The following is a 139,393-nucleotide window of genomic DNA, read 5'->3' on the forward strand; positions in this document are numbered from 1 at the left end:
AAGGACTCTGGGGGAGTCCCCTGGGTTATCCATGCAGTTGAGCATCCAATCTCCTCTACAGTTTGTTTCCTTAATTATTTTTAAACTTGCCTATTATCATTGTTGTTATTATTATTACAACAAGTACTTCAAACTCTCAAAGGACATGATAACGTGCACTAATTAGCCAGCCAGATCGTGGCTGCCAAGAAGGCAGCGGAGCCCGGCACTCCCCGGGCTGTGGTGCGTGTCCGTGTCCATGTTTGTGTCCGTGTCCATGTCCGCCCCCCTCCCCTCCTGCTCCCTCCTTGCTTTCCTCAGTCCTGCTGGCACAGGCTTCCCTGCTTGGATTGTTCAAATTGTAATTGCAGCTGAGCCAGTTCGTTAGCTAATAGCTGGGATGTCTGGGGTGGCCAGTGCGTGTCCCCTCCCCAGGAGCTGCTCTGGCTGTGCTAGACCAGCAGAGCTCTGCTCTTCCCTCATCCTCCCTGACCTTCGTTTTTCCAACCTCCCATCCCATCGACGGTTTTCCTCGGTGGGTTACTCTTCCCCTAACACACCGTATCTAACCGGGACCGGGCCTGTGGCTGCCATGACAAACCCACACCACGCTCTGGCAACCCTACTCTCCTCTTTGCTAAACAATCCCTGGGGAAGCGACGACGTTTGACGACTCAAGCCAGGGCAGGGTATGCAGGGAGGCGGTGTGGACGCCATGCATGCACTGGCACCAGCTCCCTGGCCTCCAAAAAGCTCCCACGAGGGGTTTGCTGTGCCAGGCTTGCCTGCGCTGGTGGAGGGCAGGGCTGGGTGGACCTGCGCCATGCACCTCCCTTATCTACCTGGGTCCTCAGGAGATGCTTGTTGCCAAACCCAGATGCCCCCCAAGGCCCAGCGCCTTGTGCGGGTGTTGCAGTATCCCCAGCTGAGGTCTTCGGCAGGGCAGTGTCGGCAGCTCAGCCTGCCGGGGCAGCGAGCAGTACGTGCACTTATCTCAGCTCTCCTCGCAGGTCAGGCTGCAGCCCAGGGAACTGCCTTTTTAAAAGAAGCTGTGAGACTGTTTTTAGCCGGAGTCATCATTCCTGCAGGGAGCTGGAAGAACTATGGAGCTGTTTTCCCCAGTGAGGTCTCCTAAGAGATAGTGAGGTGTGAGCCTCTAAGTGATTAACAGCACGTCAAGAAGCAGAGGACCCGCTTGTAACTAGGAGGAAGCATCACCAGGCGAGTGGGGCGGACTGTCATCTCCTGGGCAATGACTGAGGACAGCATTATTTGTCACTAAAGAGCCTCGGCTGGGCAGCACGGGGCCCTGGGCTTGCAGTGATGAGTAAAAGGGAGGCACTTTGATCTGCCTCCCCTCCCTGATGGACTTTCTGATTAAAAGGCAGAAAATGATCAGACACAAAGTGGAGCAAATTGACTCCATCCGATTCCTCTCCAGCCAAGGATGAAAAAAGGGCAAAGAGTAGAGCTAGTTCAATAGCAAAACAGCAATTGCAGAAAGATTTCCCAATCACCCGGCTGACTTCACTGTTTTGTAGGAGATCACAGAGCCAAGCAGCTACTGCTGCTTGTGAGTATCCTGGACACTGCAAGAATTTTGTTCTGAGTAATTTTCCTCTTCAGCTCATTCCATCTCTGTCCTTCCTCCTGTTTCTTCCCTCTGCGATAGCTGACAGCTTCTCCCCTTGGAGTGGCATTGGTCCCTATGGGAACCAGAATGTGATCGTTACCGGTGGAGCAGTGCGGGTGGTGGGGTGATGGCACACCTTTCCCTTTCAGGGGTGTACATGGACACCCTCTCCCTACCTGCAGCCAGCCTGGGCTCTGCAATGAGCTGGGATCCCCAGGGATCCAGCCGTGAGTTATCCTCTCTGCTTTTGGCACCTGTCTCAGGCAGGATGAAGCTCCTGTCCTCTCTCTCCATCAGTGCCACAGGATCCTACCATTCCCATTTACTTCTGCATAGCCCGAGGTGAGATGATTCTCCCCATGTCTACCTTTCCAAAGTGGCCATCTCCCAGTTTGTAGGTGCACTCACCTGCATGCTTCAGCTGCTAATTTGTCCAGGCAGATGGTTGTTGAGTGCTCAGGAAAGCATCTAGCATGGAGTGTGTAACACAAAGGTGGTTATTATGCCTGCGGGACAGCGGGCAGGCTCTTTGCACCATTTACTCCTTAGAGACCTGCTGGGGATTTCTAAATTAGGCTTGTGGCCCCCTAGACCCCCTCTATAGCCACGGGAATCCCTCCAAGGGCTCTGAACTCCTCTCTAGAGAAACATCTCCATTTCTGGAGAAACACCTCTGTCTTGATCAGCCGGGATTGAGAAGATGAATTTCCATTGCGTGTCTAAAATTGGAGGACGTGGCTGTGCCCCAGACGCAGCCTCAGCGCCGCTGCCCAGCCTGACACTGCCGGGACACGGGAAGCAGGAACCTGCTGCCAATGCTGGCTCCCCCAGTAGAGATGGGGAAGCATTTCTCAGCCTCTCCAGGGAGCTGCTTTGCTTCTTTAATGTTAATCACTCATGAAACTGCCCTTATCGCTCCAGGTGCTGCCGAGATAAGAGGTGCCACTCATGCTGTTAATGTAAATCTGCTTTCCTTTGGAGGAGAGGCTGTTTGTAAGCAGGGGAGAAAAGGATTGCTGGGAGCCCAGCGGCTGCTGACGGACAGCTGTCACCCCTGCTTCTCCAGCGCTCCCAGGGGTGCTGGGTGGCTGATTAAACTGAGGATACTGAGCCATATCATTAAAAAAAGACCAAAACGTCCTGTTTTCACAAGAATATTGCTGAGAAAAGCCCCATCTCTTAGATTCGCTGTGCAAAAAACAAATTGAGCACATTCCCAGTCAAGTAATATTGGAGATTTTGCATCTCAAAAGCTGCTGTGTCTTTTCCCCTTGCTGTTCCTGGCCATTGAAAATCGGGAAATGCTACCAAAAATGTCACTTGCAAAGCTGTCTGGTCTGAGCCCTGGCAGCTCCGTTCAGGGATGTGAATCTCATCGCTTCCATTTTACAGCAGGTGGAGGGAGGGGAGGAAGTCACGGCAGAGTGACTTGCCAAGGATGGAGCAGGGAACAGTGTGCTGTGGTCCCATCCCTCATCCCCAGGCTCTCACCTTCGGGCTGCACCACCTGTGCAGCCTTCATAGCAGGGTCCAGACATCTCAGAGGGACTTGGAGACATGGGGGCTGGAGGCTCTTTTCCATGTGACTGTAGCAGGAGAAGACCCCAGGCTTTGCTGGCAAATTATCACAGCCAAGTCATGCTGAAAGCTCTGCGTGGGGAACCTGAGTCGGAGAGCTAGGGCTTGGAAACGGTGCAGCAGCGTTGTGCCTGGGTGAACACCTACAAGGCTGGGCACGTAAGTGCACGTGTACGTGGGCTGGTGGGCCTGGGTACCCACACCTGCGCACGCTGCCAGCTCAGGGAAGGCAGCGTCGTCTGCCAGCAACATCGTTTTTTTGATTGCACACAGAAATCACACCCAGCCTTTGGCCTGCAGTCATCACGGTTGGAAGGAGACTATGTCCAGGAGGAAATATCTGTGAAAACAGACTCTCGTTCATAGACAAGGACTTTACAGTGTTTTACAGTGCCCCAGAGCAATCTTCTAACAGGAGAGTAAGTGTGGAAAGCACTTCTTAAGCAGACGTGTGGGGCTCAGGTTAGTAGTAAGCTTAGTGCATGTAATAGAAGTTGGCACAGCTGGTGCAACAGCCAGGACCAAGAAGACCTGTTCTCCTACCTCTCCCCGTCTTCCCCTCGAGCACACAGCTCGAGCAGGGTGCCCTGCGGCTCCAGGCCTGGCTCTGCCCCAGCTCTGCAAACAGCTTTGGAGACACTTGCCCGCAATCGCCATCTGATGTTTACAGCTTGGATTTTTCTTTCATATTGCCAGGGCATCATCCGTGATGATACCTCCACAGACAGCACCCACACAGCACCCACACAGCACTTTGTACTAGAGGGTAGGGGTGAGTGGCAGAAAAAGGAACGGATTTTTATCCAGCGGCTTAGGAAGGGTTTCTGATGTGGCTGTCCTATGACTTTGAATGTTTTAGACCAGGATTTAAGCTGAGGGGTGCATGCCCCTCACTCAGTGGGAGAATTTGAAAGCTGCCATGAATGTGTCAGGGCAAAGCCTTTCTTCTGAGAAACACAGGTAGAAATGTGGCACACAAACCCATAAAGCAACCCAGAGCAGCAAGCTCATAGATGAAGACACAGACACCCACACAGCTCAGCCTGGCAAGCTCCCGGGGAGCTGGGGGAGAAGGGGCCCAGCAGAGTCCCTGGATTGTGCTGAACCCCTCAGGAGCTTTTCACCTGCAGCTGGACTATGTTAGCCCAAGCCACTGTCTGCTGATTCCTTCGTCACCAGGCTATCTCCAGTGAGGCATTAATGTTGGCCCTAACCTTTATTATTTTCCTGGAAAATCCAGTGCCATCACCTGCAGCTCACTGCTTTCTCTTTCCAACCCAGTTTTGTCTGCTAGGGAAAGCTTACATGGGTAAACTCTATGCACGTGCTGGCAGCTTTAACGGCTTTATTGCAGTTACAGATCTGCAGAAGCAACTTCTTGCCATTGTACAGAGTGTGTGTTTCCAGGAACAGGCAATGGGAGCGAGGAGAACAGCCCTCCATGCAGCAAGCAGTGTCTCGTATGCTTTCTAGAAAGGGAAGCAAACACCCATCAGCCACGACAACCTTTATTCCTTAAACTTCTCCAGAGGGAGCATTTCAAAGCATCAAAAGGATTTAAACCTGTCCGGCTGCTGCTGAGGCATAATTAACAGTTGCACAGTCAGCTCCAACTGCAGCTGACAAAGCCTTAGCAGCAATCCTCTATTTATTACACTCCTGGAGTATTTATAGATCTGCTGCAAGGCAGGGGGGAGAGAGAAAAGGAGAATAACAGGTGAGCTGCTTACCAGGAGGGATAACATTTGCTTTCAGCTGCATGGCATTTCCTCGGTCCCTGGTGAAGCTTTAGGGGACAGGCACGCGAGATGCCCCGGGGTGCAGCCTGTTGGCTGCGGGACGCAGCAGCAGGTCCTCTTGGGTGGGAGATGCGGTGGGTCAGCCCCCAGCTGAGATGTTGAGGCCCTTTGGCAAACAGGGGCACTCGGGCTGTTGGGTGCTGGGGGCAGACGAGTGCCCTGTGCCCTCACCAGGAGCCTTTCATCACCTGGAATTGGCCCACAGTTGTTGTGCTCACATCTGCCGCCACCACCAGATGTAGGTGGTGAGAGGCCAGCCTGACCTCCCATGACACTGATTATAAGCTGACCTTGGACTGTGTCATTTGTCCTTCCTTGTCCCTCCTCTATGTCATTTACAACCCAGGGCCTCTTCATAGAAACTGATATAAAAATAGCAATTATCTTTGAGCTACCTTGGCGATCCGTGGGGAACAGAGGAACGCTGGGTCACAGGGATGTTTGACTTGTGGGCTGGAAGGCGATGCTGGAGCCGATGGGCTGGGAGATCTGAGCAAGCAGCCTGTGCAAGGACTGCCAGCGAGATCCCCGCTGCTCTGGGCTGGAGAGGAGAGGGAAGGAGGTTGCCACCTCGGTTCTCCTTTCCAAGGGAAGGCATCCCATAAAAACTGCCAGGTATCTCTTGGGCATTTTCACAGCTCTCCCAGCTCTGAGAGATAATGGCTCTCACGTAAAGAGCCATTTCCCACTGCAGAGGGCTGTGGGAACTGCCGCTCTGAAAGTAATCTCATCTGTGCTATCTTGCACGAGGCTGTGCCCAGGAATTATCAGCACTGGTTTTATTTCCTGCTGTGGCTTTATGACCCCACTGAGATCATAAATGCATCTAAAGTCTAACTAAAACAATTTGATTTTCTCCATAAATGGTCTTACAAAGAAAATTATGGCAATGCTATTCCAAAGGGGAAGGAAGGTCATAATCCTTGCAGGTAACAAGACTTTTCTTCTCTACTGACTTGTTGTTCAGACACAAAACTGCCCCATTACTCATTGCTCCATGGCTGATGCAACCTCCCTGAGAAGTTGCCTCATGCTGCGATGGCCTGCGAGGACCCTTGGAGAGAGGTGTTGCAGCTCCCGAGAGCTGCACCCTGCTCGCACCCGCACCAGGGGCACGCTGAGCACGCTGAGCACGCCTGTCCACCCAGCCCTGCAGGGCTTGTGCTGGCCCCTTCAGTCAATTTAGCTTCATCTGACACTTACAACCTTGCTCCAAGGACCTGCAAGCAGCTGGGCATACCATGCTCTTTAATCCATTTGAAATAGTCTTTTGACCACAAGAAGACATTTTCCTGAGCAGAGCCAGTAGGATTCCTTTTCCATGCACTTTTTTTACAAGTGTCTCCCGTCCCTGGGCTCCCCAGCAGCTGCCAAAGCTAGAGTTCCCTTCAGCGGGATATCTTTGGTGCTGCGTTTCTTGGATGAGGCCAGGGGAATAGTCACATATTAAATATGCAACGTAGAAGGTGTTTTTACAGATGGAGTTCAGGGAAGAAAAGCTATTCTGGTACTCGGTAATGCTGCGGAGCCTTCATAGCTCAGAGCAAGGACTCACCCCTGGGACACAGAAGCAGAGCCAGCAGGATGCTGCCTGTCCCAGCCCAGCAGAAAGGACAGGTCCCTGTGTCCACTTCGGAGCTGAGGCTCCCTGCGGCTGCACCCCTCCGACAGTGCTGCAGGCGCGAGGCTGCTCCGAGTGACAGCACTGTGTCTGTAGCTGCGGTCAGGATCCGGCCGTGCCTGTGGGAGGTAGCACAGATTCTGCCAAACTCTGGGAGAACCGTGGCCACTGCAAGCTGTGGCACAGGTGTTCCTGATTTACAGTTTATGAAGAGCAGCTGTGATCGCGGATACCTTTTTTGGGGAGGAAATCTGTAATTTCAGCCATGGAAGTCACGCGAAGCCCAGCCTGTAAATAACAGCAGGGGAAAGCGCTGCTCCTCCCCTGCAGCAGACTGTCCTGAGCCACACAGGGCCTGAGCGAGAACTATCCGCTGAACAAACTCCCAGCACTTTCTTTGTTTTTTAAGGGAAGTGCTTTGCTGTTGCCAGGTTTGTTGCTGTTGTTTTGTGGCCATTGAGGGGCTGTTGAACTCTGTGCGGTAAGGTGTTTGGAAAATAAACGAGCCTCTGCAATCCACTTCCCGCATTGACTCAAAGTGGCTGTGGGGGAAGAGAAGGGCAGTCCAAAATAAAGGTGGCAAAAGATGAATATACATTAGTGAGTGAAGGAGTGAGTGGGACCGGCGGTTCTCGACCCCGGTGCAATCAGGCCGTAGCTCCCACCGCTGCACGTCTCAGGAGGCAGGTGAGTGGCCTTGCTGTCTGCACCCAAAGATGCCTTGGGGTGTGCATTTCTCCACAATGCAATTTTCAAGGGACTGCGCCACAAGAGAGGATGCTGGCCCTAGTTATTCTGCGTTGGGCCAGTATTCAGACACTGGAGTTGCACATAGAAGGAAACTCCACGTAATAAGCTCCAGTTCCATTTGTGAACCTTCCTGGTGGGTCCAAGCCAGGTGCACACCTTGGGCTGCACAGCAGGAGGCACAGCACAGGGGAGCTGCTCACCTTCATGGCTGGCTGCGGAGGCTGGGGCTGTGCCTCCCCGTGAAGAGGTGGGAAGCATCGCCAGGGCTCCTCGGAGGAGCAGATGGCAGACCTTGCCTACAGCTCCTCTCTCCTTTGCCTTAGTGTCCCGTCTCAACCCTCCCTCTTCCCAGAAAGCAATCACATGGTGATTAACGCCAGGGTGCCACGGGGAATGGGATTTTCAGGCACAAAGCTTGGGTCACTCACAGACCTCCAGGGATAAACCCCTGCAAAGCCTCCACCCGTGATTGCCATTGCAGCGGAGCGATACCTGTTGCTGCCCCAAGGACTGTGGCAGCACCTGTAACACAGGAGGACAGGGTTGTCCCATGCTGCTGGCCCGTACAGCCCGTACAGCCCGTACAGCCAAGCCACTTCCGAATGTCACCCGGTCAGTGAGCGGGACGGCTCCAGCCCGGAGGTGGCCCCGGCTCACCTCCTGCTTTCGCACATCCTGGCAGTCGAGTGGTCTCTCGACGGTGGGTGAGCTCCCAGGGGCTCCCCAAGCCTCAGCAAAGGGTGCCCCGATCGGCCGGCGGCACCCTCCTCCCCAGCCCCGACCCAGCCAGCCCTGCCCGGGGCCGGGGGCCGGGATGCAGCGCTTCGGCCTCACCCCCACTGAAAGCAGAGGGGTCTGACACAGCAGCCGCAAACCCCCTCCTCCCCGTCCCGCCGGAGGTGTGCAGCCTGGGCTGGCAGAGGGAGCGCGGCCGGGCCCGCCGCCCTGGGCGCGGGGGCCGGGCCCCGGGGGCGGGGAGCGCCGGCTGGGGCTGCGCAGCGCGGCTCACTCGTGCCCCCCAGTGCCCACGCGAGACGCGTGTCCGTGCGGGAGCGCAGCAGGGAGGCCGGGCCGGCGCTGGCGGGGTGACCCCGGCCGCGGGGTGTTTCATTTGGAAAGCGGCGTAGCGAGGGGGGGGAGGCGCTTTAGTGGCAGTGGCTGGTGAAGTCTGGCGTCCCGTCTCCCTGCACGGCATCTCCTGCCGTCACAGCCCTTTCCAGAAAGGAGAAGAGTTAAAAGCCATCCAGGCTCTTTACCGACACGACAGACCTTGAAACGCCTCTCAGATTAGTTACCTGTTGGCAATCTCTCCTGAAATCCACACCTTCCCTAATCCTTTTGCCTGCTGCTGACACTTCATCAAAGTCTTTTTTTGCATGCTCTGACTGCACAAAGACTAAAACTGCTCTCAAGTAGATACCAAGCCCATCCCCATTAGAAATCATTCCTCACACACAGGTCTACAAAGATGCCTGGAAGTTCAGGTCTTCAGGATCCAGGAAAGCATCCTTTTTCTCCTTGCTCTCCTCCTGCTGCACATGGTACCACCGTTCAGCAAACTGCACGGCATCATGGATGCTGTGGAAAGCCAGCTGACCACCACTGTCTGTCTCGCCAGCCCAGCCTCCCTCCCGGAGCCAGTGGCAGATGGAAGGATTGCAGTTGGCCAGGAGCACCTGGACACCAATCTCCTTATAGTCACGATGTGTCTCCTTTAGCACAGAGAGACCCACAGTATCTATGAACTGCATTGCCCCACAGTCAAGGATTAAGGTGTGCATATCTATGGAGGGAGGACAGGCATCTGCTGGAGGCTTCTCAGCCCTTTTCTTGGCCTGTTTCAGGCAGTCAGACCTGGTGCCGAAAAAGCTCTTGCTGTTGCCTGTGTCTGCATTTGCCTGGGCCTCCACCCTTTGGTGCTCAGCAGCCAGCAGGATAGGATTTACCCCAGTTTTCTGGTAGAGAACAGTCTTGAAATAGTCCTTGTTGGCATAGTAGAGGGATGACTCGAAGCGGAAGATTTTGATGTTGGCAATACTGCTGAGCTGCTTGTAAGTGGACTGGTCCTCATAGATTTCCGTGTTGCTGACCTTGCCCAGGAGCATGGCCCTGGGCCTCTGCGTGCGGAAGATGATACAGAGCAGAGCGAAGCAGATGCCCACGAGGAGCCCAATCTCTGTGGTGATCAGAATGGAGGAGAGCATGGTTGTCCACCACACCACGGTGTCCAGCTTGCTGAGCTGCCACATGCGGGGGATATCATGGAACTTCCTCAGGCCCCCCTGCAGGTTGACAATGGTGACCACCCCCAGGATAGAGGTCTGCAACGAGTAGAAGAGCGGGGCAATCCACAGCAGCACTAGCAGCAGCACCAGGGAGGTGACCAGGCCAGAGACCTGGGTCTGGGTCCCCGTGGACTCCTTCAGCAGAGTCTTGGTCAGGGCCGCAGAGCTGACAAAGCAGTAGAAGAAAGAAGGGATCAGGTTGCACATGCCAATGGCAATCATCTCTTGGTTGGCACGGACAGCGTAGCCATGCTTTTTGCCAAAGATTTCCACCAGGGAGACAGTCACGGCAAAGCCAATAACAGTAATGGGCAGAGCATCAACTGCCAGGCTGGAAAACAGGTTTATATCTGGTAGAGTGGGTTTCCTGAAACCAGTAGGGATATCCCCACAAACAGCAGACTTGTATCGCTCTTCGAAGTTAAAGTAGGAAGATATTGCTGTGGCTACAATGACCACCAGCAGCTCTATGGGGAATGGGGCCTTCATGTTCTCCTTATACCGATCATTGATCTCTTTGACAGGCATTATGATGGCCAAAGCAACCAGGCTGGTGACCAGGTCACAGATGTTGGTGTTCTGGATGTATCTGAAAAGGTCAACACACGTCAGGATGAAGGACCCCACCCCTCCATGACGAGGGATTTTCAGTCCGAGGAGATACTTCATCTGGGAGGTGATAATGATGAGACTGGAGCCGGTCACAAAGCCACTGAGGAGAGGTTCTGACAGGTAGACAGCCACAAAGCCCAGCTGTAAAACCCCCAGCAGGATCTGAAAAGCAAGCCAGCCATACCTTTAGCATCGATGAGAAGGACTCGAAGAGGTGGCTGGCAATTTATGTCAGTTTGCTTCCACTTTAGCAGCTCTGGCTATTCCGTCTGCTAAGCATTCAGTGTGAGGCAGAGGACTTTGTCTTCAGTAGTTAATCTGGGGTATGAAACACTAGAGAGACCTACCTATAACACTCGTCCGTGGCTAGAGATGCCATACAAAGACGCTACAAGGTCCCTGCCGCTGTCTCCTTACAAGCAACAAGGGCACACAGTTAACACTAAAAGCCCAGGCAGCAGCCCCATCAAAGCAGCTCCGAGTGTCACTCGGTGGCATAAAACCGGTGTGACGCACTGCATTTTAGTTGTCCCAGTGAAAGAGCCTGAAGTTGTTCAGCGACAGCTAAGCCCACGCTGTGGGACATTGCCAGGGAGCACGGCCTGTGAAGGAGCCCTGCTGATGGCAGGGTCCTTGAGGGCTGTTCTTGCCAGCCCCAAACCTGCTCTAACTTGCACCAAGAGCCCGCCCAGCTCCAGGACTGGGGTGGTGGGAAGGTGGTTCACAGTTCCTTCTCCTCCCTTGCTGTGTCTGAGCCTAAGGATGTTCCAGACGCATCCAAGGACCTGGTCTATCACATGGGGGGAAGCAAAACCCCACATTCAGCTGTGTTTGGGGGTTTCTAAATCACTACATTTGATTCAAGGGTGTTGGGGCCCAGTCACATCAGGAAAGGCTTCTCATGGCTTGTAGGTCTGAACCAAGACTGGAGCTTAGAGATCTTTAGCTCAGAGAAGTTCCTAGCAGGGAAAGGACAGAGAGGAAAGAGCACAACAGTGAACATTTGTACCTGGTAAAGACCGACCAGAAAGCTTAAGGAAAGGGTCACCGTGATGGCGTAGCAGCTCCTGTCACAGGCACCTGTCCAGTTACCGGAGGAGGTGGAGTTGCCCACCAGCAAAGAGCCAGCGCTGCCGTCACTGTACCCTGCTAGCTGGAGGTGCCGGTTCACAGACTGCCCAATCATCAGGCACAGGACGCCGAAGGAGCCCACGAAGTTATGGCGCGAAGTGGCCATAGCAACGTAGATGATATTGCAGAAGAAGTTGGTGTGGATTCCGTAGATGGGATCCTGGTTGGCTAAGAGGGAGTAGGAGATGGACTGAGGGATGGCAACTATCCCCACCAGGAGCCCAGATATGACATCCCCAAGCAACTGCGTCTTGACGTTGTAACGGGGAAGCCAGCCCAGCACTGGGAACAGCCGACAGAAGAAGGTGATGATGGTTTGATGATTGCATGTGCAGACCTCTCTGGCTTTCTTTAAGATGAGTTCCTTGGTGCTGAAGTCTGTGGGCTCATACTCCTCCAATTGGACATGTATAAAATTGGCAGGACTCTCTTCTGGTGTTAGGGAGCCCAGTGAGTCTTTGCTTTGTCCTGACTTCTGGCTTGATGTGTCCTCCATTGCACCAGGAGAGAAGACAGCCATGAAGTGTCACAGTCATGTACATAATGTGCTTTGCTTAGCTCCAGGGCTCATGCAGATTACATGGATAAATAGATAAAGGAAAATAACCTCAGACAAATCAAACAGAAAAGCACTTTCCCATCGTGCCGGTTGATTTGTTCGTTTTCAGTTACAGACCTGATCAACCACGACCCTGAGACCACGGTTTATATTGCATTCACACTGGACAGATGCCCACATCAGGGACAGAGCTACAGACCCCTGTGCTCCTTCCTAACATACCTCTGGTTCTGAAACAGAGCAGCAGGATGGGGTAAGATCAGACAATATTATTTCGCTGAAACTGAAACTTCTTCAGGAAGCCTGCATTTCTTGGTGACGCTTCCACTTAAGTAAAAACTAGTTTGAAAATGTTGAGATATTCCAAGTGATGCTTTAGGAATGTAACACACGACTAGAGAAGGTAATTTGCAAAATCATTTTTCCTTTAACATTTCAAAATTTTACATTACATTGCTGGCTTGTGTCAAACAGGCCCATCACAGGGGCTCCAATCTGCAGAATGAAAGCATCCTACTTTTTCAGTCTGGTTAAGTCACATATTCACTTTCCAGAGCTACTCCAAGTTTTTCAGTCAAAATGCAGCTGCAAGAAAACATACCTTTTTGTCAAAACTGAAGAATACACACAGAGAAAAATTCTCCTGAGAGGAGACCTAGAGTGGCTGCAGTTCAGAAACTGAACTGGATGATGAGAAATCCCATTCCCCTGCCCTGCGGGTTCATTTCACATCACTAGTCCCAGCCCAAATCTCTCACCTCTCGCTGCGGGGAGATACACTGGGTGTTTTCTCACTACCTGGAGCTTCTCCCCGGCAGACAGACCCATCTCCTCACCTCGCAGCGCACACTGGACAGAGCAAGCACGAGGCTGACAACTGCAAACCTGTTTCCTTTGCCTTCCTTCTGGACCATGTGCCGCTTCCCCTGAGAAGAGACCCGAGTTACTCAGCCAAGCGATGGCCCTTTTATCTCCCTCCAGCCAATGAAGACGGTACAGCCGGCCAAACAGAGCTGTATTTTGAAAACAAACATCCTTCTGGGAGAGTATTTTTGATGAAAATTTGTTCTGGCCATTAAGAATGATTGAAGGGGTTTAGAGAAGTGCTCCTGCCAGATAACAGTATTGCTGGTGTCTGGAGCTGTGTTTGCTAAACAAGGGGAATGATGCAAAGAAATCTTCCTGCGTGTGCTATTGCTCTGCCCCTCCCCGAACTGAGAGAGCATCGTTGTTCGAGTCCTGCCGGGCTTCTCCACTCAGGTTTTCATCTATTCTGGACAAGCCTTTGTTCCAAAAAACAATTAAAAAGCAAAACTTGTTCCAGAATGACTTTTCTTTCCTGGTAGCTTTTCCACCAGCGCGCTGCCACCAGCCCCCTGCGCTCTGCTCAGCCGCCCGCCCGGCTGCTGCCCGCACGCCTCCGGCTCTGCGCGGCCGCACTGCGCCCGCCCGCTTCCACAGAGCCAGCGACGCCGGGCTTCGCTGAGGCTTTGTAAGACAGAGGTCTGCACAGACAGCAAAGGTGTGATGACACAGGTTATTTCTAGGTAGATAGAAGAACTCAGTATGTGTCAAATCTGCACAATCCATGTTTTGCACGTGCCTTTTAGAGACCAGCACAATTTTTTTTAGCACAAATAATAAGGGATTTTACTTTGCAGAAGTAAGCACAATTCGGTAAAGTGCAGGGTTGCATTTCTTTTGCAGGTAAAGGTGAACGATTGCATTAGTGGCTAGGAAAAAAGGTAATGATGTCTTATCATCCTGAATTGAAACAGCAGCCTCATAAATACCAGCTGTAACCGTTCTGCCCTTGTGATCCCTGCCAACAACCTACATAGAATCATAGAATTGTTTAGGTTGGAAAAGACCTTTAAGATCATCAAGTCCGACCATTAACCTAGCACTGCCAAGTCCACCACTAAACCATGTCCCTGAGCACCACATCTACAGGTCTTTTAAATCCGTCCAGGGATGGTGGCTCAACCCCTTCCCTGGGCAGCCTGTTCCAATGCTTGACAACCCTTTCGGTGAAGAAATCTTTCCTAATGTCCAATCTAATCCTCACCTCAACAACTTGAAGCCGTTTCCTCTCGTCCTATCGCTTGTTACCTGGGAGAAGAGACCAACACCCACCTCGCTACAACCTCCTTCCAGGCAGTTGTAGAGCGCGATGAGGTCTCCCCTCAGCCTCCTCTTCTCCAGGCTAAACAACCCCAGTTCCCTCAGCCGCTCCTCATAAGGCTTGTGCTCCAGGCCCTTCACCAGCTTCGTTGCCCTCCTCTGGACACGCTCCAGCACCTCCATGTCCTTCTTGTGGTGAGGGGCCCAAAACTGAACACAGGATTCGAGGTGCAGCCTCACCAGTGCCGAGTACAGGGGCACGATCACCTCCCTGCTCCTGCTGGCCACACTAGTTCTGATACAGGCCAGGATGCCGCTGGCCTTCTTGGCCACCTGGGCACACTGCCGGCTCATGTTCAGCTGGCTGTCGACCAACACCCCCAGGTCCTTTTCCTCCGGGCACTTTCCAGCCACTCTTCCCCAAGCCTGTAGCGTTGCCTGGGGTTGTTGTGGCCAAAGTGCAGGACCCGGCACTTGGCCTTGTTGAACCTCATACAGTTGGCCTCAGCCCATCGATCCAGCCTGTCCAGGTCCCTCTGCAGAGCCCTCCTACCCTCCAGCAGATCAACACTCCCGCCCAACTTGGTGTCCTCTGCAAACTTACAAACATCAGACCTCTCAGCACACACTCCCACTCACCTCATTCTCCACTCTTTCTTTTCCATCTCTTTTCCATCGACCTAGTCTCTAAGATTTTGCTGGATGTGCCATTGCCCCGTGGAGCAGGACGAACGCCTGGCAGTCAGACAGCTTGGCCCCTGCCTCTGCTCCTGGCATTCACTGTGTTCTGGGCTTGGGGAGGGGGCTGAGAGCCCACGGGGTTTGGAGAGATGGTGTGGGGTATGGAGAGATGAATGTTCACAAGGCTTTGATTTAGAAGCCGGGGAGACGCCCTGAGGGTAAAGAAGGGAAAGATCAGCATCCTGAGCAACATTTATCTCATCAGTGGAAGTCTGTATCTCAGTAATTAGAAGTAAATAAATAAGAAACATCAGTGCTCTCTGGCAGCAGGAAAAAATGAGATCACATGGTAGGGGAGACAGCTGCTCAATGTATTTATGTGTTTATATGAATTCTTTATTCTCTGCCATTCCTCCACAGCTAACGTATTTTCAGGTACATCTGTTGATAGCTTCCCTTTCCCTTCCCCTTCTTTCAGTAACGGACTGTATCTTTCCTTAGCCTTGTCATTCCTTCCGTCCTTAAAAGATGATCCCTTCGTATGCTTTATAATCCTTCCTAGTTATAGCTCACTTTGTGTCTTGGCCTGTCTGATGTTGTCTCTACTCGTTTTCCTTTTCCATCTTCTTCCTTAGCAAATGACCCAAATTTCCATTTTCTGTAAGATTCCTTCATCTTGAAATTCAGCCACTGAAGAACTGGTGAGTCAGTCATTGAAGAGCTGGCCAGTCTGGTCTTTTAAGTTGGCTTGTTTGCTGGGATGAAACACATCTGAGCACAATCCATCTTTGGGTTTTGATCTTTAGGAAGCATTCATTTCCAGTTCTGGATCGCTGATCTGTCCACCATGAAAATGGACAAAGCACTTTTTCCATTTGTGACAGTATCTAGGCTACCTTTAACCTCCACCCTGCCTTCACTGTGCTTTTTGCTTTTCCTTCCAACTTCCATCTTCACTTATATATTCTGGAACTCTTTTGTTTGTTATGATTTCCTTTACCACCTGATTTAGCTTGGCAAGCCTTGATATAGCCATGCTCTTGCACCTCTCCGAGGCACAGGTTTGGTCAGTTCTTTTTTCCATTCCTTCTGTCTCCGTGCCTCCCCTGCCGTGCTTCCCTACAAATTTCCCCCCCCCTTTCTTGTGTGCAAATTCCCAGTTGCTTTTGTATACTCAACTTTAAAATATTCCATACCTTTCCTGCAATTACGTTCTCAAGCTCCTTGTCCCAGCTGGCTTCCCCGTGCGTTTGGTTCTCTGCGCTGACCTCTTCGAAACGGCGAGCCTTCATGCTAGGGCAGCTTCTGCATGGTCCTCTCTGTGCTGGAAATTCAGGCTGTGGGCACTGAGGAGAGGCCATTTTTTGCTCTCCATCCTGACAGAGAGGATGTAAGAACACACTTTGTTACGCTGAACACTCTGTATATCGCTGAAATCACTTTTACTGTATGAGGTGAGGCAAGGGCAGAAACTGCAAACATTTCACATTTGCTCTAGAAAATGTATAGCAGACAGCTTAAAAAAAGAAACCCACAACGGAACTTCATGTGACCTTGAGTTGCTAAGGCTGCGCTGCCTTCCAAATGCAAGGTCACTACAGCTAACTGCTGAAACTGTTTGTTTTCAAATGCATTTTCAAGGTTGTTCTTTATTGCCACTATAAATTCACTTAACTCTTTAGCTCCATCCCGGGCAAGGCTGGGTTGGACAGATGGTATGAGCCTGAACAATGCAAGTGTAGACAGGACGTTGCCTGCCAGTAACATGGCACCCTCTGTTTTTAAGACAAGCAGAAAGCATGAAATCCAAATTTTTCATTTATGGCGTGGTATGTGAGCAATGTAACATCCATCTATGCAACAGCCATTGCAGCCAGCTAGAAACAGAGCAGTGGAAACCCAGGCTCCAGGTACAAGGGAAATGCAGTAGTGGGCTATTTCAGTTTTCTATCCTGAAGTAGAAAAAAATAATGAAATTGTCTGGGTCCATGATTGTTAATCAGGCATTTTGCAATGGGTAAGTGTAGCGAATTCAAGTCTCTGCTGCTCTGTCAATGCATCGCTTTGGTTTAACAGGACAAGCTGGCATCTCCGATTTTCTTTGAAACACAGCTAACTGCACTGCACAAGGATTTTTTATTTGCTTGAAGGCTTGTAAATACACTTATGACTATTTGGCTTCTGGGAGCCTTTCAAGTAGCATCCCACATGTCATGGCTCCATAAATGGACCAGCCCGGCTTAGTACATGGCTGCACCCCACTGCTCCGCAGTTACTTAGATCACATGCAACTTTTAAAAAAAAAAAGGGAAGTGAGCCAGGTATGGTGCCAGGTATCTAAGAGAGATGCTTTCCCTTCCCTTCAGATTTGGGACTTGACAGTCTTTTCAGATGGCTGCTGGTTCAGTTCCACTTGGAAATGAATTTTCAATATGTAGACATCTGCAAAACACAATCTTTTTTTAAGGGAACAACAAGGAAAAGGAGACAAGCCCAGAATTGGTCCCACTGCTGATATGCCAAAATGCAACAAAAGCGCCCGAGGACAAAAAAGCTGAACAGAACCTCTCCTGTGGTTTCTTGGAAATCAATTATTCACATTTCTGCAAGAGATAACACCAGAGAATGTGGAAGCAGTACACTAGGTCACACCAGAAAATAAAACAGTTTTTGCAGCCTCCTATTATTTTGCAGGGCAGTTTATGCTAACGTGCAGGGGTCACGGCAGAGCATGCAAGGCAAAGATAAAATTCTCTCCAGACATAAACACGGTGAGGCCAAAAGTGTCGCTCACCCTGTGACTGCACACGCTAATGCAGTCACACCACTCTGAAGTTTGAGAGGGACCAAGGAACCTACAAATAAATAATAATAAAGAGCATCTATTTAAGCTACTGCTCGCTCCCAGCAATTAACCATGAAGACAGACATGCAAGGAATGTTTTTTTTAGTGTATTTTGAAAGATGTGAGATGGAGCGTATGTCCTTGGAAGGAGACTCAGTGCAGAAGTAGCGGATCTAAAAGGACGTGGAAGAGCATCTTTGGCCGCAGAGGTGGTACACTGCACATCAACTGTCCAGCTATCGAGGACACCGCACACCGGCTCCACCCTGCTAACGCCCTGCCACAAGTCCTTCCCCCAGCACTGACACCCACTCGTAGAAGACGGAGGAAAAAAAGAGCACTTCCAAGCACATCAGCTAGAAGATTTGGGGAGCATTCCCAATTTATATAAAGAGGGTGAAAATAGTTCCTTGCCGACTTTTGCGGCACTTTGTTGCTGTTTTCATGTTTTTCCCTGCATGACAAATGTCCAGTGCTTATGCTCCTTTTCCAAATTATCAAGCTAGTAATTGAAAATGCTATAATGGCTCTGTAAACAGATTAAACTGATTACAGATGAGTACAGTGGAATAAAAATGGGGAGACACATTTCTATTTCATGCCGAATTGGCATTCAGCCCAGGCTATTTGGCATCATTTCAGGCTTGACCTGTGTTGCTTACGAGCCCTTCACAGCACTGAGGCCGTGCTGGTGGGATGTGCTTCCCCCCTTGCTGTTGGCTGGCTCGCAGGGTCACCTTATTTGCAGTTAACACAACTTGCCCCCACTGCAGCACAGCAGGCACCGTGTCGGGCAGAGCTCTGTGGCTGGCTCCCCAGCTCTCCCACACCATCCCACACTAGCTCATGGTGCACCAGGCAGTGGAGAGGGATCCTACAGAGCTCACATCTCAATGTCACAGGACAGGAAGATGCTCCAGCTCTGGGTAAGAAGCCCAGAAACCGCAGCACGTCTCCAACCACCTGCCACATGACAAGATTGGATCTGCTATTAGATTTTAAACAGAAGGAGAAGCTTTTTCACACAACACAAATGGTGGGACAGACTGCCACAGGGTATGGTGGGAGTCAACAGGTTCGAGAAAAGGATTAGGAAGCTTCACAGAGAAGTGCTGCAAAAGCTGTAACAAATATCTAAGTGCTCAGGAACTTTCTAGCCTGCTGCTTACCAGGTGCTGGGAGGTCTCTGCCTGGGCTGGACCCCTGGTACACCTTTCCCGAGCAGCCTCCACCAGGCTGTGAGCCAGGAGACAGGGCTGGGGGTCTCAGCTCGTACAGGAGCACGTACGGTGAGAATTAGTTGTCCACAGGTAAGGAAGAGTCTTGAGTAGCACGGGTAAAGGGCGATTGCTGATTGAAGCCCATTATCTCAGCTCTGTATCGGCAGGAATAAAGTCACTCTGCTGAAGGCAATGGCTGTCCCATGCTTTTCAAGAGAGCAGAAAGCTCCTGCTGGCATTCTCTGTAATTGAGTGCTCCCACCACTCTGTTGGCACCAACATAAAATTTACAGCATGTGCGCTGAGGTCTCCTAAGGTAAAAGGCATCCTCAGGTAAAAGCTGAGCCATGCTGGATCAAGAAAATCTTTTGCGTAACTCCAGGACATGCATGCAGAGATAATGCTCACAGTAACTGCCCAGAACTGCCCTAATTTTTGCTCTGACTCTTATCGGCCAAGATCTGACCCAGTCATATAACCTGTTATGTCAAATAACACTGAAAGACATTGCAGCAATTTTGTAAGGCTGAATATGTAATACCATGTGCTATAACTACACATATTGTAAAGTACTAGCAGCACCAAACCTGACCAAATCTGTCATTTCTTGCATCTTAGGAATATGGACCTGGCCCACAGGAGGGTGCTGCTCACCGGCACACGGCACATCACCGTCATCACATTGCTTGTCACTTGTTATTATTCATGAAATAAACTGCAGCCTGGCTGCACAGAGCACCGAAGCCAGAATGAGGTGAAAGCCTGCTGCTGGGCACATATCGTCAGTCAATGCCCTGGCTTCTGTTGGCAGGAAGCTTCCCTGCGTGCCTACGTGGGTACCACACCCAGCGCGGGAGAACGGTGCACGCAGCTGTGCACGCACGGCGCTGTGCAACTGTCAGGAGAAACAGGGGCTGGGGACTCGCTGCTCAAACACGTGTGGCTTTTCTTTTTCAAATTTATAGCTGCAGCACCTCTAAGGTATCAAGCATATGTCCAACAACAGAAAAAACATAAATATAATCTTTTAATGGTGATAAAGAAATCCCAAGATTTTACCATATTTGATAGAAAATTCTTGTGCTAACAAATCTTCTACAATGACAATAAGGCACATTAGCATTTAAAAATGACAATTGATACAGATCTAACAGACAGAGACAACGTAAAGGAGAGTCAACAACATGCAGAGGCTATATCCCACAGCTGATGGTAGGACGTAAGACGACGACTGACAAAATACAGCTTTCATCACAAACGTTTGGTCGGTGAGCACAGCACTCAACGAGGAGCTGATGGCAACACATCTCTCCCCACGCTGGGCGCAAGGCGTCAGCGAACACCCATCCAGCACGGACTGACGCCACAGAGCGAGACGGCTCCCCCAGCACCCCGGGTTCTGCCACTGAACTGGGGGAAACGTTATATCTTATTTTTACTGTGCAGGTAAGTCACAGTAAAAAGTAAGGTGATCTTTTATACATACTATACAGCTTTTCCACATTTTATTCAAATAAACTATTTTGTAAACTGGTTAGGTCAGCCGACCGATGTGATCTATTCCATTCCTGAGGTCCTGTTTGGTTAAACTGATTCTCCAACTTGAAAAAGCTACTGCAGGCAAAATTTGCCATTTTGTTTATTCTGCAAAACATTATGTCACAAATATCTGAAATTATTTTGAATTTAAAATAATTCAAAAATCATACCCCAGAACATACCAAAGTATCAGAGATGATGGTCAGGGACTCAAGAGGCTGATGATCATGTGCTTACCAGAAAAAGTGAGGCTTTACCTCTCTTTAACCATGTTTCAGCTCCATTTCAAATATACGTAAAATTTACTTCCTTAAGTCAAAAATTAGACATAAAAAACTTTGATCCAAGTCCAGCACAATGTTTCATCTCCTATCTTCCTGTGGAGTCCTGAGATTCATTTGGGAGCCAGACTAAGAGCTAAGTGCTTTCAGAGCTAGAGGGAGCTGGAATTCAAATATTTTTGGCAGTAAATTTACTCAATGGAGATTTGATTCTCCATCCAATGCTGTAATATTTTTTGCATTTACACATTAGAGAAACAGCAATATACTTTAGCTTATACCATCTCTAGAAAATACAATAGAAAGGTACTAATTACACTGTGAACTAAATATATATATATATTAAATATTTGCCGTTTTTCCTAACCAGAAGCCTCACTTCTAGCATTGTAATGATCTCAAAAGAAAATGCAAGACTCAGAATTATTTCCACTTCAGGTGGAATTTGATCGAACTACTAAAGATTAGGTAGTTTTTCACATGAGCAGCTGATCCTACAAAGGCTTACAAACATGACAACCAAGTTGGGACTTAACAAGGTCACTCACAGTGCAAAGCCTGCACTAAAGACATTGCTCCTTTTATCTATGCCAGCATAGGAGAAGCACAAAGCCTGTCTAGGGGGGACAGTTACATCAATATTGAAGTCTCACAACAGTATCCTACATTGAGACTCAGCAAAGCAAAATAAGCTACACAGATACAAAGCACCTTGTATGGCATTAGCAGCAGATGACGGCTATCTGTGTCACAGCTTCATTAGCTTAGCTATGTTGGTAAGAAAAAATTTAAAAAATGTAAATCGCCTCAATCACTTAACTACCTTTCCAAAGCATGTGAAAAAAAACCACAACAGCAGATAATGCCCTGAAACAAACTATTTGCCTGAAGAGTTTCACCCTCAACTCAAAAGGGTTTCCTGTTGTTCCAGTTTCTATGATCTTCTTCTAGACCAGCCGTCTCCCACAGCCCGGCCGTGCTCCTCACGGCACTGGGAGCACAGGGAGGTTAAGGTCAGTGTTCCTGCACCGTTTCTGGAATGGAGACACGTGAGTGACGTGACTTCAACCTGCTTAAAAGCTCTTTGCACCGGCAGCACTGGAGATGACAGCAGGTAGCTAAGCGTGGTGGGGAGCAGGCAGTGAGCACAGCCCGCGGGTGAAAGATTCAGGGAACCGGACCCAGGGAGATGCGCGGTGTGGCTGGTCTTCTTAAGAGAGGATTGGCCACAAAAAGACTGGACTCACCAGGTAAACCTAGATCTAGGACCTGGCACAGGCTGAGTTCACAGCCGACCTCAGGACAAGGCTGTGGGAAGCAGCTGGGCATCGACCGGCTTAAAACCCTGGTGTGGCAGCCAGGATGCTTTCCTGCCTCTAAGACCTCACCTCTGCACTTCAGAGCCATCAGCAGTGGATTTTCATGTCTCTTGGCAGAAGCCAGCAGAAGTGAGTGGAGACAAAGGAATTGCTGGTTTTTTCCCAAGAGAGAGTACCTTTCCGTTCATCACTGCAGCCCGACGGGGAAGGAGCGCAGCAGTCATGGAGGCTCTGCTGCCCTGGCTGGGAGAGCCATGTGTGGACTTAGACTAAAATCAGATAAAAATAAATAAGCATGAAAACAGAAATCCCTTATAGACGTAGTTCGGGACAGTGACCCGCGCAGCAGCACTGAGCAGGAACTAGGTCCTGTGTTATTATTACACTCGCTATGGAGAAAGGCACGTGGCTGTGTAACACAGCGTCGCAGTAGCCTCATAACGAAGACACCTGCAGGTTTATCTGTCGTTCTGGGCGGCACCGTTACTCCTGCAGCTACACAAACCCTCGCACAGCCCCGCACCGGGCTAAGGCTCCAGCGTGCTGGTGGGGGGACATGCACAGTGGTGCTCCCCTGCCAGCTGCCCACAGCACCCTTTCTCCCAGCACCCAGAGGACTGCTGGGGTTTTGGGGTTGTTTTACACTCTCTGTTCAGGAGTTTTAGCCTTATCAAAACATCTGGCATGAAAACTGAGTAGCAGGTCACACGTGACAGCAACATACACAAAGGCAATGACTCCTCTATTTACAGTCAATCATACGCAATGTCTTACAGCAAAACACAGAAAGAAGTGCCAAGAAGGTGGAGGTTGCTCTCGCAGGGAATTAGAGAGGAGCAGATGGAGCTGCAATGGCTTACAAGGAAATCAGGATCACTAAATTGCACAAGACTAAGGTTGGCAATGTCATTATAAATCCAAAAATAAGCACTATGTACTCCGTTGCAGTACCTTTCCCTGTTTTATGAAGTGGACTGAAAATTGTTTCTGTGTCAAAACATTCACACAAGTGAAACATTTATCAGTCCAACTGCCACGTTAGGAGGAACTGACACTACTATCTATAGCAGCAATAAACGTAAAAGAAGAGCCTGACATTTAGCAGGAGACTACTAAAGACATTTCCAGGAGTCTTTAGTATAGCTGAGACTGTGAGTGTTAATTTCCATAATGCTGTGTTGTTGTCATTAATGAATGTGCTAATGATCTCTTAATTCTTCATTTAGACTGATAATTGCTGATTAGTACGTTTGGGAATGGAGATCAACTGATTTATACCATCTTCCAGTCTGGCCTAGAGTTCTGAAGGTTGCACCTGGGATGAACATTCCTGTTCTGGACAGATGTATAAACCCAAAACCAATCTTTCTGAGATTCCCTCTTCCTATAGATTACAAATTAAGCTGTGAGGCAGGGAGAAGAGAAGGTGTAGAAGGCAGTGGATACAGCAAATTTCCCCTTATAAAATCTGGTACATGTTTTCCACTGTTCATTTAAAACAGCAGAAGGCAAAAGAGCCCTTTCCAGGACAGAAAGAGGAGTATCACAAAAGTGTAAATGGAGATAGATATATAGAGAGATATATATATAGATACATATATAGCTGCTCCATCCATCATACAGCAGCAAAAGGTGTGTGTGTATATATATATGAACACACGCATGTGTGTGTATATATATATGAAATTCCTTTATAAAACAAATTCTTCAGGGCAACAGTTTTCAATCAGTGGTCCCTGATTCCTAAAGGTGAAATTGGATTACTTCTAAAGGGTCCATAAACATATTCAAGCAAAATGTGCTTCTTGCCAGTAGGCTTAAATCAGATCCATGTCTCTGTTAAAAAATGATTCTAAGCCTAAAAGGAAAGTGGCTGAAAACCCACTGTTTTAAGAAATTCTGGCCATTGTAAGCTCTAATCTTCGGTTAATTCCAAAGGACTCTCTATTATACTGAACTCTCCGGCAAGTGGCATTTATTTCTGTTCCTTTTTAACCAGGGCTGTGTGCATTAATACAGACTTATTAATACTACGACCTCTGGACTTTATCTTAAATAAGAACATTAAAAGTTGTTCTTTTGGTTGGCTGGCTGCTTTTGCTGTTGCATTTTAATATGGTTTCTTGCGTTTTGCTTGAAATGGAATCTAGAGGCTATATTGCCAGTTGTGGCTGCACAAACAGCACTGAGGCCAAATACGATGTGCTCTAGCTAAACATAAATCACTTCAGTATATCTTTTAGCTGTAATCTAAATTAATTCTTTGAAAATCAATTTATGGTTGTTTTATTATGCTTTTATGTAAACAAATACCCAGGAGCTACAAATATGCATCCTGCTAGCTGTGGAAAGTGCATACTTCTTGGAGGTAACATTACTATTCCTCCCTTCCTAGCACAGGCAGAAATGGATTTGAAAAAACATCTTTTAATAAATAATTACTGTTTTCCCCTTCTCAGTTAGAATTTGGCTACACAAACCTATGCGTGGTCACAGCTCAAAAAATCTCCACCTGGGCAACACGGAAAGAGTACGGGAGAGAGGAGTTGCGAGTGTGAAGAGGAAAGAATCACCCAGAGCAATTTCTGCTTTGCTTCTATCCCACCCGTGGCTGACCTGCCTTAAGGAAATCTCCTGGCCGGCTGCTCATTCCTCCTCTCCCTCTCAGCTGCCCATGCCTGAGGGGCAAAGGGGTGACAACAAGCAGCTGCAGGTAGACAGGGACATCTGCAAGAACAACGTACACTGCTTATTGTTTGCTGTGCTGTGACTTTTCCTCAGGGCTTTGAGAAGGCGGCACTGCTTCTCGCACTGTTCTGCTCCCTTGAAAAATCGGACTTAAAATCAGCGTCAGTTAAAATCGAGGCTTTTGTTCAAAGTTCCAGAGATGCTTTCTGGTAACGTGAACAGACTGTGCTGAAAAGGGACTCCCCCAGGCCACGGCACGGCCATCAGCTGAATGCGCGTGCATAGGTCTGCACCGCTCCCCTGCCACCAGCCAGCCCATCGGTGGCCAGGCACAAAGCCCCGGGGTGACACGGCAGGCACAAAGCCCCGGGGTGACAAGCCTTCCCAAGCTGGCACCCAGCTGCAGGAGCTGCCACGGCTGTGCCAGCTCTTTCTCGACACTAACCTGGGGCTCTGAATGGGAAGTCAACGCTCAACATTGGTGAGACATTAAAACATAATTTCCATCCTGCGCTCATTCCCTACGTAGGCGTTAACCCCACTCACTGCTTTTATACAGCTCAGGCTAATCCACTCTAGTAATACCAATTCAGTAATTATAATTATCCAAATTGCATAAGGGATTCTTAGCCCAGAAGAAAAAAAGTTCACACAGGAGGTTACTGCAGAACAGAAAAAATTCAGCAGTAGCTATTTGGGATTCATCTCCTTGTATAAACACGCCTTAAGGCTGAGAAAGAACAGTATTTGTGGGTTTTGAATACTGCAGAAGCTTTAGCATTTTCTCTCTGATACTTGGAGACTTTTTTCCTTAACAATGCCAATTCTAGAACACATAATGCACGGATCTCAGTTACGTGCTCCTTTTCAATATATGCTACAGCCACCCCCCATCTCCCCCAGTATTTCTATATGCTGCTACGATGTCCTAAAAAATGTAGTAAGTTCAGTTAACATATAAAGGTTGTCAGGTCGTGGGACTCATCTTTCTGCTATCTAGTCCTTCTCTTGAGGCCCCAGCTCCTAGAGTGAAGTGACAGGTGACATTTCAGCTTTCACAGAAAGAAGGGAATAGTTACTGCTCCTAACTCAGAAAAAAAAAAAACAATCCTAAACTCAAAATATATTTATATTTAGAAAACGTTTCATGATTCATATTGCATTTTATTCCTTTTTTGACTCCTGAATCATTATTTTTGAACGATTAAGGATGAAAATATTGTCTGTATACACCACCTTTTCCCTTTTAAAAGCTGTGAAGAACCTGCAATTCAGACTGTAAACTCCCCTGGGAAAAAGCACCATCTTCCCAGGATGTACTGTGTGCTATGCATAGCTGGTACTCAGTAAAAACTGTTAATCTCTCTGCCTTCATAATTGTATCTATTGGTGTAAGAAAAGAGAACATCTTCCTACCTGGTGCTTGTATTTTAGCATGAAGAACAGGCACTCTTCGCTGTTCTGCATAATTTAAAATCAAAGTACAAAGTTTTATTTACACTAACATGGTGAAATAACGTTCAGCAAAGAATTTCTCCAGCTCCTTTTCTAATGGCTATATTTCTTGGCCTGTCCATCCCCGTTACATCAAGTCCATGGCAGAGCATGTGTAAAGGGTCTATGGTTAATAAAACCTGCATTCGCACATGAAGTCTGTGTGATGTGGCAAATTTGGACAGATGTTGGATTATCTATTTGGCCCTTTTCATTTTGGTGCCTGTGATTCTGTCTGCCTGGCACATAAAACTGGCTATAAGGGACTGCCTTCTGTTGAAACTCAAGAATTAGATTTTCCGTATGTAATGTCCACAATTCTAAAGAGATCCTAAATATTAGGAAAACAAATGACTGACCATAAGCATGAATCAGACTTCTAAACAGTCACCTCTGAATAAAAATAATTCCAAAAAAATTCAAGCTAAGGAGGCAAACTTTAGGCAAACGTTCCTGGCACGTATAGAAATGAGATAGCCATGCCCTCATTGCCTGGCTGCATTAGGCTCTCAGGAGACAATGACAAAGCCTCTGGAGGTGATAGGTGGTTAGAAGCTATTCATTAAGACCTTTCATGCATGTTTAGATTTTATTTATCTATCTATCTCAAATTCAGGGAGGTTACAAAATCACCAACCAATCACTCCACAGTAAAGACCAGAGCAAACATTCCCTGTCAGTCATTCCTCAGAAAAGACAAGGGTGTGGTGATATGGAAAAGCAATGCCAGAACGAGGGACAAGAAATGAGTTGCCTCATATTATCTGCCTGGACAGGATGCCCGGACTACTTCAAAACCCCATCCCATCCATAAAGACAGGGTTGCAATAAAGACTTCAGTGCTGATGATCAAAACTCAGAGGGGAACTGAGACATGGAAAGTTCAAGAGAGAAGAGAAGTAAGATGAACAACCATATGAAAACTCTTAGATTCACAGATCTGCCATAATCAAGTTAAGAATTGCCTTCATTCAGTACCACCTATTGAATCACTATACCCGGCAGGCAAATTTAAAGCATCAAAACAGACTGCATGGTAACCAGTGTGTTAAAAGCAACTCTGCCTCTTTTTATCTGAGTGCATATGTACTGCATAGACATACAAACCCACACCATTTTTTTCCCAGGCTTTGTTCCAGCTTGCTCCCTTTCCACAACTAGTTCTTAGAAGCACTGGTCGCACTGCGCTCCTGTGCACCCAATGCAAAGTCCACAGCCTGGTGCACGCTGTGGAAGAGAAGGTGGTCCTCTCCCTCTTTAAAGAACTCTCCCCGGATCAGGGAACTCCTCACTGAAGGATTGCACTGGGCCAGTAGCACCTGGACATCTATCTCCCTGTAGTCCTTGCAGACCTCTTTGAGCGTGCGTATTCCTGCTGTGTCCAGAAACTGTATTGCACAACAGTCAATCACTATTGTGTGAAACCCCAGAGGTTCAGAGACAAAATCCATGGAGATGCTGGTCTGGTTGCCACCAGAATCCCCCTCTTTCTCTCTAAGCACCCTTTTTGCTGCCTTTTTCTTCGCTGCCTTCACCCAGACGGGGTTGACCCCAGTTTGCTTGTACAGGGTGGATTTAAAGCACTCTTTGTTGATGTAGTAGAGGGGTGCTTCGAAACGGAACACCACGATTCCTGGCTTGGTTTGCAAGTTCTTGTAAGCAGACAGGGATTCATACGTTTCAGACTCTGCCACCCAGCCGAGCAGTGGTGCCTCCGGTCTCTGAGTTCGGAAAATGACGCAGAGCATGGAGAAGCAAACACCAACCAAAAGGCCAATCTCAGTACTGATGAGTGCTGAGGCTGCCATAGTAACTAGCCAGATCACTGTGTCCACTCTGCTCAAATGCCACATTTTTGGCAGGTCCTTGAACTTCCGCAGGGCTCCTCTGAGGTTTACAATGGTTATGACAGCGAGGACACATTTCTGAAGGGAATAAAATAAAGGTGCAATCACAAGGAGGACTAACAGGATTACCAAACTAGTCACCACGCCAGACATTTGTGTCCTACAGCCTGTGGACTCTTTGACAAGAGTCTTGGCAAGAGCTGCGCTTGTTGTGAAGCAATGGAAGAAAGAGGGAATGATGTTGCAGAAGCCAATGGCATACATTTCCTGGTTGGCCTTCACGGAGTAACCATGCTTCTTGGCAAACATCTCCGAGAGGGAGACAGTGATGGCAAAGCCAATAATTGCTATGGGGATAGCATCCAAAGCCACATTAGGAATCAGGTTCCAGTCTGGAGGGCGGGGTGGCAGGAACCCAGTTGGGATGCGTCCAGCAACGCTTGAGCCGTAAGTCTCTCTCAGACTCCCAAAGTGAGATGCCAGAGTAGCTGCCACAATCACGACTAGTTCAACTGGTATTGGAGCCTTGAGCCTGGATTTAAAATGTTCATTAAGCTCTTTGGCTGGGATAAGTACAAGAAAGCACAAGAAGCTGGTGATGAGATCACAGATGTTGGTCTTGTGTATGTTTCTGAAGATGTTTATCCATGTGGCTATGAGGGAGCCGATGCCACTGCTCCGTGGAATGTCTAGGCCCAGAAGATACTTGGCTTGTGAGGTTAGGATGGTAAAGGAGGCACCCGTGACAAATCCACTCAGCAATGAATCGGAGAGGTACACTGAGACAAAGCCCACTTGGAAGAACCCCATGGCCACCTGGAAGGAATCAACCACACGCAACAGATTAGAACGCAAATCTTACAGATGTCATCACTGTGAGACTCTGGAGGAAGGTGGGATAAAAAAACCCACTGCGCATGGCCCTGGAGAACAAGGCATGGTGTGAGCATGGAGAAAACAGTCTCCAGCATTCAGCTGCTCCTGGTACACCGCACTTAAACGAAATGCATTTCTAACACAGAGCAGGCTTTCTTGGGGGTCTTCACACACCGAACCTGTGTCTGCTGTTTGCTCACTGGTGCAGCTGTAACTCTTAGCTGTCCTAGCGGCAAAGAAACCTAGGGAAAAAAGCATTTGAAATATTGGCTACTTTTGCCATTTCTCTCTCCAGTTCTTATAATCTCTGTGAACTTTGCAGGGATCCAAAATCTTTTTGGTTGTCTTTGTCTGTCTTACGCTTGAGCTCACAACCTGCAATAAAAATATAGCTTATGGCATAACAGTTGTCCTTTGCACTGCATAAAGTTTCATGCATCTGATTCAGAAAGTATATGAGCTGCAAACTCTTGTGATGCAGATTATATAAATAGAGATAAATTTTTCAAGTGCCTTGTCATTCATTTTTATTAATGCCAGTTGAATGGACGAATCCTTGGTGCTCTCTCATGGGAGTGACTGGTTTTATGGATACCTACCCTACACATGCGCCTTCACACCCAATAAATGTCCCTTTCTCCCCATCAACCTTCATGCCAAATGGAGCATGGACCTTCTCACAGCAGTTTGCTAGAAAGATTTTAATTCCGTGAGCTGGACAACAGGGCTGTCTATACTTATCTGAAGACTGCAGGCCAGAACTTAGAGGTATTTAACTTTAAGTAGTGTCAATTTGATATATCCTATGAGGTCGTTAAGGCAAAATAAAGGCGGCTAGGATCATGGCTGGAAACTTCCTAAGAACCGCAAAGCATTACTGAAGAGAAGATAGGTTTGGGACCTGGACTGACTGGACATTGGCTCAGAGCCAAGCTCTAAAAAAGGTTCCCTCACAACCTTGTTAATTAAGTTAATTCAAGGTTTTTCTAGCTGTAAAACATTAGTAATAATTGTCTTACCTAGTTATGCTGTAGGCAACTGGTGTGAGCAGGCTTGCTTTTTGCAATTTGACTGTAAAGTTTCTGATACAAAGAATATGTGATTTTGGTTGGAGTTTCCAATAAAAAAAATTTGGGGGTGTGAAGGCCTATTGGTTAGCAGGCAGAGAGACAGAAAGTAGAATATGCCTAACATTCAGAGGGACTTTAGATAAAGTAATCTGACTTCTTCATATAAAGAAACTTTATTGTACTTCTACTTGCAACGAATACTAAGTGCAATTCACAACTCCAAAACTGCATCCATCCTACAGCGATGAAACACAAAATCCAGTGTACCTCAGGAGTCCCAGAACATTTCTGAAATTACTCAACACTAACTTGCAGTACAAGAAAAAGTCCCAGGTTGTGTCCAAAACCAGTGTTTTAGAGTATCACAGGCATGTTTCCTTTTCCGCTCCTCTACAGTTTGATTAGCTGTCACCCTGAAGGTCACTGTAGGAATAAATGGATGTGAACTCACAAACTGAAATACCACAGCTCTGCAGTACCCTTAAAACTAAATCCATTCTCGTTAATGCATAACACTCTAAAAACAAAGATACCTGCTTTAACTTCAGCAAGCAGTGAATTCTAGGAAGTAAGTAGAGACGGAGTGGTAAAATATTGTTGAGTAATGTATTTTAATACGGTAATAACTAAAAAGTTTTATTTCAAATATATTTTATCATCTCAGTAGTGTCCTTTTCATACAATGGCATTGTTTTGGCTTTGAATGGGCAAACAACAAAGTTTTACAAGCACAGCGACAAATAAAAAGAAACTGGAGATACTTTTACTGTCCAGATTATTTTTTGATAAAAGAAAAGGCAAATGACTGAAGTCTGGAATTAAACGCTGCCACACCACATTTTGGCCCAATGAAATGGAGGCCTAAGCTATAAACCAGCAAAAAAAAAAAAAAAAAGCCTCAGGCCACAGCCAGGAAGGCAGGGAGCAGATCATGTGAGAGCAGCAGGTGGTTATGTGCAGGTCCTTACAGTCCCCAACAGAGCAGCAATGCAAGCACAAAATGCTATTAAAAAAAGCAGAGGACGCAGAGGAGTTTCTTGCACCACAGTACCCGGAGACCTCCAGTCCTCCCGTGTCCACTCTCCTGGGATGCGGATTGAGGACACGTGGAAGCCCAGCAGGCTGTTCATGTGGAAAACCTCCTAAAGAATTAAAACCATTTCCACAGAATACCTGTTTGTCCACCTCCTCTTACCTGATAAACGCCAGCTATGAAGGTCATGGTGGCTCCCACTGTAATTGCATAGCAGCTTTTATCACAGAGCAGCTTCTGCGATGTCTGATTCACAGGCGGAATGGTGGTGTTCACATACGCTGCTGTATCTGAGAGGACACGGAGCGCATCTGGCTCTAAGTCATAGCCAGCTCTCTGTACTTCACGATCCACCACTTGTCCCATCATCAGGCAAATCACACCGAAGATGCCAACTGAGATGTGGCGGGAGGTTCCAAATATGAAATAAATAATGCTAGCGAAAAAGGATGTATAAAGGCCATAAATAGGCTCCTGCCCAGCCAAGAGAGAATAGGCAATTGACTGTGGGACTAGTAAGACCCCCACAATCACACCAGACATTATGTCTCCCAGTAGGTACTCTCTTAGTTTGTATCTAGGAAGCCACTGCAAGACAGGAAAGAAACTGAAAACGTAGTCTTTAACTTTGGCTGGAGTGCAGCTGCAAGTTTTCTTTGCTTGCTTAACCACCAGAGCCTTCATGCTCCTCTTCTTATCTTGGGGTTCCAAGAACATTCTGTGATGGAGACTGCGTTTAGCATCATCTCCTTCTGGTATTTCAGTCGCTGAATGGACGTGGTTGAATTCTGCCATTGCTGCCACTGCTGCCACCTCGAGGATTCTCTAAAAACACAAAGAACCACCATTTTCATTAAAACATAAGTGAATGTGCTACCTGAGACTTTTTAATGGAGTGAATACGGTATTTATGAAAAGCAAGGGCTAAAAGTCTTAATTAAGCACAGAGAAAGCAATTTCCAAGCAAACTTGGAAAGAGCCTCCCCGTTATACTCCTGTTAAGCAAGGAATCGCATTCCCTAGGAGGGAAGCTGACATCCCATAGAATAAACCTGCTGCTGGCAACGTTGTGAAATGGAAAAGAATGCAGCAGCATTGTCTCTCTGGGAGGCTTCCTTGATAAAATCGCTCTCTGCAGCCAGTTCCACCGCACGAACATAGACACAGGGTATTATTATAGTCCAACAGTCACTTCAATTCAGTTGCTGAAAATTAACTACAATTAGTACATCTCTAACATTGCACAGCTTGGTCTAAATCTCATTTATATTTTTTTTTTTTAAATGCAGTGATTACACCTGCCAAATATTGTAAAGATTTTTTACCTAAGAAGATGCAATCTTTACTCAGTGGCTTTATTTCAGCCAATAACACATTGCAAGGAATGCTCTTCACACTTTTTAAAAGCTGGTTTTCAGGTAAATTATATCTAACCAAAACAATACACACAAGTGGAAAACATATTAATGGGCACAATGTAAGGTAGGCAGAACACTTCCGCCAGAACACTTGCTCTAGTACAGGCTGCCTACAAACAGTAAACAAGGTGATTATATCAAAGCACATTTAATACTGGAAACATACCGCCTGAATGTGAAAGAGCGAAGTCTTGACGAGACAAGCCCTAATGAAACTCGATGATACCAACAGTGATTGCCGGCATTCGTACAGCACTGCCGGTTTCCAGAAAACATCCAGAATCCTCCAGAAAACTCTCTTCTAGCCACAATACCTGCTACTACTAGTACGTTGAAGTTGTTAAAATTTGAGCCAGAAACCCATTCGCCTGGTGCTACAGTGGAGCCAAGGCCAGAGACAGCAGCAGAACCCTGAAAAATCTAACTCCCAGGCTTCCCTTTTGAACACTGCCCTGACGTCCCGGTGTGCTAATAACAACATATCCCTTAAGTGCTAATTACACCTTCTCTGTGCAGTGCAAACATGAACCAAACTAATGTTCTATGCAATGTTCACGACTGAATTAATTACCAGTATTGGAGCTAGCCGTGCTGAGGATGCCACTGAAGAGTCTGTTTCAAAATTTGTTCAATCAACATTTCGCAAGTAGCTATAAAACATTCACTGCTACTGTCACTCCAGGGTGAGTCTCAAAAACATGCGAGGGGAGAAGTGAGAGAAGTGAGTTTAAGTGTGGTGCTTAAACTACGTTTCCCCTGCAGTCAGGCCATTACAAGGCACTGATCCTAGAGCAATGCAGAGAGGAAATGCCGTCTTTTAGACCTCGGTCTAGCTGGCTGGATTTCCGTTCTTCCATTCCAGGTTTGACACTGTCATATGGAGGTATCCAAAGTGCCGTGCATCAGCCCTAGATAATGGTTTACACATAGCCGTGCCTCCAGCAATCTGCTAGCTCAGAGAGATGAACTGCCTTCAGTTCTTCTAGCTAGAAAGACAATACCAACCCAAGCACCTCTTTGTCTTAAAACAGCGTAAGCAAATAATCCTAACCATTTCAAAGGAACTCACACAAGAGTAGACGCAGCTACAACACTTAGTGTTTAGACTGGCTTCTTTTTCCAGGTAAAAATATGCAGAGATTTCTAGAACAACCTTCCAATTAGAAATCAATTCAACCCGAGTAATCCAACTCTTCCACCTTACACCACAGCATACCTCTCCCAGAGCTACCAGGCTGCAGCGTGCAGAGCGCTATCCAAAGTCAACACACAGGACAGATGCCGATAGATAGCCAACAGAAAACACCAGAGGCAGGGGTTCGCATTTTATCTTCTGCTCCGCGCCAGGACTCCAAAAAGGTGTTTTCATTCGCTACAGACCCAGAAACAGCGAGTGTCTCTCCGCTGGGTAAGGTCCAGCATCCTTTCAAATAACGGAACACAGCTCGCTCTTTGCTAGCCTGCCACTGGACTGCTACTGAAAGGGAGCCGTGTTTCGAACCGAGACCTCCCTGGCTCCAAAACTGTGAATAGCACGATGGCATCAGCAGGGATGGATTTTCTGCATAAGATGGGGGATGTACGCCTTCCTGTTATCATGACCTACACGACTCATGCTCTGTCACATGCCGGGGCAGACTGAACAGCATTGGCAGGTCTCATGCTCTGTGTGAGATAAATACCTACCTCTCGTTCTCCACGCCTACCCGGTCGGTATTTCTAGCAAGGCATCAATACTTTTCTCCAGCTCCTGCCCTGTTCCATACTCCCATTCCTCCAACTCTATGCCTAATTCAGCTGAACCACGCATGGGGTCTGCAGGGTGGTCTGCAAACTAGCAAGACGAAAATAGCTCTAAGCACAACAGGGACAACATGCCTCTTTGTGGCTGCTGTTCTCAGCACAGGCAGAGGAGCTGCTTAGGGAAAGTCACACTCCAAAAAAAGGAAAAATGAAGCTTTAATGCAGTGGTGGGTTAGGTGAGACCTAAGTGGAAAATTCCATAGTTTGAACTCAAGTCCTATTTCTGGTGTCTATGCTCTTCTTGTGGTCCTGGTTCTTATAATTGGAGAACTGAGAGTTGTGGATTCAAAGATTAGTCCATCCAGAGCTTTAATACATATATATTTTTAGGGGTAAATTTTCAAATGTATTTATTTGTCTCCATATTTGCTCTTGTTATACAAGTCAATCACGTAGTACACTGGAAGGAAAGAGAAGAAAGCTTCAGTTTTGCCTACCTGCCTTCTTGATTATTCCAAACTTCTATTTTACAGCCTCCTGGCCATGCAGAATTACTGTATCACCTACCTATATACACTTTATAATGACGAACTTCCCTTGGCTAATGCCCTCCAGTTCAGTATCTTTATTGTGTTTTAGAATAATTATAGGCTCAGAAGAGCCGCATGAAGAATTAGGATCTTTACAATGCGGAAACGTGCACTGCAAGATGTGACATACTCAGGATCACATAGTGGTCATGCGTGGAGGAGAACCCATCCCTACCTTCCAGATATCTAATCTCACCCACCCGTACAGTACTGCAAAGTCCACTCAGGGATTATTTATAGCACTTACAAAAAAAGCAAATACTACACAGTGAGAATGAAGTGAATATAGCGTACAAAAGCACGTGCCTGCAGTTCTCTGCATAAGCACATTCTGTAGTTGTATTTGCTCAAGCAGTTTTATTCATTTCACAAGCACAGAGTTGCAAATCAAAAAGCTTTTCACCCAAAGCTCACCAAATCAATACTGTGAAAGCTGGGGGAAAAATTCATCCCCAGACTACTTTTTATCTGTAGCAAGTTACTTGAATGAGTTTGTTTTCTGAGATTTTAGTAAAGATTTTAGTAATGAAAATCCTTCTGATAACCCTCTCTGATATCCAGGACTCGCAGACAGCTCACTCAAACCTGCGAGTTTTTCTTAACGTGCCAGGGAACTCCAACACGAAACCCAGACAGTTCAGTTTAGTTCTGCGCAGTGCCGTAAAACATCTGCATAGATGACACTGCGGTTTTTTGGTCGTGTCTAGACAGTAGAGAAATGTTCTAAGAAAAATCTTTTTGGCTACTAAACTCTGGGCATATACTGGATCTTTGTGTTGACCTGCATGACAGCTTTCCCTACGTGGCATGAAAAGAGCCTTTCATCACACAGTCACTGCCTCTCGCGATCTCTGAACACTAGGAAATGACACCATTTCCAACACCCGTTTCACCCTGCCTGAAAGCGTTGCTCTGTATTATTTTTGTAACTGTTTAGCCCAAGCTTGCCTAGTAAAACTGGATTTTGTTCTTAAAAAAAAAAAAACCAAAACAAAACAACACCCTTTGGTTCAGTATACTGAAGGATATTGTGTATATTTAACTTGGAAAGGGAGCTACTGTGCTTTTTGTTTTGAAAGCTGCTATTTACATACAACTAATTTGTATGCCTCAAATTCACTTTTATCAGCTCCTTTTGGCCGCAGTAAGATCTTCAGGGAGTGTCCGATTGCCACTAAGCTAAAATACAAAGAAAAAGACTACAACACACAGAACTGAGGACATCTCCAGTATCTCTCTGTTACCAAGTGACTGCCATAAAATAAAGATATGGGGAGGTACTGCATTCTTGAGATCTGATGAGTTTTACAGACTGTTTCCGGATCCCACCTAGGCCTTTCTTACTGATCCCATGACATGGCAGAGGTGAGCTAGCATCTGCCTAGCATCTGCCTTTGGGGAAACACTACCTGCAGCACAGGGCCTTGCTGGCTCGGACTTCATTCCTCTGTCGCAGATCACAGTCACCTTGACAGTAAAAGAATAATGGATTGTGAAGCTTATTCACCTGCTGAAATAATGTATTACAAGCTTAAACTTAAGATGTGAGCATTTAAGAGTAGAAACTAAATCAAAGGTGTTCCTTCTATGACACCGACCTCAAGTTTTCCAGATTATTTTTCGCAATTTCATGTGCATGAGTTGTCACTGTATGTGATCACTACCCACCCTCATGTACCCACTTGCTAGATACGAGAAGTTGCATGCACTTAAATGCATGCACTTAAAAACTAATGCATAAACACATAATCTAAAGAGACATGAACAATTTCTGTAAAGATGTAAAGGAGAAGCAGGTGAATTAGAAATCCAAGTTTCACATGAACTGAACCAGAGTTGGGCTACTATCTCTGGGTCCTCGGAAAATCTCACCCTAAGAGTATAAAACGAAAGCATACCACAACATTTTGAAAACTAAATCTTTGTCCTTACTCTTGTCGGACAACAGCCTTTTCCAAATAATCTCTTAACTACTGTGGAGAAACAAGGAAATTCAATATTGCCATAATAACACTGAGATAGGCACGGGAATAGCACTGCACGTACCTTGGAAGAAAATTCAGGTTTTTGACAAAATCTTTAACATCCTCCAAAAAAACACTCAAGCTACAAACATTTATTTCAACAAGAGACTTAAAATCATATGAATACTGAAATCTTACTAAAAACCGTAAAACAACATACCACATTTACGTTTAAGCAACACATTCGCAAACAGAGCTACCTTACTGTTGGCACAATAATCGCCAGCCATTAACTCAAGCTGGAAAACCTACAAAGCCGGACAATAAAACCTTGCTTGCGTCAAATATTCGATCTCCTCCTCCTTCACCTTAGTTCTCCCGAGCGGCGGCAGCAGCAGCGAAGCTGCCCACTGGCCTCGCGCGGCCCCCAGCCTCTTTGGGGAAGGTCCCATAGAAGTCGGCGGCCCCACCTGCAGCCAGCCCGTCCAGGGAAGCCGGCTCACCTCCAGGAAAGCAGCCGTACATCGAGTGCGACGATTACACTGCCCTGCCCGGTCTGAAGTGGATCCCTCCTGAAGACAGCAGTCTGCGGCCTCACACGGCACTCCCGCAGTTGCCATCCCAACGGATTTGTTACAGGGAGTTTGCTAGGTCGTATTTTCAGCAAGTAATTTCTACGTTAGGACCCTCCCGCCCTTACCGTTAGCCAGCGAAGGTGGAACACTGAAGAGCTGTGCTCGGGCAGCGAGGACGGGCGGAGGAAGGGCTGCCCCAACGGCACTTCCTTGGCACTGGCTGCCGGCCCACGCCACGCTGCCCCGGCCCCGCGGCCGGAGGGGAGCAGCGGCGGTGGGCTGCCTGTGCACGGCAGAGACCCCTCCGGCTTTGAACGGAAAGCCGCGCACAGGGTTTGCGCTGGATAAGGGAGTACTTAAAAAATTGGTTTTTTAAAAAATTAAAATCTGCAAGAAGAACATACAGCAAGAAGAAATCCAAACACTTTTTATACTCCTGAAATTACAGAATTATGCTGCGAGCCTGTATGCCGCTTTGGAAGCCAAACACCACTTACGTTTCCAGGCTAGTGAAAGGGAAGTTATAATGTCTTTAACGCAACAGTTTCATCCTCTCGATCTCAACACCACTTCCTTCGCAGGCAGCCCCCGCGGCGGGCAGGCACCCCCACCCCAGCAGCGAGCGCTCTCCTCCTGCACCCGGCTCTCGTTTTCTATCCTCCTCTTCTAACTCTGAAGCACCGTCTCGCCACCGCTCCACAGAGCGGGGCTCTGAGCAACACCCCCCTCGGAGAGCTGAGCCGGGCCCACAGCAAGACCCCGCTGCCGCCCTGCGCCCCGCTGCCCTGCCCGTCCCTTCCCCCGCCCCCGAGGCCCGCCCGTTCCCCCATGCCGCCCCGCGCCCGCCACGCCGCCCTCCCTCGCCTCACGGCGCCGCCGAGGTGCCCACTCACCGGGGAGCCCTCGGGCAGGCGGGACCCGCCGACCGACCGACCGACCTCCGCGGCTCCCGGCGGCTCGACAGCGCCGGCCCGGCCCTGCGCCTCGCCCCCGCCCGCCGCCCCGCGAGGGGGCCGGGAGCGGCGGGCAGGGGAGGGCAGAGCCGCCCCCGCCGCGCCCCTCGGCGCAGCGCGGAGCCCGCCCAGCGCCGCCCGGGGAGGGCCGGGACGGGCCGGCCGCGCCAGCCCCCGGCCCTGACGCTTCGGTTTTTACTTTCTAATTAACTCCCAAGTGTGTTCTGAGTGATGAGCGGCCTGAAAGGTCTGGTGCGGAGAGTGACTCACTTGTTCTGCTCCTCGCCCCAGAAACACAACCGCCCTGAGACGAAAAACAAACCAGAGGAACTCTAGTGAAGAATCCGTGTTCAGTTAATTAAGTCGCACTCACGCTTTTAAGTTGAAAGATGAATGATGTGTTGGTAACTTGAGGTGAAGTGACCTTAAATTTCCCATGGCTGTCACAGACAGGGATACCCTAACAATTTCTGACAGAGAAAATGGCCTTATTTTGCTTTGGGGTGCCACTAGTAGTCATAAAAAACAGTCTTTTAAAATCAGCAGTGTTGTTTGCTCCAGTGTCCAGATCTGTCTGGGAGGTTCCTCCAGCTGGGAAGGACAGAGGATCTTTGACAATGTCAGTATTGAAAAATACCATTTTTTTGTTCAATACTCTTTATTTATCTTTGGACTGGAGGTTCAAGGTCAGAGGGGCCATACCCAGCCACGTCTGCCTTACCTTCGCTGTTTGCGCAGAAGAGCAGACATTCCCTGAAATCGAACATTGCCTAATATTTGCATTTCAGGTGGAACCTCAAGCTGCCAAAAAGCCCATCAATACATGGTCGGAGAAAGCGAGACCAACTCCACACCTGCAGAATCTATGCTCCTGTCTTTTGGTGTCAGGCAAATGCTATAAATCTTGCTGTAGAAATACAGAATATTTCTGATAGTAAACATTTACCCTCTCCACAAGGGTTTAACTAGATGCGATGGCAACTAGAACACGCAAGTTGCGAAGGAAGTAAAAGAGCTCCCTCCTTCTCCCCTGGCTACCCACCGTCAAAAGCAGCAGTGGCCCTGGCTTCCCAAACCTCTTAGGGACATCCGCAGGAGTTTTAATTGAGTTTGAAGGATATGGTGACTCGGAAGACTACCGGAGCGCATCCTTGTGAGGAGTGACATCTATGACAAAAGCATTAAGAGGAGCCTTTTGTGTAGGGACTCTGCAGAAAACTAATAAGAAACCACAAAACCAAGCAGCGGGCATTAGCATTTTCATTGTCATTCTAGAGGCATTGGCTGTGGAACAACTTGGATCACCAAATATATCATGTCTTCACGTTAGAAACAGGGAAATAATATCTTCTTGGCGCGCAAATAAAGAACATGATATTAAAAAAATGCCCAAGCATTAATTTTTTTCTGAATCACTGCTATTATTAGGGTTTTTTTTTTCTTTTTACTGTACACTGATTTTCTAAAAAGCGGGGGAAAAAATCCAAGTAAATATTTAAGATAAGTAAATCATTTAACGTTCAACTGCTTTCCTCTTCTCAAGGTATATCAAGTTTTATGGTTAATGTATTTCTCTGCTAAGGGAACCTTTGGCCTTGGAGAAATGTGCTCCTCACGCTCCAGAATCTCCTGCCAGGGAACGGTGAGCTGAGGCTTGCTGACACACAAACGTTAGCACGTGCCATCTGCCCATCCCACCCAGTCTGCCTGTCGCACCCCGTGCCTCCGGTTCTCCAGATTGCCCCATCATCTTTATGATATCAAATCTCCAGAGACCAGTTTCTCAGACTACAAAATAATCTTGAAAAAGACTCCATTTTGTTCCTCCGGGCACATATCCCTGGGCAGGCCTGCACACCGCAGCCGGGGAAGCCCTCCCGCCTTGCCTCTTGCCCGGCAGCTCTCGTACAGCCCCGCTGCGCCCTGGTCCCCGGGGCAAAGAGCTCTACGGGCTGCACGGGACGGTGTTATCGTCCCTCTCTGCTCCGTCAGTAAAAGCCCTGTGCTCTCCCTGGTTCTTCTCAGTCCTCTCCAGGCTTCCAGCTCTGCTTTATCACTCAGTAGATAAAGGCACCCGCTGATTTCCCCCAGTTCTCGGCTGGTTTATGCCGCCTGGCTCCCAGCCTTGTGTAAGGAGCCTCCTGCTTTCGGTCATGTCCTGCTACTGCCTCCCTGCCCGGTCCCACCAGCTGTACGCCTCCGTGGCAGGATGGGTGGGCCATGGTGAAAGCAGCTAAAAACCTGTGTTATTTTCCTCGTTGTCCTTCCTTCCCTGTACAACTTGCCATCCACTGAGATTTGGGCCCGCATTTGCAAAATGTTGCATGAAGTTTGGAGAGGGATCAGATGGGAACTGCCTAGCTCGCTGCCCAGAGAGTGAGATCTGTCCGTGTATCGGAGCTCTACAAACCCCATGCAGGCAGCTTGTCTGGCCACCCAGACAAACATTAATAGTGTAAAGGAAAATAGGGAAATATCGGAAGTAATGTTAAGCTACCCTGAGACTCTTGAACTTGAGCCTTTCGGGGGAGCAATCAGGGCATTAGGACAACCTTCCTCAAGACCTCCCGCGGCTGCCTGTGTGCAGAATCAAAGCGGTACCCCTGGGGTTTGGTGTCTAACCTGCCGGTCCCGGCAGGCCCTAGTGCCAGACACATAAAGGTCTAGATGTGGCATGTCTGACTTACTTAGAAAGTCCATCAGACTAAGTAACAGAAAGAGGACTGTCCTAGCTTTTGAAATGCATTTTATTTATGCATTTGATTATAAATTCAGCCACATCATGCAATGCTTGGCAAAAGCAAAAAAGAACCATAAAATCAGCTGCTTCACTCTGCTCCCCTCTAAAGGTTTCCATCAAGAATGAGAAAAATGCCAAGTGGAAATGAAGTGGGTGGAGGGAAAAGAGCATAATAAATAATGAAAGATGCAATGAATCAGAGTCCTTAGGTAATCAGAATACTTAAGCCATAAAGATTCAAAACCAAGTAAGCTCTGTCCATATTTCAGGACTACATATCTCACAATTATATTGCTATCATGAAAGAGTCTTCTGCACAAATAGCAGGCTTGCTACGCTCTCAGGGTATGCCATGGTCCAATATTGTCTCCTAGAGTCAAAAACTAATTATGTGTTAAAATTTTCAGAGTGTTGTTGTAGATTAGGAGGCTTAGTTAAATAATTGCTGGACTCCAGTGTATTTTCTTACATTGCTTTCATCTAGTCTTTCACCTCTCTTTGCTTCCTCAAGGCTAATGCATGGAATATTAAAAAATACGACAAGTCTCAAATTCAGAGGAGTCTATCTTTGCTAGTACTACAGCAGGCAAATGTATGGCGGAAATAAACTGCACCAACAGCTTAGTATCTAGCTCAGAAAATCTACCTTCCTAAATATTAATTTTCATCCAAAAGCTTTGTGAGCCTGCAGCAGTATTAAAAAATGTATTTTTTCCAATCTACTTGAAAAGAAGTCCTTTGCTTTTGCCATCTAGCAGCAATTACAAACTCCTCATCTCCTGAATCGCATAATTTTGCTTACAGTAGAGTCACCTTCTTCTGCTCCGTTTTGGCAAGTGTTTACATCAGCCACAAATTCGAGTCCGATAAGCCTAGCAGTGAAGAGCTACATGCACTTTTCCCTCCAAATTAGATGCTAGGCAAGTTCCATCCAGATAATTATTGTCTTCGTTTTGGTCAATAAGTCCCATTGGTGTTGGCTTTTAGTTACACTAGGTACTTTAGTCCTAGTGCGACCCTGTGTTATCTGTGGTCAATGCTTCAAAGGCAGCGTTACAACTGTCCAGTGAGGGCTGCAGGGCTCTTCCTTAAAGCACGAACGGCCTTTACCCAGCCTGCTGCAGACATACTCGCTTCTCAGCTGCTCCCAGCCCTTCTGAAAGCCTCTTGTGAATGTGGCTCCATTCGTGAGAACTGGACGGTCATCTGCGGTGAAGGTTTCTGGGAGGACCCTTCTCTAAACAGGTCACGGACAATTCTGCCAGGGGCTCAGAGATTCAGAGGGCTGACGGCTGGCATTGGAGGAAAGGTGAAGTTGGTACCTCATCCTCCCTGGGGGAAGGAGATATCATCATGGCTTCTCCAAGACAGTCAGAAATGGTGTTAAAAAATGAGAATTGCTTGCGGGCAAGGGTGTAGCCATATACCCAGAAACATGCAGGTGACGGCAGCTGCCTGGGAGTGCAGGAATTGCCCAGCACCCTGCTGCCAGCTGCCCCTTCCCAGGCGAGGGGGAGAGCGGTGCTCCGGTTCTCCCGCAGCAGCCTGTGGCCGGGAGCACAGGAATACGTGTTTGTAACATGGGTTTCATTGAGGAAATGTTAAACTGGTATTTCAGAAGGGGCTACAGAGGTGCTGACATTTCCGAAGTGGATCAACGCAGGATGCGCTGTGAGAGGGAGGGAGTTACTTAAAATACCGCACTTGAGTAAATCTCTGGCTCTCTGTAGCGATTTGCAGCAATGCAGTAACTTGCTGTCTGCTGCAGCAGCACTGAACTGCATTGGCTGGTCATGGCTCCTTCACCTGGGGTGAAAGCAATAACTCCCTGGCAGCCAGAGAGAAGCCCAGGTAATAAAAGTGCCGAAGGACAGGCTCATTTCTTTTGCCTCGATTGAGTGGTTGAGAGCAGCTGTCCTTTGTGTCTCGCTGGCTTCGAGCAGTGGCGAATATTTGCAAAGTCACCTTGAGCTACTGCTGAGCTCCCAAAATTTGGCCATGCACTTTCTGTTATGCTGACAATTGATGTGTGCAGCAGAGCAAGGGCTGCAGATCCATTACAGCTTGGCGAGTCCGTTTAAACCACAAAGGGATACGTTACTCTAAATCTGAGATGGATTTTGCTGAGTTTATTGTTTTTAATCCCTGCAATTAGGTATCTGTTGATTATCACAAGTGACAGAATAGAGTTGCAGCCGTGAATCCTAATTTATATAGAAGCACCCTGAACTTGAGCCTTTATTTCTTAAAAATGTTTATGTTGGCAACCTTGGTTTGCAGTAGAATATTTTTATCATTTGGAGAAGAAAAACCCAGGTTGTGAACCTACGTGTTGGATCTGAACCACAGCTAGGCAGAGAGCAGCCTATAGCAACAAAGAGTGAGCCTATCTGCCTGGCAGTGTCCATGAAATCCCTTTGTGGAGTTGACATGTGCAATAACGGCTACACCTGGAAAGCACAGCATGTGCTTGTTCAGAAAAGAACATCTGTACACACGGAGATGTGGCCAGTAAAGCATCTTCGTATGCTGCTGACCGTGGTTATTTTGCACAGCTCTTTGAGCGCTCTGTAGGAGAAGCGTTAAAATGTGGCTTAGAGGCTGACTAAGCTGGTTTCATAGAAGGATAATTAATTCTTTGCTACAAAGATCACTTGTGTTAAATGTGATAATCCAAATCTGTGACATGGTCCTGGACAGCTTTCCACTGCAGCCATCCACAAACAATGCTCTCAACAATTAATTCCTGGTGGTGGTATGAAATCAGCCAGCCTTGCTTATCTGTATCTATAGCCATTTATTTCGTTATCCAACCACATAATGACAATGTAGTCACCACAATTAATAGTACACAAGTATCATTAGTACCATGAGATGATATAGTCCACAGTTTGGAAGCCAGCAGCAGTTGGAGATTTTCTTACGTTCATGCTAATTCTTAGCACTTCTTTTCTAAATTTGCATATGCTACAGAATTGCTTTTATTAGCAGGTATGCAGAGGATGTCAAGACACTTGGCAGGTCCCCATTATTAGAGGACATTTTTGACAATATTTAACTTTTTCTTTCCATCTCAGTTCCATCTCTGACTTCTTTTTTTCATGCCTTCCACATTTCTGAGCCGTTCATAGAAACTCTTCATATCTGCTGACGTTTTTGGTTGGTTTTGTGCTGCAGGAATACACAAGATGGAAAAGCTTCACTTACTGTAATAATAAAGTAATATTTTATTGCCATGCTAATAACATATTTGACAAGTTGTTTCCAAGGACAGCTTTGCATTGCCTCAGAAAAAATATTTCTTCTCCCTTCCCTGTTTTGAGTAACTATCTGGTTCTGTATAGAACACAGACATTAATATGTCTGTAGAAGACTGAGCTCACAAGACAAATAAAGCCATGTACACACATCTAGATTTGAGGCTGGCATTACGTTAAATGAAAGCAACTGTATTGTTAAGCTGCACTGTGTAATTAAAACTCCTTTTAATTGCTTACCTGCACCGTATGCCTCTTGTGCTCTCCATCCATTATCAGCTACATGAATTATTGAAAAAAGAAAACAAGATTTTTTTTCTGGTTTTTCAAATTTGTCTGGTAAAACAAATATGTTTGCATTTAGGGCAAGACTACATTGTCCTCAACCCTCCCATTGAACAGCTGTTCTCAAACACATCCTTTCCGAAGTAAAATTTTACCATTAACCTGTCCCTAAGAAATGCTTGTCAGAGAGAATATTTTTCCCCTCCAAAAATTAAACAATTATGAAGGAAGTAGGATTTTATTTTGAATTTATGAATTAAGAAAAACTTGTCTGCAAACTGAACTTCAGTTGCAGCAATTAAAAAATATAAAAAAATCTTTCAAATAACTTCTAAATAAGTTTTCTTCAAAAAAGCTTGTAGAAAAGATGCACCACTATACCCAGCAGAGATCTATTTGAGCATTGGGCTAGTGCTATCTGAAGAGAAATACTGTTTACAGATTTAGTATCTCCTGCAGCATTTGGATTTGTCTGGGAATCCTTTCAGGCACTGGGTTTACTCCAGCTCCCGCTCAGCTGGTGGGAACCCCTCCACGGTCTTTCCTCGCAGCAGGCTCAGACTTCTACTGAGTACTGAAGCAAACCCAGTCTGTCCCTCAGGCTGAAGATAAATGATTTCTCTGGTGAGTTCCCAGAGATTTCTGCCCACTGCAGATTCTGAGAACTGTGCCCTGAGGCTGCGCTCCTGCTGGTCCCACCTCTGGCAAGGAGAGGAGATGCATGCCACAAAATGCTGTTCACATTTTTAGGTGAGAGATTTTCTCTGCAAGACTCACAGCCCCAGGCCAGAGTCTGGAAGAATAACTAGTATTTTTGAACACTTACAGTTTGAAGAGGTACCGGTATCCGAAGCCTCACTGTAAAGAAACGATGTTGAACGTTAGTGCCTCGTAAAACACAAATCACATCTTGTTAATAACGAAATAAGAGACGTGAATAGATCTGACCCCCTCTTCTGAGATGAAAGACAGCCTTCTAGACTCTGCTTGGCTCTCCTTGAGACCGAAGCAGAGGAGCACAGGGCACGCGGTCCTTAAATGAACGACTGTTGGAGACATTTGCAGGGAACATTTTGTAAGTAAAGAAAAAGATTTACCTGTTCCACTTAATTTGGTTGGTGAGTTCACCTAAGACAGACGGAGAAGAATGTTTTACAAAGCTGGCAATGCATTCAAGTTTGAGACTTGGTACTGTGCCCCTGGATCTCATGGTCGAGGATAAACTAGGGGATGGGGGTGGGCAAACGAAGAGAACATTTTCGAAAGCACGACTGAGCACCCAAAGACTCGGGAGGTAGGTGGGAGCAGGAAACCACATCAGACAGAGGAGAAGCTGGCCTTACGCTGGTTAGGAGCAGACCTCTTCCTTGTTATTCCCAGAAACAGTCTTTCTGCTCCCTTTGCCCTCCCCTCTCCAACACCCCCAGGATCCCACCCAAATCCTCATCAGCCCCTCAAGGCCATGCTCATGCCCTGTATGAAGGAGCCAGCGTTTGGCGGCCGTCAGCCCGGCCCACTGGACCCCGTGGCTTGCTGTGTCTGCTCGGGGTCAGCGGTGCGTGGCCGGCGGGTCGGGCAGATCACTCACTGTGCACGCCTTGCAGCAGCGAGTCCAGGCGACTCATGAAGTCCCACATCAGGCGGCGGTAGTACTCGATCCTCGCCTGATCCAGCTGCACTACCACCACGTCCATCCCACTGACGCTGAAATTCTGACTCCCAATCCTAGGGCACAGGCAGTCATTTCACCAAGGAAAACCATTTATCATTAGAAAGTCAACAAACTCCTTCATTAGGAAGGACTCTACAAAGAGGAGGGTGCTTTGGCAACACGAAGTATCAGGTATACAGCTCTCTGATAAGGTTACGTGAGTTGCAATTGTTATATATTGTTATTTATTTGGCAATGCCTTTTGCTTACCAAACCTGGATGGGAACTTTCACATGCTGAAAATGAGAAAGGGGGAGGTGTTTTGCTAATACCCTTGTGCGAATAGTGCTTTGACCTGCTGCAGGCAGGCTCTTGCTGTTCTAGTCCAGCCGCCACCGTGATAGAAAGAAAATGCCAAACATATTAAATGGTGTCCAGGCTTCTGGAAAATGACTTTGATCCCACAGGCTAGATTTTGACTTGTGGCACAGCTGTGAGTAATGGACTGTGCTGCTGCCAGCACAGCCCCTAGGTACACGGTGATTCAAAGTTATCCTTACAATCCAAGTTCAAACTCAGCTTTAATTTGTACAAGTTACAGAGATGACATCTTAAAATCCAGCTAGATGTTTGAGCTAGCCCTTCATGCGGCTGGGGAGTTTAGTGCTGCAGCAAAATCTCTTGTGGATCTGTGACTTACTGTTGGTGTGGTTTTGCACCATTGAATTACAGCTGACACCCAGGCATCAATTAGAAAGTGATAAGTTATAAATTAAATGTATCACTTGCAAGAGAAGGGATAATAAATCTGTCTAGCTATTAAGCTTGTCCACAAGCAGAAGCAAAAATCGGTGGGAAATGAGCCAGTTACCTCTGCAGCCAAAGGCTGTTCACTGGGACTTACGTGCAGGAGCGTCACCAATATGCATCCAAGAGAGTGTTGCTGTAAACTGAACCCTGTGGGCTTCATCTCTGATTAAAATGTTTTTCTGGTAATAAAAGCCAGTAGTTTTCATCAGAATCCAGCCACCGTGTAGCTGCCAAGGAGCTGAAACTTAAAGGGACCCCTGCAACGGTAGGCGGATATCTCTCTATCCTCATTGTGTGGACATGGTGCTCTCTGGCTCAGCTGGAATAGGGAGCAGCTTTGCAGCGTAGGGTGCCGGGACAGAGGGGCACAAGCAGTGGGGTTTGATCCCAGTTATCAACACCATATTTTTTCAAAGAAGAAAACAAGTGTTTTCAGGTCGAACATACCTGTCCATGGCCAGTTTGAATTCCTACAAATAGGATTCCCAAAAAAAAAGGAAAAAAATTGTTAGTATGATTTCCAGAAAGGGCAGCTGGCTAAGAAATAGGCATATTCACGAAGGAAAGCAGAATACTGCTGCTTACTTTGAAGAAGATGAAACTATCTGGTTGCTCTCTTATCTTCTGTAAAGACTGAAGATGCTGCGCAGCCTCATCTTTCCTCTGTTCCATTTCCTTCTTCACTTTGGTAATCTCTGCCAGTTGTTTTTTCTCATTGGATTGAATGTCAGTCAGGATCTTCTTCTCTTTCTGAATCAACTCTGTCTTCACCTCTTCAAACAGCTTTTGCAGCTGAGAAGTCACTGTTTTTGTATTGGTCTAAATGAACAGATAGGAAAATGGTGCATTGGCTCAAGAACCCAACACTTCACCTTAGTGTTTCTGTTTATTAATTAGGATTGTATCTATCCTTTGCACTGGCTTTAGAAGGAAGTGAACAATAAGCATTTGCTTAGAATATCTGATTAAACAGAGGGTTATGAAAATTATCGTGCTATAGTAACAAAATCAGATAAAATTCAGCTAGCAATGTGAGAACTGTATCAGTACGCACTGAAAATCCCACTTGTAGACTCAAACTGTTCTTCTTTTATTTAACAGATAGAAAACTTTAAAATATATAATGATATGTACAATCTGTGGTCTGCCAGTCCTGCAACCTGGTCCGTGCAACCACAATAAATGGTGGAGTCTCCCAGCTGGTTCCTCCTGTGGAGCTATGCTGGGGGCTATGCTGGGAGGCTGTGAGACAGCTTGGCTTCTGGCAGTTTCTCACACCAGTGTTTTCCCTGCTTTGGAATATATCTCTTTCTATTCATCTGTTTCTAACGGTACAGTTGCCATCACTTATTTCTTAGAAATTGTGGAGGAAAGATGCTCTGAATTAGCGACGATCTGGGTACCAACCTTGAGCTGATTCTCGCTTTTCTGAAGCTCTTCTAGGGCGGTAGCTAAAGTGCTTTTACGTTCCTGCAGCCATGTCACGATGTTCGAGAGTTCACCCTAGCAGAAGGAAAGACAGCATTGAACTTCACAGCAGGGAAGCAGCACGGGTAGCTTTAAACCCGACTGGCCGTTAGTGGAGCTGGTGAAATGGCACAGGTTTCACCAGTGAGTCCTATAATAAACTGCGTTCACTTGCCTCCTCATAAAGATAGGGCACAACAGGAAAACTAATGTGATCTTGAAATCTTTCAAGTCAATGTTTAATTTTTATATATGTGTAACTTTGTATGTGGTAGGTTAATAAACAACTTTCCCTTTGAATAAGTAAATTTCGCTTTAAATGAATAAATCTCACTTTATCTGTTAAAGCTGTGTTCCTGCCAGAATCTTCACATGTGCCTAATGTGATCCAAATCCTTAGTTTTCACATCTGTCAGCAGCTGTGGGATCTGAGGATAAGGTAATAAGCAACCATCTTTTCTGAGGATCAGCGAAACAGTGGTACTTGCTCACCCAGCTGTTTATTTTAACAGATACCACGATCATTGAGTGCTGTTATACTGCACGATAACACATTTCAGAGGGGACGTTAAACCTCGTTCTTCGGGGATCAGACAATGTCTGAATGGTTCTGGCTGCTCCTGGCTGCCTCCAGCAGTGTTTTCACACCTCGAGCACCCATGAATGGCCACAGCAGACACAGCTGCCAGATTCCCGTTTCTTTAATAAAAATGATGCCAGAAAGCTTAGGTTCTCCATGAGATAGTTGTCACAGCTGGAAAGTTTTAAGTTTTGAAAAATTAAAAGACAAATAATCAAATTTGATGAGGTTCCTTGCACCAAAACCCTTTTATAATTCCTCCTGATTTCCCTGGCTATCCTGGGGAGTTTAAAAAAAAAAAAACCAAGAGGAATATGCAGCTGAGATCTCAACTTACCCATGGAGATGGCTTCCCCATTGACAGGGCAGTGTTGCTCCTTCACCAGCTCCAGGAAGGAAATGGCTACTACCCTACACAGCCCACTTCTGTTCGGCAGCCCTGAATTTTTTATATGTAACTTGGGGAAGAAAGTTATTTAGCAATACGTATAACTGCAAAGGATGCTTCCAGCTAACACCTGAGGAGGCTGTGACCTGTCCTGAGGTCCAGAGCGAGCCAGACGTTTCCTGCCCACGCACTGGGTTGCTGCAGGGTGTTTTGCTTGGGCTCTAAATTCAGCCCAGAAAACTCAAATGCAAGGCAGCGAGTGAGCACAGCAAATGCATTTTATCCCCTCAGTCTCAGCTGATTCTGGACAGCAGCTGGACTCAAAGGCAGGGACATCGAGGCCCCACGTCTCTGTGGCCGCTGGGACGCTGGCTCAGCAAAACTTAGGGCAGGGGGAGGAGGGAGCCAGAGGGAAGGGCCTCGAGTGGGAAACCCTGTTTCGGGTTCAGCAGTGGCGGGGTCCCCGAGGCTCTGTGGAGGAAGAGACTTCTTAATCCCTGCAGGAATACTTCTTAATCCCAGCCAGGAACACGCTGGTGAGCGGCAGTTTGCCGTGGCCTGAGGCTGCACTCGAGGGGCACGCGCTTCAGCGGCGTGGGACAGCGGAGCCCTGCGCCTGCCTCTCGCTCGCCGTCCCGCACCCGTGCCCACGCCAACACGCGCTGCAGGATTCGCCCACCCTTGGCCCGGTCAGCCCCAAACACCTTTCTCTGCTCCTCTCCCTCTGCTTAGCCTGCCAGGCTGTTCCTCCAACACAAAGGAGGAAATGAAAAGCAAATTCCTGCACAACGCACCAGTCCCCGCTGGGGCAGACATGAAATCCCCCGGGCTGCTGCCTGCCTGCCCTCGCCCCCCCCACCCCCCGGTGAAAGCCCCGCTGCCCCTCCTGCAGCTTCCCCCAGGCCAGGAGTCTGGAGCAAACCCTGCAGGGGCCGCGGGGAGAGGAGAGCCCCTTACCAGCTGTTTGTCATGTGCCTCCTTCAGGGTGACGATGCTGTGGCCCTTGTGGCACCCCGCGATAGAGCAGAGCACGCAGATGTACTGCCTCTCGTCCTGGCAGTAGCACTCCAGCAGCCTGCCGTGCTCCGGGCACCTCCTCTCCGCCGCCGCAGCGCCTGCGCCCACCTCCACCAGGACGTGGTCCTGCTGGGAAGCCTTGGCGTTGTGTTTGTTCAGGTGGGCCTGGCACAAAGAGGCATCGCAGATCAGGCAGGTTTTCACCGCTGGCTGGGACCAATCCAGGCAGAAGTCACAGGGAACCACCTCCTCCTTCCCCTCTGCGGAGCCCTTGCCCTGTTCTCCTTTGGAAGTGGTGGCCAGAAATGCCTCCACGATGCTGCACAGCTGGAAATTCTTCTGTAGCTCCAGGATGGGCCCCAGCTGGAGCTTGCACATGGGGCAGGAGTAAAGGGCCTTGGATTGCTGCTGGGCACCGAGCGCCTTCTGGATGCACTGTTTGCAGAAGCTGTGACCACAGCTCAGCGACACTGGGTTCCTGTACAGATGCAGGCAGATGGGACAGCTGAGTTCATCCTCCAGGCTGGCACCCCCTCCAAATTCTTCCCTAGCTTTTGCCATGGCCGCAGAAACGGCGAGTTAGCCAGCCTGCGAGAAACGAAACTAAAAGGACGTCCTTGGCATTGTGCCCCGGTTAGAGACCCAGCCCAGAGGCTGCAAGTCCTTCCGCTCCACCCGGTGACAGGCCGGCAGAGATACGCTCCCCGTCTCGGGCTTCACCCACAAACAACTCTTGTAAACCCTGGCAGCCACTTTTAGAAGTTTGCCCTCAGTGGCTGCGTGGTCTCAGGCAGCATCGCTCCGTGTGTGAGCCCCCAGCAGGCTGGGGGTGCTGGGGAGGCACTCGCAGGCACGGCACGAGGTGGACAATTCTCCTACAGCCCTCTGCTCTCCCAGAAAAATCCTGCATCCCATGCGGGATCAGCGAATTAGAGAGAATGAGAAGAGTATGAGCCTGGCTGGGGTAAGCCAGGAATTCCCTTTGCTTTGTCTAGTTCTCCACAAGTTACAGATGCTCCCCTGAAGGTAAAATAGGGAGAACGCAGGGGAGAGTTTTACTGGGACTTGTTGAGGCTGGTCTCCTACCTGCAGCCAGCTGACAGAGGGCTGGTAAAGGCTCCCGGAAGGGCACTCTAGGACAGGAATATCCCTGTTCCGTGTCACGAGCCTTGCTTACCTCGCTTTGTGCCTGTACCACCCGAGACCCGGCAGAGCAGCAGCCACTGCAGGTGCATTTGGGAGACCCAACTCCACCCACGTGGTTCTCTGTATCATTTTGGTGTATAAAATGCAAAAGACAGAACACAGCCACTTTCTTCCAAGACTGAGCAAGGATTAGCATATGCAAAACTGTAGTGTCCCTCAAGGTCCTTCACTGTACCTGCCGGGGTGGAGAGCTCCTGCCTGGACCTCTTCATGCAAATACCGTGGCTCTGTCTGAAGGCAGCAGAACCACAGGCAGCAGGCAGGAATATCATCTCTTCCTCTCCAAGATGTTTGGACAATCGTAAGAACGAAGTAACCCAGGCTCTATATGTCACAGACTAAAGGCACGGGAGTTTTCCTCTTTATTACTTCCTTTGCTGTGAAATTTTTGCATAAGTGAGGAGAAAATTGAGGCAAAAAGTAGGTAAGTGATCTATCGGAGAGCTCACAGGGGAGGACAGCAGCAGAGAGCAAGGGAAACCAGGCGTCTTATCACCTAGTCTCTACTCGCCTCCCAGGCCAGCTTTGCTTCTGCAACAGATGGCTTAGGTTGTGCAGGACGGGCAGAGGAGGGCAGAGGTAAAAGGTGATGCATTAGAGCAAACGTCAGCATTGCTTAACATTCTATAGCAGTTAATGTTGTTCCATCACCTTTTTTATAAACTAAATTGCCATTGAGTTTTGCAAACTAAATTACTTTAACAACATGCAGCCAACACAGCATTTGATACAGCCGAGCAAAAAAGTGCAACTTAACAGTATTTCCATCGTGATTAACAGAACAAATAAGATAGGCGCTCTTGCAGTAAGCGGCAGTGCACTTTGATATACCCCACAGAGGCCTTGCCCTCCCACAGACGAGCCGTCACAGCAGCCCAAAATCCAATTTCTAATATGCCAGCTTAGCACAGCCTCCGCACAGCAGCAGACCCGATACCTAGGCCTGGAAATACAAAACAGCACCTTGTCCCCATATCACTATAGGAGCCTCAAAGAGCCGCCAGACACGCCGAAGGTAGCATGGGCAGGATATTTTGGAGGGATGGTTACTGTCTCTATAGGCCCGTCAGTAGTGTTGACACATGCGTTATAAAATGACAGTGTATTTCTTCCACAGTCTAGCTCTACCCTGACCACTTTGAGGCCTATAGGAAAGTGCTTCTCTCTGATCACTCTTTGATCTAGGAACGTACAGAGGTAACCATGAGATGTTTCCAGGTAGCACTCAAAACTAGAATGAATGATTCCGAGCTTCCAGTCCCTCGCGTTGCTGGTGTCCACCTCCCAGAAGTGACTGCCCTCCGAGAAGCTCTGGTCGCTCTGCACGTATGGGATGACACTGTATTTATTTGGTACCTTGCAATAGAAAGAACTGAGTGAGGATGCAGAGACTATGTCATCACTGTAAACAAATCCACCTTGTCGACACACTAAAGAAGTCAGATGTTCATGAACTATAGAAAGAAAAAAAAACACATTATGATTAACAGATAATTGTGCAGATTTGCATACATCCCCATTGCGGAAAGCCAATTAGGTGTGCACGTCGCACACTGTCACACATGCTCTGGACAGAGCCTTCCCACCCCAGCTGTCTCTCGGTCTTGACCCTAGGCTCACTGTCAGCAAGGGCTCAAGCACCATCAAGAGAGCAACAACAAGGGAGCCCTAATTTTTTCGATTCAGTTGGACAAGCGTCCCACCGTGCACAGCACAGGGTCTGTAGATTGATGTTACAAAACATTACAAAGAGTAGAATTATCTACATAGAAAGAGTAGATTATTTATGTCGTAAGACAAACTCCACCTGTCGCTGCTGTGATGAGTTCTCAACTTCCCATGTGCTTTGAATCACTTTTGAAAGACAGAAGAGGTGTTGCTATTTTCTTGTCTTAATCCTCCCGGAAAACTCCTACCATCCCAGAGGTAAACAGAGTGTATTCAAGATACGTCCAAAGCGCTGAAGCCCAGGACAAGCACCCTTTTATGTACATATATGTGAAAATAATCAAATCAACGTTAGTAATCAGTTCTTCTAGAGGTACTTGTGTACTTGGCGTCTTATTAGTCCTTTCTTAAATATGTTTTGTAGCTTCTCCATCTTGCTTGTCACAGTGAAATGGCCACTTACCACGTACTGCTTCAAATAAGGACGGCATGTCTGAGAGGAATTTCTGGAAACGCCTTAGAATAGTGCGTGGTGTTGATCCATCCAAAACAATGGGTGGCGTTCGCAGTTCTACACCAACTTTGTTAGGAACTGGCTTGAATCTCCTAAAACATGCAGAAAGACATCAGAAGAGCAGCAAGTCATCAGAAAACCATCAGCAAGCCCATCCCTGAGCCAACAACTGCATCCCCCGCTCCACACCCAGCCTCGATGGCACATAAAGCAGCTGCTGTCATCCCCTCCCTCTGCAGCTTTACCAGGGACTCCCCCTCTAACCGGTCTTTCCCAGAACCCCAAATCTCTTCAACATCGTTAGGATGAAGTTCACTCCATGGACAGTATCTGGCCCCAGAGGACCTCGTCTCAGCCACCTCAGCCCCAGCTTTTGCCAGGACAGACCCCAGCATCATGTTTGCGGTTACAGTCCTCAAGTCCCCGCAGCAGGAGCTACTGAGGTGTCAGGGGCAGCTGGGGGAATGCTGGGCAGCCAACGAGAAGTGGCACGTTATCACAGCCAAGGGGCAACTGCTGCACCTGAAATGCAGGGCTGGGGAAAGGCCGGGCTGGGGGAACCCGTGTGCAGGCAGTGGTGGGCTGTGGTAGAGGAACAGGGCACTGGGAGAACGACTCAGGAGAAAAGCCATGAACTTTGTAGACTTGTGACTTCACTGCATGTTTCGACTCCTGCCACATTTGCTTCTTAGAAGCAGAAGGCAAAGCAAACTGGAGGACGACTCAGGATATCTAACCTCATCCGTCCTTTGCGTGCCCACCCAGGGACCTAAATATTCAGGAATTGCCCTCAGAATGGGTCTCGAGAACAGGTGTGGAGAGTACGGAAAAATAAGCCGTGTTGTATATGAAGAGTCACACATGACCTCTGTTAATACTCTGGGTTTCTCCAGGTCTCTGATGAAGCCAGGCTCAGAGCGTGCAGTCAGCCTGCCCAAGGGGCAGCCAGGGTGAGCCCAGGGAGCTGTGGGTCTGCAGTGCACGCAGGCTGGGCTAGCAGACCCACACCACTGGACTATTAGTCACCTGAAGCAATATGTAATGCAATAGTAGACCACCTTGGGAAGAGCTTACCTGGTTTGAATCGCTGCAAAAGCCTGCAAAAGACATTTTGAAAGTAGAATTAGCATAGTGCAGGCAAAGGCCAGCCCAAGAGCTGAGTACCTCTGGGAAGGGAGATGCTGTTAGGTACCTTGATGAAAAGAAGTAGGTCTTTCTGATCTCTCAGAGCCTCCAGCTCCTGTACATCACGGCTGGCTGCATCCTTCTCCTCTTTGTGTTTTTGTATCTGCATCTGAATCTGAGAAAGCTGTTGTTCCTTGTTGCGACTGAGAGCTTTCAGGGCCTCTCCTTTTTTGTTATCTAGCTGCAGACACATACGTTCGAAGAGGCTCTCCAGCTGGTTCCTCCACTGGCTCTCTTTAGTCTATTAAGAAAACACTTTCAAAGCTGTTAGGGACTGAATCTTACATTTTCCACACTAACTCTCACTCAGAAATGAGCCTTATCTTTTCTGGGCTGAGAGAAGTAACTACTAACCTAGTGCCTCTCCATATGACAACAAACCAAGATGTCCCACTGACAGCAGAAAGGCCAAGTGACATAAGTGGCCTTCCCCAGCATCTGGCACCTGACCAGAAAAAGATGAAAAAGTAGTGCTTCTTGCATGATGCTTGCTGAAGACTTTCCACTGTGCATATATTTCCTTATTTTGCACTGGTATTTTTCTACAGATACATTGCCTTTGGTCCTTTTAAGGATGGGTGAGGAAAAACAGTTTCTCTGCTTCCTGCCTCCACCAAGCTTCTTTCGTTGTTTGAAAGCAGCTACGCTGCCAGACAGGACACTGCCAACAGGTACAGTTTTGTCTTCAGACTAGAAGGGAACGTTTCCTTTGCCCAGTGCCAGGACTTCTAGTCCCATCACTTTTACTGGTGGAGGAAGGCAAGTGCCAATTCTGCCTAAGCAGAATGAACTAGGATTTGGAGACCTGCATTAAATTCCCTGCTCTTTCAGAGCTTTTAGATAGGTATTTGCATGCTGGGAGCAAAAAACAGAGACTTTGGAGCAGTCTTTTAACCTCATTCCTACCAATTTCTTAGAATCACAGGCTAACCTAAAGGGATTTCTTGTTGTAAAGAGGAATAGAATCATAGAATCATACAGGTTGGAAAAGACCTCTAAGATCATCGTGTCCAACCGTCAACCCAACACACCATGCCCACTAAACCATGTCCCTAAGCGCCTCATCTACACGTCTTTTAAATACCTCCAGGGATGGTGACTCCACCACTTCCCTGGGCAGCCTGTTCCAAGGCCTGACCACTCTTTCAGTAAACAAATTTCTCCTAATGTCCAATCTAAACCTCCCTTGGTGCAACTTGAGGCCATTTCCTCTCGTCCTATCGCTGTTACTTGGCAGAAGAGACCAACCCCCACCTCGCTACAACCTCCTTTCAGGTAGTTGTAGAGCACGATGAGGTCTCCCCTCAGCCTCCTCTTCTCCAGGCTAAACAACCCCAGTTCCCTCAGCCGCTCCTCATAAGACTTGTGCTCCAGGCCCTTCACCAGCTTCGTTGCCCTCCTCTGGACACGCTCCAGCACCTCCGTGTCCTTCTTGTGGTGAGGGGCCCAAAACTGAACACAGGATTCGAGGTGCGGCCTCACCAGTGCTGAGTACAGGGGCACGATCACCTCCCTGCTCCTGCTGGCCACACTATTCCTAATACAGGCCAGGAGGCTGTTGGCCTTTTTGGCCACCTAAGCACACTGCCGGCTCATGTTCAGCAGGAGCTATAACATGGTCTGTATCTTTTCCAGAAATATTTTGGAGTCTGCAAATTGAATAAGGTTGGGAAGAAAAAAAGCCAACCACCACCCACCAATCAGGAGGCATGGACTTAACAGCAACTTTCAAGCTCAAAGGTCCTTGGAAACTAAGAATGGACTTCCCACAGTGGTAAGAAAAGTTGCTTATCATCCTCCCTCGAAGAAGAAAACTAAAAAATACCTGAGAAACCACCCAGGAAGTAAAAAAAGCTTCGGAATCCATGATCTGGGGAAGGGCAAAAGAAAACCTTATCTCAGCTACCAGCATGCAACCATCCCCGAAGTGATATGGGACCTTGGAACAAACCTTTACTTCCTCCTCTTGTTTTAGCAGGTTTGCTATGCTTTGATTCAGCAGAGCTTCGTGTTTTTTCACTGTTTTCAGAGTTTCAGCAAAATCACTCTATAAAAACAACCGGAGGAAGACATCAGGATAGGACCGACATACGTGCACGAGATCAGCAATTTTATGGAAATGGGTTAAGCTAGACCTGCAAAAAGTTTGTTCACTGCATGCTCTCAGGACAAATCAATACATAAAGGTTTTACTGGAAGATTTCATCCCTGAACAAATACCAGAATTACGAGCACAGGAAAAACATTTTGAAACTGAAAGCTGTTCATGTACAATAGCCACACATAAAGCTACTTTCAGTGCTGACAGTTTCCTTTGTTACTCCGACATTAATTTTCTTTGCATAAACGCAGCTCAGGCTGATCTTCCGGCTTGAAAGTGCGACGAGGACTAAAAGCATAGCCACAAGCCCTCGGTCCCACCAGTTTGGCTCCTCAAGACGGGAAGAAAGTGTTTATAACATCTTATTTTATATCCTGCGGGGCAAGCCCAGAGGGAATCTGGGGCAAAACTAGGAATAAAAGCCCAATATCCCAAGATGGAGATTTAGCCCCATCCTGAGTCTGCAGATCTGAAACTCAGGAGATGTTTCATCCCTGTGCTGCAGGCAGCTCTTTGCGCCACAGACCCTGTGGTTTTCCTAGTGCAATCAGTGCCCAGGCCGCTGTCCTGGCAGCCTCTTACCTGCGCGTTGCGAAAAGCGTCCTCCAAAGTGGTGATGTGGTGCTTGTGGCAGCTGGTGACGCAGCACAGCACGCAGATGCAGGCTGAGTCCGTCTTGCAGTAGCACTCCAGCAACTTGCTGTGCTGGGGGCATTTCCTCTCAGCCAAAACCTGAGCGTCACAGGGCTCCACCAGGACATGATCTTTCAGGGGGCTCTTCGTGCTGTGCTTGCTCAGGTGGGCTTGGCAGAGGGACGCCTCGCAGTTCAGGCAGGTCTTCATGGCTGGCTGGGGCTTCTGAAGGCAGAAATCACACAGGATCACCTTGCCTTGCTGGCCCAAACTTTCCCCCTTCTCTTCGCATTGCACTTCACACTTTTCCTCCTCTTGATGAGTGGGAGCATCCAAAAACTTCTGCACTATGCTCTGGAGCTGGACGTTGGGCTGCAGCTCCATCACGGGGTCTGCCTGGGCGTAGCACAGCGGGCAGCACTGCCGGTGGCTGCGCGCCTCCTGGATGCACTCCTTGCAGAAGCTGTGACCGCAGCTCAGGGACACGGGGTTGCTGTAAATGCCCAGGCAGATGGAACAGGTCAGGTCCTCCTCCAACCCAGCCGCAGCAGCCGGCTTGGCCATGGCACCTGAGCGGCCCTGCGAGGCGGAGCGAGGGCACCGGGGCAGAGAAACGACGCGGAAGTGCCGAGGCGCCTCTGCCGCCCTGCAGGCGGGAGCTGCCGCCGCCTGCCCCTGGAGGGCCGGCCACTTCTCCCCGTCACCCCGCTGCCTGCCTGCCTGCCCCGCCGCCGCCCCGCTGCCTGCCTGCCTGCCCCGCCGCCGCCCCGCTGCCTGCCTGCCTGCCTGGCCGCCGCCCGGCTGCCGCCCGGCTGCCCGCCTCCCCTCCGCCCAGCTGCCTGCCGCCCCCTCGCCACTCCGGCGGAAGCCACGGCCGCCACAGGGGGAAGCCCACGCAGGCAGCTGTGGCGGGGAGGAGGTGAAATAGTCCACCCCTGCTTAAACGGAGAGGGCAGCGGCCGGGAAATGGAGCTTCTGTCTGCGCCCTGTGTAACTTTTCTTTATCCCAGTTCCCTTGTAGGTATTCCTTGAGATAGCATCTGCCGATCCTCCATCCTTAAAGCCTGTCCCTGTGTCCACTGGTCCTTTTCCCAGCTCCAGCACTGCACTCAATATTTGAGTGCAGAGAAGAAAGCAGGAAGAAAAAAAGCAAGTTTCCCTTGCTGCCCTTCAGCCGGGTGGGTGTTCCGCGGCCCGGCCCTCCTCCGGGAGCTGTGAGAGGGCTCTGCGCAGGGCTGCTCCCTCCTTTCCTCCTTAGAGTTGCTAAGTCTTAGACTTCGGTTTCTCCCAGAAACAGGAGGCAATAAAAGGTTCCTTCATTTCAGGAGCAGGGGATAGAGGAGGACGGAGGCAACTTATTTTTACTGTTTTAAAAGCTCCTCTTTTCTCTGTTCTTTCTGTCCTGTTATTTTGAGAAGCTTTTGAGAAGCTTCTGAGAAGCTGTTGGCACAAAGCACACTGTCAGTAAGTGTCCTAGCACAAAATGGTCCCCGTGAGCCCCCTGTAGCAGAGACCTTGCCGCCTGTGGTGTTTGCAAAGGCTGGTGTTACTGGACTGCTCTGGTTGCTCCTGGGTCCCTGAGGACTTGTTAAATGTATTACTTGAACCAAGCGAGACTCCTGAGCCACTGTCCAGGCAAGGACTCTCTACTTGGCTAAATGCCCAGAGGAGTGATAGTTATTTTGGTTACTTTACAAGAATTCATCATACAAATCTCTTCCTGATGGTATTGGCCTCTCAGTCCTCTCTGACATGATGCACCTGCTGAGGGTAGGTAGAATTATTCCCTCCATATCAGAGCCCAACCTCATTTTCAGCTTGCTGCCTATTACCTGCTCCCTAATGCTTTCTTACGACCTTGGACCACCGAATGGGGATGTTTCAATGTTGGCTGTAATTTCCAAGTGATGTTTCTTATTCTCATTCCTAACCACTCCTTTATCATTATTTTTCTCTCCTCCATGGGGTTTCTGGCTTCACACTTCACTACTGCTAATCCCTTTTCCACAGTTGTCTTGATCGTGACTAGCGCTGTGTGCAGTGCTCACCTGGCTTTACTGTGCCCCCCAAAGCACATGAAACTGCTGCTTTTCATTGCCCTTCGCCACCTCCTCCAGCGTGGCAGAACTTGCATTTGCAAATGCCGCCCTTAGTGCCCGTGGCACTGGCTGACTGCCATGCTGCTGCGTGCATCCCAACCCCAAAACCTGGTGCTGCATAGGAAAAATCCTCCGTTTGATCTGCTTGGAGCCTATGAGGGCTGCAAAAGAGCTTGCTCCCTGTGGGAGCCTGTAGGGATTTTGTGGATCGCTCTGGGTTACTTACTGTGTCCTGCTTGCAGACTCGGGCTGAGGCAAGGTGCTGCTCCACCAGTGCATGCTGCTGTGCGTGCTGCCTGCAAACCGCCTAACCTAACATCTTCTTTCTTTATCCTTCCTCAATTAAAGTTCTTAATCATTTCATTCAAGAAAAATTAATTTCCTTAATTTTCTTCAGGAGTTTGGGTAGCCAGTAGATGCTGGAAACTGCAGGTAACGGCCACTGTAAATAATCTGCTGGTATCTCCTGGGCTGCTTGCAGGTAGCCCACATGGCAAAATGGTGCACGGCCACAGCCAAACAGGCTTTTTAACTCTTCCCTTTGGCCTCACAGCTACACTGATGCCCCACTGGCAGCACCGAAGCACGGGTAAATTCAGTAGCAGAGACAGAGCACCATGAAGAGAGCAATAGCTAGTTGCCAGATGAGTTTATTTTTCTGTATAACTTTTAAATACGACAGTATTTCAGAGCTGGTTGGCTTTGACTGATTGCAAAAACCCAGCAGAGCAAACCTGGACTTCTGTTTCCTGGAAGTAAACTTGAAGGGGAGCTGAATCCCAGAAGAGAGGATGCTCGGAGCAGCGTCCATCCCTCCACTGCATGAGTGCGCCGGGGAGAGCGCCATGTCCCGGGGGGATTGCATGACTTGCCTTTTCTCCTTGGACTGCTGAGTTGCTGCCTGGAGCTTATTTTCAGTAGCTCGCAGTGATGAATGGAGATGGTGGTGGTGACGAAAGCCAGGGCTTGAACCCAAGAGTTTGCCCATTTAGCAGTGGTTAGCCAAATCCTTTCCCTGCCCCTCTCCAGGCAGACACTGCTATTTTGCAGACCCACTGCAATGAAGACTCCGAAGAAACCAGCGCCAGCAGATCCAGATGACAGACAGCGTGTGCCAGGCTCCAGGGCAGCCTAACCCCTCTGTGTGCCCTTCTCTAGCAGGTTCTGCACGGGCAGTCAGCCTTCGGTGGTTTTGAGGGCTACTGAGAGCATCGTGTGCTTGTGTGCACTACTGCAGTGTGGACAGTTTTCCTCTAAAATCACCACTATTATTAAGGCAGTGAGGAGGTGCCTTCCCTCTGCTCCGCAGGCTGTTGACCAGCAGGCAGGCAGAGAGCAGCTGCCGGCAAACCTGAGCTGCCCTGCTCTCTCCAGCCGTCTGCTATTCCTTCGGTGCTCAGCCTCCACCCGGGCAGCCGCTTGCTCGTGGTGATCAAAGCAGGAGTAAGGAGGGGTCCTTGTGGATGTCAAGCTGAAAGGGAAGCAGAGATGCTTAGAAAAGGAGAGAGGCAGCAGCCCCGGCACTGCTGCGTGGAGCTGGTTGCCTCCCGAGAGCCCCGCACCAATACCTCACCATCGCAGCCGCTGCCGGGGCAGATTTGCTCCTGGTCATCAAAGGGTCTGTTCAGCCAACGCCGAGTGTGGCCCAGTGTGCACCGCAGGCCTGCAGCCGTAAGGAGCTGGAAATGCTCCCTCAGAGTCAGCAGGGTGGTGGGGTTTCTGGGGAGCGGGATTAGTGCTAGAAAAGCCGGTGGGGAGAGGATGGTGCCTTCTTACCTGCAGGAGGTTGCTGAGAAACACGAGGGGCCCAAGTCTGAGTTTGAAAAGGTATTTGGAGGCAGAGACAGCATATGAAAAATTAAAACGTATCCAGCCAAGGTCTGAGGGGGAGAGAAAGAGGGAACATAGATTGCAGGACCCAAAACCAGCAGCACCTGGAGAGAGCTCTCCGCCGGCATTTAAAGACACACAGCAAGCACAGGAGGTGCCTTAGGGAGAGAGATGCAAAGCCTGGGAGGGAGCGGGGAGGAAAGCAGGAGTCATCCCTTGGGGGCACGCGGGCAGCTGCTGCGGGCAGGGAGGGCAGTGCAGCGGGACCAGCGGGCAGAGACATCCCCGAGCTGGCAGGGAGCAAAGAAACCAAACCTGTCCCTGTTCTTCCCTGCAAAGACACCTGGACGGACCTGGATGACAAGCTGGGACTGTTAAATGCTGAGAGTGGGCAAATGCATACATTACTCCAAGTACAGCCTCCAGAGCCCCCTGGACAGACCTTGCATGGTCCAGAAGCTGAGGTCTGTGTCGGGGAGCTGGGAGCTCCTGTGCCTAGCAGAGCCCAGGGCAGGATTCGGTGTTGGATGCCACTGCCCAGGGCACAGATGGGAGCTGGAACTCCAAAGGGCAGCCCAGGACAGCTCGCCAGGCAGTGAAATAAATCCCAAGCAACAGGCATTTCACACCGGTCGGGAGCACGAGCCTGGCGTGGCATTTCCAGGCGTTGCCTTGCTGTGCCCCTGCCTCCCCAGGGCCTTTCTGTGGGCCCTTGCTCATGGGGCACTGGGGGGTCCCACCAAGCCGGTGGAGCCCGGGGCAGCTGTGGTCTCAGCCAGCCCAGCTCAGCCAGGCAGATACGGGCATTGCCACGCTGCCCTCGCTGCCCCCGCTGTGCCTGCCGCCTGCATTGCGTGCGCTGCCCACGCTACCTGCTGCCCACACTGCCTGCCAGGTGCCAGCCAGCCAAGGTCAGCAACAAAAGCTGTCCCTATGCACAGAAGCCCGTTATTTTCCCCTCCCACAAGGCACGGTGTGCCTAGCGCAGGAGAGAACGCCACCTCCCTTCCCTCCAGCAGCCGGAGAGCAGCCATGGTGAAAAGAAGCCATGTTATCACAAAGTTATACCAAAATGAAAACTGTCGCATTGATTTTTTTTCCAAATGGCTGGAAGTAATTGCTGGGATTAACGGAGCTGCTGAACTGATGTCGCGATTCACCAAGAGCTCCCTTCAATCTCTAGGTTTGCTTTCAGGGTAATACTCGATAAAGAGTATCAGCCCTTTATTTTCCAGGAAGCTGCCTGGGAATGCAGTGCCGGGAGTGCAGGTCAGGCTGGGAGGACAAGCCTGTCCCTCCCTGCAGACCCTTCGTGTGCCCCCGCTCCATCCTGGGGCCCTGCCAGCCAGCGACCCCGCTCCTGTGCCTCTGCTCCCGCTTGCACCCACCCCAGGCACCCCGACACCGGCTGCCCCAGCTGCATCCCCACATTTCCTCCTTGCAATTTCATGTTTTAATCCGTCCTGGCACTGGCAGCATCACTGTGCCCTGGTGTATCTTAGAAAAATATTCCTGTTTGGTGGCCCTGAAGCCTGTTTTTTTTTGGAAAGCAGCAGGGAAATGGGCTTCTTGGCAGTTTTCCACTCAGGGTGCAGCAGCTGCAGGGACGAGGGGCTGGGTTTGGGGTGGGAGGCTCGTTCCGGCTCTGTGGCTGGGCGCGGGGGACCTGCGCTGGGCTCCCCCCGGCTGCGCTGCGCCGGAGACGGGCAGGTCTAGGGCAGCTGCCTAAATCTGTGCAAATCAGCAGAAAAAAAATAGCCGGGACAGCTCAGCACCTTGCAGACCTCCTCCTTTCGGGCTGCTGAGGTCCTCCCACCTGGCAGCATCACTGCGCCGTGCTCCAGATAAATTCAGTACGTCCCCGACCTGGCAAGCCCTCGCAGGGGCGATGGCTGGCGCTGGGCTCCTGCTCCCTGCCGACCGACCGGGATTTCCATCCCGTCCCTTCCGCAGCCTGGGCTCCCACGATGACCAGGACACCCGGACACCCTGTGCTGGGAAACAGCGGTTCGGCCACCTCGGCCGTGTCTCTGGGAGAGCAGGCTGGCTCCCGGGGGACTGCTCTCCTGGTACGGGGGGGACTATCCACGTGCCGTCCTGAGCCGTACGGTTGCTGCATCACCATCTGGAGTCTTTTCCACACTTTTTCTTGCAATCCAGCCGTTGGCTCTCTTACTCCCACTCAAGCAAATTTAAGGTGCGTGCCCCATTTCATTTTTAATCCCCTCGGGCCGGGGGGTTTCTTCTGCGATGGGTCTTGCAGCAGCGGCGCCGCTCCCAAAGTCTGGAGTACAGAGCCCAGGCTTTTCCTACGCGAGTTAAACTGGAAGAAGCCATACTTAAATTGGCAATATCAGAGATATTCCCCCACGGGAGCCACATCCCTGCCAGCGGGGCAGCCTTGGTGCGAGCGAGCTGGGGGGCTCCGGCACCCCCCCGGCCCCGGCCGTGCCCCCGCCGTCCCGCTGCCAGCCAGAGGCAGGAGAGCACCTTCCTGCAAAGCAAAACACCTCCTCCCAGAGCAGGTTTGCACTAATAAACTAAAATATTAGCAGCACAGACTTGTTCCTTTTTTTTTTCTTTCCACTTTATAGTATATATGTTATCGTTTATTTATAGGCAGATCACTTCACTATTTACAGTACATGAGCGTAGAGATTCTACAGTCTTTTTGATGTAAACAAGTAACTCCGCGGCAGGGGAGTCTGGAAAAAGAAGCCAGTTCTGAAGTATTTACACAATTTAAAATAGAACTTTTATACCCACCAGATAGATATAGATAATACATTGAGCGATTTGGTTAAATTATCTATGAAACTATAGAATCTGACAATGTAAAAATACAAGAAAACGTTCTCTCGTTTTAGAAGGTAGACAGTTAAATCACACTAGAAATAAATCTCTTTTTTAAAAATAATAACAATAATAATAAAGGAAAGGCATAAGAATCCATGCCATCTTTTAAGGTTAAAGTATATTACATAAATAAGGACACAACGGAACAGAACTGGGGAAAAAAATTAAGAGAAATATAAAAAACCGCTACCAATTAAAAAAAAAACGAGACTGAAAACTTGATTCTTAATCACAGAGGGATCAATTCTGCTACTTTTACTTACTCTGCAAGTAGAAAATTGCAGAGTTAAGTAGTACTTACTCGGCATGAGGAAGGGAGGCAGAATTGGCCCCTAATAATTATTAGCAGTGTCCTTTTACTTAAAAAAAAAAGAAGAAAAAGACAGAATTTAGCTTTTTTTTTTTTTAATAAATAACAAAGCAGATGTGCCCCTTTTTAGGTGAAATTCTTACACCTTTCTCAAGAAATGCATCAGTTTAATCTTTCTCTCTCTTTCTCACATGCATACACACACTCCCTCCCCAACTCCATATTTACCGCAGCGTGGCTCTCGGCGCGGTGCCGTGGCCGTGGCCGTGGCCGTGGGCACTGCGGCCAGGCTGCCGCTGCTGCCCCTGACCCCAGGGTGGGCGAGGGAAGAGGAATGAAACCCGAAGGCTGCATTTGGCTCTATATTGCTTGCGATTGTTGGGGATGGACTACGACGCTTAGAACAGAAAGGGTGTCAGGGCTCCGCTACAAACAACAATGTATCTGAGTATTCAGCATACCTCCAAAAAGAAAGAAAAAAAAAAACCAACAGAAAAAAAAAAGGAAAAAAAAGTGCTGGTCTGCAATTGCAACGCTCCTTTGCATGGACCAGTGTTGAAATCAGACACTCAAGACTGTATCGTGGTGACTGAGCTGCCGCTTCGTTAAAGATGTGCAGCCCAGCCAGCTGCGCTGAGTAGGAATTGGGATAAACCTTTTATTTGGGGCAGTATCGAACCTAAAACCCCAGGATTGTCCTCTGCATTCAGCCCAGACACTCAGAAACATTTTCTCCTTCCCACGGAGCCCCAGGGACCCGCTGGATTCCAGCCAGAAACCTGGTGCCCCACCCTGAACAACGAGCTTTTCTGGGGCAAATCTGTGCAAAAAAAGCAAAGGGGCATTTTATCATGAAACTCTTCACATTCAGCATTTCCCCACAGTACCTGCAGGAAACTACTGGGGGACATTCTATCGTTATATATTTTTAAAAAAATAAATCTCCTCCTCACTTATTGCCTACCGTAACATACCCTTTTGCTCCCAGTTTCTCTTTGAAGCAGTGCTCTTACCCTCCCCGCAGCCCTCGCAGGCCCTCGCAGGCGGCGGGGGGCAGATTCCCGGGGCTGCCGCGGGGGCTGGGGTGCAAGGGTTCCCTTTTTGGGGTGCCCAGCTCCGAGCTGCACCCACGCCGGGGCACCCACCGCGATGCCACAGGCTGGGCGGGGTGTAAAGCTAATCCTTGGCGGGGGTGATCCCCGCTCCCCGGCCCTGGCAGCTCCTGCAAATCGCTGGGTGCCTCTGGCTTCCCCGGCCGCACCGGCTGCCTCTCCCCACGCAGTGCCCGGCATTGCTTTGCTCCTGCCCCATTTCCCCGTTGGCATCTGAAACAGTCACAGAGCTCTCATCTGGCCCTTGTGCCCGAGCCCTCCTTCCTGCCCCCTTGCAGACTCGAGCACTGTGAGCTACAGACACCTGTATATTAAAAAAAAAAAAAAAAATCAAGTGGAAACTTATTTTTCACCACAAACCTTGCGTGAAGGATTCTAAACCCAGCAGACCTGTGCTTCTTGAACTGAACACCCCCTACTCTCACCCATTCCTAAAAGTTGGCGGAAGACCCCGTGGCAGGCAGCACGTGCCCCCGGGGCAGGCAGCACACAGCCCTGGGGCAGGCAGCACGTGCCCCCGGGGCAGGCAGCACACAGCCCCGGGGCAGGCAGCACGTGCCCCCGGGGCAGGCAGCACACAGCCCCGGGGCAGGCAGCACGTGCCCCCGGGGCAGGCAGCACGTGTCCCCTGCTTTTCCCTGCTGCAGCGGCGGGCTGGCAGGGGCAGGCAGCGCAGAGGGCTGCCCCAGCCACAGTTGTGCCTCTGCGCCTTGCACACCTCTGCGCATAGCGCGTTAAGTCCTGGAGACATTTCTTGGGGGAGGAGGGAAAACAAACCATCCCCATTTAATGGGAAAAAAGAAAAAACCCCAAACCAAAAAAAAAAAAAAACAAACCCCAACCCCACTTATAGGCTTCAGGCACCACGAAGACCACTTATTGCATCTCTTCCTACCCTACGGGTGCAGTACTGATCGGCTCTGTGCAGGACGAGCCCCCCCCTTCCCAAGCACCGGCCTCAATATCCAGAAGCCAGGCACGGGCAGGGGCTGCGGGCCGACCCAGGGAGCCCAGCCGCAGGAAAACAATGCGAAATTTTATATCTGGGTACACCGAAACCAATGCTTGGGAGCGACTGAGGATCCCCCAAGAGAGGGCTCCCCCCGGCTCTGGATCCCCCCCAGCTCTGCAATAACCCTTCCCCTCCACCACGCTTGATGCATCCCCAGCGGGACCGGCCATGAGGGCTCGGTGCCCCCGGCTGAGCGGGAGATGGAAGAATTCCACTTAATTTTTTTTTGTTGGTTTTTTGGATTGATCGTTTTCTGAAAAACATCAGCACAGCACAGGACAGTACTACCCACCCTAAATGTGTCGCTATATACATTCTACATAAGCTCTATAGCAATCACATGTAAACATCATCGTTGTGAGGAAATACTAGGACAGAAAAAGGCAAAGCTACAATGAGGCAATTGCCAATAGCAGATGCTCAGTCTCGGCCAGAGCTACTCATGTTTGCTGAGTATGAGATGGGATGGGATGAGAAGTGGGGGGAGCTTGCGGCAGGAGAGACGCCGAACCTTGCTGCTGAGACTGAAATGGCAGAAGGACTGTTCCCTGACAGTCATCGTCACCGGCGGCAGATTGGGGATCCGCAGTTCAAACCCCACGGTGGCCGGTGGGCCCTCGCACCACCGGGCTGGTTGTTGTCAGAACCACGGCTCCCCCTGAAAGCGGGGAGAAACAGCCAGGTAACTGTGCTGGTGTCGGCGCTGCCGGCATTCCTGCTCCCGCCGGAGACCAGCTGCACACACAGCCCCGGAGCCACGGGCCACCTCGGCAGGGCTCAGGCTCTCGGCATCGCACCTTGTGCAATTTCGGAGGCTTTGGTCATACTCCCTGCAGGACGAGACAGTACCCACGCCAGGGAAATGAGAATATAACCCCTAAATCATGTCGAGGGGAGACCCCAGGAGACTCTAATCTATCTATTGGCAGAGTTAAGGCTATAATATTCTATCTACATAGGATGGCTGAATCCCTAGTGGTCTCGGGTCTGAAAAATAAATGGGGACGATGGCGATGGCTTGAGGAGCAGCGAGATTCCCGCTCCGTCCGGAAAACAGGGCCTCTGGCTGGGGTTTGCTCCAGCAGGTGGTGGGCTCTCTCCCCCTCCCACCTCGCCCGGAGATGGAGGGCAAGTTTGCAAGCAAATTTCAAGGGGGGGCTGCTTGAGCATGCCTTAAATCCAGCGCTGCTGGGCAGCCCCAAGGGCCCCCAGCCAGAGACAGAATGGGCAAGTGTGCCACGGGGTGCTGGCGGCCACGGGGGATGGATCCTGGGTGCCAACTGGGTGCTGGGGAAGTGTATGGCTTATCAGGTACGGGGCAGAGCGTGGGCAGGGCGCTGGCTGGGGCAGACGTTTGGCGCGGCTGCCGTGCCCCCTCCCGCCTCCCTGGATTTTGGGCTGGCTGCCGGGCGGGGATCACAGACGGCTCTTCTCGCCCCACTTGCTTTGCAGGGGGTGGAAGCGAGCGGGGAGCAAGCTGCTCGGCCCGGCCAGTCTCCCAGCCGCCCCAAGGAGCCGGAGAGAAGCCAGCTCCCTCACACGGACCCGGAGGCGCCCGTACCCCAGGCTGTGCCGGCAGGACCCGCCGGATCAAGCCTGGACGGCTCCAGCCCCCCGGCCCCTCTCTCCTGGCTCCAAAGGCAGCAGAGGGCTGGAGCAGCCCCCCCGGGTAGTGCATCCTTCTGCCACCCCTCTCCTTCACGCCTACAAAGCTGCCTGGCCCCACGGCGAGAATGGCACGGGGCTGGCATGCCCCACCGCCCGCCGGCTCCGTCACGCACCAGGACCGAGCTGGGTGCCGCGACCCAGCCAGGCGGGGAGCTGGGGGCTGGGGCCATGCGAGCAAGAAGAATGGCTTTGACAGCAAAGTGGGCGACCCCAACACGACTGCCAAGCACCCCAGTTTGCCGGCGGGGGAGGCAGGTGCCTCCGCAGCCCACGGGTGAATGCCGGCTCCGTGATTCTGCTCTGACCCCCCATTTGCTGAGTGGCAAGTGCCTCATTACAGTGCATAGTTAAAAATCAAGGAAGCGGTACAATAAATCTGAATTACAGTACATCTGAGCCATAAATACATTTTTTAAGTATATACTTTTTTTTTTCTCTTCTTCTATTAAAAATTAGTTTATAATCCTGATTCTATTCACAATTAACAATTTCATCATCACACACTACGGACAAAAAAATGTTATGGTGAACACAGCTGCAACTCCGCGGCGGGAGCACGGGGGGGGGGGCGGGAGAAGGGAGAGGGTCCGGGGGGCTCCTAGGCTCACCCTAAAACAACCAGTCAGAAGCGGGGGGACTAACGTGTGGCAGTGAGACATCAACACCATGGGGACTCACAGACAGAAGCAGCTTTGTTCAATGTAAACATCGATCGGAAGGGACAGCAGTCTCTCTCTCGCGCGTGCGTGCTCTCGCTCTCTCTCGCTCTCTCTCGCTTTCCATAGACTGAATAATTTCTTTGAAAACGTAAACATATTGGAAGTGCCTTGACTGAGGTATTGAGGTATTCCTCCAAGGTTAAGGCTGTTACCGATGCAGGCTTAGCTGGGCCTCCTGCAGCAAACTGTCGAAATCCATGGTCTCGTACTTGCTTTTCACTGGAGCTGGGGAGGACTCCTCCGCGCCGCAATCTGGGAACGGCAGGGACACAAGGCAGCCGGGTCAGGGAGCGGGGCACGAGCACGCTTGCTGCCTGTGGGGAGGGGAACTGAGGCACGGCAGGGCACTGCTCGCTCCCCTGCTACCGGCATGCTGCATCCCGGCACCGCAAAGCCAGCCTGGACGAGGTGGTGATGGGGAAAGGGAGCGGGGACGGTGCTTCTCTCCCGCATGGAGAAGGGCAGCGGGGCGGCAGCAGCGCCCAGCCCGGCAGGTCACACACCGCAGACGCCTCTTTCCAGGTGCGCAAAAATCTGCCGGGTGCAGCTGAATCCCGAGGCACCGACACAGGGCCGTCCCCGCGGGAGCCGTGCCGGTCGCGGGGAAGGGGGTGCCAGCCTGCAGCGCTCCCCAGCCCTCCCTCAAGCTGAACAAACAGTGCCACTGCAAAGCCTGGGAAATTCAGCAAATGCCAGAAATAAGGCTGCCTAATTTAACAGCAGCTTAACCCTTTTGGGTGTTTATTTTTGAATGAGCCATGAATAGCACGGTTGCATTTCACCCCTGCCTGTGGGCTCCCCATCTCATCCTGTACCAGGGCGAGCAGGGTTTTAGGACCGAGCCAGGCTGTGCAGTGAGGGGGTGACTGCTGGCCTTGCCGCAACCTGCAGCTGGGGAGCACTGAGGGGGGCTCTCCTATGCAGGGGGCCAGCTCTGGCCCCCCTCCCCACAACACTGCACAGCCACGTGCCAACATCTTCATCACGGGGTGCTACCTGTTTCCTATCTTCGTGCCCAAAATGAGAGGCCCTGGGATTTATTTAGATGAACTACGGGCATTTGCGCCCACAGCCGAAGTCAGAGGGATTGCTGCTCTGAGCAGATGAGATATTATAAGGTGCTAAAAGATCGGGCAGTACCTGTGTCAGACTGGGCGTCTAGAGATAAGTCAAGACTTAGGGCTTTATTTTCTGGGCCTCAGTCTCTCATGCATGAAGTGGGATACTAGAACCTCTTCACCGCCGGCAGAGGGTACAGAAATAAATGTGCAGTGTTCGCAAAACACCTGAGGTCACAGCCACGAGGGCTGAGCGAAGCCTGGATCACATTTCTCTTGCAGGACTAGCATAGGGTTTCGCTCCTGTCCCCCAGCTCAGGCTGCAGCCCTACCCCCCACGGAGGGACGGGGTCCAGCGAGGCCCTGGCTAACGCAGTCGCCGAGTGAGGCAGGAGGTCTTGCAGAAGCCCATACAGCACAGAAAGAGTTAATGCGACCGCAGCACATTTCAGTGCTGTCATTTTGGCTCAAAAGTGCATGTGCGGTGTGGTGAATCTGCCCTGCGGAGCAGCAAACCACCCAGATCACCTCTTGGACTCATGAGATGTTGCTGACTGCTTTCTCTAACGACTAGGAGGGGACTTCTCTGCTGGAAAGGGTCCAGCGCTGTGTAGAAACGCAGCGGAGACAGGACGGGCTGTGGTCAGCTGAGACCCAGCAGCCCTGGGGTGCGATGCTATGTTTTGCAGCCAACACACTCTGGGTCCCCACGCCAGTTGCTTTTCGTCTCTCCCCCCAGTTCCCCAAGCCATCCGACTGAGCTAAGAGCTACGTGAGCCATAGGAGAGCTGGTGGGCTTTCCCAGCAGGCTCTAAAGAGGTTTAGGATCCTTGCATGACTAGGGTTCAGCAGTGCAACGTGGCATTACGGCTCTGTGCTGATAAGCAGGCGCTTCGGAAAAAGCAGATCCTGCTTTCTTACCCAAGTCAGCGTATCTGGTCCAGAAGAAGTGCCCGAGGCCACCAGAGCTGAGCTGGAAGGAAGGCTCATTCCTCTTCCTTAGCGAGGTGCCGTTCTTCAGAGATAAGGCGGCATGCTCTGAATACCGGTAGGTGATGAAGCCGTATTTATCCCCCCTGAGCAACCAGAAAAAGAATTCAAGATGCAATGGGCCCTACAGCCCCTCTGACGTGGCTCTGCCCAGCACTGCACCCCTGTCCCTCCATCCCCCCACCTGTCCATCCCACCAGCCCTCCATCCCGCCATCCCTCCATCCCACCGGCTCTCCCCATGCCCTTGGACCTGGGGACACACTGCATCTCCTCGCCCAAAGCGCCGAGACCGTGGGCTCGGCTGACCGAGGGGGTTGGCGTGACGCAGAGCACTTCACCCCACCGGCACAACCACATCACTCGCACAGGCACAGCTGGATGCAGGGGGGACCCTGCACCGCCCGGCAGCGCCGATGCTGCTGCAGGAGAGCCCGTAACCGCTGGAGCCCCAGACCGCGGCTCGCTCGCCACCCACCTGTTAGTCCTGGACAGGACCTGACACTCCACGATTTCACCAAACACTTCAAAGCGTTTCTTCAGTTCGCTGGAGCTCATGCTGCTGGAGAGGTTTCTGATATACACCACCCGGCCCTCCCCCTGGCAAAGCAAGCGAAAGGTTTCAGGCTCCGGGAGCCCCACGCCTCTGTGCTGCCGACGGGCGCTGGAAATGCCGAGAAGCCCCGCGGAGCCAGCGCCGGGAATCGGGCTGCGGCAGGGCGATGCTGCTGCGGGCGCAGAGCCTGACATCTCGGGGGTCTGGCTGTCTCCGCTCCAGCTAGCTCATGGGTGTCACCCCCAGGACACCACTGCTGCAGGCGACAGCCACATCCACGTCCCTTAGGACGGTGTTACAGCCAGGCTGAAGCAGCCACCCCCGCCGCCTTCTCGTTTAAATTTCTCCTGCATTCCTGCAGTTTTTTCAGCTTCTCCTGGTGAAGTTGCCAGGAAATATTTCCAAGAATTGCTAGGGGCAAAATTCAATTGCATTGCAGAAAAAAATGCCAGAGGCACGTGGGAACACGTGTGCACAACAGTAGAGAGGACCAACATTTATTTCCCCGCATGCCCACCACCCCACCCTGCTCCACCTGTGGGCACACGCAGGGTTCCCAGCGCACGAGGCTGCCTCGGCAGCAGGACCGCATCCATAACGGCTGAGCAGCTTCAGGGATTCCCCAGCTCCCCGCTAATTGCCAATGCCACGTGCGCTGAAGCACCAGCGTAGGATGCTCTGGGCATTTCTGTGCCAAGGACTCCGTGTATTGCCAATTGCCGGTGGCTTCCGCCTTACGTTAGGTTTTTCTCTCCCCCCTCCACCCCCACGTCCTTGTTTAACACTGGCCTCGCACCAAGGGATGCTGAAGCCAGGGCTAATGGGCTCCACCGCTGCTTTTCTCGAGCGGGAGACGAACTGAGGGCTGGGGATTGCTTTATCCCAGCGCGGGGTCCCCGCTCACTTACGATGGCCTTTTCCCGTCTCTTCTCCAGCTGGCCCCGGTGCTCGCTGCCGCCCTGACACTGCTCGCCGTTCTCACACCTGGGAAGCGAGGGAGAGGAGGTCAGCCTGGGGGGATCGGGTGGGGAAAGCTTCAAACGTCAAAAAGAAGCCGAGGCACGCGGCATCTGCAGCAGCGGCAGCCGATGAGAGACAGAGGTCTGGAAACACTGGAAAGGACACTGGAAAGTCCTTTCCGATAGATGCTGGTGGGGGTTCCCAGCCGGCGCTCACCCCTCCCCAGGCACGGCTCCGGCCCCTGCCCGTGCCCCATCATCCCCAGCACGATGGAAATCCCTGGCTGCTTCCCCTCAGTGCTGCTTTCTCTGGCCATGACTGACGTTTTCAGCAGCTGCTGATGTAGTACCAATTATTTCAATGGTTTTTCTTTCATTAATTAGCATCTTTATTACTTGGGCTAGCAGACCAGAGAAGGCCAGGGCTGCCACGCACCGGGGCAAAACCACAGGGTGCAAGAACAGCCCCAAGTGCTCCCCCCGCTGCCCCCTGTACCTGAAGGTCCGTCTGCTTGCGGGCGATCGGGACCGGCAGCATGAAGACCCCGAGCTGGACCTGCTCCGGGAACAGTAATTCAAACTGGTCCTGGAAAGGGGGTTTCTCCGCAGGCACAGCTTGGTGTTGCTGTGCTCCTCCTCCTCCTCCTCTTCCTCCTCCTCCTCCTCCTCTACGGGGGAGCCGCTCTCACTGCAGCTGTCTTCAAAGACGGTGTCATACTCAGGGGTCTTGCAGAAGACCATGTCCTCGTCATCGAGAGCACTGTCCAGAAAGCCAAAGTGCTTCGTTAAGCTGGCTCTGATCTCCTGGTCTCTCAGCTGCTTGACGCCGTCCTTCCACAGCATCTCGCCGCCCGCCTCCTTGCCGCCGAGGTCCAGCCCCTGGTAGTGGGCAGCCGGGACCCTCCTCTTGTGCTCCGTCTCCACCTGGCCCGGGGGCTCCCACGACTTGAGCACCTTCCTCTGCAGGGCAGCCTCGGGCTTCAGCACCTGGCAGTAGTCGTGGTCCCCGAAGGAGCGGGAGAAGGGCCGCTTGAGCACGCCCTGCTGCTCGGGGAGCACGGGGCGCCCGGCGGCTCGGCTCAGGTGGGCGAAGAGCTCCGTCCTCTCGGGGTGCTTCTTGGGGGCTTTCTGGGAGGCTGCTGTGTCCCCTGCGCCCCCGGGGCTGGGGGCTGTCCCGTCCTCCTTCCCTGGCTCCTGGGGGATGTCTGGCTTGTACAGGTCCTCCTCGGCGGGCTTGTATGGCGGAGTGGTGGGCGGCGTGAGACCTGAACCCCCCGCGAACAAAGGGCAGGAGTCAGTTCTGCCCCCCCTGTCCCACCCTGACGCCTGAGCTGCACCAGGCGTTGCAAGGGAGGGGGAGGGAGGCTGCTTGGCCCCCGCAGCCTCATCCATCCAGTGGCACTTGGGGAAAAAGGATGCCTGATCCCAGAAGGGACCAGAGAACTCTCCCTTCCCTCCTGGCTCATGCAGGGGCCCCCTGAACTGCCCTCCTATCCCAAATGCTTCCCCCCAGCACTGGCATCTCGGAAGGATGCAGCTTGCGAGCTGATTGCAGTGCTGGGATGCGGAGGCAGCGCACGGGAAGTCCCCTGCATTTGTGGTGCAAAGGGGGGCTCCCGGGCCAGGGGATGAACATGCCCGCTCGGCTGGGCTCGGCTGGAGCTGGCAACTCCAGGCTGAATTTAGGGTAACTTTGCTCCCTCCCAGGGAGGATTTTTGCAAAATTAAAAAATGAAAAGCCTGTCCTACCTGCTGTCCCACACAGCTCCACAGTCAGCATGGGCTCAAAGTTTCTCTTCCCAAAGGTCGGGTCACTGGAGAAGAGGAGAAAATAAGGAGAGAAAAGGTGTTCAGGTGAACCACAGTCCCCGAACAACAAAAGGAAGCCGAGAAAACGCTGCCTACAAGCGAGCCCTCCCACCACGGCTAGCGCCTGACGCAGTAACCCCGCAGAGGGGTGCGAGGGGCAGCGGGACGAGGAGCGTGTCCCAGCCAGAGCTCCGGGGCTTGTTGCCCCTGGCATGCAGAAATGCCCTGTCCTCGGCTGGGGGCTCTCCAAGCTCCTTGCACCCAAGCGAGGGCCGCGGCTCCCCACAGCCCCGCGCCCAGCTGCACAGCTCGGTCTGCTCTGCAAAAGCAGCTTTGCTTGGTCACTGCAGATGCATGCCCAGCCAGACAAACCGAGGCGGCTTTCCAGCTCCAGCGCGGTTCACTTAGCCCCGTGCGCACTTACGTTTGTGCCAAGGACAGCGTGAGACACCTGGGTGTTTCTGAAAGGCAGGGAGAGAAGCAGGGTTACCAGCGGAGCTGTGGTCCCTCCAGTGCCCGCGGTGCTTGCAGCGGGAGCTGCAGCCCCTCTGCCCGCCCCGGCCTGGCGGGGGGCTGGGGACCGAGGGCTTTGCCTGCCTGCGAGGTGGCAGCGTCTGCGGGAGGGCTAACACTGCCAGGGTTGAGCCATTCATGCTCACCAAGCGCTTGCGGATAGCTGCGATTTTGGGACACCGGTGCAGCTGAACCCCAGTGCCCAGGCACAGGGCGAGCCCGCAGGGAAGAGGGACCTGGAGTGATGGGGAAGCCCGGTCCCTGCTGGGTTAGCGCTACGCTGACTCCTTCATCTCATTATAAGGATGGGGAAACTGAGGCAGAAGGCCCCCATGGATTGAAACAGCACCCCAAAACCAGAACAGGGCCCCAACTCCCCACGCATGGGACCCCACAGCCAGCTGGCACATGGGTCAGGGCTCGGCTGTGCTTGGGGCTGCTCACAGCTTCAGTGCCAGGCAGGGATGGCACGGGGAGGGGTGAGCAGAGCGACAGCCCCCGGCCCCCCTCACCTGCTTGCTCCAGGAGGGCACAGCGCTGGCTCTCAGCCCCATCGCCCACCTCGCTGTCCCCTGGGGAGCCCAGGGAGAGGGGCTGGGGCTCCGCCGGTGGTGCCATGCTCCCGCCGTCTCCCTCCTCAGTGCCCCCCACTTCCACTTCGGCTGCGGGCTCTTCGGCGGAGAAGCCCTCCAGCGCCGGGCATGGTGCAGGCTCCCTGCAGGCCAGGGTGTCCCGGGGGCCACAGCTGTCCCCTGCCTCCTGGGGGACGGAGGGCTCAGGGGGCGGCTCATCGAGGAAGGAAAGCCAGTGGCCGAGCTCAGGGTTGAGTCTCTTGGACCGGCGGACGGCATAAACGGTGCTCTCCTGCTTGCGGGCCACCTTGCCCGCGGCTGCACCCGGGGTGCCTGCACGCTTCCCAGCATCGTCGTCAAGGCCACCCGGCTCCCGCGGTGCCTCCGCCTCAGCCCCGGAGCTCTGCCGCGGCTCGCCCTTCTCCAGTGCCGTCTTGGCTCTGGATGTGCAGGTCCCACCAGTGTCCTCCCCATCATGGGCCGGTGGCACAGGGGAGCGGGAGCCAGGCGGCCGGGCCAGGGCAGCATACACGGGTTTGCCCAGGCGGTATGGCTTGCTCACGTCGCACAGCAGGTCCCGCGCCAGCAGCTCCTTCAGGATGGAGAAGGATGCTCCAGGCTTCTTGCAGCCCCCGGCCACCTGCCAGGCGCAGCCCGTCCGGCTCTGGGTGCTGCTGGGGGGGCCCGGCTGTGCTGGGCAGTCTGGTTTGGCTCTCTTGAAGGGGCTGCTGCAGGGCTGGGGCTTGGCGTCGGCAGCGTCACGGGCGGGCAGCTTCCGCGGCGGCAGGCAGTAGGTGTGCATGTAGCGGATGAGCTCCACCACCGAGTGCATCTCCCCCTCGCAGGAGAACTGGCTGCTGGAGCCATCCTCCGCTGAGGAGAGGGGGGTCACCGAGTCGCCGGAGCTCAGCGAGTCCTCGCTGGAGTCACTGTCATCCTCGTGATGGGCGCAGTCGCCCGAGGACGGGTGGTGGCGGCCGCTGGGGCATTCCTCGGGTGCCCGGGGGGCTTTGGTCTGGGGGCAGGGGGGAGCGGAGGTGAGGTGCCGGTGCAGCTCGGTGCAGCTGCGGCTCTGCGCCTGCGGGACGCTCGCCCTCCTGTCCCGGGGACCCTCCACCTTCAGAGAGGAGAGAGGAGAAAGTCAGCCCCGAGCCCTGCAGCCACGACCTGACGCAAGTACCAGGCATGGGGGGAGAAGCCCCCCAGACTAACAGAGCCACCCCACATCCTCGAATCCCGTGATCCTGGCCCACCAGCATCCCGACCTGCCTGGGGGTCAGCCCCATGCCCCAAGGGGTTTCCACGGGGCACACAGGGCCGGCAGCCCAACCGCTGCCCCGCCAGCAGCCGGCACGCAATGATGCTCCTTCTCCCCAGGAGGGATTTGCTGCTTTTCCCAGGCAATCTAATTTGCCGGGCCTAATGCACCGCACAATTACTATTAGCCGAGTAGAAAAATCTTTGATGGCAACTTCTGCTGGGTTTCAGGAGATTAGCTTAAGTGACGGGGTCGGCTCTGCAGCACGGCACGCGGCTCTCCCCGGCCGACAGCTCCCGGCTTGGGGGGTGAGTCAGCGGGGAGGGGGCGAGGGGGCGGCCAGGAGCACACGGGGCTTTCACAAACCAGCACTCAGGGAAGCCGGGAGAGGCCTGACCCCACTGGGTCCAAATGAGATCGAGACGTTTCTCAGCCCAGCACGAAGCCCGAAGGTTTTGCTAAGCCCAGACTGCAGCCCCCACACCGACAGGGACGGGAACGCCACGTGCTGCTGTGCCGGCGGTGACGGTCCCCACCTGTGCCCAGCCCCTGGCCAGCTCAGAGGCTGCCCGTGGTCCCCGACACCGTCCTTCGGTGACCTCCTTTAGGACGTTCCCGAGAGGCCGGTGCTGGGACGGGCTCGAGCTCTGCCCGCCGAGGTAGTACCTTTGCGCAGGGTCGCGCGGGTCGGGACTTAGGGGTCCCCGGGCGCCGGGCGCTCCCGTCCCGCTGAGCCTCGCAGCTCGGAGGCACGTGCGATGGAGAGAGGAGCAACTTCTTCAGCTGCAAAGAGAAGCGGCAAGAAAAGGAGTCGGCATCGCAGCGAGGGCAGGAGAAAGCACCGGTGGGGCCGCAGCCCCTCGGTTCGCACCCGCGCTGGGCACATCCATTGCTGAGCATCCGACCCAAAAATGGGGGAGGAAAAATAAAAAGGCAGGGAGGTGTTTTCCACCTCCCCGTGGCTGCGGGGGCAGGCGCCCGGCCGTGCGCAGCCCCAAGGGCGTTGGGGCCATCTCCACAGCATTCACCCACGTCCCCAGGGACCCCCAGCAGGTCGGGGCGGTGGGGACGTGAGGGAATTTACTTCTCAGGGGCATCCCCGCTCCCGTCAGACACACAGGAGCTGTCACAGCATCCAAACTTCTCACTCCATCAATTCTGCCCTTAGGTGACAGAGACTTTACGTTGGCATGAGCGATGGGTTTGGACAGCTCGTTTGGGTCCCCGTGCAAGGCTCATTTAGCCGAAACATCCAGAGAGGGCCTCGACTCATTAATGAGCTTTCAAGGCGTTTTGCAGATGCAAGGCCCTGTGGGACCTGTTGAGGATCTTCCCCAACACGCTCTGTCGAGCCCACGGGCGGTGGGATAGGGGTTTTCCCTGGGTTACCCCCAGTGCCGCCATTTCTGATGGCAAAGTCAGCATAACATTTTTCTTCTACTCAAAACCGTTTTTGGTTAGGAGAAAAAAACCCAAACCCCACACCCAGCCACAACATTTCATATTCCACCCATGTCGCACTAACAACCAAAGGCGACAACAACTCAACAGCAAGACGACTGCGTAGGCACCGGGGGACTGCACGGAGGAGACAGATCTGGGGCTCCCGTGCTGGCCAGCGGGCACGGAGCCCTGGGGCGGGCCCGAGGGGGTTTTAAGGGGTGATAGAAATAGGGGGTGCCCGGGTCAGGGTCTGCTGGGAAACATCAACTGGGGCACCCACAGCTTTAGGCGTGCAGCTCTTGTTGGTGGAAGCAAGCAGCACCTTTCCCCCCTCACCCCTGCAACGTATACATCCTATATATACACATACATATTGTGTGTGATATATACCTCCCCGTGCAGGGTGTGGGCGGTGGAAATGCATGCTCTCACCACTGGATGTCACTCCTCCCCGCCACAGCCCCGGCTTTTGGGGAGACCCCGGGGCCAGGCTGGGGGTCCCTGGCGGGACCGTGAGCCCCAGGAGGGACCGGGCTGGGTGCCCCTGTCCCAGGGGACCTCCCGGGGATGGCGGTGGTTTGGGGCAAATGCCGCCAGTTCGTCCGGGCCAGGAGGGGGAGCGGGGCTGGAGCCCCGATATTGCAGGGAACCAAGAGGGATGCTCCAGTCACCAAATCTGTAGGGACTGGAGGCCACGCAGCCCCTGAGGGGGTTGTGGTGGAAGGCCTGGGGGGGTCAAACCCTCCCGCTGAAAGCTGAGGGCATGGGCTGTCTGACACTCCGGCCAAGCCCCCTCTGTCCCTCCTGCGAGAGCAGCGGGGAGCTCGGCCCCGAGGCAGAGCTGGGTGGGAGCAGCCACCGCTGCTCATGGGCACGGGGCTGGGATGCGCTAGGGAGACCCCCGGGCAGCCCCACATCCGCGCGTCCGATTAAAAGCAGGTGTGGGTCTTGCCAAAGCAGCCCCCACCCCTTTGACACCCACCCCCACCCCTTTCATATATATATTTGTATACACACAGCTTGTTCCCGTGAGGATGGTGATGGAGGTGACAGCAATGATGCAGAACATGTATACGTATACAATACAAGTATATGCTTTGGTATTGACGGTTAAAGAGAGTTTTAAGCCTAGAATGAAAAAATTCAGACCTTTGCTTCCTATCATACCCATGCAGCCGGCTTATCAGGGGCTCATCCAAATCCACCTTAAACAGTAGGAAGTGGGTTCTTACTAGAGACAGCTCATCAAACTCGGGGGCCGGGGGCGGCCCCCCCGTGACCGGGGCGGTGGGTTTGGGGGAGGGGGCAGGCGAGGTGTAGGCATGGTTGAGCGTGTCCCCCTCTTCCATAGTTCGGAAGGCAGCCAGGCCCATGTCATCTCCCTGTATATCATCCAATGTCTCGGTGAGGGCTGCCAGCAGCGCTTCGTTCTCGCTGTCTATTATCTGAAAGGAGCAGGCAGAGAAGAGAGGGGGAGTTAGGCTGGGCAGAGGGAGCAGGGGGATGCTGGGCAGGGGGGCAGGGGGGCTGGCAGTGCCACACCAGCACCCACACTTCCCGGTGACCCCGCGGGGGACCTGGGTGAGCTTCTCCCCAGCGGAGCCCTAGGATGGGATCGGGGGAGAGAGACCCAACTGGAAAAGGAGCACCAGTCTGTCCCCCTGCACCCCCAGCAGGAAAATAACGAATCAGAGCATCTTCTCTCTCCATAGTCGCCTCCACCCCACCATGAGGCAAACAGCAGCTGACAAAGGATCTGTGATTAAAAGGCTCCTTGCCCAAATCTTCCCGACTCCGGGCTGCAAGCTCTCCCCTGGCGCTGGCTATCACAGAGTGGTATCACTGATATCACTGAGTGGGGCTGGGAGCTGCACCCAGCCGGGACGGGATCCCGGGGAGGGGGCAGGCACAGCCCCCGAGAGGCACAGCCGGCCCAAGAGGGCACGGCCGGTTATTTGCAGCTTTCCTGATGGGGAAGGCAAAGAAAATGTGGAGAGCCGTAAGCTCAGCCTAGGGCTGCCCAGTGGACAAGAGGGCACGGCCCCCCCGGGAGGGCACAGGGGAAGCACAGCCCAGGCTGCACCGCTGGCCAGATGCCACAGCTTGCAACAAGCAGTATGGGGTTTTGTTTTCCCTAAAAGCTCCCAAATGCAGGCACCTCCAGCTCGACAGGGGCTCTGAGCCGGCTGCGCCCAGTGCTCTGCGAGGGACCCTATTGACAGAGCACGGCCGCCAGAACGAGATGGGCCTCGTATTACAGCTCTCCTGATCTATTCTTTTCGGCGAACGGCATGATCTGGGGATGCTGACGGGAGATTTGTGAGTGTCCGGGGCTGTGCCGGGGCCGCACTGGGCCAGGCAGGGCCATGGGCTGCTCCTGCCTCCTCCCTGCCCACCACCCTGACCTGCGCCCTCGGGCCCCTCTTTCCATCTGGGCTTCACCTCGGCTGATACAGCCCTCCCAGTGCCCTCCCAGTCCCACACAGCCCCACGAGTCCCCTTCCAGTCTGGAAATATGGTGCAAAAGCCCAGAAGAGGATGCAGAAGCTGAGGAATGGCTGAAGTGAGCCAGGAGTTCCTTGGTTTTGGTACTCCTCCACCATACTCTGAATGTAAACCATGTCCAACAAGAAGCAGGCTATCATCAGCTATAAAATTAACGTGGGGCTAAATTCAGGCTCACAAGGAGGACTGCTGACTGCACACAGCCTCCCGTGTTTCTGTCATCTTGTTTGAAAATTAAATATCTTCTGTTGCATGCCCTAACCTTGCACGCAGTTACTAGAGCAGGCTCCAGGGAAAGGCAGCAGGATGCTCCATTTTTGGCTCCATTTCTTTTCCTCCTGTTATTGGCATGAGACCGCTGTGCATACAAGTTCAGTGGGATACATTTCATCATACTCCGCTGCTCCTAATGGGCCTGTCTTTTGCATTTCTTTTCTGTTTATCTTTTCCCCAGGAAGTTCAGCGGAAAATATGCATCTCGTGATGAAGGTCCCTCAGCTGGACTGGACCATTTTCAAGCACAGCATCAGCATAGCATAAAAGCCAGAGGGTTGTTATTATGGCCAGGTTAGAAAATATTGGGGCTTTTTTTCCCCCCCCCTTGTTTAAATACAAATCCTCCTCCCTCCCAAAATGTCACCCAGAGTTGGTGACTAGTGGGCACCAGTGGGTCGCAACGTCCTTGTCCGAGGGGGTAAGGGCCTGGGTGCTGCTCAGGAGGGCACGGCAACCCCAGCGCCCAAGGACAGGGCACATCCAGGGCATGGCATGAGCTTTGGGAAAGGCAAGCGGGCTGCCCAGCCTGCTCTGCCCCCGGTAGCCTCTGCAGCTCCCTGCCTCCAACCTGCCTGCGCTGTGCTCACAGCCCTGCCCCGGCACCACAGCTCTGCGAGATGCTCAGCTCTTCCACAAGAAGAGGCAAAAACATGCCGAGGGACAAGGAGCAGCCCTGCCAGTGCCGAGAACATCCTCTGCCCTGGCACCGCTTTGTACCGCGTGGTCCCAGGTGCCGGCACTGCGATGGGGCCATCCCAGCACAAAGGGGAGGAGAGAAACCAGCCGCCCTCTGCCAGAGGGACCCCAGCCCCAAACACGGGGAGGATGCCAGAGCTGGAGAGCTGGGGGAAGCGGCTGCTTTCTGCTCCTGGGAAATGAATATACCTGCCCCAAGCCACAGCCCTGAGACCCCCGCGCTGCCGCCCCGGCACACCCTGCCATCCTGGGAATCCAATGGGACGTGCTGTGCACCAGCTGTAATTCCCTTTTAATAATACATCACAGGAGGGCTGGCTCAGCAGCCCTCCTCTGCTCGTCCACCTCCTCATTAGCCTTACTCTGCTTGCTCCATTTATAGCCGGCGCGCAAACTAATGGAGCACTGATCAGCTGGGGAGGAGCTATTAATAGTTGTGTGGGACCCCTCCTTCCTCCCTCCTTCTCCCCATCTCCTGCCCTCCCCCTGCCTCCATCCTCGGGTCCCCTGTGCCCCCTTCCAGGGGGTACCTGGAAGAGCTCGGAGTCGTCGGTGCTGTACTGGCTGGAGTCGGTCTCCGAGTGCTCCCCGCACCACTGCAGCTCGCTGAAGCAGCCGGCCGAGTCGAAGTCGCTGGCATCCAGCTGAGACAAATCAATCTCAGGGAAGTCGGAGTAGAGGTGCTCCTCGCCAGACACCTCGTACTGGGGAGAGAAGAGAAAGGGGGTGAGCCCGTCACCATGCCAGAGGGGCAGGCAGCAACAGGCGGCAGCAACCACCTGCGGAGAAGGCTGGTCTCCCCGCGTGCCGTTGCCTCCGCTCAAGACCATTACTCAGACCCTCTTTTGAATCAGCTTTGGCAAGTGGCTCCAGGAGCAATTACACGGCAGTGGAGAGCACAGAGAGCACCTCTTCACTGCACATCTTGCAAATCAGTTTGCACAGCCTGGCGCTGGCACCGCTGGTTACTGAAAACTGCCCCACAACTGCCACCAAACCCCCCCTCTTGTGTCCCACGCTGTGGCAGCATCTGCATGGGAAGAGCCTCGTCCCCTCCGGCGAGCAGAAGCTCAAAGCACAGCACAGCCACCCAGACTGCAGTAAAGCAGCTGCTGGTGCTCTTAGGGGAAACCGAAGCCATTCCTGCCTTTGGTGCCCTAAGGTGACAACCAGGGTTATCCAGCTGCCCTGGGGATCAGCGATAACAGAGCGAGGCAAGAGACTTGGGCACACATGAGAGAGCAACACACGGGACCAGGCTCCGGTGGGCGGCCTCACGCCCGGTCAGCGTGGCTGCTGCGTACCCCGTCCCCGTCCCTGCCACATGGCACTGAACCTCTGGGGAAGCTGCATGTCCTGCACGTCCTAAGGCACCGCCAAGGCAATACAGACCCTGGGCCCCGCATCGCACACGCAGGATGAGGAAAACGACATGGAAACGAATCGATGTCCAGGTGCACACGGGGTGATGCGAGCTCCAGGAACCGAGCTAAAAATCTCCATTCAACCACAGAAAGCAGCTGGGACCTGCCCGGCTTCTGCCTGGCTCCCAGCTGCTGCCCGGCCACAAAGCTCTGCGGCTGCACCCAGCACCCACGGGAGCGAGGGCTGGCACCGGCATGGCCCTGCCCGCACTGCCGCTCGCTGCCTGCACCGAGCCCTCGGGTCATGCTTGGTTTTGCCCCCAATGCCCAGGTTCAAACGCGGAGGGGAAAGGTCTGGTGCGACTCCTCCCGGTATTGGTTGCCTGGGGGGGAGTTTTCTGGTGATGAGGGAAGCACATTTATTTACAGAGCAAATGGATTTTGGAGCAGGCAAACATCTGAGCACATGAGAGGGGCTGCAGGGGCAGGAGAACACGGCGACCTCGCCTCCTGAAGTGCCCAGGAAGGGTCTCCTCTGACACTCAACGGGAAGGAAAAGGGATTTCAAACTGAGCTGCAGGAATGGAAAAGACAGTGTTCCTCTCTTTCTCTTCTCTTTTAATTGGGATAATCTGGGATTATTGATCGTGTTCCCATAAGCTGAGGAGCCTGTGTGACAGTGCTCCCCACCGAGTTTAGGATACCCTGTGCCACACCAAAGGACGCTCCTGTGCACATCCCCCCCATTTTGCATTTCTCACCTGCTTTCTGCCCCGTTCCCTCCCGGGGTAGCAAGGAAAGGGTGAGCGGTTTGGAGGATGCAGCAAGGGCAGGAGAGAGCGGCTTCACAGCCCGATAGCCAGCCAGTGCCGTGTCCCAGCAGTGGACTGCCGTACCAGCTGTCCCCACGGCCGCAGCAGGGCTGGGGGCTGCGGGGAGCTGCTGATGCTGCCCCAGCCCCGTTGGTGTGGGCAAACCCCACAGGGGGCCGGGGAGCTGCCCCTGTGCTGGGGGGATGCTCTGCCCAGTATCCTCCGTCCGCCCTGCCCTCCATCTCCTCCTCCCTGGAGGGAGGTGTATCAGGTAGATGTCCACGAGTGTGGTGCCGCCAAGTATATCGGGCACAAAAAAACGTCTATGCAACCCTCTGAACGGCTCCGGGATCCGGATACCCCTCATAGGCCCCCAAAGGCTCTTCAAACCTGCCCTGCAAAAACCTTTGCTCCCCAGGTGGTCAGAGCACATGTCAAGGGTCCCCGTCCTCATCACTGCCAGCTCTGGGGGACACAGATGTTACCTTTCCCCCAGCTCTCCTGTCCTCTCTGCTCAGGGGCACCCTGGGCTGCTCTGGGATCAGATATCTTTTGGCCTTTCAGATGTGTCCCTTACCTGCTGTGGCTTGTCCCTGCTTTCCTGCCACCGCTCTTGCGCCTGCTCCAGAAAAAGTCTTGCAACAACTTTGGCTCCCCCTTCTCCCCAAATCTTCCCATGGGAACAGAGGGACAGGCTTTTATTTTTAGAAAAGCCATACATACATACATATACGTGTGTCTCTGTGTGTGTGTGTGCGCGTTCAATTAAAAATAGTAAAGCAGTCAAATTCTCCTGCTCCTTTTGATATGCCACAAGGGAAAAGATCCTGGTGCTGAGATCACAAGGAGCAGCTGACACCAGTGCTCGGGACGTCTTTTGATCAACTCCACAGATGTGACATGTCCCCATTGGCAACAGGGCTGGGTAAAAATAAACTCCTGCAATCCAATGCTGCTGAGCTGCCCTCCCTGGGCACCCCAGAGGCAGGAGTGCCCCGGCACTGCCACGCTGCGTGCACCCGTCCCGAGGCAGTCGTTGGTAGCAGATGCTCCCAGGTTCCTGGCTAACACAGGTCAGGAGTGCCCAAAAACTCAGCTCTGCCTGCGTCGGTCCCCCTCCTCCTCGGAAAAAGCGGGGAGAGCCTTTGCTCAGCATGGCTGCCCACACCGGCACCTGGCAGGGCATCCCAGCGCGAAGCTGCGGCTCTAGCCAGCCCCCTCTGCTAGAAAGGGTCATCTAACCGGCCCAGCCACCGAGGACTTGAATCTCTGGAGGGAATCCATCACTCCGAGCACTGCTAACCCAGCACCGAGTGCTGAGAGCAGAGCCCCTCTGGGCTGGCTGCAGGGGTGGGGAAGGACCCAGCCCCCGGCCCGGGCAGGGGGTGGCAGTGATGGGGAGGCTGCCTGTGGGCACTGGACCTCATCTGCTCTGACTTTCCCTTTTCCCACCCTTTGCATTTCCTGCTGCCTTGGGAGAGGAGTGAACTTTTGTTCTAATTTTACTTGGGAGTTTGTAGGAAGATCAGCCATGGGTTCTTGGTGTGCAGCCAGCAAACACCCATGGAGACATGCTCAAAAATTCAGAGGCATCCTCCAGCCCAGACACCTGGCCCGTGCGCGCTGCAGCGTGGCTGCAACCAGAAAGCTGCCGGCGGCTCGTTGCAACTTGTCTGATGAATCCCTGCTCTGGGGGAGAGGGATGCCCAGGCAGCTATGCACGTGCCCCCGTGCCACAGACCTACATCCTCTGGGGGAGCAGGAGCCCGAGCCTGGGCATCCCCCCGGCAGTAGGAGCACTCCGCAGCAGCACCGCGCGGGCAGCAGCACCTGAAAGCCAAAGCTAAAAGGTGGAGGGCGTTTGGGAGAACAGCCTCCATTCAGAGATGTCCTCCTCGGCTTTCTTTAAAGCATGAACCAACTCTGACCTCAGCCCTAGCAGAAACGCAATCACAATTACAGGACGAAGAGGCAGCTGATACTCGCTTGCGTGTTGCAAGGAGCTTTGCCTCTGCAGAGGCTTTGCTTGCTGGGAGGACAGAGCATTAACGTTTTTATTCATTTACTGCTGAGCTCAGACAGCCCTTCCCTGCTGTGAGGGGCTTATAACTTCAATCATGGGAGCAGGGGTTGCCCCGGGAGGCCGGCAGAGACCCTCGCACTGAGGGTTTGTGCTCGTTTCATGCCCCTGCCGAGGCTGGCCGGATCCAGCAGCAGCCGTGCTGTGCGTGCCAGGGACAGCCTGGAGAGCAGGAGGGCTCTGCGCCCGCCACGGCTGCACCGCCCCGCTGCCAGCCCCACCGACCACGTCCACCACGGCGGAGCCGGCAATAGCAAGAAAGCGCAAGGGACAGTCTCCAAACTGGCAGTCAAGGACGTCCAGAGGTCACCTCGCCAACTCGCCTGTCCCGGGGAGGCTCGGCTGCACCTAAACGTTTCCAGACAAGTACCAGCGGGGCCTCTCCCTAAGCACTGCGGGTGAGGAGGGACCGGCTCCTCCCCAGCCTGCGCTATGCCTTCTCCTGGAAACCCAAGGCGAGCAAATCAGACTGAGAGCTGCTGCTGGCTCCTTGGTTAGCATCCCTTTGTCTCCTGGGGCTGCGAATGGAAGAGCTCCCAGGTGCTCTGGGGACTGCACCCACCTGCTGCTTCGACTCCCCGTCTCTTTGCAAAGCCCCCGATCTTTGCCCTTCCCGGGGCAGTGGCAAGGCGGAGTGGGACAAGGAGCTGGCATGGGGGTTAGCTCCATCTCCCTATCTGATCGTGAGGGTGGCTGATGTGGGCAACCATCTCTAGCGTCCCCAGCAGCTCTGGCATGTGTCCTGGGCTGGACCTGCAGCAGAGTGAGGGCAGCCACTGGCTGGAGCCACATCCAAGGATGCCCCATTGGGCACAGCTCAGTGCTGGCTCCCAACGTCGTGGGGACGGCGGGTGGGACATTTCCCCTTTCAGGTCTTTCTCTTGCTTTGGAGCAGCGTTAACTCTGGTGCGGGAGCATCTGAGGTCTTATCTCTGCAGAGACATGAGGTTCCTCTCCAAGCCCAGCTTTAATTCAAATATTGGATTAACGAGACAGGAAATGTTTTCCTCTTTTTCAGAGTCAGCTTGGGCTCCTCAGACTAAACCCGCCTGGTCAGCGGGGCTGGAGAGGCCGGCTGGGGCCGGGCTGCTGGCTCCCAGGGGCAGCTGTACCCAGCGAGCCCAGCAAGAACAGACCTTGGCTCCACGTGTGTGCAGCCAGCTTGCCCGGGGAGCAGGCAGCGCACGGCCCTCCTGCCTGCCAGCCTGAAAACAGGCACCTGCCACCCGGCGTTCAGCAGCCTTCAGGCAAATGCTGTTGCTTTCGGGTTTTGCCTTCCCTGCGGCAAGCCTGGGAAAGCAGCAAAGGGGCGATGCCGCCTCCAGACACCGTCTTGGAGGAACCGCAGCCCTGCTGCCAGGCAATAGCAACCTAAACTAGGGCAAGCAAGAGAGCTCAGCTGGCCGTTGCCTGCGGTGCTTAACTGGCTCAGACGGGCTGGGGACGGGGCAGTGACCATGACAAAGAGACCTGCAGGTCCTCTCCTCTGTCACACCCCCAACAACAGCACCAGTAGAAATCTCCCTTATCTGCAAAACCCCTGGCTCCAGCCCCTTGAAGTTGTGGCCAAGTATTTTGCAGCGAGGCTCCGAGCGCGCCGGGCGACGGCACACGCGTTGTGCTCATGCTTAGTGAGGCTGCAAAAGTTTCAGCTTCTGAAGTCTGCCGGCGCGAAAGCGCTGCTGGACGGGCGCAGCGCCTTCACGGGAACTTAATCCTGTTTAAGCCTGGGAGGCCAGATTTGCATTGCCGCCTGCATACAGGGCCCCAGGATGCTTTGCAATTGCCTTGTTGCTCACATGCCACTTTGCTGTATGGAAAAAAGGAAGGAAAGCAGCAGCTCCTCGGAGGGGCTGAAGGAACCAGACAGAAGCAGGCAGCCCATCTCCTCGCCGAGGAGCCGAAGTGGTGACTCAGCCCCGCACAGAGCCTCCTCCCTTCCCACAGCCGAGTGCCTCCCAAAGCATTAAGGGATAAATATACATCCACAGGCGCTGGAGACAGAGCCCCAAATTAGCCAGTAGCATTTAGGCTGAGACCCAAACCAGCAGAAGGTGAGAAATGCCGAGAACATGAAGTGATGGCTCCTGCCAGCCCTCCCTCGGCGGCACGGGCAGCGCCGGCTCCCGGTGCCCGCGTTCGCAGCCGGCCGGGGAGTTTCCCCCTCCTCACCCTCACCCCAGGCTTGTCTCTAAAAAGGAAAGAAAATTCTTGGGCAGGGGTTTTGGAGAGAGCCATCCGGGCTTATCAGGGAAATCTGTAATTACAGACTGCTTGAAACCGGGATTACAGCCACGCAGGGAGACGGGCACCCTGCAGCTGTTTCACTGGGACGAACTCTTCCCCAGGCAGGCGGCAGCGGGCTGGCTGGTGCAGCGGTGGGCACAGCCGCCCGCCCCGCTAGCTGCTGCAGGCAGGTGGGAACCCCACCCAGGCAGGCAGGGACAGGCACCTGCAGACCCCCAGCACCCTCCCGGGCCGCCCCAGCACCAGAGTGGGGAGGCGATGGGTGCACGAAGCCACCGCGACCCATGCTGGGGCCAAACCCAGCCCCATCTGCCCCTGGGGTGCACCCTGCTGTCCCTGTGGCTCCCAGGGGATGCGGTCCCCAGGCGGTCAGGCCACCAGCACCCTGGGGGGGCGAAGCTGGGTGCTGCCAGCCCCTTATCATCCCCAAGGACATGCCAGCTCCCTTCCAGCCCTCCCGGCCCAGAGGGATCCGCATGGGGTGGGCAGCCCCCCTCCAATACCAGGGAGGAGGGCAGAGGTGGGGATGGAGGAGAGAGCTATAAATAAGTGTAAATACAGCAAGGAGGCACCTGGCCAGAGCTGTGAAGGTCACCGGAGCGTGTGCCAGCAGATAAGCAACCCCCCTCCCCACTGGCATTTGACAAAATGTCACTGTGAATGAGGGAGAGGTGGTGTCGGGTTGTGCCTTGGCCCAGCCACCCCTCGCCACCCCCCGATATTTATAGCCTGAGAGCCCCAAAGCGGAGGGCGAGCGGTCCCTCCTTGGGAGGCAGCGAAGGCAGAGGGGACCCTGCCTGCAAACACACCGACGTGACACGGCGGAGGGAGGCACGAGGAGTGCCGAGGCAGGGCTGCGCAGCAGCAAGCTGCTGCTCCCTCATCCAGCTCCCCAGTTTTGGGGGAAAAGGAGCACAGGAATCTCCCAGGCTCCCAGGTCGGCACAGAGGTGTGCAACACCTCGCCGTCCTGCTAGGAGCAGGGCATTTCACCCTCTGCGCTCTGTTGATTTTTAATTTTGTTTAATTTCTACTAATCTGTTTTAACGATTCAGCCCAGCCAGCAAGAGGAAAAACCAGCACAAGCATTTAAAGCCTGGACAAAATAAATAGCAGGTTGATCCTTTCTTCCACTTGAGCTGCTCAAAACCAACTGCTGCTTGTCCGCATTGCCGCGGCACGTGGGAGCCAGCGCGGCAGTGCCGGGCCCCACACCGGACGCCCTGCACCGGCGCACGTGGAGCAGCCGCCCTCCCGTGAAGTGCAGAGCAGGCAGGGGTGCAGGCAGCACCAGGTACCCGGCCCAGCAGCACCAGCAGCACAAGGGGTGCTCAGTGCCAGGCTCTGAGCCCAAGTGAACACGGTCTCGCTCGCTGACTTTTGTCTTACATTAGAAGGGTGTAATTAAGATCAACCATGAGATGCCAGTAATAGGAAATATTAAACATTAACTGCAAACAATAAACACGAACTTGCCAGGATATCTTTGATATGGAAGAAAGATGGAAGAAATTGCACTAAACTATCCCTGAGTCACAGGATAGAAAAAAGGAGCCTGAGATACTGGTAATAATGCCCTGAATAAACAACGCTCTGCTAGAACACTTTAAACAAAGGTGTGTCAGGTTTAGGAAGAAGGGCAGCAGCAAAGTATATCACAGGTTACAGAACTGCATGTTCATACTATACTCGGCAGCCGTTTATTTGAGCTCCAAATTACAGAGTCCACTTTATTTCTGCCTGAGCTCCGGGACGGGCCAGCACAGGGTTGCAGGACCCGCCGGTGCTGCGGCAGAGCCGGGGAGACCCCGCACAGCCCCAGCCGCCCTGCACAGAGCCCGAAGCACCTCCCCACTGCCGTCATCCTCCGGCACCGCTGCCGCTGGGCAGCACCACCAAGCACCAGGCAAGGGCAGAAAAGGAGAACCGATGGTTGTTTTGCCCCGTGAAAGGAGAGGGGACAGCAGGTAGATGCAGCGGTGAACGGGCCTTTCCCAAAGAGGGACGCTCCTCTCTCAACACCGGCTAATGGAAACAGCACCTGCCGACTGTGGCTGCTGCCAAGCGCTGTGCCGCGCCGGCTGCTGCCGCTGCCACGTCCCTGGGATACGGTCTGCCAGGCAGAGGGCTGTCTGAGCAGTACCAGCGCGCTGGGGCACACACAGCATGCTGATAACAGTGTCTCCCATTGCAAGAGAAGTGTGACAGCTTTATTCTGCGCCCCTCAAGCCAAACAGCAGCACCCCATGCCACCCCTGCCAGCAGCCAGCCCACCACCCACTGACCCCGGCACAGCAGAGAGCAGCACCCACAAATATGCACGTGCCAGCGGCTCTCGCCAGCCTTGCCCCAGTCACCGAGGGGTGCTGCTGCAAGCAGCGGAGCTGGAACTGCTCGATGACATCAGCCAGGCAGGGCACGGGCCTGGTGGTGTTTTCTAAGAAATTCCTTGTTATCTGCCCCAAAACTAAACAGGACCAACAGACAGCAACCGGCGTGTGCTGAGCCGGGTACAAAAGCACAGTGGGAATTGAAATGCCCAGGAGGTCTCCAGCCCTGCCATGCGATCCCCTGGCCGTGGGGAGAGAGGCACGGGCAGGAGCTCCAGCACGACGCTCGCCTCCTCGCCGCAGCATTTCTCCAGCGAGGCAGCACAGCCTGCGTGGGGAAAGGATGGAGCAAGAGGTGGCACAAGCCCTGCAACCTCGAGAGGCTCCGCACAGAAGGTGCCCGGTGGGACAGGGAGCAGTGGGGGCCGTGGCTGAGGGCAGTGGGGGCATCAAGACCCCGAAACGCTCAGGACTGCTTCCACTCGCAGACCCACAGCTGGGGTGGCAGGAAACGCTGTGGCCCCACGGCTCCCCCCAAGGCTGGGGAGCCCCGGGAGCGGGGGAGCCCCCGAACTCCAGCCAGGCTGGCAGCACAGAGAGCCAGGCTGTGCCATGGGAGGGGGCAAGCGCCTGACTCACCGAGGAGCTGACTATTAGCCAGCTCTGCCGATCACAAAAATTCCCCATGATGGCAACTCCCTCCTTTTGAAAGGAAAACATGAGGGGGCGATTATTTTCAGACCTTCCTCTTCTGATGTCCTGGCGCCAGCAGCCACATGACGGCTGTGGGCAGAGGGACGCCAGCGAGGAGGCTCCCCTGGGGTCAGGGTGGCTGCAGGAGCCGGAGGAGGAGCAGCCCTGCCCCTGCCCTGCTCCAGCCACCAGCCCCTTTGGAGGTTTGGTCACCAGCTCACGGGCTGATGGGGCTCCATGAGGCCCTTTCTGTCCAGCGGATATTGCAAACATCCTCCTGTGGCACAGCCCTTCCCAGCTAGCACCAGTTCAGCTCCGTGGGCACTGTTCACCCTGGCACCGGCAGCTCTTCACCCCTCTCATCTGGCTGCATGAGCAAATCCCTGCCAGGAGGCAGTGAGCAACTGTCCCTCCAGCTCCCCACACTGCGAGTGAGGTTGAACCTGCAGCAGCACAAGGAGGAAAGCAGAGCCGCTGCCTGCAGGGAGCGTGGTAGACATCACCGTGTCATGCCACGTCGGGTTTCCGCTCCAGCTCCAGAGCTGCCCAGGCTGCCCAGGCGAGCCCAACCTCAGCCGTGCTCCCTACCCACAGCCACAGCCTCCGGATCTTCCATGGTGTTGTGCTTGGAAAGCTCCCCTTGGCTTTGCCAGGAGCCACAACTGCAGCCTGTGGTCCTGGGAATCCCTGAACTACTCCCGGGGACTGCCACAGGCAACGTGGGGAAGCCAGGAGGCTTTCGGGGTCCACAGGCAGGTGGCAGGGAGCGAGCGTGCCGGCGGGGCGGGCTCTCGGTTGCACCGGAGCCACTCGCCCTGCGGTGCTGCCAGCTCTGGGGTTGCCGCCTTGAGGCTGTGAAATGACAGGGGAGGGAAGGCCAGCTTGGGGTGAACTATCATTACTGAAATATCCTCCTCCCCTGGCTCAGGACACCAAACACAGGGCTTTCTGGGTGGCAGCTAGCGGGAGACAGCGGCTCGGCACGCAGCCTGGCTCTGCCGCGCTCGGCGGGGGAGGCTGTAATTCCCGGCACATTCTGGCGCTCCGTGTCAGCAGCTCTGCGGCCGTGAAACGGGAGCTGAGGTTAAAGCCAGCCCTAATCCTGCCCCTTTACATACACGTGTGAAAAGCCGGTGAAGAGAACCTGCTGCCTGCCGGACACCACAGCCCGGTGTTATCCCTCTGCAGCTCTGTGGCCATCATCTGCAGGATGCTCTTCACCTCCCCGAGCCGCAGGCACCTTTTTGCACCTCGGCGTTGCTCCCGCGCAGAGCAGGGACTGCCCGGGCAGCCTGTCCCCCGCTGGGAGCGTTCCCAGTCCCTTCTGCCAGGGAGGTGGCAGGCAGGGGAGGGAGGAAAGCATCTCTCCCGCCTGCCTGCCTGCGGGTTTTGTACCAAAAGGCCTCCCCGCCTCCCCTGCCACAGAAGACGACGCGGTGCCCTGCACTGTTCTGTGCTGTCCGCGCTGCCAGCAGCGTCTTAGCGCTAATTAGGACGAGGCGGGAAATGGGGAAGGTTCAAGCTGGGGTTAAGAAGGCGCAAGGAGGATCTTCCCGCATTAGCCTGACCTCCCAGCGGGTCCAGCCCCGACGCTCTGTTGCCACAGGCACGCTCCAGTACGCGCCGTGGTGCCGGGCGTCAGGGCACCATCACCAAACCCGACCCACTGTGACCCTCAACGGACCCTTTCTCCTGCCAGACACTGGCTGTGCTGACCCTCCTGCCGGGGGGGCTTTGGGGAGCCCCCCGCTGTGCCCAGCTCCCACGTGAAAAATGAAGTTTTCAGCTGGAGGCGCGAGGCCCCAAAGGATGAAAACCACCGTGGAAAGGGCAAAACAGCTCGGATCTGTCAATACCCTCGTGCCAGGCCTGTCCACACGTGCCCGGGCCCATATCCTGCTGGGGGTGGAAGCGCCAGGCGGGCGCTGCCGGCCACCCCTCGCTGCCTCCCCCTGCTGCAGGGGAACGGGCAGCGCTGCCCGCGCCGGCTCCCGCCTGCTGCCCTGCACGAGGCCCTGGCACCCCATGGTGTGGCCTGCTGCCCGCACCTCGCTGCTCCCCATCACCAGGGCACCCTGCGAGAGCAAGGAGAGGGGTCCCCCCTCCCTTGAATCGGGGGCCCCCTGCTCTCCCGCCTCCTGCTAGGCCCATCAGCCGGGCGCTGCAGTCTCCCTGATTAAATTGCCACCCATTTTCTGCACAGCGCCTGGAGGTGGCCTGGCCGGAGGAGATGCATCACCACCCGGCGTGGTCACCGCTTGGCTCCGCTCCGGCACAGCTCTGCCTGCGCTCCCCGGGAAAGCCGGCACGAGGAGAACGGGGGTGCCTGGGCACCGGTGGGCAGGCACAGCGTGGGTGCTGCTGCATCTTGGGCTCTCCCAGGCAGGACTGTGCCAGCCCCAGCACCCCAAAAATGCAGAGCCAGCACAGCCACATCACCCCTTCGGTGACTGAAACCACCTATAAAAGTGGTGGCAAAGGGGGATGCCAAGGAGCTGGGTATTTTCCAGGTGGGCATCATCAGTGCTAGGAAATCACCGGTATTAACTGCTCAACAGTATTGATACTATTCCAGTTATCACAGTGGGGAAACTGAGGCACGGGAAGGTGAAATGAGAGCAGGTTACAGCAGGTCCCGTGACCACGAGCTATGTACACGGCTCACAAGGTGGATGGCGGAGGTGTGATCCCTGCGCAGCACCTCTGGGGCTGCCGTGCAGGCGCTGCCAGCGCCCGCTGCACTTTCACTAGCACAACCTGTTTGGCCTGGGGATTTCCCAGTGCTACACCAACCGGCACAAGGCTTTGCCGTGCCTGGGTCGGCACCGGAGCACTGCTGGTGTCCCCAGGAAGCAGCGGGTGTCCCAGCCAGGCCACCTGCCCCCGGGGACCTGGGGTTGGGGCTCTGTCCCTGCTTTTTGGCTCTGCAGGGAGTATTTCTGGGAGCCACAGCCTGGAGCCGGCGCTGCCAACCCGGCTGCTCCTCCAAGCTTTCCCCGGCATCGGGACCAGGCGCTCCCGTTTCCCCCGCCCCACAAACAACTGACTCACCCCGGAAAGAAACTGCTCCGAGATCTCCAGATAGACAAATCCCTCCAAGGGCAAAACGCTCCTTCAGGAGCACATGCAAACCCGGGCGATCCCCCACATGCACAAAGCTTCACACTATTCCAAATTCCCCCCTGCGAGGGACCACACCTTTCCCCTCCCCAAAACCCCAGCCTGACAGGCTCCAGCGGGGCGTGCGGGAGCTGCACGCCCAGGTGGGGTCTGGCCGCTCCCCAAGTGGGGTCTAGCTCGGGGCTGTGACCCCTCTTTCCTTCCCCCCAAACCAGCGGGGGTGAAGCCCACAAACATGACTTCCTATGCTTAAACCAGACCCTCTTACCCGCTCCGTGTCTTGCACCAGCTTCCTCACAATCCTGCCCTGAGCTTGGCTGCTCCCAAGCCTTGTCCCCCCCCTATTTTTGACCCCAGCTAATCCAGAGATCGACCTAAAGCCAGAGACCTCGGGCAGGCTGGCTTGAAATCCAGATTTGAAATCTGGATCCAACAGTGCCCAGGAACTGGCCTGACCCTGCATCCACCTCAGGGTCGGGAGCATCAGAACTGAGGGTCCCCTCTGGGGGGTGGGAGGCCACCTCTGCCCTGGCAGCACCATGTCCCAGATGGGCCCAGATCCCCACACAGGGCTTGGTGTGCCACCTTCGTACACTTTAAATGGTCCCAGTGCCTGGCAGCGGCTCCCCAGTCATGTAAGCCGCCGCCTCTGTGCTTCGCTTTTATCCCGTCCATCTCCCCGCTCCACGGCGGCCATCCGTCTCTCTCGGCTGCCTTTTCTCCCCGTGTCGGGGGCTGCGGGGTGGGACTGCAGCCAGGTGTCCTTGGGCAGAGCCTCCAATGTCGCCTTGGAGGGGAGCACCACGGCTCCAGCTGGGCAGCGGCAGCGAGGCAGGGCAGCGAGCCCCCCGGCCGTGCTCATGCACGGCACTGGCAGGAGAGCCCTGCCCGGTCCACCCACGCTGAGCCCACAGGTGAAGCTGGCTTCACACCTTCCTGCTGCTGCGGGAGGGGAACGAGCCACCCCTGCACCTCCAAGCCCCGGGCAGCGCAGGCACGGCACACCGCAAGCAAACCCCTCGGCCTCTCCATCCAGCGCTCCGCTGCGAGCGCGGTTTCCAGCCGTGGGCGACCGGGTGGAGCCGCGCGTCCCCAGACCCGGCTGGGCCGTGCTTGGTTATGCAAACCGCAACGGGAGCTGTTTCAACTAGTTGGACTGCTGCCTGGCAGTCAGGTGCCTTCCTCCTCCTCCTCCCAAAACAGCTGCCAGTCCCCCGCGGGCAGCTGCCTCTGTCCCCACGCTGAACACGCCATGCCTGCCGCCAGCAAGGGGCTTTCCCTCCCTGGGGTGCCCCGGGAGGTGGGGGCAGGCATGGGGGCTCGCCGTCCCCCGGCACGGCACGCTGTTATCCCCCAGCGCAGCTGTGAACCAGCCCCGTCAGCAGGTTTCACAGTCCTTGAGGTGTCCTCAAGTGTCCCGGTACTGCCGAAGCACACTGTGCACGACGGGCAACCAGAGGAAAGGTTGTCCGTGAGCAGCTCGTACCGACACGACACCCATCGTGCCTGTCTGGGAGCAGGGAGCCGTGCAAGCCCCAGGGTGCAGCGGAGGTGGGGAAGGGGCTGTTTGCCCCATTGCTAGAGAGTTTTGCCCAGCACTGTGGACGTGCTGAGATTTCCCACCCTGCCTGCATCCTTGGTGGGATGCAGGAACCCAAGGAAACTGCTCCCTGCGACCTGCTGCGATCAAAATTTGGAGGGGTGAGGGGAAAAAACAGTCAAGGTGCTGTGAGCCACAAAGGAGGCCTCTGGCAGAGCTGGTCACCATGTCTGTCACCGCCTGGCTCAGCCACACTCACGCCTCATGGCAATGGCTCAGTGTTTGGCTTTGCCTGGAGAAACTCTCCCCCGGCTAGGAGGGGAGAGGAGCCAGTGCGTGGAGAGCATCTGCTCCAAACAGCCTCCGACACGTTGCAAAACGGGGGAAAAACCCCGGATCCGAGCACCAGGCATCCTCATGCAAACCTCATCCTTCCCAAGCCAGTACCACCCTCACACTCTGGGAGGGCAGGAAACCCGCAGCTCGGCTCTGCGCAGGGCTTTTCCTCCTTTGCACAACGCTTCGGCCTCTCCTTAAATTTCAACATGGATTGCCAGGAACTTCGTATGCCGCCGATTGAGTCAGCGGGGGCCCAGCAGCCCTGGCTCTGGCAGGGAAATGTTCCCTAACCACCCCCAGCTGCTCCCAGCAGCTCCAGCGGCACAGCCGGGGCAGCCGGGCTGCTGCCGGTGCTTTAGGCACTGCATGGATTAGCAGCTCCACGGGGTGACAGCTGATGCAGTGCTGAAATGCGGGATGAAGTCGGATGAAGCCAGCTGCCCGCCTGCACCAGGGCTGCGGGGCTCCCGCCACGGACGGTGTCCGACCCAGGGAGCCCAGGTGGGAATGCAGAGAGGGAGAAGTGCTGCAGAGCCAGCCTTTGTACCGCTCCTTGGAAAAGGGAGAGGAATCAGTCAGCCCCGCACACGGAGAAGAGAGACGCCGGCCTGGCTGCACCAACGGCAGTGCTGGGAGCAGAGCTGACACCAGGCTGGGGTGGCACAAGAGATGGTTCCATCCCTGCAACATGTTTCTTTACTACAAACTTCTGTGCAACAAAATAAGGCCTTTGCCAAACCAAACGGGCCCTGAGCCAGCTCCTTCCGAGGCTCCCTAGGATGTTCCGCTCTACCCATCTCTCGGCGGGTGCCAAGCTCTTGTCGCGGGTGTCAGTTTTTCTGTTTGGGGTGTTTTTCCAGCTGGTGCTGGATGTCCTTGACGAGCCCCTCCACAAAGGTGGCATCAAGCTGGAGAAGCAGGGAAACCTGCCTGCACTGAATAGTAAAACCCGCTGGCAACGCTGTGACGCTTCTCCAGACGCTGCATCTAAATATAGACTCCTCATTTATTACCCTGCCGGCTGCTGGATTTGGTGCAAGAGGAGCCGGGGGGCTGCACTGACGCTCCCCCTTGCCCGCAGCCGGGGATTGCCCATACACATCCAGTGCAGAAGCTGACATTGGCTTAAACAGGATGCAAAGCATAAAATAGACCGTGAGCCTTCTCCCTGGGTGTCTCCTGAGAAATGGGGCTGGTTTGCTGGTGAAATGCTGAGGATCTGAATCCCCCACTCTGCATACCGGAGGGGTTTAGAGATGCGTTGGCACGAGCAGGTCCTGCTGGGGTGGGAAGGGATTCCCCCTGCTCCTGGCGAGGGCAGCCGCGGTACACAGGCCACCCAGTGAAGGATGCTAGCCAAGAGCACGGCTTTCCTGTTCCTTCCCTGCTGATGAAACACAGGCATGCTTCCTTGCCCAGAACAGCCACGGATGCAGCGCTCGACCCCGCTGTGATCACTGTCTCCCTGGGGTGAGAGTTTCTGCCAAACACTCAGATCACACCAGGATTTGCCCCTCTGTTGCACACAGAGGGAAGGAGACATGCCCCAAAATTTGCTGGGGACCTCCATGACGCCTTGCCAAGGTTTTTTCCTGAGAGATCTGCTTCACCGATGGGAAATGCGGTGCTGGGGGGGAAGGGGTCGATGCTCGGGGCAGGGCAGGCAGGGGGGGATGGAGACTGCATCCTGCATGCCCGAGATAGCGCAAAATCCCACCAGGCTCAGCTCTGGGACATGGTATGAAGGCAGCTGCCACGGGGCCAAGGCACAGGCAGGAACAAGAGGGGTGAAGCCCGGGATGCTGTAAAACACTGCTGGCTGCCGCCCACACTCACACGCGGCTGCGAGCTGCCATGCTGCGGCACCGTTCCTGAGAGCTGACCCCACACTGCCCCGCGCAGCCTCCCCACCCCGGGCCAAGCTGCGTGGCCCCTTCGCCTGAGCTCCCGCAGGGGAGTATTTGAGGGGGTGGGACTGGGTGGGACCCTAAAGCTGCTCCTGCTAAAACCCCAGGACTGACCCAGCCCACGACCCCGTCAGAGCCATCCCAGGAGAGGCAGGGCTGGTGTGAGCTGCCCGCAAGCCTCCTGCCTGGGCAGAGCAAGCTCCCAGGACCTTTCCCACTGCCCTCTGGTGGGACATCGGAGCAGGGGCCCCGTGCAAGAGGCAGGAGGGGCAAGGAGCCATGTTCCAGTGGGTGCCATCAAGCCCCAGGCTGTGTGTTTGCTGCCTCCATCACTGCATCTGAGAAAAATGGGTAAAAAAAAGGGGATGCACTGCAAGTCAGCCCCTACCCCCGCATGTCTGGGAAGCCAGGCTGGGACGAGGCGCTGCTGGCTGCTCACAGCAGCCATCCCCCCCGCTCTTGGCGCTGAGTCCCATTGAGACAGGGCCAAGCAGGACGGGAACTCCAGGCATCCTGCCTCCTGCCGCCGGCGCTCCCGGCTGGCCGGTTCACGCTGGGACACCTGCTCCCCGGGTGGCCAGGGTGCCCCGCTGCCAGCACTGCCAGCCTCGGCCACGGCTCCTGCCCCACGGCCGCAGCACCAGCCAAAGCAAACAGCCCTCCGGCTCCCCAGCCCACCCGGCCTTTCCCCCACAGCCACCCCACTGGCCAAGCGGGAGGCTGGGAAGTGGCGGGAGGGAAGGCGTTAACCCATTAATCATCCCTGCTGGAGAGCAGCTGGACCCAGGGCCCATGGCACCCACAGGATCGCCAGTCCTGCACCCCACACACCCCAGTATTGGGACGACCCAAGGGTCTCACAGAGTGGCGGGGGTCTGCTGGGGGCTGCCTCATCCCACTGGCAGCCAGGCCAGCAGCGTACGCTCCTCTGGGTGAATCGGATCACGTGGTGGTAGCAGCAAAGGCAGCCATGGTGCCCGCTGTGCCTGTGCCACCGCTCACATGGGGACCAGGAAGCTGCCGCACAGCACTCCCGCCCATCGCACACCTTCCCACTGCACACCCGCCCATCGCACACCCTCCCATGCACACCCGCCCATCGCACACCCTCCCATGCACACCCGCCCATCGCACACCCTCCCGCAGCATGCCTACCCATTGCACACCCGCCCATTGCACACGCTCCTGCCGCACACACCCCCATCACGGGCATGGGGAGGGTGCGATGCAGGCACCCCGAGCATCCCCGGGCAGGGGCAGAGGTGACTCCCCCTGCTCCTGAGCATCTCAGCTGCTGGCTGGAAGCTGAGCTGGGCGGCTGCAGAAACAGCCCGAGGCCCCCAGACACAAGGGATGCTCACACCCCAGGCTGCCGTCCCCATGCGGGGACAGGCAGGACAAGGCGTGGGGCTCATGCAGGGCAGCGGAAAAAGCCACCCTCCGACTGACGGGTCCTCGGCCCCCAGGGAGTGTCCCCGCTGCCGTGGGGGCTGCAGTGAGACTGTCGCTGCCAGTGGCCCACAGGGACCCGCAGCAGCATGGCAGGGAGGGAGCTGGGGCTCTGCAAGCCCACGGGAGTCCCGTGCCCACGAACATCCCTCAGCCCAACCCTGGATACAATGGGATGCTCCCAAATCTTGAAATTCCCATTCAGTCCCCACTTGGGGACCAGAGATGAGGGACACGTTTTGACCCTTTCCCCCCAAATCTCACCATCTTCCAACCAATCTTCATGTTTTTGGAACGTGGGGAAACCTGAAGCAGTCCAAGCCTCACTGCATCCCCGTGCTTGGGGTGAGCTGGCCAGTCCCATGCTACGTTCCTCAGCCAGACCTTCTTTTGGGAGAATGTCTGGGCTCACGAGGCAAGAGCACATCAGAGACCTCCCTGTGCCTTTGGGGCTGCTCCCCCTTCTCCCCTCGTTTCCTGCTCAGGGACCATCCTATGCACAAAGACTTACAGCAATGCAAAAAAACCCCAAACGTGATCGCTGGATGACCTCCTCCTCCCTGTGCTGACATCTGCTGCAGCAGCAGAGAGGAGACACACGGACGCCCTGCTTCTGCCTCCCCCCTCGGCCCCAGAGGCCTTTCCCCTGCTTTCCCCAGGCTCATGGGGGGCATAAACCCTTGGGCAGTAGCTGGTATTTGGGTAACAGGCCACGGAGCACTGGGGATGCAGAGCCAGGAGCATGCGCTGCTGTTGTCCTGATGGACAGAGAGCCGCCGCCGCAGCCGTCTGTCTGTCTGTCAGGACAACAGCAGCGCATGCTCCAGCAACTCTCCCACGGCCGCCAGCAAACACCCCCGGGACCCCCGAGGCCAGATGTGAGGGGTGGCAGATGGGGGAAGAGCTCAGAGGGGAACAGAGCCTGCCTGCCTGCAGCTCTGCCCGCCCTGCCTGCAGCTCTGCCCTCCCTGCCTGCAGCTCTCCGGGCTGGGGGGGCCTCCCGTGGCATCACTGCTTTTGCCCCCCCCCCAGGACCGCAGCTTATTTTGCATGGTGACATGTGCCGGGTGAGGCTTTGCTGCTGTCCTGCTGGAAGGAGCCCTGTCCCCATCCCTGATGGGATGCTCTGCAACAGGCTCCTTCATCCCAAACAGCTCACGTCCCCTGGCTGTGCCACCCTCCTCACCCTCCAGCTAACGACAGTGACCCGCTCCCACCTTTCCCCGCAGGAGGACTTTGCTAACACCCGCCAAGGGATTTGCAGCTATAAAGGACTCGTTAAGTGCTAACCGTGCCCGGGAGCCGGCTGGCATCCATCTTGGCAGACACCCAGCGCCGTCCTGGAGAAACCTCTGCAAAAATCGCACCCCGTGCCCGCTGCCCCCGCCCGGCCCCAGGCAGCCCCTCGCCCCGGCCATCGCCCCTCGCCAGGGGCACAGGTCCTGTGGAAGGGAGGCAGTGCTGGGCAGCGAGCGCAGGGGACATCCAAAGAAGGAAAGGAGTCGGACGGATGGAGGAGCCGACTGGGCTCCCTGGCCAGCCGGCCGGCCCATACTGTAAAAGGAGTGGTAACAGGGACTGCAGAGCTCCGGCTCCAGCGATTTTAAGATGGCTGTGAAGCCGAGAGGAGGAGGAGGAGGAGGAGGAGGAGGAGGACATTAACTCTCCCAGCACTGTGCTGCAGCCAGGAGCACTGCGGTGAGGACGAATGGCAGGTTTCCCAAGGCTCCGCTTAACAGATGGACCGCGGTCCCCCCGACTCCCACCCGATAAAATGCAGCTGGTGATGCTTTCAGGTCTGGCAGTGCCGAGACGGGAGATGCTGCCCTCAGACAGGCCGTGGGAAAGAAGAGGAGGAGGAGGAGGAGGAAGAGGAGGAGGAGGAAGAGGCACATGGCAGATGCCTGCGGGAGGGAGGTGACCCTCCATGGGTGCAGGACGCTCAGCAGGGCCTTGAAGACCCCTTGAACACGGGCTCCCTGGGCAAGTGCCCTCCCCCTCATGCTGTCCCCAGGAAAGCACGCCACCGGGAGGGGCAGGAAAGGGGCACCCATGGGTGCCACCCCTCGGGGCGCCTGCCCATCGGCATTGCCATCCCTTGCTAGCTGCTCAGCGGGGAGCAGCAGAGCTGAGCAGTTGCTTGGTTTCCCTCCTCTTTTCCCTGCGGACATGCACGTGAATAATCACTTTTTTCCCGCTTAATGTTTTCCTTTAAAAACATGGGGCTTGGCCTTCCCTGCACTTTTCTGTGGGATTCATCAGGAACCCAGGCGCAGCAACTGGAGGAGCAAAGGTATTGGGCACTTAACAGCAACTTCCCTTCTCCGAAATGTTTATTGGTCATTGACGTCAAGTAATTATTGAGAATTATTAATTAAGAAAGCATTTAAGAGCGTTGCTTTTGTTGAGGTTTTGTCATTGCAATTAGTTTATGGGCCAACAGGAGAAACATCAGCCTTTGCAGTTGCTTGGAGTGCAGCAAAGCACCTATAATTAATTTCCCTTTCCGCAGCAAGCATTTTGCTTTGACCTACCTTGGGGACTTGCCTTTCTCCAGGTGTGCCAACCACAACAGCTCTGAAAACACCCAGCCAAAGGGACCTCAGGAGGCCATCGGATGGGAACACCACGTCCCCTCTAGCCTGTCAGAGGCAACTACGCGTGGACGGCAGCTCTTTTTGGGAAAGCATCCTGGCCGGGCGCCCTGATTAACGGGGTTAACGGGGTTGAGTCCCGCAGTCTCTCCAGGGCCACCCTGCCATGCTCCCATGCCACCCGCTGCCGTGTCCCTGGCTCTTATGGCACCCACCTTCCCCGTGCCAGCACCGGCGTCCTGCCGCGGAGCAGCTCGCTGTGGGTGAGAGCTCAGGCATGCTGTCATCTGCAGCCTCGTGTGATGGGCGATTCGGCACCAGACCCTGTCCCTACACCTGCTGGCACCTCCGCCATGCTCTGCCCCGAGGGCTGGGCTCGAGGGCAGAAAACTGATGGGGCAGCACGGGAGATGGCTCTGTGCAGCCGCCTGGGGCAGCTCGGACAATTGCTGCCTCTGGGGGCTCCCAGCTCCTCTCCTACCAAACCACAGTCCACTTGGCTGACCCCCTTCCACAGGAGCAGCAGTACGAGCCCACCCAGAAGGGGTCGGCCCTTCCCACTTCACCCCATGCCTGCCCGTGACCAGGAGGGCCACGGCACGGGCAGGCAGCCATGCACCCCGTTTCCTCCAAGAAACCAGCCGAGGCCCACGCGGGTGCAGACTTTGGAGTATGAACGCCGCCTCCTTCCCTCGCCCGGGTGACCTGCGCGCCATGGCTATCACGTGGCGGGGCGTCCCACCAGCCACACTTTGAAAGAGATTTTCTTTTTATCTCCTTCCCGTCCTGGGGAAGCGGCTGGCTCCCAGGTGCTTGGCACCGAGAGGCACTGCTTTGGCAGCCCAGTGCTTTCCAAGGGTTCCCCCAAGCCCCTCGTACACCAGCAGCACCCACCACAAGCGGCAGCAGGCAGCTGGAGGCGTGAGCTGGGGCTGGGGGGAGATCAAGACAGCCCCACCAGTACCAAGCAGGAGAGGGGATGCAAGATTTGTGCTCAGAGTGGTCCAGGCATGGATTTTGGTGGGTTATTGCTCCCTTATCTCCTGGGTCCTCTGGCCCAAGGGAACGTGACGTCCTCCCCACTTACAGCCCATTCTCCTCTTGCCACCTACTCTGCTGGGCCCTGTCCCCCGCGGGAACTCGAGCCTGGGGGGCCACCGCACCGCACCAGCCTGTGCCTTTGAGACGATGTGAGCCCCGAGGAGCAGCACAGCTCCCCAGTGACCAGGTACCTGCGCCTCTGCCACCCCGTCCCAGCCACCCCAGCGCTCCCGCCTGCTCACTGGCTCGGAGCCCCCCTCCTGGAGTGGGCAGGGCAGGATGGGCAGCGGGACACGGTGCACGCTGGCAGCGCCAGCACAGGGCATGCTCGGCTATGCACGCGTGGCAGGAGCTGGCCTGGCAGGTGTGCTGCAGCTCCTGCCTCACCGGTGCATGCACACACACCCCCCCCGCTCACACAGACCTGTGGCTAGCAGCGACGTGGCGGCTCCAGCACCCAAACCGCCAGCCTGTTGAGCACCCAACACCCAGGCCTGGCTGGAGGGGAGGGGATGGCTGGGAGGCAGGCGAACCCCACGGGATGTGGGGCTGCCTCTCGGGATGGGGGCTTGAGCCCTGCCCGGGGCTGGGATCCTGCCTCAGCCCAGGCACAGCCAGGCTGGTCCCTCCAGCAGCAATTCCTGCCCGCTCCCGTCTCTGCTGGGGCACCGGCGGCTCTCCCTTCCCTGGGGGATCCAGAGTGCCAGTGGGTGGGTGAGGCTGCGAGGGGTGCTGAGGAAGCAGGCAGGCTACAGAGCCCGTGCCCCCTGAGTGGCAGGCAGCACAGCTGCAGCCTGCGAGCGGAGAGTTCCTGCAGTCCTTCCATGGAGCAAGGCTGCAGGCAACTGCAGCCCAGGAATCCGCAGCCCAGGCACCCGCAGCCCTGTGCTCTCGGGCCGATGCTGGTGCAGCCCCTCGCAGCCCCGGTGCACGCACGCACCCCCAAGCGCGGCACCAGGAGGGGCCGGCAGCCCCCGCTCAGCAAGTGGGTCAGCTATATATAAATGGAGCAGCCCCAGCAGCGCCGGTACCAGGCACCTTCCTGCCTTGCATCATCACAAAAAAAAACATGGCCTAGAGACGGGGGCTGGCTCAGCCCAGGCTGTGACAGCCGTGAAATGCTGCTGCATCGCCAGAGGCATTGCTGAATCTGCTCCTTCGTAGCCATCGCCCCAAGGGCTCCCAGCCCTGCGCCCTGCTCAGCCAGGACAACGGCCACGGAGGTGGGGGGACCCGGTGGGACTGACGTCTGCCGGACGGATGCTCCCAGGAGGCCATGGCTGCAAGCTGTGTGCATACTCCTCCGCACAAAGCAGGCCCCCAGGAGGGAAATTTCCACTTCCATTTATCGAAACCAGCCGCCCCAGCTCCCAAGCACCCAGGCAACAAGCTCAAAACCCCTCATTAAAGCTGGGCAGACACCTCCCGGGCCCGAGGCGCACAGGCATGCCTGCTCGGCAGCGCGCACGCACGAGTTTGGCTCGCAGGGTCACGTCGAGCAGCCCCAGTGTGGCACATCACTGGGTAAGGACGTTGCACAGGAAGACTGGGCAGCAGGGCAGTTTATTCCCAGTATCCCCAGTTTGCTGCACCCCAAGGGCAGATGCCTCCCCCAGTGCAACCTGCCCCCCTCAGCTGCACTGTTGCGGTTTGTGGGTCCAGTAAATCTGGTGCTGGAGCCCAGGAGAGGCATGGTTCGGGGTGCCTTGTGCTCCCGACCCTCTTCACAGGCTTGTCGGCACCGCGCAGGAGGAGAGGGCTGGTGTTCATCCTGCACCCCCGCAAGCAGCTGGAAAAGCCCTTTGCAGCCTGCAGGTCTGCAGTTGGCTACAGTCAAACATCACCAGCCTCTCGCCCAGCCCGGAGGGTTGGTTATTAGGGAAAAACACTTTAATGAGGCAGCTCGTTAAAGGCAGGAACAGATTAGCATGGGAACCCGAGGAACTCTGTGACTGCCGAGTTGAAGAACAGGAGAGATAGGCCTTTCCCTGGCAGTGGTAGGAGATGCTGCCTCAAAGTGGTGGGCTGAACCCATGAAGCCTCAAAGCTCCTTCAAAGCCCTGCACCCTCCCAGGAGTCTGCGTGAGCTTTGAAAATGAAAGATGCCAGAAAGGGAAGACCTTGAGTAGCTTGAGACCTACGAAAACACCCACTGAAATACAAGTGGAAAATACTCCATCCCCGATAGTCAAGTTCAGGCACTGCCTTCTCCTCTGATCAAGCAAAATCCCAGCACCAGCGTGGACTTCCAGCAGGGATGCTCCAGGGAGAAAGCCTTTGGCACAACACAGCCCCGCTGGACAGGAGCGACGTGGGAGGAGAGGCAAAAGCAAGCAGAGTTCAGAGTTACGGTCACCAGAGAAAAATCAATCCTGGAAAAAAAATCCCGCTCCATTTCCCACTGCAGGGAAAGGTTTGCAGAGCGTGTCTTTCCACAGCCAAATGAAACGCTGGAGAGCAGTGGAAGCGCGGGGTGAGTGGGGCACCCCGGGAGGTCGGGGTTACCTCAAAGCCACCTGGGCATCAGGGAGAAGAATCAGGCCCGTGCGATGGCTGTTATGAATGAAGGTGGGAACGGTGCTGCTAAAGATAACTTTGGGAACAGGTACTATGAATAGCGATACTATAGGGCTTTTTTTGTGTGCTTTCTGCAAGGCTCTCTCTGGGATTGGTGAACGCTAATGGATTGGGCCCTGCTACAACGCCAGGGAAGCGACCGTGCGTGTGCATCGCTGGAGCCCAGCAGCAGACTAATGCCCTCGAGGAGTAAGGACCAGCAGCAAGTGCCCGACTGAGCCGGCCACCCGCCACCCCCAGCACCGGCCGGGCGCTCAGACCGAGGATCCCACGCGGGAGCTGCTGGCGAGGCTGCCGCCGTGCCGGTTTCCATGACGACTTCAGCACTTGGCGCGAGATGGAGATGACAGGATCAGCCAGGAAAGTAACTGAGCGGAGCTGGCATCCTCCGTCTGCCGCGGCCGGCGGCACAGCCCTGCCAGCCTTGCGTGGCCGACTGGCACAGGGCGAAGCCCCGGGAGCCTCCGGGCGTCTGGGTCCCCCTCGTCTTACAGGGCGTGTGCTGGCCACCAGTTGTCCCCGCGAAGCGGAGCCTGCCCATCCCACCGGTCCCTCCCCGACACCTCCATGAAAGCGCAGCCCAGGTCCTGACCCCCAGCCCCGTGCTGGCCGGGCGCACACCCAGCGCCGGAGCACCCGGCCAGGTTTGTGCCCCTGGCTCTCGCCCCGGCGCTGCATTTCCAGTCCTGGTGGGGCTGTCTCCCCAGCGGCACCACCTCCGAGCACACACATCCCTTCACGCCCCAGCTTGTGGTGTCAAGCGCTACCGCCTGGCAGGGCGGTACCCAGCTCCCCTCTGCAGCTCAAGGAGATGCTGAGGCTGGGGCAGAGCTGGCACCGGGGCCAGCCAAGCCCAGCAGTACCAGCCTGCACCAGGACAGCCATAACGCTCACTGGCCCTCGGCCCCCACGGAGGCTTTCCCTGGCTTCCAGGTAATCTAAGATCAAGCGCTCCAGCCAGACGTGCTCAGTCAAATGCCCAGGGACACCATGGAGCAGCGGGGAACCGAACACCTGCAGCATATGACTCCCCAGCTGGCACGGTCCCCCCAACCCCAAAAGCCATGGGTGCCCAGCCGAGGAGTGCTCCCCGAGGACCACGTCCCTCACCAAGCCGCCGCGCATGGCCACTGCTTTCCCAGGCTGCTGGCGGGGAGCACGCAGGGCAGGGGCAGCGCGGCGGGCGGCTGGGACCCCCGGCACCCCCTCCCACCCATGCGCAGGATCCTGCCGCACGCCCTTTTATTCCAGCAGTGCAATTAGCCTTGCTGACCCCTGAAATCCTCGGCCTCTCTAAGCAGCCATGCATTAAATCCCGGATCCAAGAGTGGAAATAGACTTCGTAAAAGGCTTATGGCCCTATTTATTACAATTTACGCATGACGGAGTCCGACAGCACAGCAACGGTGCTGCAGTCGGCGCTGGCTCTGCCTCCACGCCGAGGCAGATGGACAGACGGACAGGCAGGGTCAGGAGCGGGCAGCAGAGCCTTGGCGGGTGTCTCCTCCTGGCTGGGCTTGGGTTGCCAGCTGAGTGCTCCCTCAGATGCAGGCAGGCAGGGATATCGATCTAGATGAAAGCTAACACCGCTTTCGGGGCTGGGTAACCGTATCCGCCGCACATTTGTATTCCTTAGAGCAGGGCGGGAGGGCTGCAGCCATCTGCCGGAGCGGCTCGGGGATCCTGGGGACGCTGCGAGCCCCCCGGCCGGATCTCCACCGTGCTGCATCCTCCCATTTCAATGTGCAGCCTTTACCTTCTCTATTTCACCTCCACCTTGCTAGGGCCAAATAACACAGACCTGAGGAAGGCATCACCAAACCAGCAGAATCCTTCCTTCAGACCCAGGCCACCTCCGCCCAGCAGGGACTGGTGGGGCTGCCACGGGGCAGTGCCAAACCTGCCTGGTCCCTGCCCCTGCGATGGGACCCGAGGGGGGCATCGCACCGGGGTTTGCAAGGTTGTACAAGGGCACCGTGTGAAGCCAGCGTGCATGTGTTCACCGACACCTCCCCGGGGGTCCCACCGTTTAGCCAGGTGGCTCCTGCCCCGGTGGGATGGCAGGGGTGGCAGAGGACCCTGCACACCGAGGTGAGTGCTGGCACGAGGCTGCACAGCTCCGAGCTGGGCAGAGGGCATGGTGAGGGGCAGGGATGGGCAGCAGGGAGATGTGGAGGTGTGCAGGGAGACAGAGCCGCTGCATGCAGAGGAAACAACAAGAAAAGCACAGAGATGAAGGCTCGAATAGCTCAGGGACCTCTGCTTTCCTGCAGAAAACATAAGGCAGCTCCTGCGCATCTCCATCAGGGCCCGAATCACAAGATAGATCAGGGATCCCCTGCAGCAGCACCGAGCGAGGCAGCCGGGCTCTCGCTGTCAGCGCTGCAAAGCAGGGAGGAGCAGAGGGGGCACACGAGGCTGCCCCCTCCATGCACTCATAAATAGCCAGCTGCAGAGACTCAAGCAGCATGTGTCCCATGCCGCAAGTCCCTGGGACACCGACGCGCACGGACACAAACAGCTGCTCCCCGCTTCCTTGGGAGGGACCCATGGCACCCTCACCGCAGGACAGTCAGAGTTGTCAAGAGACAAAAGGGCCACCCTGTGCACCTCCGAGAAATTCAGTTTCCATCAACGCTTGGTGCAACGTGCAAGCCTTGCTGATCCCAGGTGGCACATGAGAGCCCCACCACGCCACGTGGGCAAGCCAGTGAGGTGGTCAGACCACTCAGGCAAACCCATCTCTTGTGCTCACTCTGAAGGCAACGAGGGGTCTTGCGTGTATGAAGCAGAAGCGGGTCCATGGGATGCGCACAGTGCCCAGATCCTGTCTCGGCCAAGCGTACGGGCCCCAGTGCCCGCGAGGGTGGGGAGCGTACGTCCCTGGCAAGCTGTGGGGTGTCTCTCAGCTCGACATTTCAAACGGTCGGTCCCATACCTTTCGCTAAAGGAGCTCAAAGGACTTTGATGCCTGTGGTGCCCTGTACACCTAAGGACAGAAGGACCTTCGCCCTTCCTTGCCTTTCCGCCCAACCCCACGTCGCAGCGGTGACTCTGCTCCAGCAGCCCTGAATGATCACCCCGAGGTGCCGCAGCCCCACGGGGCCCTTTGGCAGGGCAGGACGCGGAGGTTTCGTCCCGTAGCTCAGCTCTGCTTCTGTGCTTTGGAACACAGTTCCTTCCTCCAAGGGGAGGCGATGGCACGTTAGCAAACAGCGTGTTTGGGCATAGATGGGCTCTGGCCTCAAAAGGCATCGAGACATTTAGAAAAAACCCTGCAGTCCACATCTCCGCAGGTTCCTGCTTCCCTGCCAGCCTGCGCAGCCCGGTCATTGCTGCAAGCTGCCCCGGGACGGCTGCAAGCCCGCTCTGCTAATAGCAGGGGAATAACCCCTCCGGGCCCGACTGAGGGAGGTTTAAACTCCCCCTAACACCCCTCCACAAAGGTCCCATACCCGCCAGGGCACTCGCAGGCTAATCCTCCCTCCAGAGCAGCGGCTATATTTAGGTATCTAAATGAGACAGAGTAGCTCTTTCCAAAAAAGAGTTAGTTTGGGGTTACATAAATACAGAGAGAAACTTGAAAGCTGTGTTTCCAGGTCCTTGCACTGCCATAAGCGAGCAGCAGAGATGGGGACAGTCTCCCCCCGATAATCTGCCTTTCATTTATTTTTGACTCAGCTGGATGTGCGGATGGGTTTCCAGCTCCTCTGGGCAGACGGGCAGCAGGCGAGCGGTGCAAGCTGAGACGAGGGAGCCTGGGCAAGCAGACCCTCGTGGGCAGCCCCTGGTCACCACAGGGAGGTAGGGGCCCGGGGGCTGCTGATGCACCGCATCCGAGATGCAGTAACACAGGAGAACCATCACTGCAGGCAGGCCAGGCAGCACGACCGAAAGCACGGGCAGGAGGAGTCAACAGAAGTAAATAAACACGAGCAGCTCCAGCCCTCCCCACCCGTGCCTGTCCTAACAGTCCCCCCGTGACATCCCTCCACACTCAGCTGCCGACTTCCTTCCTCCCGCATCCACTTCCACATCCCGAAGCCTCTGCTCCCATGAGGAGAGGAGATGCGCGTGCACGAGCGTGTCCCGCACACCCACCGCTGCTCACCCCAAGCCCCAGGGCTGCAGGGCAGGGGCTGCCCCTGCTCCCCAGCTCAGCTGCCGGCGTGAGCTGCTGGGGAGGACTGGTTGCTGGTCATCAGCAAAGCAGCGTCCCCACCAGAGCTGGGTGACAACGTGCACCATGGGGGTTTCTGGGGACATGTACCACGTGCTTTCATTTTCGAAATATATATAAATAGACATAAGTATTCCTTCCTAAAAGGACATGGCCACAAGAAAAAAAAAAAACCAGCTCAAATACCATACAACCTTTCAGCCTGAGAAAACCACAGTTCTCATAGGCTTGAGTTCTGTTACCTGGGAAATGGGTTTTAGCACCCAAAACCCACATATGCCAGTCTCCTGGTGGGGCCCACACAGAGACAGAAACTTCCTTTTTAAGAAAAACATTTGCAATTTTTTTTTTTCATTATTAGCACAGTTAGGTCGTGACTATCTGTGTGCAAGCTTGCTCACAAGGAGAAACGATGCTGGTTGGTTTAAATCTTCAGCTCCAGCTATGCAGAGCTCTGGGATTTATGCTGTTCAAGGGAAAGTTTAAAAATCTTCCCGTCATTAAGATGCTGGAAGGTGGCTGTGAGCCACACACACCTCGCGCAGACAGGGCTGCAGGCCCCAGAGCAGAGGGGGAAAGGAAAGCAGGTAAGCAGCTGCGGTTTAAAGGGAGCCAACAGGAATGCAAAGTTTAATTAGCTTGAAGCCAAGGGCCATGGAAGTTGCAAACATTTGCACCGAGGCTGTGCAAGTCCCGGGAAATCAGGAGAGAGGGACTTGAGCTGGAACAAAGTTCAGCCCCGCCGTGCTGGGTGCCAGGTGAGCAACCGGCTCACCTGGCATGAACCACCGCGCAGCCCCCGGTGTCCTGCCCTGCCCTCCGCCAGCGCTGACTGCAAGCGGGCAGAGCCCCGATCCTCCCGGCACACAGGCAGCGGCTCTCCCCCCTGCTCCGAGCCCAGGGAGCTCACGCTCAGCCTGGGTGACGTGCGAGGAGCCAACGGACCGCGGCTGCCCCAGCCCTGCGCCCACCGGCGTCGGCACGCGATGCTCGATGGCCTCTGCGGGGGAAAGAGGAGCCGGAGCCTGCCCCTGCTTCGGCCTTCAAGGGGAGCTGCACGAGTGCGATGTTTTACACCTCCAGCTCCTTGCTGTTATCCAAGCACGTGTACAACCATCACCCCGGCTGCAATCAGCGCTGCTCTTTGCTCTAACCCAGCCCGGCTGCTGCGGGGCTGGCTGGAGCTCAGCCCCATCAGTCTCGTGTGCATGTGAAGTGTCGCAGCAATGTCCCGCTGGGACATTTCCTGAAACACCCCACGGCTACATTTGGACTTTCTTCACAAAAAAACCCAACATAACTCACTCCTATCTAGGCACTTTGGCTAAAAAGCGAAGCAAGAAAGGGCTCAGCAAGAAGGCTGCCAAGGCTGGGGGACAGGGACCACGCTGCCTGCTCCCGGCAGCAGCTCCCCTGTACCCCAGCTCTGCGCACCGGGTGACAGCTGGGGCTGCTCTGGCCGCGGGTCCCCTGGTGGCAGGAGAACCAGGTCCCCAGCTGTCACTTGCAGGCAGCGCAACCTGCAGTCCCCCCTCATCCGGGCAGGAGGGAGGAGAAGAAACATGATTAGAGGCAGCTGGGCTTCCTTCCGTCCGCAAGGCACAGCCGGCTGCCCCAGCATGCTGCTCCGGCTGCAGCACAGCCCCAGCTCAGCCCCCCGCCTGCGCCGGGACACTCTGTCCCCTCTCCTCCATCTCCCCCTGCCACAGGATTTCCTTGCTCTTGATGTGCACGAAAATTAGGAAATGAAGGTTCCTCGGGGACTAGGTGGGGAAGGCAGCTTTTGGCGGGGGAAAGGATGACAGCTCCCACACCCCTCGCCCGCCACCCCATATGCCAGGGTCAAACGGGGTCCTGCAGCCGCCCCAAACAAAGGCCAGGGAAGCAGAATCGACAGCAGCGATGAACTTGCTGCAAACTGAAACAGGAACCGAGGAGCCTGACCAGTGGCGCTGGCTCAGCAGAAGGGGCTGTTTCGGCCAGCGTGCTCCCTGCTGCTGCAGGCAGCGACCGCAGAAGCAGCGCAGAGGAAGAATTTAGAAAATGCATCTCAGTAAAGATACGCTGCCCTGCAACTGTAGTCGCTGCAAGAGCTCAAGGCACTCGTTTTATCCTCTGCCACCTCAGCACAAAAACATCCATATAAAGCATGTACCGCTCCATCCCAGGGGAGGGGAGAAGCGTCACATCAGCCCTCCCGGCGCGCCGGGGTCTCTCCCGCTTCAGCCCCCATCACACAGGCTCCCCCTCGCCAAGGGCAGAGGCCTCCCGCTCCCAGCTGTGCGGGCGAATGCCTGCCTGTTCGCTGCCTGGGCGGGCAGGGTGCCGCGGGAAGGGTGGGTACACACAGGCAGATATAAAAAGGTCCTGTGATACTTCAGCAGGACCCTCATCGTGCTCCCCCGACGAAGCTCCCGGTACGGGGGGCACTGGGGAGGCACCCAGCACCCAGTGCCTGCCGGCTTTGCCTCAGCACAGCAGGGATGCAAGATAAGCGAGGTATTTTCCCTAAGCCCCACATTGCTGCCCGGGAGCCAGCAGTGATCAAAGGTTAGTCTGGCTACTGGATGGGGCCATCCCAAAGAGCCCCCAGGGCTGCCACAGTCTCCACACTCCCCACCAGCAGATACTTGCCACATGGGGAACCCCTCCCCGGGGGGGTTTCCAGCTCTTACAGGGCCAAAGGAGATTTCCAGCTTTTATTTTTCCGTGTCTTAATTCCGAAGTGAACCGGTTTAACGTAGCAATTTGCAGCAGCTCAACCCTGGCTGTTGCCTTTGCCTGGGGAGGTGCAGCGAGATGGAGCAGGGTAAGGACAGGGCTGACGAGACCCTGAGCGCGGCCAGATCTGTGCAAAGTCCTCCAGCATTTCTTGGAAGCTCCCGTTATAAAAACCAATAAATAAATAAATAATAATTTGTGAGCCAGCGCTCAGGAAAAGTGCTGAAAAGCAGAACAGTCGAGCGATAAGGGAAAGGAAACACATTGGCTGGACCATCACCCCGTGCCTACGGCGCGGCTGCCCCTAGAAGTAGGTCACTACCTCACCTGACCACCCGCCCCATTAACTTCAACCTTTAGTCTCTGGCTCATTACTACAAGCAGAGGAAGCTTAAAACATCCTCTTCCAGGCGCTCGCAAGAGGGTAGTTCGCCAGGCAGCAGGCAGATGGTGGGAACCTGCCCTTCCCGGCATGGCATGCAGGCAGGGGAGCCGGCTGCCTGCTCTTGGGGTGCGGGCAAGGGGCTGCCCCAGCCCCTGCCCCCCGGGGAGGAGGAGTGCCATGTGGCTGGGACTGCAGCAGTCGGCCTGGCACGGCCGTGCTGGCAGTGGAGGCTCCAGCGCGTACAAAGTTCCCCCTCTGCTAAATCACTTCAGGCTGCCAAGCAGTCACGAGAAATATAAGCCCGCGCGGGGTTGCCATGGAGCGCGGCTCGGCCGCGGGAGCCCGAAGCCGATTCCTCCGGCAAATGCGTTTGCCGACTGAGGCCCTGCCGGCACCTCGTGTCCCCAGCTCCTCTCGCCCCGGCTACTCGGTGGCGGCAAGCGAGCGCAACATGCGTGGTCCCGGAGCAGCCTTATCTCTGGGGACAGCCCTTCCCTTCCCCGGCAGAGCCAGGGCCCCCTCCGTGCTGGGGAGCCCCACGGGGCGCTGAAGCTCAGACTGCCCTGCCGGGACGGTGCCCCTCGCCCCGGTGACGCCATCTCGCCAAGGCCCTGGGCAGGCAGAAGAAGTGGTGGCTTCGGGGGTGTTTGCCCTGCAGGCACCAGGCAGCGAAGGCACGGACTGTCCCTGCACAATGCCGCTGCCCCAGCCAAACGGGTGATGTCCCCGAGCTCCCGTGGGTGCTGGCACATGCCAGCCAGGGGGAAGCGTGCCCTTGCCAGCACTCTACCCACCGGCAGTGCAGACGTGGGGCTCCCACGCTCTGCCACGAGCCAGCCCCCAGCCCCACCAAAGGGGATTTCAGAGCCTGGCGGGCTCCTGCACCTCGGGAGCGGCAGGCAGCACTGGCCGGCAGCACAGCAAACCGCCTGCCAGGAGCCAGCCCGCGGCGTCCCTGTCCCCAGCCCCGCACAGGGACCATGGGACCCATTCCTAAAAGCCAGGAAGCAGTTTGGGGCAGGAAGGGCATCCCCTGGGCATTTTTCATTGGACAACCGGCAGCGCTGAAGTGCCGGAGCAAGTGGAGTTTCTAACTACAAAGAGGCTTTTGACATTGGAAAGGTTAATGTGAGAGAGAGATCTGTCTCCCTCACAAAGCTCCCTTTGCTGGAGGCACTTGGTTGAGACCTTAATTATTCACCTGTTGGAGAGGTGCCTTTCCATTACGGCATGAGACCAGGGCAGGGATGTGCAGGCAGGAGGGAGGAAAGCCCACGGCGTGGGGCAGCCCTCGGGCCCTGCCAGGGTGCGGAGCACCGGGGGATCCGGTCAAAAGCAGGGGATGAAGGCAGGTGGATGTGCAGGGAGGCTCTCTGAGGGGCCAGATTTCAGGCCAGCCCTCCTTTCCCCCGCCGCTGCTCCCTCCCGCAGCTCCCAGCAGCTGCTCTCTCCCGGCTCCGCGCGGCAGGCTCAGCAGCACGCCGCGCTCGCCATCTCCCGCAGCCACCGCTGCGGCGCGGGCGGCTGCCGGCATCCCCAGCAACCGCCGCCCCCCGCTTTGCAAATGTACCGGCGTGGCCTCTGCTAACTGCCACCGTGGGTAACAGCCACCGCGCCACAGCCACCTTGCAGTGCTTTTCCGGGAGAGCGAGGGGGGTCTCCAGCCCCAGCAATGCAGCGGCCCTACAAGCTGCAGCAATGCAGCCAGGCTGGAGATACACAGGCCCTTGGGCTGCCTCAGACATCCAGACCCCCTCCCAAAATCTTTGAGAGAAAAGCAGTCTGCTCGGTGAGGACTATCAGAAATTAGGGATGCATCCCCACTTTATTACTAGCAGTAACAACCCACCCGATGGACCGCTTTTCCACCAAGGGCTTCACTGTGCCTCCTGCACTCATCAATGTTAGCAGGAGGCTGAGAAGTTAAAGAGGGAATATTGTATTTTAGTTCATGTGATCTTTAAGCATCTGTCCGAGAAGCAGCCTGGTTTTTTGGTTTTTTTTTCCCCCTGCTGCACTTTGCTTGGAGTTTTTAAACAAATCGAAGCCGTAAGAGTCAAACTGCTTCTGCCTCTCACAGGGATGCTGAGAGTCGCCGGCCGCTCCTCGGCAGAGCTGCCTGGCTGGCACTTTCCAGTGCCTGGTGCCAGCAGACAAACCAGCTACAACCAGCTTCATACCTCTGAGCAGCAGAGAGTTGCACAAAATGGATTAAGCGGGCCCAGAAATGACACATTTTGCATCGCAGCAAAACAAAATCACTTTTTTTGTTGTTAAAAAGGGAAAAAGAGTTGGCAGAGGAAAGGCAGACATCAAGTGAAAAACCCTGATTTTCTTTCTGTAGCAATGCAGGTACCACGTGAATCATCGCTGTCCTCGATATGTAAATAGAGGTTAGCAGGCATCCTCAGCACAAGCCCATATAATTAAGGGACTGATGCAAATATCCATGTCAAACCTTCACCATGCATCTCCCCGAGAGCCCTCCTGAGGATTCCTCCCCCTGGAGAGGAAGGGATCACCTGGCACCTGCACGCACCCAACTGCGCCTTTCTCGAAATCTACTGCGAAAGCAAGGGCTGGGGAGGAGCACAGGCAGCGAGGAGAGTCAGAGTTCCTCAAGATTTCCACGAAGGAAATGGCTAATATTCATGATCTCATGGCCTCCTGACATTGTAGCCTCTCAGGATAATCTGGGCTTGTGCTGGAGCACTGGGGACTTTGCGGAAGCAGCTTTCGGGCTTCATTGAGAAGTCAGTAACCCAGTTGTAAGCAGAGGCTCGTACAGTAGTAATGGGAGAGACGTCAGCGGCCAGCCCGGGACCGCCTCCGCTCCGAGTTATAAAGCAGGCATGTGACAGCAGCCAGGGCTGGAGCCTTCCCTGCAGTTTCATCAGAGGTTAAGGTACAAGTACAACACACGCTTACAACTTCAGGCGTTTCTTAAGCAAATGCATGCAAATCATAGCTGGGGGGGGGGCTTTTTTTTTTTTTTCCCCTTTTTTTCTTTTTTTTTTACCCCAGCCTTTAACCCCTCTGCGCACGTGGGGACAGAGAGGAAATGCAATTCTCAAAAGCAGGCGCCGGGCGGGAGAGCAAACACAGGCTGCACACCGCTGCCAAGGGAACCTGCAGCGGGCTGCAAAGATCCCTTTGCTGCTCTTCATGTTATACACCCCGCAGATGTCAGGTTAGCACTAACTCTGTGTGCGTACCTACACCGGTCCCTCCAATATAGTGCATGTATGGGAAAGGGAGAGAAAAAGAGGGGACAAGCACAGCAAACCATATTTTAGGACATGCCATAAAAACGGTCCTATTTCATCACAGGCCATTTCACAGTCCCAAATCTTGCAGGGGATGTTCACAACATGGTGGTTTTGCACCACAGAAGGATGACAATTCACAGGATTTTTTTTTCCCCTTAGCAGTCCCTTTTTGGAATAAGATTCCCAAATTGGCACATCAAATGCTGACCAAAAAGCAAAAAGGAAACAAGCCTTCAGTTGCGTGCTGCAATCACACGAGCTTTACATTTCATGTTAAGCATGCGGAGAACAGGCAGGTTATTGCAGGGAAGTGGAGCCAGAACTTTCACCTGCCCAGGGAGCAACGGGGTTGGTGGGAGCTGCAGCCTTTCTGCCATACTTCCTAGGAATGGCGTCCCACATGACCAGCCTCCTCTTCCCTAGCCTTCCCTTCCCTCAGCAATAATAAATCCATCCAAATCAGAAAATGCAAAACGCTTACAAAATCTTCTCGGCCCACTTCTCACCCTTCCTGACCCTTCTGCTGTAATCAACCTGTCAGCAGCTCTTCGTTAACAACCAAAGCTGCCACCTCCCCCCTGCTCTGCCCCCAGCAAGCTGCCTGGGTCCCATGCCAAGCCGGAGCACTCCGGAGCTGGTGCATGCGAGGAGAGGCGGCGGGACTACGTCAATCTAGCTGGTGGCAAGACCTGCCTGGTTCTGGCACATGCACCAGAGGCAAATCTGATTTACCAAGTCTTGAGACCTTATTTGTTTTGAACCCAAACAGCAGGATTAGTCCCCGTCCTGTTCTCCACACACATGCTCCTGCTGTTTGCAATCCCGGAGCTAAACTGGTGAGAGAGCAAGGGTTGGGATGAATGTGCTAGCTTCACAATTGAAGCTATTTTGTAATCTGTGGTTATGAAAGTGAAGGGCTGGAGGGATGATATATAACTACAGAAAAGTCTTCCCACTTGCACCAGCCTCATCAATCCGACTGCAAAATGCGCGGTTGTGCTCCAGATCAGTCACGGCTCTTGCTACTGCCCGGCTTATTGTATAGCGCCGCTCTTCCACCCCCCAAAATGGAAAAGCATGCAAGCCCTATAGCCAGCACGGCTCGCTCTCGTGATCGTGCGGGAGCTGCCAAGGAGCCTTAATCTGATTTTAATACCCAGCTCCGTCCAAAAGGGAGCCCATCCAGATTTTGGAGCCGCTAACTCGCAGCACCGAGACCCCCTCTCCCTGCCAACCCCCCTCCCCTTCCCCAAACCTCCATCCCCCAAGATCCCAGCCCGTATGCGTGTAACTGACGCTCGGCATGACTCATCCCACAGCCCGGCTCTTATCAGCCCCCACGGCGCAGCCCCCTGCGGAGCCCCCCCCGCCGCCCTGCACCGCGGCGTCCCCCTCCCCACCTTTGCAAAGGGGGGGGGGGTGTTGCAAAGGGGGGGTGTGCCAAAACTGATCAACCCATCAACTTCTCCTCCCCCCCCCCCAATTCCCCGCAGAATGGGGGGGGGGACGGGAGTCCACGTGCGAGTGGTGCTGAAAGCGCCGGCGGGACTGCGGGGTTGCTGCCGCGCCGGGGCCGCCCCGAAGCCACGGGGAGGGGCGCGGAAAGAGCCGCGGGGGCGGTAGGGTTCTGCGCGTCCCCCCTCCCTGTATTTCGCCCTTTGCGCATCCGTGGAGCAAACGGGACCCCCGCAGATCCTCCGGGCACCTGGGAGAAGACCCGGGGGGGTGCGGGGACCGGCTCTTCTCCCAGGTGCCCCGGGAAGGGAGGGGGGGTTGTCTGCCGGCTTCCCCCCCGCAGTTGCACCGCGCTGTGGAGCCGGACAGCACAGCCCCTCCACCGCCCGCCCTACCTGGCTGTCAGCGAGGTAACTGAAGACGAAGGAGGACAGATCCTCGTCGAGCAGAGAGCTGCAATCCGGCCCCGGCTCCGCCATCTTCCACCTCCGGCTGGGGCTGAGGCGGCACCGAGCATGCAGCAGGCGCGGCGGCGGCGGCGGCAGCGGCGGCGGGGAGCCGGGCGGCCGGCGGGGCGGAGCCGCCCGCAGCCCCCGCCCGCCGGCTGCGGGAGCCGGGGAGGGCGGCGAAGCGGGGGGGGGTGGGAGGGAGCAGGGCAGGGGACAGAGCCGCGGTTGCAGAGCGCCCCGTGGGGCTTGCAGCCACGCGTGGAGCACAAGCAGCTTCCCGCGGGACGCGTGCCCACTCGGGGTACCCACTTTAACGACCGCTGTGCACACCTTAAAAGTGCCAGTCCTTAAAAGGTCCAGTCCTTAAAAGCGGAGGCACCCAGGGGGCTGCCAGCATCACTGGGTGCCACTCGACAGTCCCTAGATCACCCCGAGTTGAGGTACATAAAGCCTGAGTGCAGCGTGTCAGGCTGAGGGTCACATCCAGGCTCAGTGGGGGGGGGACACCCATGGTGGCAGAGTGCCCCGCAGGGCTTACAGCCCCACGTGGGGCACAAGCAGCTTCCCACAAGCGGCACCCAGGGCACCCGCTTTAAGCAGTGCCATGCACACTTTAAACGTGCCAGCCCTTAAAAGTGGGGGCACCCAGCATCACCAGGCACCACTCAACAGTCCCTGAATCACCCCGTATTGAGATACATAAACCCTGCGTGCAGCGTGTTGGGCTGAGGGTCGTTTCCAGGTTCGGTGGGTCTGCACTGGAGCGGGGCCAGGTGGCTGAGAGCAAAGAGTAATGAGGAGTGAAAGATCTTCACATTTCCCTTATTTTGTCTCAATGCTCATTCCACGGTTGCTGCGAGCATCTTGCTGTCATGTACGTCATTTTTCTGTCCGGGGTTTTGAGGTGTACACTAAAAGCCCTTTCAGAAATAATTAATGATGGGACCAAAAATCTCATGAATGTTCTATTTACTTCCCTGTAGCAATTACCTGGGAAAGAGCAGGGCTTGGCACTGCAGCCTGAATTAGCTGATACACAACCAACTGAGTGGCAACACCTGCAGCCTAACGGCTCCAGATCCTCAAATCCCCTCAGATGGCTCAGTTGGGCCTGCAGGGTCAGTGGAAATGGCTGATGAAGCAAAGCAATGTGGAGCGATCTAGGTGGAGAGCTCTGTGTCAGGCTCAGATGGGTGAACAGAAGGTGCTTCTCCTCTGGTAGGAAAGGCTTGCTGCCTGTCCGCGTTCTTGCCTTGCTTTTGTTTCAAAGGGAAAGCTGTTTCCAGCCACTCTTTAATACCCTCTGGCTTTCCTTTGGTTCAGGACATGCTGTGAACACCATGCAATGCAGCAACATTGGATTTTCCCTGATGATCCCGAGCCTCGCAAAGGAAGATGTCAGCGGACAGCGTGTGTTATAACATGCGGCTGACGAGAGCTGGGGGCAGGGGCGGCTCGGCTGTGGGGATGGGACAAAGCAAGAGAGAAGCTGCCGCCAACTCTTCCTTGTTGCTGGGCACTTTATTACTAATTACTGTTATGAAATGCTGAAACAGTTACCCAAGGTGCTTTTCAAGCTGCTTTGCCAGCAATGAAACTTCTCTTCCCATGGGTGGGAGGCCTGGGCCCAGAAGCGCCGCTGCCGGGATGCACAGCTGTAGCTCGCAGCAGGCCCAGCGCAGGGCGCGGCGCTGCCGGGCTGCATCGGAAGGGCCCGGGGAAGGAAACTGCCTTGCTCTGGGGCACACGCAATTCCTTGCAGACCAAGACTTGAATTCCCAGTTGACCCTGCTGGCAGGTGATCTGGAGTGCATTGCCCCCAGTCCCTCCTTTGCAGAAGATGCAAGTGCTGAACGCTGCGGAGAGAGGAGGTGAGCTGAGAACAGGAGGGACGTTTGCCCTGTCAGGGGAAAAAGCAGCACTGAAAGGCCTCACCATAAAAGTATGTTCCTTTTGGGAACATGCTTCCTTTTGGGAGGAATTTGTCGCACAAAAGGCGAGGTTCTCGCTCGAGTATCTTGTGATTTCCTTTACACCAGTTGTACTCAAATAGGAAGTAACCATTGACGGGAATGACTTGTGAACGGTTGTTCTAAAATCAAGTTATGCATAGCTGTGTGTTTCAGAAATACCTTTTACCTGCTGGTGTGCGTGCAAGCACAGTTCCTCCCTCCTCGCTTTCTAACCCAAGATGAGCCCTTTCCAGTCCCCAGCTGCCGGCAACCTGCGGGGCGCCCGCCCTGGCAGCAGCCACCCGCATGGCATGGCTCGGCCAGGCAGCCCAGAGGCACCGAGGAGCATGAGGAAAGGAAAGCCCAGCCTGCGCTGCCCCGTTTCTCCTCTGGAAAGAGACGGGTTAGGGCTTCTTTCAGCCAAGTGGGCAAAACTGGGTGGGACGTTGGGGTCAGGCTGCCCTTGTGCCGAGAGGGGGCCAGAGGACAGCAGAGACAGAGCGAAACGGGGGCATCTCAGAGGGGTGGACTTGCTGCTACTTCTGGGTTTCAGCGGGATCCCGGAGGGCGAAGTGCAGTTGCTCACATGGCTGCAAGTTGGTCTTAACATCCTCCAACTTCTGCTCCTGACTGCTCTGGACTTTTGTACAGTCCAAGCGTTTTTCTGTGCCTTTTGGGTTTTTTCACCTGTAGAATGGAGACCACACCACTTCCCTGTGCCCTGGAACTTCTGGGGGAATTGGTTGAATAACACTCATAAAAAGGGCTTCGAAAGCACCAGGAGAGAGGCGAAGGAGGACAAGATGTTATAGCTGGTATTGTCTCCACCTCCTTAGAAGTCAGTCATGTGGCAGCCTCAGAAATAGCCGTGGTGGGTAGAGAGGGCGTCCGATCCGCGGTACTTCAGTGCAATGGTGTGAACGGGACGCTATATTCCCCCCGTGCACGCACCCTTCTCTGGGCACGGTGACCGTGCAGTTTCGCTAAGGGCTCACGGCTTTCCTCCTAAACCAGAACCTGAGCTTCGTGAGCAGGAGAGCTGCCAGAGCTCCGGCTTCTGCTGCTCTTTGTGTTTATGTACTCAAAGAGGTGTCAGCCACAGTCGGGCAGAAATAAGCCCCCTGCTCCCACCCCTCGCCTGCAGCCCTGGCTAAGCCGGAGCGCTCCATGGCACTGCGCCGGCGCTGCAGCCAGCCGCAGCAACACGATGCTAAGCCCGGAGGGGCTGGGGATAATATTACCAAGGTAAAATATAACAGGAAAAGTCTGCAAATGCCCTTTCAAAACAACAGAGAGTTGTAATGTCATTAGGCCGGCGGTCAGGAGGGGACAGGGTTTGAAGGTACCCTTAGCCTACCAAAGGCCAAATGCGGGACAGGGGCAGGAGCCAATGAGCGGCGGCTGGACAGGAGACACCCCGCGCTGTGCAAACTCCCGCCTTCGGTTTCATGTTGCAGCTGCCCCTGTTTGTGGATGGGAAAATGTTGTAAGGACCGGACAGTGAGAGGCAGCGGCAAATGGGGCTCCTCCGAGTTACAACATCCCCAGCCTCTGGTGGGTCCTCGCCAGCCCCCCGCGTTGTGACACTCTCTCCTTGGCACTAAAATTAAATGCAGCCCCAGGGGGAATTTGCATGGCGGCCAAGACGGCCACCTCGGTGGCCGCTCTTGCTGGGGACACAGGGGAGGGTGGCTCTGCCCCAGCTCGGTCTCTGAGCCGGCGGTTGGGTAAGCTGGGGGCAGCCGAAGGGGAAGGTGCCCCCGAGGCTCTCCCAAAGTCCTCCCCTAAACCAATTTTCGTTCATGTGGTCTGTTAATTGGAGGCCTCGCTCGCCACAGGGCAGCAGTGGTTAGCAGTGCCATGCCCCTGGGTTTCACTGAGTTTCTCTGCTTGGCTCCTTTCCACGAGCTCTGCTTTTCTTTCCCCTCAGCCCTGCTCGGCACTCAGCTCAGCCTTGTCCTTCACCTGAAGTCACCGAGCGCAAGGACCTAGTGCCGCTTTTCCTCCGCGCTTTCTGTGTCCAGTGGCTCCTGATCAGCCATGTTCACCTGGGAGCTCCTGCCGCCTCCTCCTCCTCCTCCGTTTGTGACATGAGGGCTCTGTGGTGCTTGACGGTCAGCAAGGAGTGAACCTCTGGAAATGCACCGCTGGGCAATGTGGCCCCTCGCTCCCCACAAGTCTGGGTGGAAACTGCCCCTCCACTCTCAGTCTGATATCCTCTTTGCAATAGGGCTGAGGACGTGGCCTCTTGGGCTGGAGGGGACCTGGGAAAAAAAAGCACGGCTTCAGAAGACAAGTGGGTGCTGGCTGGGCTACTGGCTCTGAGCTCCAGCTTGCCCAGGGTGCGGGGCTGTGGTTGTGCTTATTCAGAGGTTGCCGTTCCCACGCCAGCATCCCCAGGCATCATCGGGGAGTGACGCTCCACCGTGCCGGCGAAGCCCCTCGTGCAGGCACACACACATCTGCCTGTGTCGTGGCAGAGACCCCCCAGTCCCCCCTCTGGAGTGCACCTGGCAGAGGGTCCCATGCTACCAACCTCAGCTTGCTGCAGCTCTCTTTCCCTGAAGCAGCGACAGGCACTTGGGCTGCTCCAGCTCCGGCAGAGGAGCCCACGGCCAGCACTGAGGGCTGGGGGGATGCACACATGCAGGCTGATGTTGTACAGGGCTCCAGCCTGCCCAATTCTGCAGCCTGCTCCTCTCCAAAACCGCAGCCTTGCACATGCTGTAGAGCTAAAGCCATGCAGTTATTGCAGAGGAAACCTATGAAGAGAGAAATGTGGTGGCGAAGGAGTAAGAAGGAGGTTGTGGATGAGCTATTGAAACAGATGGGAATTTCCCGGAGCAAGCAGCAGAGGCCAGGCAGCGCAGCAGAGGGTAGGGAAGGCTCCTGCGCGATGGCTCATGCTGCCCACCAGCTGTGTGGGCTGAGCGAGGAGACCAGGATGCCCGTTGACTCCTTATGGCGTTTTCGGTGACTCATTTGTCCGCAGGAAGCAGCACACCCGCAGCAGCTGAAGCAGCCTGTCCTCCTCCCCGGGCTGCTCTGGTGCAGCGGGGCCAGCCAGCCCCTTCTTCCCGGGGCTGAGAGCTGGCAGCAGCCCGGGGCACTCAGCTCACCCTGTACCTCACTTTATCTGAGGGAAGAAACCCCCTGTCAGAGATCCTGCACCGCTCTTGCTGGACTGCCTGACATCCCGCCAGGGAGACCCAAGCCTTCCCCTTGCCGCTTTGCCGGCGGTGTCCCCACGTGCTGCCCCAGCGGCAGCCTGGCGTGCTGGCACCAGCCAGCCATCGGCGTGCGGGGATCAAAGGCAGCTGCACCATACGGCACGTGTCCCTCGAGCTTACTCTTCTGCTCTGGCTGAACTCCGCTTCCCCGCCGCACTGTGCCACTGGCGGCTCTCACACTGGGCTGACGGTGTCTGTCATAGCCCATCGATGTCACCCTGCTGTCCCCTCACCAGCCCGCCTGCCTCGTCCCTGCCTGTTGGGCTGCCTCTGGTCCTGGTGGCACTGCTCAGCCTTCCTTCCCTGCCCAGCCCTGCCTGGCAGGACAGCACCAGGGGCTGGGGTGTCTCCTCCACCCCCATCATCCTGCTGCCAGCCGCTCCTCTGCTCTGCTCCCCGGGAGGAGCGAGGGGCTGGGGGAGCCTGGCCGAGACCCAGACCGACCTCATCCTCCTCTGCTGACCCTGGCCCCAAGCAAGACGACTCCTCCTGCCTCTTCCCAGGGGCTGCTCAGTCTGGGTGCTGCCATCACTGTTTTCTCTTCCTCTTTCTGTTTAACTGCCTCCTCCCAGAGACGCTCCATGATCACCCGAGGAGGTCCCGATCCCCCTGCACCAGCAGAGCTGGCCAAGGGGCCAAGCAGCGAAGGGAGCCACTTTGGATCCCCAGCACTGCCGAGCCAGGACTTGCTGTTCCTCAAGCAGCAGTTGCTGGCAGGGATGTCCGTGGGCATCTCCCCACCTCATGGCTCCCAGCCCAGGGCGACCGCCAGCCAGGCTGCCCCCGTCTGTCCCCGGGCCCCAGTCCCGCAGCACCCCCTCCACACCGCCCCTGCCCTCCGCACCAGCTCTTCTCCGAGCATCCCCCGCTGCGACTGGCCGTCACTGTCCCCAGCTACTGCACCCCCGGTCCGGGCAGCAGCGGTGGGAAGTGGCTGGTTGTCAGGTCCCGGCTCCCCCTGACCGCAGGCGCTGGTGTTAGAGCAGAAACCCCTCCGCAGGCGTCCCCTCCTGCCCCCCTTGCCAGCCTGGCGAGCGGAGCTGCCCGCAGCACTTTGGGGAGCAGCAGGGACGGGGCCGTGGGCTCGGTGGGGCTGGAGGCCGGGGTGCCAGGGCAGCAGGCGCTGGCGCATCTCCCGGCACCATGCAGACACCGCTCTGCTCTTCCTCAGCACCTCGGCACAGTGTCCCTGGGCAGGAGATGCTTCAGCTCCAGCCAGCGCTATAAATAAAACCACGCTCTTTTATCCCGCCAAATAGGTTCTCATTGATTTTACCTATTCCTCCTCCTCCCTCCTGCGTCCCTTTGATATGTGAAGTCAGCTGCGGAGGAGCTCGGGGAGCCGCCAGCCCGGCGGGGAAAATGCCCGCTCTTACCCTGGTTTTTGCTCTCTGAACAGGCAGCACCACTGGAGAAGAAACAAAGCTCGCCAGTGGAAGTTTGCCGGCTAATTATTTATTAATCTCCTCCTGACAGTGCAATTGCCAGCAGCGAGGCGGCCCCCGAGCCCCCCGCCATGGGGAGGAGGGTGAGGAGGAGGATGGAGGGCTCTGCTGGTGGGACCTTCTTGCTGTGGCCGAGGAGCTCGGGGTGAGCCGACACATCGCTTCCTTCTCCGGCTGCTTTGGTTACGGTTGTACCACTGGCTGAGATAAGAGGGGGCCATCTCAGACGCCCTGGGTCCCCGACCTGGGAAGTGCTGAGGGCTGGTCCCAGGGTGGTCCCTGGTCGCTCGCGGGTGATGTCAGCCGGGGGGTTCAGCCCCCCCAGACCAGGCAGCGCGTGAATGCCTGCTTGCTGCAAGCAGTTATTCTGCACGCAGGAGCTCCCCGTGCAGAGATGGCTAGCAACAGAAATAATGCAGCAAAATCACAGCTCACACAGTCTCCCTGGCACTTGAAAGCATCTCGAGAGCTTAAAAAGCTGCAAGATGCTCTCATTCCCATCCTTTCCCGGCTATCCCTGCCGCTCACTGCCTGTGCTTTGGGCCCCCCTTCCTGGGGGGGTGTGCAGCACTTTCCCAGCCAAATGGTACCAAGTTGAGCATGGCGAATCCTGCCCGCGCCATGCAGCAGGAGGCAGGGAGGCCGCGTGCTGCCCGCCGGAGCGGGGCTGCGGGTGACTCATCGCCATGCAGTATGCAATTACCAAGGCAAGTGCAGGCCCCTGCTGTTTTGCACAGGTATCTGTGTCAGCCAGGGCTATTTCCAGCTCTCTCCGCACTCCTGGCTCCTTCGAGAGGTAAGGAATACAGCCACCTAGCTACTCTGCCTGCCACAGGGACGGGCATGATATTCCCATGAGCAAAAAGCTGGGGGGTTGGATATTGCATCCCAAATTGCACAACTGGGGGAGGAGGGAGTGGTGTGCAATTGCCCACGCATTTTATGTATTTAAGGGCGCACGCACAGCTGCAGACTGAATGGAGACACAGAGAGATGCAACGAGCCTGCACAGCGCCCATTACCACGGACTAAGCGCCAGGCGAGGAGAATTTAGAGCTGTTATTATTAGCGATGCTGGTGGCGCTAGAAAGGAAGCGGCAGGGATGGGATAAAGCAGAGTTTGGAAAATGCTCTGGCCTGGAAAGGCAGGGGAGGGACCAGGATAAAAGGAGCAAAGCAACGTGCGGCACAGCCTTCTCCCCTCCCTGCCGGAGCAGATAACTGCAAGCTCCGTGGGGCAGCGTCTCTGGCTCCCGATCTGTATATCGAGTGCGTGCCATCCCCCGTCAAGCTGTTAAGCCAAACTGCGCTCAGAGTGAGATTTCTTGATTTCTAAAATGTTTGCCTAAGACTTTGCTCATTACTTTTCCCTCTGGTCGCTGTGAGCAGGAAGCGGCGGAAAGCTTAGGCGTTGAGCGCTTCTTGGACAAGCTCCAAGCGAGGGCTACAGCCCTCCAGCCACAAGCCTCGTTCGCTACGGGGGTTTTGCAACTGGGGTTGTCACAACAGGGCAGCAGCTGCAGCCCAGTCCCCATGGCCATAAGCGGAGGCAGCTATATCATTGCACCAAAACACGTCTGTGCTGGGGTGGATGGGGTGCACCCTCCTGCGACGCCTGAGCAGGCTGAGTCTGGCCAGGGGAAGCGAGCTTGTCCTTGCACAGCCTTTGGGAGTTTTCCCGGGGTGCTGGAGGTTTGCTCAGCTTCACCTGGAGGCTGTGATACAGGGAAAGCCTCCATATGCAATACAGATGTGCCTGGCGTGGGCCACTCTGTGCCTGTGCAGCGTGGTGAAGCGATGGATATATGACATTACCTAAGCCCCAGGGACCCCGTACGCCGCTTGTCAGTGCACGTCGTATGTCCTGTTTAACTACCCTGCAGATGAGCGGTGTTCATCACCCAGCTGGGCTCGGGCGGATGGCTCTGCTGGAGGCAGGCGTGCGGGATAACGGCCGAAGGAGGGATGGATACAGAGCCGGGACCTGCGAAGAGGCTGGGGGGGGCTCCGTGCCTCAACCTCCCACCTCTGCCTGACACGTGGCCACCAAAGCCTGGCTGGGGAGAGCGTGGGGCCGCAGTCAGACCTCTCAGGAGCATGGGCTGTGCCCTCTGCAGACAAGCTACCGGGCTGCAAGCAGCACCGAGCGCCTTCGTCCTTCCCGCTCCCCCCGGCAGAGCCCTCGACATGGGAGAACTGCTACAGTTTTTTGCTGGAGAAATCACATTAATCATCCTCAGCACCACCTCCCTGGCCTTTGTCACAGTTTGGTGCCCCAGTGCCAGCTTCATTTTAAAAGCATTATTTATTTTTAATAAAAGCTGATCTAAACAGCGACATTGTCGGGATGATAAAAATAAAAATGCGGGGGTTGTCACAACTGTCAGCATCCCCGGGAATGGGGGACTGGCAGTGCCCAGCTGCGCTCCCTGTCCAGCCTGCGCTGCTGCACAGGCGGAGGAGGAAACGTCCGGCAGCGCGTGCCTGCGGGCAGCTCTGCCAGCAAACGCAGTGCCTGCTTTTTTTTCTTTTTAATGCACAGGTGCACTTCTTATGTATACTTGTTATTTTCTGAATGTTTAGAAACTTTAATTTCATTTATTGCATGAATAAATGAGCAAATATGACACATACAAATGTTGGAAAGTAAATTAGTTTGCTAAGCCCCTTCATTAAAAGAACTATGTATTATTAAAATATCTATCTTGCAATGCGCTGATATCACGTTAGCAACAGTAATAACAAATGCTGTTTATCCATACGAAACTAGATTTTCAGGGCACAGATCTGGCAGCCTGCGCTGAATCGGTGCGTGGCTGAGACCATAAGCCACAGCGACCGGCGGCATCTCCGTTTGCCCAGGGAGCCGTGGCGGGTCACGGGGCAATGTTTCACGTCCCAGGCTGATGGCCAGGTCAAGAGTTTCACCCCAAGGTTGTCCCTGGAAAAGTCTGCCTCTGTTCCCCAGCCCCAGCCCCTCGGCGGTGTCGTGTCAGGCAGGGTGAGTAGGAAGGGCGCAGGAAGCGCGCAGGAAGCGAGCAGGAAGCGTGCAGGAAGCGTGCAGGAAGCACGCCTTGCTCGCTTCCCGAGCATCTCTGCTCCTTCTGGCAGGTGGGAATAAAGCTTCACCAGAGGCTCCTGCACCCCTGCCACTGCGGCTCTGCCCGCTCTGGCCGGCTCCGCGGGGCTGTGGCTTTTGGCAGGGCCGGGCAGGGGCAGGGTGCCGCGCCAGGGCTCCTCTCAAGCTCGGCTTCTCCCCGGGTTTTCCAGACTGGCTTTATTTGCAGGCGCGAGCCCCGTGAGGGGCTGTATTTGAATGCTGCCTGGCCGGAGCAGAGTGCAGCCATGGCTGGGACAAAACAAAACCAGCATTCACGGGCAGTCATTTAAATTCCCAGCAGCTGTTCCCTCCCAGCACACTCACGCTCGCCCTCCTTTGCTGTCCACAGGCACTTTCAGGGGCTTTTTCCCCGGGTGGTGGGGGAGCGGGTCTTCCAGCAAGTTCATCTGCGACCAGCATCCCTCCTCCTCCTCCTCCTGCCTGCCAAAAATAAGTGGCCAGCCCTGGGGGGACGGTAGCTGGGGTCTACTCCTCACTTGGGGGCCTGAACCCCCTGATGAACACCCCCATGGTGCCTCCTCCCTGCCCCGGTGCAGAGGGTTGTGCAGGGCTGGCTGGGTCATCCCCCCGCGGCAGGAGCCCTGCTCACCAGCACCCCCAGCCCCCAGCCGGTTACGGGTGCCCCGTGGCTGCCTCACTGGCCCCGGCTCATTCCCGTTTCCTCGTGATGGTGCTTCTCCCCGAGGCTGAGCCTTGCTGTGGGGCGGCCGCCCAGCCCGCCTCCAGTACCGCACCACCGGCTCCAGTGGGAGAGCTGGCCCCCCACGCCAAAGACACTCGGCTTCCCAGGGCAGGGGTGCGGACAGGCGCGCACCCCCGGGACACCGGGGTAAACCCAATGCAATGGGGTTTTGGGCCAGGTGTAGCCACGGGACCCCGAGCAGGAGCTGAGCGGTGCCTTTTGGCCCCTAGCGCGCTCACATGAGAAAGGAATTGCTCACGTGTGGTTTGGTCTGGTTGGGTTTAACCCCAGCGCTGCTTTCCCACGCGTGCTGCCGGCACCAGGGCCTGGCAGGGAGCAGGCAGCGGCATGCCGGGCACCGGCAGCAGGAGCGAGCATGCTGCGGTTTTCTAGCCAGAGACAGGCAGTTGCTGTGAAGAGCTGGTGGTGAAACGCTGCCTGCAATCCCATCACGGCTGCGAGCGCGAGTGAGTTTAGTGGCCTCAATTTAATTCCCATTTGTACATGGTGAAAAAAAAAGAAAAAGAGGAAGAAGAGCGAAATCACGGATCGGCACGGATTGGCTGAGATGGGGATGTGCGAGCCGCAGTCGTGTGGGAGGCAGGAGATGCTGGGGATGCACCCAGCCCCGCTGGTGCCGCGCTGGCAGCAGGGATGGGTGCCGCAGGGGAAGGAGAGGGGCACATCGCTCCTGTTGGATGTGCCCAGCACGCCTGAGCCCGGGCTGGGAGAATGACCACAGTTTTGTGTAGCAGGAGCCCGTTGGCAAGGGAGGGCACCGGGCTCCCTCATCCTGGCTGGAGGGCCATATCGATGCGACGTGCAGGGGCTGCTGCCGGCCGAGCTGAGCCCCGCAGGGTGGGTGCCCGTGTCTCCCTCCTCTCCTCGCCCCAGGGACATGCGTGGGGCTGGGATGGACCTGGCCGTGGGAAGGTTGGAGGAGGGAAGACGCCGCTTAAAGCCCCGAGGAGCTGGGGCTCCGATTTCAAAAAATAAAGTGAGAATTTTCACCTGTATTTGCTTAGTGAGTTAATGACTTTACTTCTGATTTGATGCTCTTGTCTCTGATGACTCAGGCGCAAAAAGAGAGAGCAGATAAGAGCAAAGAGGCCCGGCCGGAGGGATGCTGGTGGCTGCTCAGTGCCCGGCGTCCCCCAGCCTGGATCCCTTCCAGGGGATTCCAGAAATGCTGTCGTCACCGGGAACCGGCCCGCAGGCACAGGGAGGGCAGCAGCTCAGGGAGGTGAAAGCAGAACAGCCATCCCTGGTAAGAGATGGGCTCTGCCCCATTATGGCTATGGCAAACACGCTAGGTATTTTATACTTGGCATGACCTGCCCGGATCACGCTGTACCACCCCGGCCCTCTGACCTCGTCCTCTTCTGGGAGGAATAAACCTGTCTGATGGGGAGGAGAGAAGCACTTCTCCTTCCCCTGCCACCTCCAGCTGGAACCGGGGACCTGGCTGCCTGTGCCTTGCCCCTGGGTGATTGCCGAGGCCTGGCACGCAGCGGGGAATGCCCCCAGCCAGGGGCGGGGGGGGGGAGTTCATCGGTCCCAGAGCAGCCCAGCCCCTCCTGGCTGCATTTCTCCATCAAGGGAAACAAACAAACGTGTTTAGCCTGAATTAGCCCTTTTAGATAGGGAGGGCAATCCCAATCGCACCGCACCCAGTTCCCCCCAACCTAAACAAAACACACATTTTCTTTTGGCGAGGGGGGAGGTTTCTCCTGTCCCCCATCGCTTGCTTCCAAACTCCGCAAGCCCCGCAGAGATGTGAGCAGAGCTCTCTGCAGCTGGAGGGCTAATATCTCAGCTCTTCCAAATAAATAGAAAATGACCCAGTTTCTTTATTTTCCTCTTTTTCCAAAGTCCAAGCACCCAAAAAATGAGACAGTAAGTGGAAGCCACAAATAGATTTCACGTATCCTGGCAGAGCCAGGAGGTGAAAGCAGGGGAAACGGCTCCTGGCTCCCCTGCTCTGACCCAGGCATGGTGGCAGCACATCCTCCCCGGGCTTAGCTTTCCCAGGTCAAAGAAGCGGGAGAGGCTTTGGGGCTGACCCCCAGCTCAAGTCCCACATTGCCTACGAACTGCTTAGGAAAGCCGTCATCCCGTGTCCAACCCCAAGGGCTCTGGCGCTCTTTGCCCCCAGGTGTGAGGGTTTCTGGACCAGACAAGATCCCAGACTGGTGCAGGTGGGATGCTGGCTCACTGGCTCCAAGGAACATCTCACTGCCGTGGTTCAGCCTCACAGCCCCAGGCTCTTCCAGCACCGCAGCTGGATGCGCCTCTGCTTCCACCCGGGAATGGCTTGGGGTGCAGCAACCCCTCTTTCCCTAGTTTTTTTTCCCCGGGTCTTTTTTTTTTGAATAATGCCAAGGGGGTTCCGATGGTCCCCGCACCCCATGGGGACCAGGGTCTTCCAAGGCAGGGTGGGAGCCTCCCTGGGGCTGCTCCCGTCGGCTTTTCTCCAAGTATTAAGGTAAGCGGCAGAACGTGCCCAGCCTTCAACTATTCTTATCACGTCCCATCTGGAGACAGAAAACTGCCTGCTGGCTTTACAATTAAAATTGAAATGATTTGATTATGGGGCTTCATTAGTAAAAACAAACACCAGGCAGCCTTCTTCCCTCTCCCCCCCATCCCCACCCAGCTGTTCCGCCCCGGGGCTGTTTTAGGTAAATCCCAGCCAGGATGCGGGCTGGGTACACAAAGGGGTTCGTGTCTGCAGCTTGTAGCTATAGTCAGGTGCAGCCCAAAGGAGGCAAATTTTAGACCCACAAATCACCTTTGTCAGGTAGAGATGCAGCAACAGCCACGGGTTGACGGCTCGATGGACTGCCGCCCGACAGCGGTGGTAGCCATGGCTTTAGCAGCAGCAGGACGTTTCCCAGCCCTGCACAGCCTGCTGCACACTTGCAGCCCTTACTGGGGGGCTCCCAAAGCCCTCGGGGCTTCTCGTTTACACTTTGACTCCATTCCCTTCGTTCTGTGAGTCTTTGCAGTGGGGGCATTTGCACCTTTACACCAACCTGGTCTTGCCATTGCCGGGTCCGTTTTTCTTCCCTACAGCTGGCTCATCCCCGGGGAAGGCGGGGAGCACGGGGAAGGGCTGAGCCGGCGCGCCGCAGGCTGCCCGTGGTGTATGCAGATGTTCGAGTCCCCGAAGTTGCAGCAGTTCTGGGGAAGTAATTCAATTAACACTTGGGGCGTCGGGAACAGGCTGTGCAGGCTGGGAGAGGAGGAATGCTAATGAAGGAGGGTTTGGGAATGCTGTTGGGTTAGAGGGCTGCTCGCCCGGCTGCTCCCAGCGCTCGGTTTTCTCTAGCAGATGGGATGGCTCCGGGCAGTGGGGAGGTGAGGTGGGGATCAGGCAGCCTTTCTGCCTCCCGAGCCTGATGCAAGGAGAGGGCTTTGAACCAGCTCTTGACACTGAATTGGTGGCCCATTTGAAAGGGCCTGTGGCAAAGAGGTATGTGCTATCCCTCCTGCGGCATGCCGGCAGACATCCCTGCCAGAGTCCCATGCCTGCAGAAGGCAGGATGACCCCTCTGCCCTCTCCCTGCCTGCAGGCAGGGACACTTCCCTTCGGTGCTCACCTGAGCTTCTCCATCCCCACTTCTCACCTGCACCGTCTGCATTTGCTCCAGCAAAAAGCTGCCTTTGAGGTCTCCCCAGCACCGCAACACGTGCACCAGCAGGGCCGGGCCTCCGGCAAGCAGCCAGCTGAGCTGGGAACTGGCCGAGAAGACTGAGCCATGGTGCCTGCAGACCAGAGGCCCCGGAGTCCCTTTAGCCCTCCCTGTATGATGAGGGAAGCCCGGGCCCAGAGCTGCAGGGCCGGGGGGCTGCAGCCGCAGGGCTCTGGCTGCGGAGGAAACCCCTGGCTCGGCGCGGGGCCAGCCGTGCCAGCTCCGGCTGATGGCAGTGCCTGGTGGCACGCAGGGATCACACACACAGCTTTTCCTCGGAGTGGCAAGCCCGGCTGGGCAGGGGAGGTGGAGAGGGGAGCAGAGCCGGGCCTGGGAGTCCCCGTGCCCAAAATGGCTCAAGACCATTGCAGGCTGGGGGCCACCAGTGCCCCAAGGTCAGACCAAGGGTTTTATTTGGGATGCATTTGCAGGGATATATGGGATGCGTTTGCAGTCCTAAGTACTGTCGCGACAACCGTGTGCAGCCACCCCACGGATGCAGGCACAGGGCCGCAGGAGGAGAGCTGTGGCCGTGGGTGTCTTCCCTTTGCCAGGCTGGGCAGGGAAAGGACGGCTGTCCCAGGACAGGCAGGAAGGCAGGAGGGTGCTCTGCACCCCCTCCCCGCCACGCTCGCTCTTTAACTCCTGTGGCCTCTGGAAAGCCCCAAGGCACTCTCCGGCCAGCGGAGTGACCTTGGGGACAGAACAAGACCACAGGGATCTGCCTTTTGCTGCCAGGTGGCTGAAGCCCCTGGTGCCAGGGGGCCGAAGAAGCCCCAAGGGAAAGTGTGCATCACCCCGGGACTGCCGGCTCGGGGGTTCCCTGCCTGGGGACCCCCTGGGGCATAGAGGGGCAGGGACGCACGGTGCGGGGGCCGGCGTGCTGGCTGAGCTATTCACGGTGGGTAGCGCTGCCCGGCTGCTCCAGCTGACTCATGTCACGTCAGGGCCAGGCTGGCTTCCCAGCGGCATGAAGCCCCCCCCGGCCGGTGGCACTGGGCCGAGCTGCGGCCAGGGCAGGCGGCGGCGGGGCGCGGGTTATAAGGTTACACCGAAGAAAGAGCAGCTCCCGGCGGGACGCTCCCCTCCCCGGCTGCATGCCATCCACCTGCCCGGGCTCAGCTCAGCGCCTGGGGATCCTCCAACTCCATCCCCCATGCGGGGGCCTGGATGTGGCCCAGGGACGGCGAGGTCCGACTGTGGGGATGTGCTCCAATGGTGGGGTCCGGCTGCAGGGATGTGCTCCGACAGCGGGGCTGAGCCGCAGGCTGCGGGGCAGTGGGCTTAGTCCCCTCTGCCTGGGCAAGTGTCACCAAGTCGGTGGTGCTAACAGCATTGTTGTCCTACCCAGGCTTGCCTTGTGGACTAAATCTTTAACCAGATCAAGGGTTTAACTTTATCAGTGGCTGGAAAAATGTGGCACCATTTCCCTGGGGCAAAGTATATTGATCCCTGCAGAAATCCCACACATGGCTCATTTTCCCGGGCACCCCTTGGCAGCTCCCCGGTGCTCGTGTCCAGCCCTTCGGCACAGGGACCCACGGGACCCTCCAGGGCAGGGAGCACCCCATGCCCCATGCACGGCCTGGGCTCCCAGCTGGCCCCATCTTCCCTCCAAAATCACAGTTTGCACAGACCCAGGCGCACCGGCACGGTGCCAGCATTGAGGAGCTGGCACTTCCCCTTGCAAGGTGTACCTGGGCATGGATTGCCCTCGTGGCAGGCAGCACGGGAGGAGAGCCACCACCAGAGCAGAGTCTTCCATGTGCCCTCGAGGGGAGCCCCCCCCGCCCCGGCACCACAGTCCCCCCGCCAGCCCTGCCAGCTCCCCAGTCCTGGAAAGCCTTCCACAACCCCTGCCCAGAGCAGGATGATTGATTATCATTATTAAGGCCGGAGAACGGTTTCTGTGCACATCCAGGTGGTTCAAGAGCAATTAGTCACCCTCTGGCGAAGGGGGGCCAGGCTGCCCCTCTATCTCTGCCAAGGTGGGAGCCCTCCGCCACCCAAGCGAGGGTCCGAGTCCGAGGCGGCTCCTGGCACTCCTGGTGCAGCCGGAGCCCTATCTCCTTGCGGGCTGTATCTGATGGGCACGCCCCCCACCAGCCCTTCCTGGGAAAGGGCAGGGCTTTGGCAGTGGCGCAGCCCCAGGGCAGGGCTCGGTCCTGAGCTGACCCCTGCACCTGCAGGGCATCTGATGGGGGGGAAGAAACAGGGTCTGCAGTCCCCGGCCCAGTCCTGTGGCAGGGATTCGCAACCCCCCCCCCCCCCGTGATACACCAGCAGCAGCTTGTGCTTTTGTGTGGGGTGGGCACAATGGAGGGGCTGAGGAGGAGGAGAGGGGTGCTCATCCCCGGGATGGCGGGTACCACCCAGCAGCCCCCAGCGCAGTGGTCCTGCGGGGCCGCGCCAGGCACAGCTCCAGCCAGGGGCTCATCTGGCAGCACCGCAACAGCAGGGACGTCGGCAGCAGCCGGCTGCCGGCTGGGAAGGGGGGGGCCATAATGATGGTCCGTCTCAGCAAAGGTAGCAGAGCATGAAAGCAATTTCACACTTTATTAGACAATTCAGGTGCCGGCTGCGCAAGCCTGGAGCGAGCAGGGCTGCTCACACCTCCGCTCCTTGTCTCGCAGCCCCAGGGCCACTCTCCATGGGGCTCAGCTCTCCCTCGGGCCACGCAGCACCATGCTGATCAGGGCTGGTGGCACAGTGAGCAGGGCCAGCACAGGCTACCAGGGGCCAGGGTGCCGGGGCTGCGGGCTGCTTCACATGGGCCACCCTGCTCCCACACATGTGCGGGCACCTGGGGACAGCACAGCCACAGGCTGGCTCTGCTCAGAGCCAGCTCAGCCTGGCAGCGGTGGTGAACGCCAGCACCATGCCTGCAAATGCAGCACTGCTTGAGTTGGCTGTGCCCTTCAGCCTGGGGCAGCCACCCTGCTCCTGCTGCCTGGGGGCTGGGTCCCCCCAGCTCCCCTCCTTCCCTGCCCACTGCAGCCCTGCTGCACCCCTACTCCCCTCCTGGCACCCCATGGTGAGGGGATGAGTCCAAGTCTGGGAGCTCGGGCTTGGGGCTTCCCTGGCAGCTGCTTTCCTCTCGCGCCTCCCTGCCGCCTGGGTGCGCCGACGGAGCCAGCGGACACATCGACACCTGGGCACGCAGCCATCCTCCCCGCCATCCAGGTGTCTCCACCTGGAGATGTGCTTTGCAGCTCCCTACCCTGCCCACGGCCACTGCCGTGTCCCCAGGGACAGGCACGCCCCGCAAGGCAGAGGAGAGCGGAGTCTGAGCTGCCACCGTCCCGCTCTCCGACATGCAACCGAGCTGGCGCCCTGTGCCCCAGGGACATGGCTGTGTGCTGTCACACCCCATGGGTGGATGCTATCCAAATGCCTGCACGTCCAGGATATGAATCAGCCCGGACAGGAGTGCAGCAGCCGCTCCTGGACAACCCAAGCCGCCCGGCAGGCTGCTCCGGCAGCCAGGCTGTGCCAGTGCCAAACCACTTGCAGATCAGCAGGCAGGTTGCAGGCAGCAGTGCCTGCCCCGCTCCACTGCCACCTTGCAGATCAGCCCCGGGCATGGCAAGTCCCCGGCCTGGCACGTGTTTCTCTCCCCCTTGCACAGTCCTGCTCCTGCGGTGCCGAGGCACGGCACAGCGGCGCCTGGCCAGGGCAATGCCTAACCTTGACCTGACCTCCTGGCGACAAGCCGTCCCTGCCCGGCTGTCCCCCCGCACCCCCGGCCACGAGCACGTTCCACCGGGCCAGCCAGAGCATTCCTCCCGGGAGAGCCTGTCCTTGCCGGGCTATTTAAAGGCACACTGGTGCCCTTTATTCCCCCTCGTGTTTAGTCTGGAAGAGCCCTGTACCCTTTGGTGACTTCAAGGGGGCACTTCCAGGTTTGGGGCAGCAGTGGGTGCAACGAGTTTGGGTGGAATCATGGGAGAAGTGAGGGATGTTGGCACCCCCTGTCCTGCAGCCAAGTACTAGGGCATGTCCTGGGGATAGACCCCATGGGGAAGGTCCCACGGCCATCGAGGTTGGGAGCAGGACTGGTGGGTACTGCAGAAACCGAAGGAGCTGCACAAGGTAATTCCCTTCTTCCTAGTGGGGACGTCCACAGCACACTCCAGCCACCGCTGGGACTTCGAGGTAGGCAGGACACCGGTGCCACTGCCGCTGGGCAGGGTGCTGGTACTGGCTGGCTCAGCACCGTACGAAGGAGTCTCTTGGTGCCTCGGCTGCACCCAGCTTGGAGCACAACCGCGTTATCTGGCAGGGGGCAGGCAGCCGGTGCCTGACACAAGCAGCGTGTCCTCAGTGTGCTGCCACCTCCTGCAGAGCACTGGTGTGTGGCTCACGTACATCTCCTGGTGCGATGTGCATGGGCTGTTTCCACCTTGTCCTTCATGCCCATCAACCCCGGCAAGCGCTGGTGGATGGACGTTTGATGGGTAGAGTGGTGGCCCAGGAGAGGCAGCGGGGGTCTAGGACACCTGGCACCGTGCCGGCTGCAGGCAGTGCGAAGAGCTCCTTCTGGCCAGCATTGACACACAGGGAGCACTGGGGGTGGCTGGAGGAAGGAAAAGGGGAGCTGGTGTTTCAGAGTACATGAAATCCAGAGTCCTGATGAGTGGGACAGAGAAAGCCCAACCGGTTTTATAAGCTGCCTATCAAGTCCTGCCCACCCCAGGTCTCCTTCCAGCGGGCAGATCAGGGCACAGGCAGCAGCAGTTTCTCGGCGCTCCTTGTCCCGCTGTCACCTTTCACCCTCTGAAGGGTCCCAGGCACCCGCGGGCTGCGGAGCAGGACTCCTGTTGTCGCCTGCACTGGTGCGGGGCTGATTGCATCTGCGCCCCGCTGAGCTGGCAGGAAGGCGGCTTGGGAGGGAAATCCGACCTGATGTGATTTGATTAGGAACGGAAAAATCCGGAGAAGCCATCAGCAGCGAGCTGGAGGTGTGAGCCCTGCCACTGCGGGGCCGGGGCTGGGCGGGCGAGACTCAGAAACACAACCCCTGCCCAGCGGCCCGCGTCCCCCCAGCCTGCCCACTTTCCAGTCCTGAGGAACCCATTGGCTTTCCCCAGCAATGTCCCCAGCTCCCGCGCTGCCGCCTTCTCCCAGGCTTCGCGGGGGTGAGCATTTGCTCGGGGCTTTCAATGGCACCTGGGCGGAGGTAGCAAGCCCCCAGCCTCCCCGCAGATAAAGCCCCAGGACCCTGCAGGTACAAAGGAGGGTGAGCCCCACAGGCAGCTCTACCCCAAACCAGGCACCTGGACCCACGTGTAGGGTGCACAGTGAAAGCAGCGCAGCGTCAGGCCTGTCCCCACCTGCCTGGCACCCACCCCATCCCTCCCCACACGGTGCAAGCTTGGGTGAGGACATACCACCTCTGCTTCCCTGCCCAGTCCGCAGCCACAGCCGCAGGGCAGCACCGTGGGAACCCACACCCAGCTGCCGTGCTGCCGAAGCGCGTCCCGTGGGGAGCCCGTGGGCGGCCGAGCGTGCTGCCTCCCTGCCGGGCAGGGAGCGGGGAGCCGGCGTGCCAGCGCTCGCCAGCCGGCCATCGCACCTTTGATGCGGGAAGCAGCAGGTGCCCAGGGCAGCCGGGATGACGCCAGGCTGCTGCCTCTGTGCTCCACTGCCCGCAGTGGGCGAGGGGTGGGCAGCATGGCATCACGGGCTGAGCTCTCCCGTGGAGGGAGCGCGGTGCCAGCCCCCAACGGCTGCAGCCGCGAGCTCCCGAATTCCCCTCTGACACGTCAGCGCTGTCGTGGGCACAGCTCCCTGCCCTGACCCTCATCAGCGTTACATCACAGCACAGCATCAGAGCAAGCCATGGGGAAACTGAGGCACAGAGCTGTGACGCCTCAGGCAGCGATGGGAGGGAGTGCTGTCTCTGTCCCCAGACTGAGCCTTAGGTCAGGGACTGACCGACACAGGTTGATTCTCCCAAAAACCTCTTCCATGGGGCCTGTGCTTCTAGAGAGCACGCATGTGTCGAACCGCTGGAGATTTGACGGGGTCGGCAAGGGGGACACGGTGTCCTGAGAGCCCCAGGAGCTGTGCTCTGCGTCCCCAGCCCTGAGCAGCACCGCCTGGGAGGGAAGCAGCGCACGGCTCGCCTTCAGCCGCTGCCCCGGCACAGCCGCGCTTACCGCGGCACCGCCAGCCCTGCCGCCTCGGGCTGTCCCCACGCCGGCCAAGGACACGCACACTCCACTGCAGCAGTGAACCCCCTCCACGGCCTGCCAGCGCCCCAAAACCAGTGCTCCCAGTGCCCGCAGCGAGGCGCGCTGGGAGGCGGGCGCGGCGTGCGGGGCGGCTCTGCCATCTGGCGGCCGCGCTGTCGGGCTGCCACGGGCGCTGCGCGGCCCCACGGCACGGCCCGTGCGTGGGGGCGGGAGCCCACCAGCACCAGTGGGGCGGAGAGACAGTATAATATATTATAATGTCAGCGTATGAGTCGCACGAAATAGCATCGGTGGTGAACAGAGCGCTTCTCATCACCAGAGCTCAAAGTGCCTCTCCAAGGGGTCAGGAGCATCAGCCCCACTGTGCTGCGGGGGGAAACTGAGGCCAGAAGCGGTGCTCGGTGGCCAGGAGGGCTGGGGAGGACCCTGGCCTCGGCACTCAGCCCGGCACCCTCCCATCGCTGATGGTGCGGCCAGGCGCAGGCTGGCGTTGCCGTGCCCTTTAGCAGGACGTGAAGGCTGTGCTGCCGAAGGGACCACAATGGCACATCAGGGTGGGCACCCAGGCAGG

At 55.1% G+C, this 139,393-nt stretch overlaps 6 protein-coding genes across 10 annotated transcripts in view; all 6 read right to left on the reverse strand.

Moving 5' to 3' along the window:
* Positions 1–8,708: 8,708 nt before the first annotated feature.
* Positions 8,709–11,924, reverse strand: LOC142088499 (sulfate transporter-like). Its single transcript, XM_075163874.1, is given in 3 exon segments — positions 8,709–10,419; positions 11,267–11,897; positions 11,899–11,924. Coding segments are annotated over 3 exon segments (2,256 nt in total). The 3' UTR covers positions 8,709–8,820.
* Positions 11,925–19,812: 7,888 nt separating this feature from the next.
* Positions 19,813–32,186, reverse strand: SLC26A2 (solute carrier family 26 member 2). The gene is made up of 2 exons (XM_075164177.1): positions 31,127–32,186; positions 19,813–28,801 (listed from the first exon to the last, which is right to left on the reverse strand). The coding sequence occupies exons 1-2, from the start codon at positions 31,757–31,759 to the stop codon at positions 27,296–27,298; spliced, it is 2,139 nt and encodes a 712-aa protein (XP_075020278.1). The 5' UTR covers positions 31,760–32,186; the 3' UTR covers positions 19,813–27,295.
* A 7,472-nt stretch (positions 32,187–39,658) lies between these two features.
* LOC142088654 (E3 ubiquitin/ISG15 ligase TRIM25-like) lies at positions 39,659–51,033 on the reverse strand. 3 transcript variants are annotated; one of them, XM_075164183.1, is made up of 9 exons: positions 50,343–51,032; positions 48,358–48,453; positions 47,536–47,769; positions 47,398–47,420; positions 46,078–46,214; positions 45,587–45,617; positions 45,316–45,347; positions 44,445–44,483; positions 39,659–43,515 (listed from the first exon to the last, which is right to left on the reverse strand). In XM_075164183.1, the coding sequence occupies exons 1-9, from the start codon at positions 50,961–50,963 to the stop codon at positions 43,490–43,492; spliced, it is 1,239 nt and encodes a 412-aa protein (XP_075020284.1). In that variant the 5' UTR covers positions 50,964–51,032; the 3' UTR covers positions 39,659–43,489. The 3 variants fall into 3 exon arrangements, with proteins under 3 accessions (XP_075020284.1, XP_075020283.1, XP_075020282.1); XM_075164182.1 differs by lacking the exon at positions 39,659–43,515 and adding an exon at positions 43,725–44,153 and having other exon boundaries at positions 50,343–51,033; XM_075164181.1 differs by lacking the exon at positions 39,659–43,515 and adding an exon at positions 43,725–44,118.
* Positions 51,034–51,947: 914 nt separating this feature from the next.
* LOC142088653 (E3 ubiquitin/ISG15 ligase TRIM25-like) lies at positions 51,948–58,374 on the reverse strand. 3 transcript variants are annotated; one of them, XM_075164178.1, is made up of 6 exons: positions 57,659–58,374; positions 56,801–57,022; positions 54,983–55,216; positions 54,865–54,887; positions 53,740–53,882; positions 51,948–53,062 (listed from the first exon to the last, which is right to left on the reverse strand). In XM_075164178.1, exons 1-6 carry the CDS (start codon positions 58,271–58,273, stop codon positions 52,587–52,589), a joined length of 1,713 nt encoding a protein of 570 aa, XP_075020279.1. In that variant the 5' UTR covers positions 58,274–58,374; the 3' UTR covers positions 51,948–52,586. The 3 variants fall into 3 exon arrangements, with proteins under 3 accessions (XP_075020279.1, XP_075020280.1, XP_075020281.1); XM_075164179.1 differs by having other exon boundaries at positions 56,927–57,022; positions 57,659–58,373; XM_075164180.1 differs by lacking the exon at positions 56,801–57,022 and having other exon boundaries at positions 57,659–58,373.
* A 2,705-nt stretch (positions 58,375–61,079) lies between these two features.
* Positions 61,080–118,531, reverse strand: PPARGC1B (PPARG coactivator 1 beta). Its single transcript, XM_075164184.1, is given in 14 exon segments — positions 61,080–61,245; positions 61,247–61,279; positions 69,468–69,567; positions 71,295–71,449; positions 71,841–71,962; positions 72,827–72,902; positions 73,374–74,142; positions 74,627–74,691; positions 75,111–75,147; positions 75,712–76,888; positions 77,696–77,812; positions 79,705–79,917; positions 82,480–82,653; positions 118,447–118,531. Coding segments are annotated over 14 exon segments (3,288 nt in total). The 5' UTR covers position 118,531.
* A 20,522-nt stretch (positions 118,532–139,053) lies between these two features.
* ARHGEF37 (Rho guanine nucleotide exchange factor 37) overlaps positions 139,054–139,393 on the reverse strand; it is a 15,744-nt gene continuing 15,404 nt past the window's right edge. The window contains exon 13 of the mRNA XM_075163875.1: positions 139,054–139,393. This exon is cut by the window's right edge and continues 740 nt beyond it. The gene's annotated coding sequence lies outside the window, so the exon portion shown is untranslated.

Source organism: Calonectris borealis, chromosome 15 (assembly GCF_964195595.1).
Source record: "Calonectris borealis chromosome 15, bCalBor7.hap1.2, whole genome shotgun sequence".
Lineage (NCBI taxonomy): Eukaryota > Metazoa > Chordata > Aves > Procellariiformes > Procellariidae > Calonectris > Calonectris borealis.

Coding starts and splice junctions, on each gene's coding strand:
- SLC26A2 (XM_075164177.1), bottom strand. CDS start 31,759: ATGGCAGAATTCAACCACGTCCATTCAGCGACTGAAATACCAGAAGGA. Junction 28,802..31,126: donor TCATAGCTGGCGTTTATCAG/GTAAGAGGAGGT, acceptor GATTCCTTCCAG/GTGGCCATGGGGTTCTTCCA.
- LOC142088653 (XM_075164178.1), bottom strand. CDS start 58,273: ATGGCCAAGCCGGCTGCTGCGGCTGGGTTGGAGGAGGACCTGACCTGT. Junction 55,217..56,800: donor CTTCCTGGGTGGTTTCTCAG/GTATTTTTTAGT, acceptor TTTTCTTAATAG/ACTAAAGAGAGCCAGTGGAG. Junction 54,888..54,982: donor ACCTACTTCTTTTCATCAAG/GTACCTAACAGC, acceptor TGTCTTTTGCAG/GCTTTTGCAGCGATTCAAAC.
- LOC142088654 (XM_075164181.1), bottom strand. CDS start 50,963: ATGGCAAAAGCTAGGGAAGAATTTGGAGGGGGTGCCAGCCTGGAGGAT. Junction 46,215..47,397: donor TTCAAACTGGCCATGGACAG/GTATGTTCGACC, acceptor CCTGTGCCCTAG/GATTGGGAGTCAGAATTTCA. Junction 45,348..45,586: donor AACCAAATTAAGTGGAACAG/GTAAATCTTTTT, acceptor GTTTCTTTACAG/TGAGGCTTCGGATACCGGTA.